The 144,179-nt window shown below is 40.2% G+C and overlaps 1 protein-coding gene across 1 annotated transcript; it reads left to right on the top strand.

Annotated features, from left to right (window-relative positions):
* Positions 1-53,525: 53,525 nt before the first annotated feature.
* On the top strand, positions 53,526-139,621 carry LOC136863490 (odorant receptor 83a-like). The gene is made up of 6 exons (XM_068225962.1): positions 53,526-53,532; positions 64,259-65,192; positions 95,823-95,922; positions 96,012-96,119; positions 130,131-130,286; positions 139,568-139,621. Exons 1-6 carry the CDS (start codon positions 53,526-53,528, stop codon positions 139,619-139,621), a joined length of 1,359 nt encoding a protein of 452 aa, XP_068082063.1.
* The last annotated feature ends 4,558 nt before the right edge of the window (positions 139,622-144,179 follow it).

Here is a 144,179-nt window from a genome sequence, read left to right as displayed (position 1 = left end):
ACTCTATGGATGAAGCTGTACGCATAAATCGGCTTCAGTGGTGGGGTCATGTGAGGCAAATGGAGGAGGATAGGTTACCTAGGAGAATACTGGACTCTGCTATGAAGGGTAAGAGAAGTAGAGGGAGACCAAGACGACGATGGTTAGACTCGGTTTCTAACGATTTAAAGATAACAGGTATAGAACTAAATGAGGCCTCAACACTAGTTGCAAATCGAGGATTGTGGCGACGTTTAGTAAATTCACAGAGGCTTGCAGACTGAACGCTGAAAGGCATAACAGTCTATAAAGATAATGTGTTGCCCCCGTTTCACCGGGTAGCTCAGCCGCTGAACGAGAGTCCCAGGGAGCGGAACGTTCGCTAAACGGCAACGCAAAAGTTTTTCAGGACAGGGATAATCTAAGGACTGACGACAAATGAAAAACACTAAAAATGGGTTTTAACATTTATTAAAAAATTAGTAGCACTTTCCAAAACCCATCTATTATTTTAAAATCTTGAAATAAAATAATGAATTCTTACCTGCTGGAATTCATTCGAAATTCCTCACCAAACTGAATTTTACTAAATCGCATTAGAAAATTATCTCCTTATTTGAGAAACTCCTATCTCAAAAACCTGATTTTTAAATCATTAATTGAATTGACAATATTTTTGCTATTTACTCATAAATCAATGAAACTTTCACCTCATAGCAAAAGCCAAATATTCATTTGTTTTGATTAAATATTATTCTGATAAGTTATTTATACTTTAAATTACTTAATTAAATTAGTTTGAAATCCTTCATCCAACATATTATATTTTTAATCTTGTATAAATCGACTCAATGTTGTGCACAACTCACAATAAAATGCTTAAAATTTACGATGTATTAGGTTACTCTTTTTACACTTTGTGAGCTTAGTTCATTGACATGATCCTTGCTTAAACATTTTCCTCGAAGCACAAGATCCTAATCTATCTTATTTCTCCATAAAATCGCTTAAAGATTTATAACTGAGTCAAATAGGCTCACCGCAGAACATCAAAAAATCGAAGAAATTTACGCGTATTGCGTACACATATCATGACGAATTATCACCATGAAAAATCATATTTACAAAATATCATCCATTCATCCATCTCACATTCAAGCTTAGGTCCACGGCAATATTATCAAATAAATTTAACGAAACTTAGTCCTTGATTTTTATTTTTGTAATTCTTTGAAATTTGAGAAAATTTCCCGATGACGGTGTCATATAAGGACTAACATTACGATCATTTGACTTGTGATGGTATCAGGATTATCACTTTTCAATGAAATAGAATTCACAACGATGTTCCAGGAGAATTTTACAATAGAAATCATCACTAAGAATTCCTTAAATTTGCCTACAGTCTCAGATAAATAAGCATTCGCGTATGCGGTCTATGAGTCACGACTTCAATATTATTATTCTCCTATTCTCTCAAAACATCGACCAATATGTGCTTCCCAAGAAGAAGTTATGTTCAAAAACATACTCTCTTCCTTAATCGACTCATGTAAGGGACACACAAATAAAATCCTATCATAAAATCCATTTACAAGTCTCAAAATCCAAAATATCAGCAAATGTAAAAATGTGAACCTTCAAGTCACGACCATATTCCAGGCCTACATCTACTTCAAATACAGCACATATTAATCACTCGTAAGCACAGTAATAATTATACTCATGACCCTTACATATTCTTTTAGACCGTAACAACGCCAATATTATTATTATTATTATTATTAATAATATTATTATTATTATGCGCCGCGGTCGCGTCATCGTAGGCTATAGCTTAATGAAATCATAGATGACTCTATCCCATTTCGAATCTATGATAAACCACAAATATCATCAAGGGAAAATCCTAAATTTACAGAACACGTCGATATTCTGTCCCAAATAATTCCAAAATTATTTGAAAATTATTTAATAAATTAATAATTATTAACGCGTGGGTCAAATAATTTTATCACTCTCCTATGTTAATTCTGGGACAGTGAGAACATGTCACGAAGCACGCACTCAAGTAAGACAAAAATACAGGTCCCAAATACACTCTCTCACACGTCAAATTCTACCAACACCAATGAAAGAAGAATGAAATTTCTAACTACAAAGACTAGTAGAAATTATCGCCAATATCTAAACAAGGACTACGTCTACTATATTATTACAACAGATGAACAGAAAAAATAGTTTGAAATCTTATCTGTAATGGAATGGCTTCTGGACTTGGCTGATGATCAGTTAAAATAGATCAGGTTTCATCTCGAGTAATACTCTCCCCTTGGCTGAATGATGCCTCACATTTTAGTTATTCATGGCTGCAGCAGATGAAGACTTGGAACAGTTATAGATTCCCTCGTAACGTTGAGGTTCCATCCTTCGAAATAATTCAGGACTGCTTGCGATCTTCCGTCTTCTGGTAAAAGGCTGAAACTAATAAATTTCTTTTAGTAATAATTCCAAACACACACTCGATTCTTTATGATGGCACAGTTCTACGTACTTTAATGTTCCTCAGATTATTAATGAAACCTGAACTGCGACGTTTCAAACAAATATTGCAATTTAAAATTTCCTCAGAAGCAGAAATATTGCCATCATTCGTCAAATGGATGCCTATAATTTCCAACGTCGTGTAGGTCGTCTCCCAGTAGTACAGGCAATTTTATTTTACGAAGACAAGTTCTTGCAAGAAGCAATTAGCCAGGTAAAACAGCTAAAGTCAGCGAAGCAAAGAAAAGTAAGGAATAAAAAGAGCAAATTTCCCCAGATACACGGGTATTTATTTCTTCAAGACGTAGGTGTGTCTGTTAGTTGAATCCCATTGGTTGAAATCTTGCGATCGAGCTAACCTTCCAATCCAGTTGATGAAATATCATGACGTATCAATTCTCAAAATATTGATCGCCCTTGACCTGGTAAACCTGTAGTCACGTGTCACACAGCTGGGGTCTAGAACAAGACACAAAAAACCCAAGACTGCTGCCGGCTCGTCGGGAAAAACCTGTTCTGCCGCTGGCGAGCGGAGACAGTGCAGAGTTGAAATCTCCTTCCTTAATGATAAATTAATGCATTGTTCCACCCCGATAATAAATATTCTTTCCATACAGCCTAATTACCAATTTTCAAGGGTACTGTATGTATGTATGTATGTATGTATGTATGTATGTATGTATGTATGTATGTATGTATGTATGTATGGAACTGGATGTTTTTCTTTGCCCCAACACTCTCCTCTCCGTATCCAGAAAACACACCACACTGCCAACCACCACAGAAATGTGCAATAGTGATTACACCCCTCCATCCAGGGTTGGCGGCAGGAAGGGCATCTAGTCGAAAAACAGAACTAAATCCACAAAAGTCTGTAGAATAACAATTTTATTGGTTTACGGCCTACTAACTATTCTTACGAATATTAGAGACGGAGCGGTGCCGGAAATCTTGCCCCGCAGAAGTTTCTGCATGCACCATCTAAGCCACTATCTCAGGTGTGCTTTCTTTTCAATCACGCCATACATTTATCATTTACTGTTAGGTATTGAACCCATGACCTTTGTGTAGCAAGAATTTTGAGTCTTTAACTTACTACATGAGGCCCCATATTAATCGTAATGAGCAGCTCGAATATATATTTATATCGCAGATTCGACACGAGGCAGGAAGGTTGCCACTATTCTTTCTCACGCTATCAGATGTGACGTCATCCGCATGTGTCGAAGGTGGACGGATACAGAATAATGTGTTGGTTAAATAAATATATTTAATAAAGGGAATTAGAAGTGAACGTACTGTAATGAGTGTCACGTAATTATCTGTGAAACAATTGGTCTTTAGTAAGACAGATTTGAGATTTCTAAGCAGTTTCCAAGAATATTTCATGCAAAGACGCGCGTGTCTATTCAACCCACGCCAAGTCGCCAGAATATAGTGCCTATCAAATGAGGTCAATTAACCAGTTAATTTGGTACGAGATAATTTTAAATGTTCATGAACAATGTCACTAGCAATTTAGCAAGTACTTGGTTACGGTAAAAACTGCTTTAAATACATTTCCACAAAGTCGGAAAAAGTACGCAAAATTCCTTGGCGGCAAGAACAATGCCTAAGAGAGAGGACGGAAAACTATAGATAAAGGGAGGCGCCATCTTAAAATCACCCTACATTGAATCATTGGAGCTCGCGGGAGAAGGTTATAGTGTTGAGTCAATTGATCGGTGAGTAGGCCTAATAGACTAAGTCCAGCAAAACTTAGATTTTGGCCGATGTGGCTGGGGTATTGTCTCCAAGTAGACATTGCTTATTCATTGCAGTATTAATCATATATAAAGACGGTCGTCAAACACCGAAGTAGTAGTAGTGAAATTCTAATAGTATTGTGTCGTAAAAGAAATAGTATTTCGTGTGTGGGCGACAGTCCGAACATTCGACTTTGGTCCACGATAATATCGAGTGAAGGGTATTTTTTTCTTTTTTGTGCCTTGCCTTTATTTTCAGGAAAGAAATTTGAATAAAATAAAATTTGAAGCCAGAAGTGTTAAAATGGCTAACTAAATATAGGAGGGTTACTGGTGAGCTAAAATGGAAGTTGACGTGCTATTAAGGTAAGTGGAAGTGCCACTATCCCCGCCCTTGTACCTGTTTTATGATGACACACTTATATGTATTTGTAATGGGTATTAATGACACAGTTGGTCACCCATTGGTTTCGAGAATGTCAGAAAATATGACGAAAGGTTTTTTTTCGTGCTTGGATAAATTTTATAAATTATTACGAGTGCCTTGTAATGTGTTGTAAATAGTCAATAATGAGGGTTACGAAGCGATGTAACGTCCAAAGTAGATCGTCATTTCCGTGAATTTATTGCCTGTATTTTGTGGTGCCAAGTTAAGATTTGTTTAATCTGACGTAAAATTTTTCTGTTTGAATTTTTTATGAGGTGGTGCAAGATGTCCGTGGTTACCCAGTTTCAGACCGGTGCAGGCGCGCTGTCGCGTTGAGCAATGTAGATCGGTGAATATCTGTCACGAACGTACTGCTATTTCTATGTCCGTTTAAACTGTGTCTGATTGACAATAAATAACAGTAACGTTTGTCAGTCATTTTTGTGAACATCCAGTTCTAAAAATGCGAGGTCACGTTGTGCGAAGATACTCATTGTTAGGTTATTTGTGTGTAATTACGCGTTGTGGATTCTAAGAATTATTATTCCATTCTTTTAGTCGTTGAGATTTGTCGTGTTTGAGGCAAGAGGTTTAAGTCTTGTTAGATGTGTGTTGAGGTAGGATTTTGTGAATCAGGTGATTGGAAGCCTGTTAATGTTGCCGGGAGATTCTGCATGAAACCAAGGCAGATATTTGTATAATGTTTGAGATGAAAAATCGCGAGAGAATCCACGTAAGTTTCAGTTTGTGACGTGTATAATTATTGAATGACATCTTAAGTAAATATCTGTGCATATCTGTTTGGGCCAGGAATGTCGCATTTGTAATTTTATTTGCGAAATCATAGATTTCATTCTTTCAACACCAGTTAAGCGTGAATATAAGACAGGTGTTTTAAATCAAAACTATGGCAGCGGAGGGTAGCTTGTCTGCGCTAGCCAGCTGATCGAGAGTTCGCCGCTGAGGGGAGATAACGGTATCTTCTGCGGTCTTTTACGTGTTGAAAATTACATCATATTCTTTAGAATAGAGATCTAACTTTGCAAGAACTAGTTGAAATTTTCATCCACGAGTAACGTGTATGTTATTAGATAACATTCGATAATACGAGTATTAACTTGTTTGACCGATATCTGATTGTATATTTGAAACCAATAAGTTAGACTATAATGAACGAAGTCAGCCATTTCAGGGTGTCCAAATTAGAGTGTTGGTAGTAGTTATTGATTTATTTTTGAGGGGTGCAGAAAGCCTTATTTAAATGTCATGATGAGATATGACATAGTATTTGGCTTACATTTTACGTCGAGTTACTTATGCAGATTTTTAGTACCTAATAATTAGGGTTATCCAAGTGTTAATAATTGCTAGTGTTAGATTAAACTTATGGTGTGATGTCGTGAAACAAAATATAATACTGAAAATAAAGGATATAAATTTTCTTCCGGCTGCAGAATAACAAGCGACGATAAGCGACGTCAGAATTTGAGTAGAGACGTGTTAAAGAAACCATTCGTCCACGGAGATAGAATTTGTTTTTAATTTTAATTAGGATTTATAAAATCATTTCAATTTATTAAATTATTAAACTCAGTGGAAACCGTATTCGTGAAATAACGTAAAGCCAATTGAAAAACTTGAAGATGTGTTCTGGAAATCTTAGTTTATTTTTCTGGGAAAGTTCAATTATTAACGTAACGCTTAAGGGGACATATCCGAATGTAATGGATTTCACTGCCGAAAAATATTTGATCAATGTTGTTGTTGTATTATTTGACTTTGATTGATTGAGCATTAAATGTGCTTGGATTAGTAAAGTGAAAACCACCTTGGTCATCAACCGATGTAACTTAATTTTGTTTAGCCTTCAGCGTAGGAAATTGGATGGTCATGGGGTCATACACCTCAGTGACTTACATTAAGGCCATATGCCATTATAGTATCATTTTCCTTGCGGTCATCATAAACAATTACTTTAAAGTAAATTAGAAGGTCAGATGTCGGTCCATGACATAGTCGCAGGTCACATCGATTCAATTAAGGGTCCATGCCATACAACCACTGTGTGGCACATATCGATTGGACTGCATTAATTATACCAAGAGTCCAGAGTTCGTGATACGAGGGCTGGACCGTCACGAATCATTATGATGGTAAATGTAGTTTCACATGGAAGCCAAATTTAAGGATATCCAGACTTTCTTTTCTTCACTCTTAATTTGTGACAATGGTTTCTAGTAAGAATTCCCATCAGGCAGTTAAGTCAAAGTTTCTCAAACCAGTACACCTCTCCTCTGCGTTGTAAATATTGTTGCGTTGATTGGACAAGATGAGTCCAAATTATAATGATTTCTAAAAGTTTCTCGTTAATTCTTTAATTCGTTAATTCTTCTTTATTCAAGTAGCTAGGTTAAAAATACTAAAACGCGCCTTTACCTCGTCAAATGACAGACAACCCGCAACGACCCAAGAGACATGCTAATTGCTGATAGGTAAGGAAGATAGGTATCCTTTATGGTCAACCAAGGGTCAATAAAAATGTCAGAGATGAATTCAGTTGGGCGGAGAAGCGGTTTGGCTAATGCCGACAACTTGCTCTTGAAGACTGACTGTGCTGAAAGCCTGCTATCTAAGCTTAAAATGAGGCACCTCAAGCATTATAAGAAAATTAGCAGTTAGAAGACTAATCTTATGTCAGTTAAGGTGAAAGCTAAGAGGAGTGAATGCCAGATGCTGAATACTAAACGGGAGGAAGTGGATCATTTCAAATACTTAATTTGTGTATTCTTACAGGAAGTAAGTGAAAAGGAACCAAGGTATAACAAGACTAGTACAGTCACCACGCAGTTGAGATGACTGGTATTTTGTAAGTAAGACGGTATCTTTATCGTCAAATTACCCTTAAAGCGGTCTTTTTCAGGCCAGTATTGCTGTACGGAAGTGAAAGCTGGGTAGAGTGAGGTAGTGAATCTGTCTGTCTGTCTGTCTGTCTGTCTGTCTGTCTGTCTGTCTGTCTGTCTGTCTGTCTGTCTGTCTGTCTGTCTGTCTGTCTGTCTGTCTGTCTGTCTGTCTGTCTGTCTGTCTGTCTGATAGATAAATAGATAAAGAATGGGTGAGCCCTGCCTTCGCAGGGATCCACACGTAGGTCTGTGAAAACGCACTGTGTCCCTTAAACGGGTTTGCCTAGTCGTTGCCTACGAGATATACAAGGCCGGGACATAGCTACTAATTTGCCGCTGAAAAGGCGGCCCGACCGTGTTCACGGTTTCTATCGGTGAGTGTCCGTGAGGTTGAAAAGCATGGTGCACTGTTGCGTACCTCTATGTACTTCGGATACCGCTGAAAAGCAAAAAAGTGTGACTTTCCATAATTTTCCTTCGGAGTGCGGTTTAAGAGAGAAATGCAGGCAAGCTATTTCGAGGCACAAGTATGTAGGTTGTATTTTAATAAATCAGATTTTAGTGTAAGCATATCAATCAAGCAAATTCTCCACAACGAAGTTACTTCTTTTTAGTGTATATCCTGTTCACAACAGAAAAGTGTCAGACGCAGATGGCGTATTGCCATCAAAATTTAGTAACATTTCTAAATCAGATAACGATGAACATACCATATCTTCAGAATATAACTGATCTACGTCACCCACAAACAAAAAAGAAGTACCTACAAGTCTCGCTCGTGTCTATGTCAAGGAAAGGCACCTATGTTAAATCTAAATATATATGATGAGATTTCAAATGCCAGATTACGAAAAACAGTCTTTATATTGAGAAGTAGGATACGGTAATGAAATCAGAAAAATGATTTAAGGTATCTGAACTTGACCAAAATATACACCAAATTGAAAATAATTGTACAAATTATCATATAGGAGCTTTATTCATGTTAGAACAAAATCTTACGGGAGGAAAGAGTGAAATGCGGAGAAACGACGCTAAAAATTTGCGTCATCCTGGCATAGGAAAGCACCTACCGGCTACTGAGTTGAGATCCTTGCAGTGGGTAAATGTACCATATCAGAAGATGCTGAAAAATTATATAGGATTTTAATATGGCGAAACGGGCATAACATCGCTCTCCAAACAGCGGCTTCAATACGAATGTCGCAACATCAGAAGTGTGGAGGGAAAGGTAGGATAGCTGATAATTTATAAGATGGTGACTAAACCCAAAGTTATTTATGACCGCAATCTCGATCGGTTTATTGAATACACTGAGGCAGAATTAGAGAAAACGGGAAGAAGTGACTCGCTAGTAGACTTCTCTGCTTATTTCGTGAAATACTTATTTCGTTTTGGCAAAGTGTAAGAAATACGTTGTAGAAAGTAAGTCACACAACTGCTCTCGGTCTATTTTTTTATCCCACATCTGTTTGGTGTCTTGTGAAATTGCTATTTTTAATGAATTTGTATAGGTTTTCGTATTGGAACGTGTTGCAATGAGCGGGCGAGACAGCTCAGTAAAGAGAACTCTAGCGGCGCTTGTCAGAAGTATCTCGATGTCCAGTCTAGTGTGCTGTATTTCCCGGCCTTATGTATCTCGTAGGCAACAGCCTAGTCCAGCCCTAGTGCTCCTGTAAAGGATACCAGTGTCCGGATGTTGGCATTCCTGATGTCTTCCAGGCTCACAGAATGTGAGCCAAGATATCGATGTCTAGTGCTTGCAAGAGCCTCGCACTGACGAAACACATGCGCGGAGGTCTCTTCCTCCCTTCCGCATCTTCTACACATCGGATCCTGACTGATTTTCATGATGTGTAGGTGTCTCTTTAAGGTATTTTGGCCTGTCAACAGTCCAACTACCATTCGCATTCTGGTCCTATTCAAATTTATCATGACATTTTTATAACTTTGGCTAGGCCCCTTGATAAATTCACGTGCCTGCCTTGCTATGGTTAGGCTCTTCCAAATGTCTAAGTGAGGCTGGTTTGTCCACTGGGTTACCAGTTTCACGCTTCGGAGTCACACTCTTAGGAAGGGCTCTGGTCCTATGAAAGGACCTTTTGAGCCTTGTTTCGCTAGTTTGCCAGCTTCTTCATTTCCACTGATACCTGTGTGCCCAGGGACCCATAATAGGGTAACTGAGCTAAGTTCACACAGCTGATCTAACATCCTTTAGCATTCCCATACCAGTTTTGATGTTGTTCTAACTCTGTCTGTCTGTCTGTCTGTCTGTCTGTCTGTTTGTTGTGAGGCTGGAGGCTGACTGGATCCTCAAATAACACCAGTAAAGATTATGTGGTTGCAGTAAAACTGCAAAAAACAAGCTCAATAGCTGCAGTCTTTTAAGTGCGGCCAGTATCCAGTAATCGGGAGATAGTGGGTTCGAACCCCACTGTCGGCAGCCCTGGGGATGGTTTTCCGTGGTTTCCCATTTTCACACCAAGCAAATGCTGGCGTTGTTCCTTAATTAAGGTCACATCCACTTCCTTCCCATCCCTAGGCCTTTCTCATCCCATTGTCGCCATAGGACCTATGTGTGTCGGTGCGACATAAAACAGCTTGTAAAAAAACTACAAAAACCGATGGCAGGGCCATAATGAGTCCAGCAAGGCATGAAAAGGAATAAGGCAGTTTGCCATTGCTTTCCTCACTGGGCTAGATAATGCACTTACATTACGACCGTTCCAATGAGTAGCACATTTCATAATATCTAGACGCACTGCTCGAGCTCAGAATTCCATTACTACTCAGCACCACCCACACCTAAGCAGGCTCCATACTGGTATAGCCATAAATGAACTAAGTCTCCAGCAGAAGCTAAAGTTTGCCACGGCTTGTGCCAAAAACAGATGTAAATATACTGAACCCATCATGAAACAGCAACAGGTGCTAAGTAGGAAGTAACAAATATGAAAGTAGCGAGAATGATTGCTGGAACAGACCGATGGCAACAATGATGGGAGGTATTCCCAATGAGGTGGTAATAGTAATAAACTAACTTCGGTGGTAGGGTCTTTTGAAGCGAATGGAGGTGGATAGGTTATATAGGAGAACATTGCCACTCGTCCATGGAGAGTCAGAGGCGCAGAGGGAGACTATGGTCACGATGGTGAGACTCAATTTTTATTATTTAAAGGTAACTAATCAAGAAGAAAGTGATTTCCACAGCAAATATAGCATTCCAAAGTTGCATAGTTAATTCACAATGGCTTGCAGGTTGAACATTTAAAGGCATAACACCTTATAATGAAGATATTGTACCAGCGCCTACCCATAAAGGCTCCGGCGAGAAAACCTACTGGGCGTTACTGGGTAAAATAAATAGGCGCATATCTTAAATTAAGTTAGTGGCATACAGGGTAGGAGAAGCGGAGCATGCCTAACTATAATGAGAACACATTCGTATAGAATTTAAGTTAATGCAAAAGGTTTATTAAATCCTGATGACTATGGGGATGGCGCATATATACACAAATGAAGTACATTATTTATTGGCATTTGTTGTGGATTATTTATTGACTTGTAGTCTTGTATGATAGATCCCAGTATTATTTATCGCGATGCCATATGCCACGACGCAGCGTGAACGGAAGCATTTACCATAAATACTGAAGCTATCTCACATTTTTGACAAATGACATTGACAATCATGCCACGGGTCTGAGTGATCCCTATTCTAAAAGCACACAATTATTTCCCCAACGAAATATCATAAAATAAATTATACAGATGTGGATCAAACACCCGGGTTCGAACCAAACCCTCAATGGAACACAATTCGCCGTGCTGATTGGGTGAACCATCGCCGACGCTAATTACAGTCACAACATGTCACATAAAACAACATGAACAGTCACATAGTATGTACAATAAACACGTTAGGCACCCCATCCTTCATATTAACATTGTGGAATACAAATGCCCACGTAGAGGACTGAACTGAAGACCCCAGAGATGAACATGTGGCACTGGAAACCCTAGCTAATTTATATTCAAATAAATAATAATAATAATAATAATAATAATAATCCAACAAATATTAATACCAATTACCAATGTCATTTATTAGCGAATACATTATTCTGGCGTGTTGAATATTTCGAAATATTACCCTGTTCACTCAGGCTCTGCTTCGCAGCTAAAAGCTCCCTCCCATAGAGGTGAGACATAGACAAACACATCTGGCGCTAGGTCAAGCATCTCCACCCCCACAACGGGTGGTCATTAGCGTCGGCCTTCACAGGAATAACAAACCATCTCTTTAAAAATACCCCGTCCCGAGGTACACTCTCGATAATACTGAGGTCTATCCCTCGTTCATTAAATCGCACTCATGGCCAACCCATGACTTCAAATATCACATCTATCTCACATCACGACATTGGTTTTATAATACCAATATTTGCATTATTATTATTATTATTATTATTATTATTATTATTATTATTATTATTATTATTATTATTATTATTATTATTTTCGGCTATCCACTGACTTCCTTACGTGATTTACCTGGTAACTCAACCATATCAAACCATCACACGGAAACCTCCACATAATTAGAACGTAATTAAATAATCAAACGATACTTAACTCATAATCAAACCCTCATTAATCTATGGTTAACACATAATTAATTTATAATTAAATTGTCACACGGTAATCAACTTACAATTAAATATTCACATGCCAATTAACTCACAATCTCACCGTAATTAAATTGTCACACGGTAATCAAATCATCATTAAACCGTACATAAACTGATCAAACAACCCATCTTAAATTGAAACATTCCCGAGGTAAATATTACAATGGGGGGTATAGAGTATCAGTCCTATAGACATCTGTCGTAACGCTGGATCACCTCACGAAGCTTAATTATATTACTTACCACTCATGAAATTATCAATACTAGATGAACTACAACCTAACTTAAATTATCAGTCCCTGAATCTACTAAACTGCTGATCTCCTGACGCATTAACTGACTACAATTTTCCCAAAATTAAGTAAATAAGTAAATCTTCTACCGCATGCAAATCTCTCAGACTATAGTTTCCCCTATTTACAATTAAATCACTCAGACCTGTTATTAATGAAAATAAAATAAGAAATAAAAACGACGTGCTCATCCTTGGCACTTATACATTCAAATAAAATTACATCCCTAACATTATAAGCGTCAGTTTATGATAAATAATTCCCGTGTCTTCTAATCATGCCATTTAATTATGAATACAACTCATCTCTATCATCTGATGACACCTTGGTCAGCTAGGGAGATCCATATCGGGTTTTACTGCTGACCCATTGGCACCAAGGCGATCACTGGTGGCTCCATTTCACCTTCAAGCTGGAAGTCCATGGTTCCTGGTCGATGAAGTGGCTTGCAGTAACCTGAGCACAGAACACGTCACTATTTATTTTCACAATATGTTTAATTGCGTTCAGCGTTGGCGTCTGTCCACGATTTCGGATTAGTACTTTGTGATCCGCGGTTTGGTATCAAATTCCTTGTACCTCTCAGCCACTATTTATTTATTACTATCCAACAAGGTTGTGCTGTAATAATAATAATAATAATAATAATAATAATGTTACAATTCGAACTGAGTGTTCGCTACACGTCACAGTTTTAAAGTTTAATTACTAGCGTCACGTATATCAACTCTATGCAGAATTCACACGAATTACTCTATTGCATTTGAATTTTAAGTGTGAAGTCACTAAACAAAAGATTAACAGGAGTTAAACATAGCCTCGCCCTTGGTGAGCTGAGAGTCCTGAATGAATAGCTGCGCCTACGGCAATGGTTTTTACAAGAAGGCAATTTCCCCCACTTCAGATCTGCATATGGCCTATCCACGGCCCACTAGAGGTCAAATAGTACGACCATCAGGTGACCAGTATTCACCTGATGTGATTGAGACATTTCCGTACGATTATTCTTCGTAGGATCTCCTGTAATTAAGTAAAGTTTTTCTGCTTCCCCTTCCATACTAGGGTGAATTCCCGCATCAAAGAGGTGTTTTGACAGAAACCAGATGGCACCTGGTAATTTTCCACACAGAAATAACACAGTATTCTTTCTCCAACCGTAAGTTATGAACCAAGAAGACATTAGACACTCTAAATAAATGACCCAATTATAGTTATCTCTTTTAAATCGGAAGACGACTTCAGAATTCAGATTTTATTAATTTCCACATCGTAGATAATCACGTTGGCTAGGCTGGATTAAAGATGGCTTCCATATTTCGCTTCCAAAATTTGCCTCCCCTCAATTTCTTGGTCGTGAGGTAGGGATGACTTCTCTCAAGTTACGTCACGGTGAACACCGATTGCACCCCACCCAAGACTTCACGGCTTTGCTTTCCTGCGGGCTCCCCGCTGGACAAGGAAGGATATTGCACAATAGATCGCAAATAATAAAAATCTGTAGAATAAAATTTGTAGACTTATTTTATCGGTCTCAATGATATTGATATTAGTTAATTTCGATATTACTTTCCTCAAACAGCATTGCGTCTGCAATTTAAATGACCAGTCTTAACTAAACGTCCTTGGATCATGCCCCTATCGGGTGCAATATATACGGGGTGAACCCTGTATAAGTACACTCCTCTGTCTTATACTGAGAGTAAAATTTGGCTATAGAAAAAAAGAAATTCCGGGGTGTAGAATGAAACATCATCCGTGCGTTGAAAGATATACTGCTGTGCCACACATCTCAGAACAACGGTTACTTACTGATATACACAAACCATTCTTTAAGAATTCATTCTGCTCAGTGTATCGTGGTAAATCTATTTTTATAGGCCACGACTTGGCGGAACATAACAATTAGAACGTACAATAAGTGCTAGCCAAAATGCGCATAATTACAGACCTTTTTTGCTATTTGTTTAACGTCGCACCGACACAGATATGTCTTATGGCGACGATGGGATAGGGAAGGCCTAGGTGTGGGGAGGAATCGACTGTGGTCTTAATTAAGGTACAGCCCCGGCATTTGTCCGGTGTGAAAGTGGGAAACCACCGAAAACCAACTTCAGGGCTGCCGACAGTGGGATTCGAACCCACTATCTCCCTGATGCAAACTACAGATCTTAATATTATAAAGCAACGCAAAGTTATCCCCACACAGTCCACACAGATCTTTGGAGGAGTGAATTACAACCCCGGCACTAAGAGAGAGAGAATGATTAGTTCCATGTGTGGCTGAATTTGCTCCCAAGAATTAATCTACTTCTCATTTATGCTGTAGGCTAAGTGAACCCCAGGTCGAAGAACATCTCCAGATAGGAAATGTCATTTCCAAATGTTTCAACCCTATAACGTCCATTCAGTTGTTCCGAGCACCCCTTTACATCCTCTACCAAGCAGTCCTAAGCGGATATTAAAACAACCACATGTATACAGAGTGTTTGGAGATAAGCACTCTTATTTTCTTATGGATATTGGTACGTTCCTGAACACATATGGCGTCAAAATCATGTACTGTTTCAAAAATGTTAAAAGTGAAGTTGAAAATGTGAGGTTTGTAGCTCAGGTAATATATAATGATGAACGACTTGGGTCTTTGTTGACATACATCACAATATTTTCCAGTGTGAAAACGTTCAATTCTTGTACATAGAACGTTTCATTCAACTTACGCATGCTTACTACCAGAAGCTGCAGTGCGGTGATGTACTTTTGATTCTTACACATCACGCATTCATACGACCCGAAGCCACGGTGAAATGTTGAGTACAATTGCAATGCAGTTATGTACTTAGAATTGCTTTTTAAATATGATGCATGCAGAATACGTCTTGAAGCCGCAGTGAAATGAGGAGTACAGCTGCAATGTAGCGATATACTTAGGCAGACCGCACGCTGGACGCGTCAAGTCACGTCAGCGACACAGAAACATGACGCATCAGAAGGGAGCACATTGGTAAGCAATGGAAAAATAAAAATCGCCGCACACCGGTCTGCGTCTTCATGATATCATCAGCATCCTGCTGCAGACACGGGCGATAAGACACTGCATGTTCCATTTCTATGCGTCATGTCTTAAGCAAACACTTTCTGGTATAGTTCTGTTTCTGCTTTTTCTGAGCAGTGCCAGTGAACACAAGTGAAAGCATGAATGAAGAACAAATCAAATAAGTATCAGCATGAATGAAGAACAAATCAACCTTAAATTAGTGCAATCCGTGGAGAAATATCGAATAATTTATGATTATTCGCTACCAGGACATTCGAATAAGAACGAGGTGGATAAAACGTGGCATGCAGTGTCCAAATAATTAAATTTAAATGGTAAGCAACTTACATTCAGTAACATATTGATTAATTAGGTCTATGTACACTAGGGACATGTTTAATTATGTAAGAATAAACATTTCTTGCGCAACCGTAATTACTGATAATGTATAGTGCAGCTATACTTATATTTATTCTACGGCGTACTTCTTCTGCCAAGAAAGGGATACGTTTGGTTTCATAAAGTAAGAACACAAGTGATTTCTTAATTCAACAGTATCAGCTGTTGCTCTTCCGTCGCAGGGTTGCAATCTCTGCAACACACACGTATTGTCGGTATTTTCATCCTTATTTGTTACACTCGGTTCACTAAAAAAGTCGTATTTTAGTCTAATAAAGTTATGTATGTATGTTCAGTCCGTCAGCGGTTCCGCTGGTGGGATCCTCAACAGCTCTGCCATTAGCTATCATAGATGGTCTAGGCATCACTGAAGAGGCGTACTAGGGAAATGAGGAGTGAGGTAGTTTCCCGTTGCTTTCCTCACCGAGCCAGAGCTGTTATTACATATCAGTCTGCCAAACCCACTGAAATGCATACAACAACTGACCCTATGAGCAACATTTTCACGCCATTCATAGCAGGGACTGGCTGCATAAGAATTGGCATTACTAACATCGCTCATACCTCAGTCACTTTCATATTGTCAAATCCAAGGATAAGACAGAGACAGGTCAATGAAAGTAACACATTGCTCGTATTACGTTGTCTACTTTATCAGGTTTGCAGGCTATAGCTCTACCGAGAACTCTAAATTTAGAAGCAAGCATTCCAAAACCACATTCTACACTCTTTCTAGCTCTGCTAAGCCTATAGTTAAAAATCCACCTTTCATTTGTAAGTTCTCTTCGAGAACCAACGAAAAAATAAGGAAATGGTGAACAATGATCATCATCTTTCGGTAGCCTGTTGCGATCAGGTATTATGAGTGTGCCCTGCTGAAGGTTTCTCCCTAAAGCTGAGTTTCGCAAACACGCCACAACCACTATTTCTCCCATAGTCACCAGCTTCTATAACAAAGAAAAGCCCATTTGCATCAACCAAAGCTAACAGAACAATAGACAAGTAGCCCTTGTAGTTATAGAAGGATGAGCCACTGTTTCTGGGACACGGGATACGAGTAAATTTATAATACCAATATAGTTGGTCCTTTATTGGATATTATAAATTTTCCAGCTAACTGGGTTCTGAGCTGTCAGTGGAGAGATGACGTGGAATGACGTTAGTAGACAAGTAAGTTTGAGTGGTGTCTTTAAAAGTAGGAAAGATTACAATATGAAGGTAAAGTTGGAATTGAACAGGACAAATTGAGGCAAATATTTGTTTGTAGGACAGGGAGTTAGGGAATGGAATAACTTACCAAGGAAGATGTTCAATATATTTCAAATTTCTTCATAATCATTTAAGAAAAGGCTGGGATAACAACAGATAGGGAATCTGCCACCTGGGAGACTGCCCTAAATGGAGATCAGCAGTAATTGATTAATCTTGGCACCTTTGGGCAGGGTCAGTTTCAGGCCAGTTCTCCTTCTTTGTCTTAGCCCACGAGTTTTCTGTTCAGCTGAGGTCTGCAAAGAAGCCAATCTATAGCACAGATTTCATTCCGTTCGGCAAACTATCTCTGGACCATATTTCTCTTCTATATGCGATTAAATGAAGCTGGAAAATATATAATAATAAATTCACTGTTTCACTCAAATGCACTTAATTTGGCTGGCGAAAAATATAAGTATAGTAGTACCTAAAAAAAACAGTGCAACAAGCTTTAATTTAAATTATAGAAAACAGGTCCAGCTTGGAATTAGAAAATGGATGAGCAGAACAGCAAATAAGAACGTTATCCATGAAACCATGCATGATCCTATGCAAATGTACGTCACTGGGTACTCTAATCTGAACATTCACGAGTGCTTATGTTAGGGTATTTATGCAACATTAAGCCTGTCACTAATCATTCTAACACAATGTCCCACCACTAACAGTCCGTCCATGAGAGGGTCATAGCACTTCTAGAGTGGGGGAACAAATAACAGCGTCCGGGACTTGTTTGTGCAATGATGTTCCTGTCAGGAGAGCTAGAAGATGCATTCAACAGTATTGCAAAACAGCACATTCCAGTAGAAGAGTTTGTAGTGGATTGTGGCCCATTTCAGCACCAGCCCAGAATAAAGAGCTGGTGAATGCATCAAATCAGAATCAGTTTCTGAATGTGACGCAATTAAAGCACAATACTGGGTTTTCTGGATACTGTTCAGTGACTACTACATTCCACTGCTGGCTTGCAGAGTAGAATTCAAGAGGACAAATTGGTGAAAATATTCATATACCTGTATAGGAAGAGAATTTGGGATTGGAATAATTTACTAAGACATATGTTCAGTAATTTCCAAAATTTTTGAAACACCGATAGGGAATCTGCCACCAGGGTGATTGCCCTAAATGCAGATCAGTTGTGTCTGATGACTGTCTGAACGTGTTTCCCGTCTATGATACCAATGCAGTTAGGCATATTACAGAGTTCCAAATATCTTTCGGAAATATTCTCCCATACCTCCTGTGAGGGTGCAGGTATAAACTCAGGTTGAAGTGTTGTCCATACTGCAGAACACACTTCATCCACAATTATGCCGATTGTTGTTTCTCCTCTTTTAAACTGAAAGCTCAAGTATCTGAAGGTGTTGTCAGTAGCTAAGTACCTGTAAATAAAAGACCATGAATACTATTACTGCTAAATTAAATTTAAAAGTGCTGGTAAAAAATTCTTTCAGCCGAATTAAACTATTGACAATTGCACTCAGATACTTACATTCCATAAATTTAATATCATTGAATTGCACGCTTTTGTTATAAAATGTTTGTTGCGAATTTGTTTTAAGTGTTAATAAGCAATCCTTGGTATAGCTATTGTATGTATAGTCCTACTATAGGGCTCTGATCTCAAGGACATCCTTTATATGAAATAAAATAAATAAATAAAAAGTTAATAATAATAATAATAAGTGCATTTTCTCAATGCAGTGGCCACCTGTAAAGACAAATGGAGAAACTGTAGGAACCGTTGGTCCAGATACTTCAGGTAAGCTCCTACCAGTGGTTCAGCAGCAGTAACCAAAAAGCCCTACTATTTTGCAGACTACTTGGCGTTTTTGGTACTATTTACGAAATCAAGAAGACAAGTGGGAAACGTAGAAAACGTATGAACTCCGTATGAAGAGGAGCAATCTGCTACAGGGGAACAACTATTATCAGCGGCCATGACAGAAGAAAACGATGAGGGGAATAGTGCTCAAGAAATTATGCAGCCGCTATCTCAAACACGCAGAAGAGTAACAAAAAGAAGCGCCTAGAAATTGGATATTGACGAAGTATTCTCTTCATATCTTCAGATGAAATCAAAACGTACGGCTGAAGCTTAGTGTAATAACCAGATGAGTTGTTTTTCAAAAGCCTGCTACCTTATGTGGCTAAATTATCACCTGCAGCTTAAAGCTCATTTAAGTTCTTTGTGCAGCAAAAAATATGGCATACGGATCAGCCAGTAATGTTCAGTGTACTGATACCCATTCCCATCCTTCAACTTCCGTATTGCAATGCAGTGGTGGACAGCCGGGCTCACTCATATACTATCTCACCATTATCGTATTGTGACCGTATGCTGGTGTCAGCTGGTCGAATATGGAGCAGTGTGTCATGAGTCTAGTCTTTGTCGGCATGGCACGCGTGTGTCCTTGAGCAAGTCGGCGAGCTGTTTTCAAACTGAAGGGGGAGTTCTAGCTGGCCCGGAAAATAAAAATAAAAATAAATGTGGAAGAGAGAAGAAAATAGCTAGAATATGTTCGCGTGTAGTCGTGTTGGATTAAAAGCAAAGGGAATATGTTTAATATCTTCGACGGCGTGATATGTGTAATTACGAAGATGTACAATAATGATATTTGACTGGACAGTGTTAATTATATCACGTGCGAATTGTAATAATTAGTAACTGAATTCATACTTAGTTTGAATAGTATACTGGCGGAAAATAATGTGAATTTAATTAATGAAACTAATAAGAATTCAGTACTTGTACTGACTCTACTTCCCACGACGAGTGGAGTACTACGGTACTTAAAGCGAGTCATACGGATGCAAGTTCTCACTTCTCACTTCGCTCACTTCGCCTCACTTCGCTACACGTCAAACTGCTGCTCACTTCAGCTTATTTCGTCGCAGAACGTCAGTGGAGATACTGCCATCGACAGGGATAGTAAACGCATTTCCAGCGTTCAGCTCTTACTTAAAATCGTGCCAACCAACAGACGTCGAAAATATCAGATAACGAATAAAAGTACGTGTCTTTCTATAACAACTTGCAGGATTGTGCTCAGGATTTTTCCTAATTTATTCTGTACAAGTTTCAGCAAAATCATCAGGGAGTGTAACGTGGAAGAGGACCTCTACAGTATTCATCGCCAGAAGATGGAAGTTCGTGCCAGATACTATACACATTCCATCATGAATTACTAAGTCGACGGACCAGCGCTAACAGCGGAGAAATGCAAGGATTTCAGCCCTAGAATGTTCGATTGAGATCTCCAGGAGCACAACATGAAGACTACAGTATAAGTTAAGTCGACTACGTCTTTTTTATATCTGTTCTTTGTAGCTCCTTATTTCTACTCTTATTCTTTCTTTGGAGTGGTCTTACAGTCTGTAGTTGATTTCTTTTTCACGATATTTCATTGATTATTTCCTAATCTGTGAGATAGGACTTGGAATTTAATTCGTGTGCTTGTTCAAATTTATGACCACGTGTTATTAAGTTCTGAAATGATAGATCAGTTGAAGTTATCCATGTCTTATCGGAACCATCCTTTCTTAGTTTACGAATTTCATTATGTTAGTGAGTTAATCTGTGTATTGGGAATCTATTGAGGTAATATTCTCCCAATATTTTTAATACTTTGATGATATTAGGACTTATACTCGTTCCTCGTGTTAATTGTAGTATGTCATCAGGATATTAATTCCGGATTGAAATTATGGATTTATTAGGAGTACATGCGCAGTGATATATAATTATTAATGATTTACTTAGTCATCGAGATGAATTTAATGGGAATAAGACTTCTTTCTGGACGATAACAGGTTCTTACATACAGTAATTTTCTGACTACACATTGTGTGGTATGTGCTTGTGATGAATATTAGTCGTCATTGTAATGTTGTTATTGTACGTGGAATTTATGTGGAATTAGTGCATGTGATATGAGTCTTTTGATATTGAATTGTCACGTGTTAGTGCGACGATATTTCTAATACATGATGTTGATCATGGTATGAAATAGATAATGGATCTTCGAGATTATACGAGATGTAGTCACTATAGTAAAGTCTTCCGATGATGATAATAATAACACTATGTCGATCGACGTACGCCATAATTCAGCCCTAATATTTCGGAATAAGCTTATCCAGACATAACCCATGGAAGTCATTAATTTAAAATTTCTAAAGTATAAGTGAATATTATTGAAAGGCATTGAATTTGTAAAATAGATTCTCAAATAAGTATCCTAATAAGATTATAGTACTATACCAGGCGAGCTCACTTTTTATCGCTAGAATTCGTACTCACGTGGAGACTTCACATTTTCAGTGACATTTCTAAATGGACCTATTGGAGAGTGATGATGTTGATTTGTACATGGATGCGACATGCAGTACTGTAAATATTTCTTCTTTAGGAATTTTCCAGTAGTTGTAGAATTAGTAAGATTTTCTAGTGATAAGATATTTCTTGTGCATTTCAGCTGTGATGTGTTGACAGAGGGGATAATCTGTGACACTTAAGTGGCATTTTATTTATAATATTGGACTGAATTCCCACGTCGATGAATTACTTTGATTTAATTTTTTGAGGAATAATAATTTCAGTTTCTTATGATGACCATGCGATAGTAACGTTAGATGTTAGTTCTCACGAGGAGATAAGTGGGAAAGACTTTGAACAGATATACTCGACGTCTCGAATTAACTTTTACAAAAAAAACAGGAGATTCAAGATGCAGTTTAATGTTAAGAAAAATTTGATGAACATAATTTCACTAGTATTTTGATAAAAGAAGTAAACTTGTTAATTTTGAGTATTTTATCATATACACTTCATTAAAATTTAACGTGTTTTCCAGATTGTTCGAGGAATTTGATGCACCACCCACATTTTCCAGATTAAATAAATTTCAAATTATTAAATTAATATTAACTAACGAAATATGTAAAAAACTTAAAACACTTCTGCTAGAATTATAGGGCAAAAGAGTCATGTGTACCACCCCATTTGTTAGAATTATTTTTATGTCACATCAAGATTCATCAGTAAATTAACTTAACTTAGCGATCATTCCTCACAATCATAGATATCAGGATGGCAAAAGTTCTATTTTATTTGAATAAAATATGTTATAAGATTCTCTGAACATCAAATATTCTTATTTTCCGAACCTCATGTCAAATCCTGCTACTTGTATTTATTCAGTCAGTAATCCTGTCGAACTGAGCACCCCTGGGGTGTCTCATGTTCACCGGCAGACCTAGTTACGGGTGCATTTAGCAGTGAATTTACCATAAGAAAACGAGGAAGATCGTGGTCACTCATACTGATAAGGCATAGTTACAAAGACAGTACTGTGTGATATAGAGTTACAAGTGAAAAAACCAAAATATTGCAGCACACATATTATTTATATACTTTGTCAATATGAACAATTTCTCAGCTGTGTTCATTAGATAATAATAATTTAATTTTAATAACAAATTATTATTCTAAGCTTTGAACTTACTTTAGTGTTATAAGTAGTTTTTCATCAGGACTTATACCCTTCCTGTAGGTTGTGTCTTGTTTTCTTTTTTTTTCTTTTTTTGCTAGTTGCTTTACGTCGCACCGACACAGATAGGTCTTATGGCGACGTTGGAAAAAGAAAGGCCTAGGAATGGGAAGAAAGCGGCCGTGGCCTTAATTAAGGTACAACCCCAGCATTTGCCTGGAGTGAAAATGGGAAACCACCGAAAACCATTTTCAGAGCTGCCGACAGTGGGATTCGAACCCACTATCTCCCGGATGCGAGCTCACAGCTGCGCGCTCCTAACCGCACGGCCAGCTCGCCCGGTAGTCTTGTTTTCTTAATAAAGGAGAAATTTTCTGAATAAGTCCTGTACAGCTTTCGGGGTAAATTCGGTAGTATGACAGGAATTTTACCGGATCTTTTAGTAAATCATGCGCTAAGATATAAACACCATGCTGAGCACATGACATATTAAAATCATGAATCCATTTTCTTTTCCTCTTGTTGCGCAATTTCAACCACATGTACAGCAAAACATCATCTTCACTCGAGAAGGCCATGTTAACAGCTGATAATGCGTAGAGTATTGATGCAGACACATGCTTCACCAGTGTGCGGGTACAAGTCTGCATCACGAGTGCGACAAACAAGCGAGTCGTTTTTTAATGTTGCGTTGCAGAGGTTGACGCGTCCGGTGTGCGGCCTCACTTAGAATTGCTCCTTACACATCGCGCTTTCATACGCCCTGAAACCGCAGTGATGCGATGCGATGCGATGCGATGCGATGCGATGCGATGCGATGTTCTTAGAATTGCTTCTCACGCATTGCGCACGCAGAATACGTCCTGAAGCTACAGTAAACGTTGTATACAGCTGTAGTGCAGTGATTTACTTAGTAGTACTTCTTTCACGTTACGCATGCACACTGTTTGAAACATGGTACATAGGGCGAGTTGGCCAAGCTGTGAGCTTGAATCCTGGAGATAGCGGGTTCGAACCCCACTGTCGGCAGCCCTGAAGATGGTTTTGCATGGTTTCCCATTCTCACACCAGGCAAATGCTGGGGTTGTACCTTAATTAAGACCACGGCCGTTTCCTCCCCATTCCTAGCCCTTTTCCTATCCCACCGTCGCCATAAGACCTATCTGTGCCGGCGCGACGTAAAGTAAATAGAAAAAAAGAAGCATGGTACGGCGGGTAATGTAAGCCGAGGGGCATCACACGCTACTTCAAGCTCCTCGCTCGAGCAAACAATTCGCTAAATTTAATAGAAAACATATTTTACGAACTGCAGACATTCATCCCTAACCTCCGTAAGGTTGTTGTACTTATCTACCAAACAGCCTTTATTCCAATAATGTAGTTTTCTTGCTATTTGTTTTACGTCGCATCGACACAGATAGGTTTTATGGCGACGAATAATATAGTTCAGTACCCTCTCTGCAAGGTACTACACAATAATTCAGGTTATCAGACGGGTACTATATCCATCTGCCTATAGGTACTTTAATGGATACAGTATGTTTTTCACCTGCTTCTTGCCATAGGTCATAGACAAATGCAGAGTCCAAAGAAGTCTCAGTTCATTCACGGCTGTGACAGTATCGAACCTGCTGAGGTGTCTGGTGCTGAGTAATGACATTCGGAGTGCGCGTCTGGATGTACAGAAATGTGCTATTCATAGGGCTGGTCTTGTCGCAATGGCACGTTCTGACCCAGTGAGGAACAGAAAGGGGAAGTAGAGTATCTCACTCCTCATTATGCATTGTAAGCCTCATAATGGTGCCACCATCGGTTGTTGCTATTTCCCCATAACAGCATACCGAGAAAGTTAGAAACGCGGTTAGGGTCACATAGCTGTGAGCTTGCATTCGGGAGATAGTGGATTCGAACTCCATTGTCGGTAGCCCTGAAGATGGTTTTCCGTGGTTTCCCATTTCCAAACCAGGCCACAGCCACTTCCTTCCCACTCCGAGCCCTTCTCCTATCTCATCGTCGCCGTAAGGCCTATCTGTGTGGGTGCGATGTAAAGCAAATTGGATGGTTCGCGTTAAGTGAGACATAATGACGATGTAAACGGCGGTACATGGTGGCTTTACGATGATGAGAGAAAAATGATGTTCCAGAGATATCGGATTTTTACGTATAGTATGTCAAGTACAGAGGCTCCCGGGTTCGACTGTCAGTCAGTCGGGTCGGGGATTTTAGCCATGGTTGGAATCTGTTCGTGTCTCTCCTAATATGCCTGTTCATTCACAGACAACACGTTACACTGATAACTACTACAGATGTACTTAATACAATCCTCCACATAGCGCTGGTCTCGGGAAGGGAAACCAGCCATAAAACTGGGCACAATTTTCATTATCTATACAGATAGCACTGCACAACTCTACCAGGTTGTGGAATAAAGCGGCAAAGAAAGAAGAACAAGCACCATACATGCCTCTTTCTTCTTTCTCTACTGCTTTTCCCACATCCAGGTGGGATCGCGGATGTGAACTGTTTTATATGGCCAGATGGCCTTCTTAATGCCAGCATTGTATGTATGTGCGTATGTATGTTCAGTCCTCAGCCGGAAGGCTGGTTGGACCCTCAACAGCTTCATCATTAAGTGTCATAGATGGCATAGGCGTCACTGAAGATGAGTACTAGGGAAAAGAGGTGTGAGGTAGTTTCCCGTTGCTTTCCTCACTGAGCCAGACGTTGCTTTCACATATCAGTCTGCCAAGCCCACTGAAATGCATGCACCAACCTATCTAATGAGCAATATTTTCACACCATTCAAATCAGGGATTGGCTGCATAAGGAATGGCATTACGAGCATCGCACAACTTCTGCCACATTCATAGTATCAAAGCCAAGGATAAGCAACAAAATGTTGCAGCACATACCAGAAGACATAGTGCACTCTAAACACTAGATCTCGCCAGCAAATCATATGCTAACATTATATCGAAGGATATATTCACTATTGCCAGTTTCTGTGGGGGTTGCTCAGGTTTATATGAAGAAACCAAACGTAGTTAAATTCCCAACCAGATCAGGAACTAAACCCAGGAACCTGTAGGTCGAGCGCCGTGACGCTGGCCGTTCAGCCTAGGAGTTAAACAGGAGGTGCCACACAGTGTTATTTATTTATATTACATGTTGTCTCCAAGCGTAATATATCGAGTTTCCATTGAAATCATTAAGAATACTTCACAAATATTCCCTTCTAAAATTTCACGAGATGAGAATTTTGCACTGCAATCAATCTCGTTAATAACATCCCCGATCTTCTTAACGTGCATAATAAAACCTAGCGCCCGGCTGAATAGCTCAGACGGTACAGCGCTGACTTTCGGACTCCAGACTGGCTGATTCAAACCTAGCTCAGTTCGATGATATTTTGAAGATGTCCAAATGCGTCAGTCTGGTGTCGGGGAACAACATTTCGGCCCTCGGTGCCTCCGAAACCCATCAAAGTAGTTGGTGTGACGTAAATTTAATAACATTCTTATTGTTACAGAAACGTGAATTCTGAATTCCACAGCGTATGAAAGGAAAGCTAATACAGCTGTCTCATCACCAGCAAACGAGTTATGCATTCATAAACACTTCCTAACGACCACCCCTCCGCAACACACTCGTGATGAAATGTAAATATAACTTACTCCATGTGGCCAATATGACAACGTCAGTCACTTTGCTTGGTCTTCCATGGACGGGGTTCACTCTCTCTTAAATCGGACAGTTCCCCTGTTGACCTCATGAAGTGGAGTGAGGCTGGCCCCTGTCATCGGACCGGGATTAAAATCCTTGGGCAAACTGTGAATACCCCCAATTTAAATACAATTATAAAGCTTTTAACTCTTGAACAGAAATACATATTAGAAAATAAATAGCTCGCCCAGTGGCTATGATTGTCCTTGTGGTCTGGCAACGAGGTTAGCCGGTTCGAGTCCCATTGGTGGAAAAAATTTAATCTGAATATTGGTTGGCTGGCTATGAGAGGTAGTGGTATACAAATCGTAATCACTCGATAGTGTGCCAGATGTCTGGATTAACCCCACAGCCGGGAGCCCTGAATATGGTTTTCCGTGTTTCCCATTTTCACACCATGGAAACGGCCGCTTCCTTCCCACTCCTATTCCTTTCCTGTCTCATCGTCACCCTAAGGAATATCAGTGTCAGTGCGACGTAAAGCAAATTGTAAAAAAGAAAATATGCCTGGATTAATTTCCAAACTTCTCTGCAGTGGTCGTATGGAGTGAGAGCATAATACGACTATGACACTGTTGATGGTGTTTCTGCATTAAATGGGGGATGTTAAGCCTTGAGCAGGAGCAGGCCATGCCCGGACAGTGGGTTTCATCCTCTCCCTACTACATTATCATAATCACATTCATCATCATCATCGTCATCAACAACAACAATAACAATAACAACGCACAAATACACACTACAAGCATGTAACATCCAGTCATCACATTGGAATAGATTATTGTTGATCAGTTGTACTTCCTCTTTAAGGCTATAATCACCACCACTCATCACACTGGACACAGAAACACACTCATGTAATCTTCGTCTCTGTGGCAAGAATTAACGGACTCCTTGACCTAAGATGGTGCATGCACATAAATGAAGGTTGTAACCTCTCCATCATCACGCCAATAGACTCGCACCCAAGTGCCTGGACATAAGAATATACACACCCATGAATAACAAAAATGAATGAAATAACAAAACCCTTAACGTTCGCGATCTTTTCAAGTCGCCTCGACTCTCTGACAAGAGTCACAGTTTCTAGAGTTCCTTGATATTTATTTAATGACCGGCTCACAGAATCCAAGCGTGCTCAATACGCCTACTGCACTTATGACACGCGATGGTTCTCACGGTCTGGGTTGAGCGGAGTTCTTTTCTCTTTTTTTTTTTTACTGCAAGAAACTTTGTAGAATTAGGAATATCATCTCAGAAATATTATAACTGTGAACATTTTTTCAAAAACTTTTTCTACGTGTTTATAATTAAAACACACAGAAATCAATAAAAAGAAGGGAGAAAATCAACTCCGTGACAGTATGTATCATACTTACAGAGTGACGGCGTAGTGTGGTTGGTTGGGCTCTCGCTCTGTGTTCAAGGAGGTGGATTCTAATCCCTGCCGCCTGAGCCACGGAGGCTTATCGCATGTTCAATAAATTTGTATGTCGGTCATATCCAGAATAAGACGGGAGTGCAATCTGTAAATTCCCGTCACGCCTGTATGTATGCATGTAAACGCGTTACGAGATAAAGGGCTGAAAAGATTTTTTTCTTTTTTGCTAGTGGCTTTACGTCGCACTGACACAGATAGCTCTTATCGCAACGATGGGATAGGAAAGGACTAGGAGTGTGAAGAAAGCGGCCTTGGCCTTAATTAAGGTACAGCCCCAGAATTTGAATGGTGTGAAAATGGAGAAACCACGGAAAACCATCTTCAGGGCTGCCGACAGTGCGATTCCAACCCACTATCTCCCGGATGCAAGCTCAGAGCCGCGCGCCCCTAACCGCACGGCCAACAAGGCCGATCTGAAAAGAATTAAATGAAACTCGGTATAGTCAAGAGAGCAGGTACTTCAGTCTAAATTACAAATAATTATATTCAAGCTGGATGAAATAGTAATTTAGGAGAAAGTTTAAAGTAAATTCTCAAACATCTCCGTTAATACTGACACTTTTGATAAATAACATTTCCATTCCTACGAACCGTACATATTCATTCTACTATATATACTAAAGGAAATAACCGATCTCGATAGCTGCAGACGCTTAAGTGCGGCCAGTATCCAGTAATCGGCAGATAGTGGGTTCGAGCCCCACTGTCGGCAGCCCTGAAGGTGGTTTTCCGTGGTATCCCATTTTCACACCAGACAAATGCCGGGGATGTACCATAATGAAGGCCACGGCCGCTTCCTTCCACTTCCTAGGCCTTTCCTATCCCATCTTCGCCATAAGACATATCTGTGTCGGTGCGACGTAAAGCAAATAGCAAAAAAAAAGGAAATGTTTACGATTTTATATTTGATATTGATTTCCTTATCCTACCGCTCTGAATGCGATGCATGAATGCATTGTTTGCCCCGAACGGGTCCGTGCATGACGCGTGATCTAGGGGAATTACCTCGTCGAATGTGGCAGTCTGTCTGAATAATGTTTGGGAGGAGCTGGCAGTTTAATAACTTTCTTCCTTAACCTACTATTCGTCTGGATCATGCATATGGTGATAACTACTGGTAACTGACACACTGGTCCATCATATTATTCGAGTCATTCGATCAGTGCTATGGAGGCACCGATAGGAATGGGAAATTTATACACTGAACGAAACACAACACAGCAGCTTTCATCACTGTCTTTGTCCACGTCAGTCCACCAGTAGAACTTGCTATTGGCAGATCGAAAGCGTACAGTAGTCTGTTTGTGAAAATTGAGAATTTGCTCTGCTTGACATTTCATATGGGAGCAATACTTTTAACCACAACACTCGACCATACTTTCACTCCATCCACTCATCAGATTGCTTTTCTCCATTTATCTAAACCACTGAAAAAATGAAATGGTGTATGGCTTTTAGTGCCGGGAGTGTCCGAGGACATGTTCGGCTCGCCAGATGCAGGTCTTTTGAATTGACTCTCGTAGGCGACCTGCGCGGCGTGATGAGGATGAAATGATGATGAAGACGACACATACACCCAGCCCCCGCGTCAGCGAAATTAACCAATTATGGTTAAAATTCCCGACCCCGCTGGGAATCGAACCCGGGACTCCTGTGGCCAAAGGCCAGCACGCTAACCATTTAGCCACGGAGCCGGACATCTAAACCACTAACACTAATAAACTCCGTGGCTCAGGCAGCACCGCACTGACCTCTCACTGCTGGTTCCCGTGGTTCAAATCCCGGTCACTCCATGTGAGATTTGTGCTGGACAAAGCGGAGGCGGGACGGCTTTCTCTCCGGATACTCCGATTTTCCCTGTCGCCTTTCATTCCAGCAGCACTCTGCAACATCATTTCATTTTATATGCCAGTCATTAATCATTGTCCCAGAGGAGTGCGACAAGCTTCGACAGCCGACACAATTCCTACCCTCGCCGCTAGATGGAGATTTTAATCATTTCATCCCTGACCCTGTCAAATGACTGCAAACAGGCAGAGGATTCTCACTAACAGTGCGAAGACTAGAACGAGAGCTATTAATTACATCAACAGTCCAAGAATACCGTGACTCTTCTCTTCAACAGTGTTGTAAAGCAACTTACTATTCAGGAAGGATTTTCGATTCCCGGCACTAACAAGTTTATCGTGAGTTTTGGCAAGAAGGCTCCTTTGCCTCATGTGCTTGGCGACGCATTCGTACTCTGCCAACGGCGTGTATCAACTTGTACCTCAACTCATCTGTTCAGGTGATCATTTACCATGCTTTGAAAGTCCAGTTGCCCTGTTTCTCTGAACATGTCAATGTTTGTGCCTTCTGACGTGCAGTGAGCAGATTTACGCAAGTGGGACGGTGACTTCTGCACCCCATTGCAAGGTGCCGGGCTGAGTGACTCAGGCGGTTGAGGCGATGGCCTTCTGGTCCCAACTTGGCAGGTTCGATCCTTGCTCAGTCCGGTGGTATTTGAAGGTGGTCAAATACGTCAGCCTCGTGTCGGTAGACTTACTGGCGCCTAAAGTAACTCCTACGGGACAAAATTTCGGCACCTCGGCGTCTCCAAAAGATACAGAAGTAGTTTGTGGGACGTAAAAGCAATAACATTATTGTCCGGCTACATGGCTAAATGGTAGCGTGCTGACCCTCGGTCCAGGGGTTCCTGCGTTCGATTCCCGGCCGGGCTCGGGGATTTTATCCGGCTCATTGGCTAAATGGTTAGCGTGCTGGCCTTTGGTTTAGGGTGCCCATGGTTCGATTCCCGGCCGGGTCGGGGATTTTAACCTTAATTGGTTATTTCCACAGGCTCGGGGACTGGGTGTGTATGTCGTCCTTAAATAGACAATAAAAGGAAAAACAAATAAATAATGAGAAGAATAAGAATACATCAGAAAAAAGCGAAAAAGAACAAAAAGATTATTCCGCATGATGTGACTGCTGTTACTTCGCTGTTGCTCAGCACTGAATTCGCGAGTGATCTGATGCACTGCGGGCCATCAACAAATTGCACACCGTGGCCGTTCACCCGGCAGCAGTTGTTTTACCTGAATCCACATACTCAGGGTACTCTATGGGTGTCAAACCGTCAAACCTTGCCGCCGTAAGCGCAGTGCCTGTGCAAGTCTCCTCCCCTCAGTCGGCTTGTACTTCCCCACGTTGCTGACTAAGGCTGTGCACGCATATCGATGACAGGCTCCAGTCACCTGTTTTGGTCTAATAATAATAATAATAATAATAATAATAATAATAATAATAATAATAATAATAATAATGTCATTGGATTAACGGTTTTCCGAGACGCCGAGGTGCCGGAATTTAGTCCCACAGGAGTTATTCTACGTACAAGAAAATCTACCGACATGAGGCTGACGTATTTGAGCACCTTCAAATACCGCCAGACTGAGCCAGGATCGAACCTGCCAAGTTGGGGTCAGAACATCAGCGCCTCAACCGTCTGAGCCACTTTTTTTTCAGCCAACGATTTTTATTTATTCTATACTTCAATATTTACATTCACACATGAAATAAATCGGCACTTGCCAGGTATTGGTGAAATAGTGTTGAAATAGTTCATTTGTTCATGCACTGCCTGGTATTAAAAAAAACACTGATACCTTCGAGGTGTTCATTCAAAACTAAAACGTAAAAACACAAAGACACATTATATATCAAGACAGTTCAAGTAATGGCCATATCTATCTTCTAGCTGTCCACTTTCACTCAGTTTCCATCTCTCTTTCCTTAGGTGGTACAAGAGAGCCGGAAGTATGACACCATCAACACTGTCCAACATGTATGTAATGTAGTGACCTAGGAGCCATACAATCGCTTGCTGTTTGATCTGAGGAAAGGCCGTTACAGACAGGCGAATCAGTTTCCTGTCATCGATGTCTCCAAGAGGAAGGTTCATGAGGCGACACACCTGTCGTTTACACCAGCTCCATGTGCGCACGGCATGTGTGCATGTTGTCAAGCGATGTATCACTGTGTCCATCTGACCACACACCGTACACCAGGGTGATTGTTCCAGATGTATTTGGTAGCGACGTTGTGCTGTTGGTACCAGATTGTTTAGGAAAAGGAATATTTGGGAACGTGCGTGTGACGAGAGTTTCATACGGCTAAAGTTGACCCACACCGTTGACCAGTGGGTGTAGAGTGCCGTGGACTCAATCCGCGGGGTGAAGTGCACAGCTCGTCGTAACATAGTGTAGATGGTCTTGGTAGTAGCATTCGTTCCAGACGGGAGTTCACTGACGAACTTTTGGAGTTTCAGTTGGTGATCTCTAAAAATTTTCGGCAAGGAACTAGAGTCACATGGATCTGGGCTCCAAGTGTCTTTGTACAGTGTCTTCGAGAAATTGTCCGATTGTAATAATATAGAAATATCATTTTTAAGAAGTAGAGCTTGGCATTTCGTTCCGTATGCGATGAGTCCTAATCCACCAAGTTTACATGGGAGATACAGCTGTTCCCGTTGTACTCTAAATAAATAGCCTTGCCAGATGAACCAGCCAATATATTTTGAGAGCTGGCTTTCAAAGTTGTTGGGTAGCGGGAACACTTGAGCTAAGTACCAAACCTTTGAGAGAGCATAGATGTTTGTCACCACAATCCGTTGAGTTATATTCAAATTTCGTGTACGAAAGTACATCATCACACCCCTAACATTAGCAATAACAGTAGCCCAGTTGGTTTCTAAAGTACCTATCACAGTCTTTGTCCATTTAATACCAAGGATCTTCACTTCATCAACAATGTTAAACCAGTCCTTCTGTACGATGTCGGGCCCATCGTTTAAGTTCAGTAAAGTAGTTTTCCTTGGATTGGCTTTCGCCCCTGAACCGGCGCTGTATGTGCTGAGAGCTTGAGAGATATGTTGAATGTCCTGTTCACCTCTGACTAATATCGATATGTCATCTGCGTAAACACACATTGAAAAGTTATTTATATTCACTCTGTATCCTTGTAACTTTGATTGAAGTGTCCTAATAAATGGTTCCAGCCCTATGACAAAGAGTAACATGGAGAGGGGGCATCCCTGTCTTACTGATCTTTCTATCGGTATGGGCGTCGAGAGGAATCCGTTAACAAGGATTCGAGATATAGAGTGGCAGTTTATCATTCGAATGTAATCGATCACTGTGTCAGGGAATTGGAAGTGCTTTAAAACGATGTAGAGGTACTGATGGCTAATATGATCAAATGCTTTATCAAGATCTATATTCAGGAGACTGAGGTGGTCACTCGGCTGAGAGGCCGTTTTCAGATGGATATCACGTAGTGTTCTTAAATTGGTCAAAATTGTACGTCCGGGAACGCTGCAACACTGTTCGGGTCCAATTATATCTACGAGGACTGTCTTCATACGACGGGATAACACTCTGGTTAGTATTTTATAATCACTGCATAGGAGAGTAATAGGCCTGAAGTCCTCCACCTGAAGGGTTCCTTTCTTTTTGGGGATGAGAACTATGATACCTTCATAGTGGGTTTTACATAGGGAACGACGTCTCAAGATAGTGCGGATAACGTCACAAAATTCTTTGCCAATAATAAACCAGTACTGTTTAGAAAATTCATAAGGGACCCCGTCAATTCCTGGAGAGCGATTGGTGGGAAGATTTTTTTATGATGGCTTGAATTTCATCATCAGTAATGTCCATGCCAAGCAGTTCTTTACTTGCTGGAGTAAGGTGGGCATCGCAGGACTGAAGCAAAGTATTGACTTCGTGTACATCGATAGATTACTTGGCATAGAATTGTTGATAAAATGAGGAAATCTCTCTTCTCATGTCTTCTTGTGACGTCACCTCTCTTCCATCGGACGATCTTATTGTATGAATGTACCAGCGTTGCTGCTCTCGCTGTGTACGTGCAATATAATAGACACTTGCAACCTCATCAGGTAGTGCCGTTTGATCCTTCAGGGTTACGTTTAATTTTGTGAGCGTCCTCTTCTGTACCGTCAACAGTTTATCTTTAACATCTGTAATCTCATGGTAATTTCGTTCGCCAGCGTTATTCCTCTCCTGGAGCTGTCGGAGAACCCTGTAATAGAAGTCAGCTGTATCGCGTCTCTCTTGGGCCTTTTGATACGCAATATTTTTGAAGAGTCTTCTTATCCCCCGTTTGATTAACTGGTCCCACCATTCTGCACTATCGCTATATTTACATTTCTGAAGTAACCATTTGTTCCATTGTCTTAGAAAAGCTTCCGTGCATTGATCGATCATCCTGTAGCAGTGAGCAGTTCAGTTTCCAGTACCCTCTCCCTATATAGTATACTTTGTGTGGGAAATTTATTTTACATACAACTGCGTGGTGATTGGTGAAGCTAACGGCGATCACCTCGTAAGTTCTAGGGTGAATGAGTGTTCGGGAAACATACATACGGTCAAGGCGGGAGGAGGAGTTATACTGGATGTAGGTATAGTGGGGAAGGGGTACATGCAACATATCCACAACATCGATCAGGTTTAATGAGGTTATGAGATCATTTAAGGCAGGGTTGGCCGCATAAGTTTGCCCCGTCGAATCTTCTGTTCGTTGAACACAATTAAAGTCCCCGGCGAGGATTGTTTTTTCTTTCATATTATGCAGGTGTTGGAGTATATCGTTCTGAAAGAAGTTCTTACGTTGAGCACGGTTGTGGCTCCCTGATGGTGCATAAATATTTATTAGCGTAGTGCCATTAATGTGTCCAGATATGATCCTTCCTGAAGGGTGACTGTGCACATCTTCCAGTTCAAGGTCGTGTCGGGTAAGGAATCCTGTTCCCCTACTAGCATTGCCAATGTTTATATATTGGTTGAAGTATGAGGATATGGGTAACACAGGGAGTGCGACTTCTTGTAAAAAAAGCAATGTCAATATCATTAGAACGAAGAAATCGTTCAAACACTTGAAATTTAAGGTGGCTTTGGATGACAATGATGTTCACAGTAGCGAGAGTCAGAATCTGCACCATCAGCAATATAACCAACTCCCTTGTACACAATATCCTATCAAAAGTGCGTCCCATTATCAATCTACTTACGAGCCTCTGGAGATTTGCGACGGCTTCGGGAAGTACTGCGGGGTTGTGTACGATACGGTTTAGCTCCCTCTCGAGCACTATTTTTACTGGCAGCTTTCGTTGTTAGAGTGAACGAATCTTTAGGAACTATAGGCGTGGGTGTCTTATTATCCAGGTTTCCAGTAGGTAATATTCGTTGTTCTACGGCTACTAAGTCCGTCCTCAGGTCAGGTGTTAGTATAGACTCAAGTTGCTGTACGATGTCAATATTAGTAGGTGCGACTTCAGTGTCTTTAGTGACATCTACAGACACTAATTGGTGTTGGTGTGACGGCATCATATGGTTGGCAGGCTCATGATGAATGTCCACTGGAAGGAGTTTATGTAACTGGGGTTCATTGTCTTCTAGGACGTCCATCTGTTCCGCCCATGAGGAGGATTTCACTACGGTAGCCGCATTAACATTAAGTTTGCTATCCTCTTGTCCCTGTTCAACAGTCTGGCCTGTCACTGTGTTTTGTGTGTGTCCCTCAGCGGAAGGTTCTAGTACTACTTCTTCAATATCCTGTGTATGTGAAGCTGGTTCATCTGTGTTAATGTGCTGTACGGCTGGTTCCATGGTGTTGTCTATGTCTGTGAGATCTACATGTGAAGTATTAAGGTCTTCTAAGCTAGGAAGTGGTGGTGAACTAACGTCTCCACCATCCTCAGTAATGTTATTTATATTGCCAGTTCCGTCAGAAGCAGTCAACACAGTGCTGTATGTCGGCTGCCTGACGTTCAAAGCCGGTCGGCTTCTACGATGCGGACAATCTACTTGTAAATGTGTCGTTTCCTTACAGTAAAAACATGATTTCATTTGGCCCTCATACGTTAGGAGAATTCTACAGTCATTAACAGTTAGTTGAGTGGGTATAGGGTACTTAAGTTCAATATTGACAACACGAATGCCGTTACTCACGTCAGAAAATTCGTAGGGGTCACTCCACTTCTCGTCCCGAATGTCCTTGACCAGCCCGTAAGTTGACAGCACGCGGACAAGCCGTTCGTTGTTTACTTCAGGTGGTAAGTTGAATACACGCACTCGCTTAGTAGAGGTGTTCGCAGCAGTAATTGTCACATTAGTTGAAAGACCAGTAGAAAGACGGAATACTTTCACACCTTCATGCCGGGATAATAAGTTTTCATATAGTACAACAGAGACTAATTTAATATACACTGCATTTTCCCCATTATGAAGTTGAATGGCTATAATTTGGTCCTTGTTAAGTTTGAGTTCTGTTCCTATCCAGCGATGAATTTCCAGTGGAGCAGGCCTATTATTCCTATCCTCAAACACACATTTAATAGTATTTTTCCGTATATTTGCCATATTAGTACTGAGGCTAGTTCCAAGGATGTAACGAGAACACAAGTCGCAATGGCTTTCGCACTAGCTCACTGTCACCGCTTGGCTGCTTGCCGTGTTACCTCGACCAAGGTTGCGCACGAACTGCAGCCACTCAGCCCGGCATGTTACGGTGGAAACGTACAGCTACATAGGCTGTGGCATAAGGACTGACACAGTAATTTTTTAGTGTGTGTTAGTATTTGTGTACCGGTACTTTTGTATCAATACGGTTCTGGAGGAGATGTTACTTTTATCGAAGCCTATTTACCTACGTTCAAGTTTATAAAAACATGACGTTTTGCTACTGAAACGACATAGAAGCCGCATAGTATTAATCATGATAATAATAATAATAATAATAATAATAATAATAATAATAATAATAATAATAATAATAGTAATAATCTACAACCTGTTTTCCAGTCAGTGACCGAGTCAGGGATGGAATGAATGTAGCCCTCATCTTGCGGCAAGGATAGGAATTATGCCGGCAGCCGAAGCCTGTGGCACTCATCTGGGGCAATGATTAATGACTGAGAGATGAAATGAAATTATAGTGGAGAGTTTTGCTGAAATGAAATACGACAGGGAAAACCGGAGTACCCGGAGAAAAACCTGTCCGACCTCCGCTTTGTCCTGCACAAATCTCACATGGAGTGACCGGGATATGAACCACGGAACCCAGCGGTGAGAGACCGACGTGCTGTCGCTTGAGCCACGGAGGCTCCTAATAATAATAATAATAATAATAATAATAATAATAATAATGCTATATGCTTTACGTCCCACTAACTACCTTTTACGGTTTTCGAAGATGCCGAGGTGCCGGAATTTAGTCCCTCAGGAGTTATTTTTACGTGCCAGTAAATGTACCGACACGAGGCTGATGTATTTGAGCACCTTCAAGTAACACCAGACTGAGCCAGGGTCGAACCTGCCAAGTTGGGGTCAGAAGTCCAGCTCCTCAACCATCTCGGCCACTCAGCCCGGCAGGCATTATTCTGTTTCATAATTGTTCATAGGTGAGTTGAGCATCTCAAGCCCCTAAAGAGGTGCCTTTAATTTTGTACCTGTTGTGCGGCTACTTTTAAAGTAATTGTTTATTTTCCTAGTACACGTTGATTACAAAGCAAGTTGCTTCGCGCATTTCTTGCAAACGCCTTGTTGAACACATTTAATTACGTGCCGTATGTCCTGATATGAAGTAATATATCGTCGTTGCCGGGACAAAACCTCCTATGTGAAATATTTTAGCTTAGAAATTTGGTCGGTAAGGTTCTGTCATCTAAGGTGCAATATTGTCTGACAGTTGTCAAGGCATTCTCGCTCTTCATAATGTATGTGCTGCGGGTCAGTATATCTCCAAAAATATTAACACACTAGCAAGATACCCGTGCTTCGCTACGGTAGTATACTGAAATTTATCATTGAATGCTTATTGCTTTATATATAATCCGCCGAAATTCGCGATGTGACTGGTTTTCTGAGAGAATCCGCCAAAATTCGCGATCTGACTCGTCTTCTAATAGATCACGGCAAGTTTCCTCCTATTTTTTAATCTTTCTTTCTAGCAATCGATTTCGTACTTCCCGGGCTAGGTCCAGGTATTCCACCCGGTCATTTGGGTCCCTAAATCTTTGTCATCTTTTCCTATAAGAATGTTTAATGTGGATCAAATCCTTCAGGAGATCCGGCGTGGTATCGTCTTGAGTGCCTTGGCGATACTCAACCCGCGGCCGGACTGAATTCTTAGTCATTACCCGTCCAGGACCCGTTTCCAGCGCGGTCCGCAGATTTGACGACGGTCCAGAACATTATTATTATTATTATTATTATTATTATTATTATTAGATGTTCTGGACCCCACAGCAAGATGCAAATTACATCTGCTGCCATTGTCATTGTTTCCAGTCATTCGACAGGGTCAGGAATGGAATAAATAAAGCCCCATCTAGCGTCGACAATAGGAATTATGCCGGCTGCCGAAGTACTCCTCTGGGGCAATGATCGATGAATGACAAATGAAATGAAATATTGGACAGTGTTGCTGGAATGAATGATGACAGGTAAAACCGAAGTATCCGGAGAAAAACCTGTACCGCATCCGTTTTGTTCAGTACGAATGTCACATGGAGTGACCAGGAGTTGAACCAAGGAACCAAGCTGTGAGAGGCCGGCGCGCTGCCGCCTGAGCAACGGAGGCTCCTTATAAGTATATAAACAGTAAAATCAATTGGTCTCACCTCCTTTCACACCCCACCGCCGTTAAGTTTATTTACCACCCCCACCCCCCAAAAAATTAAAAGAAGGCGTGTTTCTTTATGTTTAAAGGAGAATCCAAACACCAATGTTCATATCTATTACCTTCAGTTTTGAGATATAAGTATCCCCATAAAAATACTTCACTTTTTTCACTTCCTTTCATACTCCCCCCCCCCCAAGTGAATTTTCCGGCAAAAAATACTTGTTTCTTTAATAGTAAAGTATCTTCTGAATACCAATTATCACGACTATAACTTCTTCAGTTTTTTATTTATGTGTCCTCATGAAACGAATTCGACCCCTTTTCACTCCCGCCCCCCAAGATTGTTCCCCCAAAAAACGCGGTGTTTTTGCTTTTAAAGCAGACCCAAATACCAATTTTCACGTCTGTAACAACTGTAATTTTTATTAGATGTATGTATTCTCATACATTTAAGTAAATTAAGTTTTTAATAATTTCACCCCCCCCCCTTTCATTGAATTTTCCGAGAATACGTGTTTCTTTACTCTTAAAGCAGATTCCAAATATCAAATTTCACGTCTGTAACATCTTCATTTTTGAGATATCAGTAGCCTAATTAAAAGAATTCGACAACATTTTCAGTCACTTTTAACCCCCCTCCACCCAAGTGGTATTTCCGAAAACTAAAAATACACGTTTCTTTATTTATAATACAGATAAAAAATACCATTTTTCACTTCTGTAACTTGTTAAGTTTTTTTGAGATGTACTGTAGAAATTCTCATTTTGAAATTTCACCCCTTTATGTTCCCCTTAAGTGGAGTTTTCAAAAAACAAATCACCTGTGTTTCTTTACATTTACAGGAGATTCCAAATACCCACATTTTATGTCTGTAACATTTTACGTTTCTCAGATATTTTGTAGATATAGTCTTTCAAAAAATTCACCCCAATTTGTCACTCCTGTTTAACCTCCATTAATTGGATTTTCCAAAAACAAAAAATACATGTTTCTTTATTTTTAAATGAGATCCCATACACAAATTTTCATTTCTGTAATATCTTCAGTTACTGAGATATATGTGTCCTCATTAAAGGCATTCAACCCATTATTCACCCTTTTCCACCCTTCCTATTGGGATTTTTCGAAAACAAAAAAATACATGTTTCTTTATTTTTAAAGGGTTTCTAAATACCAATTTTTACATCTATAAACTTTAAAAGTTTTGAGATATAGATGCACTCATTTTAAAATTGGATTTTCAAAAAACAAAAAATACGTGTTTCTTTATTTTTAAAGGAGATCCCAAACACAAATTTTCAGATGTGTAATATTTTCAGTTTCTGAGATATAAGTATCCTCATTAAAGGCATTCAACCTTTTTTTCACCCCTTTTCACCCCTCCTATTGGGATTTTCCCAAAACCAAAACATACGCGTTTCTTTATTTTTAATGAAGATTCTAAATACCAATTTTTACATCTGTGAACTTTAAACGTTTTGAGATATAGATGCACTCATTTTAAAAATTCACCCCCTTTTCACCCTCCCATTAATTGGGGTTTTCAAAAACAAAAAATACGTGTTTCTTTATTTTTAAAAGAGATCAAATGTACCAATTTTCAGGTCTGTAATATCTTCAGTTTCTGAGATATAAGTACCGGTATCCTGATTAAAGGCATTCAACCCTCTTTTCACCCTTTTTCACCCCTCCTATTGGAATTTTCTGAAAACAAAAAATACGTCTTTCCTTATTTTAAAAGAAGATTCTAAATACCAATTTTTACATCTGTAAACTTTTAAAGTTTTGAGATATAGGTACACTCATTTTAAAATTTCACCCTCCTTTTCACCCCCTTAGCGACGGAATATCCAAAAATCCTCTCTTAGCGAGCACCTACATCTTAATATGAATATATCACCAAAATTTCATTACTTTATGTCCAGTAATTTTGGCTCGGCGATGATGAATCAGTCAGTCAGTCAGTCAGTCAGTCAGTCAGGACAAGTTATTTTATATATATAGATAGGAGGTTTCGGCCCGGCAACGACGATATACATGTATTGCACGGAGTGCCGGTACCGTATTGTGAAAGTGTAATGCACACTCCTCCAAGCTACAGCTACATAATAACATCCTGGGCTAGCGCTCGTAGCAGCTGTTTCTCGTGCAAGCAGAGCTGTCAGTCAGCTCGTGACGTTCACATGCCTGTGATACTCTATTGACACGTGTTACCTGGGAAGCTCTGTGCCTGCATGGCTTCGGAAATCGAATGGCCCATACTTATGGCAACAAAAGTTCGGTTGCGATCAAATGCGCTGATATGTCGTATCTGACCCGTCCTGTGCTCAACTGTTATTCACACGACCAGTACGAGATATGTATCGTAGTCACGTTCCACGCAGTACATTGAGAAAATATATCGCTAAAAAATTACATGATGTAACAAGATTTGCCATTGCATCAATTTACGTACGGTACCCCGTGCAGTGTCCCATTATTATGGCCACTGGCTAATATGCAGAATAACCGTCGTGTGCAGCACGGACGATACCTGAAGGAGTGAATCTGCAAGGTGTTTGTTGGTTGTCACGAGGATCTGGAGACACCTGCTGGATTGTGCGCAGTGAAAGATCTGAGGAGCGAAAACGTCGATCGTCGTGTTCCCACAGATTCTCAGTTATGTTCATGTTCGGGGAATTATGAAGTTATGGAAGTACTAGGAAATCTTCCGCATCCTCTTCTGCTGTAACTACTGTTGGACATTCTAGCTGTAGGATTTGCGGCAAACTTTGGCTGGAATACAAGATCGGCCCCTGAGATGACCATTAAATAACTACGAGAGTGCCTTACGGATGGATAAGTATTCCAAGAGAAATCCACCAAAATGTTCGCAGACCATGACATTGCTGCCACCAACTTGTGTTCCTGTTGCAAACTTCTCTTGTAACGGGAGGACACGTCGGCTTATGTAACGGCACAAATACAGCTGTAAATAGAATGTGAACAAAAAGAAGCGTGGCGTAAAAGAATTGCATTCAATAGGCTGACCATAGCGTCATTTCGCCAAGACCGCAGCTATCTCTAATTCCATTGCTCACCAGCATATATTTGTATGTATGTATGTATGTATGTATGTATGTATGTATGTATGTATGTATGTATGTATGTATGTATGTATGTTTGTATGTATTGTAACCGTTCACCACCATGCCATAGGTATGTTAGGAGGTTTGGTCAATTACATATGCCGTTTTCCGCGACATTCTATGACATATAATGTAGTAATTACCAGTCTACATGCCGAACCGGGATGTGATTTGTGATACCCCAGACGAAGGGAGCAATTGCCTGCGCTGTAACGAGAAAAGGATAGCGTAGTACTGTTAAACCTTGAAATTGCGCTCTCTTTTCGAGAGAGCGAGAAGGAAAGATGACGCTACGCGTGGAAATGTAGGTTGTCGGAGAGTGGGCTGAGTTAAGGTGTGTTAACCCCTGAGAAATGAAATAAATGCCCTCTACTAATTCAACACCGCATTCACTGGTGCCACTTCACCATAATTTACTAAAAAGAGGAAGAAGAAAAACACCTTCATCTAAGATAATTTTTGGAAATTTATGAGTCAGGTCTCATTCGAACCGATGTATTTAATGCTAATTGTTGATGCATATAAATGCAATACTTGAATAGTGGATCGGTAATGACGCCTGTCATACAGCAGTACGCAGATTAAAGATGACTGCTGAAATCTCACAACGTGTGGAAAAAAGTGGGAGATCTTGCGTGATGAAACATGATTTTCTAAAAGGACGCTTTTGAGATTGTGAATGACCCACTGATCGCTTTAGTTTTATATGTGATCAGTGGAAAGTAGAGGTCACAAGCTATAATTTGAGTGTTTTCACGTCGCTGAAAGATTCCGATTACCGGACCTTCAAATTCAGCAGGGGCATAATTTATCTCCCCTCTGATCATTTTGTCCGGAGGCTATAAGTAGAGCCAGGACCTAGATACAGTATTCCATTGTCATTTGTGTAGCTGCAGTACTAACACGTTAGGAGTGAACTTGGATATCAGTGTGTGAAGTGTTGTGTCATACAAGAAAAACATATCAGTGAGATGTAAATATATCGCGGAATAAGCCGTGTAGTACAAGTTAATGTACACAATTGCTGAATAGAAGCCTTATCTTAACATTTAACATTTTAATTGTTAACGACAGTCAGTTGCGGCTCATGGTGCAATCATCAATGAAAGGGCAAACGCGTCAGGTTGTTTAGAGGTAGTGAGACAGTTAATTATGTTCAGCAATCAATAATAACCGATCCAAAGCATTTTACGAGTGAGTGACGTTCAGTAAAATTAAAGAATTGTTCCTGACAAAATTAGCGTTTGCATACTCCAATGACACTCGTGGTGATAGACTGTGTGATTAATGGGGAAACGAACAGTGATTTCTACAAACTTGCCATTATTTGCATTAATCTATTTAAAGTTATGAGTGGATTTTAGAAACAGTAGATTCCTTTGAAAGTGCATAAACAGTGTTTAATAACTGATTTCCCATTTTGCCTGTATGTTCGTGAGTGGTCGTCGAACCCGAGATCGGGATCCTACAAGAATCGCCCCTAAGTGCCTGCAGTCATTTCTACAGGGAGCGTCCAGAGACTCAACTAAGAAGACCACAGTTCGACATCGATCATGGTAGTATGAAGAGGAATCAAGGACTATCAGTGAGAAGAAAATTCATCATGGTCGTGTAAAAATCCAAGGTGTACCTCGAGATGACGGCAAACCATACCCAGCATTTGATAAGTACATATTTGAATATAATAAACCACGAGATTTGCATGCCAGTAGCAAGTTTTATTTTGTAAATATTAAAATGCTATAATTAATAACAATATTAAATGTAGGAAACACTATACGCGTGTGACTGGAAAAAAAATTTATCATTTTAATTAGTGTTTTCAAGTGATTTAAGAATAATCATTCATATTTAGGAGGTTTGTTTCCATGGATTATTACATAGATCCCATAAATTCTTAGTGTATATGAAACACATATTTGGGAGGAATAGCGATTTAGCTAAACTTATAATTTCTTCGTAATGTTGTTATCTGGTAATGATTTTCATAGTAGTTTGAATATAAACTATATGTTTGCTTCGAGGTGATTTTTGTATTATAAATCCCGTATGATAATAGATGATTACTGAAGATGTCCCAAACCGAGGTATTTGCGAATTATATAGATATGCGAGAAGAATTAAATAACCTGTAAGAATGGAGTCTTCTCTGTAAATTAATGGAACGGATTTGAGATGCGGTGGAATGATATGGAAGGGTGAAGCTGTAACATGTTATGTTGTTGGAATGATAAAGGACAATAATAATTATTGCTGTTGTGACATATTGAATTGGGCTGAGTATATAGCCAAACAATGAATAATACACTGACTGACAGAGCAAATGCAACACCAAGAAGGAGTGGTCAGAACTTTATGCCAATTGCAGGGTAGACTGACGTCACTGAGGTATGCTCATGATGTGAAATGCGCCGCTGTGCTGCGCACGTAGCGAACGATAAATGGGACACGGCGTTGGCGAATGGCCCACTTCGTACCGTGATTTCTCAGCCGACAGTCATTGTAGAACGTGTTGTCGTGTGCCACAGGACACGTGTATAGCTAAGAATGCCAGGCCGCTGTCAACGGAGGCATTTCCAGCAGACAGACGACTTTACGAGGGGTATGGTGATCGGGCTGAGAAGGGCAGGTTGGTCGCTTCGTCAAATCGCAGCCGATACCCATAGGGATGTGTCCACGGTGCAGCGCCTGTGGCGAAGATGGTTGGCGCAGGGACATGTGGCACGTGCAAGGGGTCCAGGCGCAGCCCGAGTGACGTCAGCACGCGAGGATCGGCGCATCCGCCGCCAAGCGGTGGCAGCCCCGCACGCCACGTCAACCGCCATTCTTCAGCATGTGCAAGAAACCCTGGCTGTTCCAATATCGACCAGAACAACTTCCCGTCGATTGGTTGAAGGAGGCCTGCACTCCCGGCGTCGGCTCAGAAGACTACCATTGACTCCACAGCATAGACGTGCACGCCTGGCATGGTGCCGGGCTAGAGCGACTTGGATGAGGGAATGGCGGAACGTCGTGTTCTCCGATGAGTCACGCTTCTGTTCTGTCAGTGATAGTCACCGCAGACGAGTGTGGCGTCGGCGTGGAGAAAGGTCAAATCCGGCAGTAACTGTGGAGCGCCCTACCGCTAGACAACGCGGCATCATGGTTTGGGGCGCTATTGCGTATGATTCCACGTCACCTCTAGTGCGTATTCAAGGCACGTTAAATGCCCACCGCTACGTGCAGCATGTGCTGCGGCCGGTGGCACTCCCGTACCTTCAGGGGCTGCCCAATGCTCTGTTTCAGCAGGATAATGCCCGCCCACACACTGCTCGCATCTCCCAACAGGCTCTACGAGGTGTACAGATGCTTCCGTGGCCAGCGTACTCTCCGGATCTCTCACCAATCGAACACGTGTGGGATCTCATTGGACGCCGTTTGCAAACTCTGCCCCAGCCTTGTACGGACGACCAACTGTGGCAAATGGTTGACAGAGAATGGAGAACCATCCCTCAGGACACCATCCGCACTCTTATTGACTCTGTACCTCGACGTGTTTCTGCGTGCATCGCCGCTCGCTGTGGTCCTACATCCTACTGAGTCGATGCCGTGCGCATTGTGTAACCTGCATATCGGTTTGAAATAAACATCAATTATTCGTCCGTGCCGTCTCTGTTTTTTCCCCAACTTTCATCCGTTTCGAACCACTCCTTGGTGTTGCATTTGCTCTGTCAGTCAGTGTAAGAAGTAATGGCTCTCAAATGAATGCGTACTTGAGAACAAGCCGAGATGATATATAAAAGAAAGAAAGAAAGAAAGAAAGAAGGAAAGAAACATACGACGAGTTCAATGTGTTTTTGTAGCCATGGAGCTGGTCACACAGCTGTTGTCATGATTGACAGTTTTACTACGTGTGACTTAGGGTCGAGGAAGATTCCGTAGTTTCCAGCAAAGCTTAATGTTTACTTGCGAGATCCTTTTCATTCGCCAGAGCATTCTCAATTCCATTCTAATGATACGTTATGAGTAATGCAGATAATTTTCTGATTTTGCGAAGGATAGATCCCTTCCCATGTTTATCCATTAAATTAGCTCGTGATTGGAGTTTTAAATTTTTTACCTTGGGAGCTGGAGTACTTGTGTTCGACCCATGTTGGAGCGAAGAATTTAACCAGATGCTATGGCTTGGTTAAGCCATAATCTTCGAGATGTATTGTGTGATATATGTTTGATATTTTTATGTAATGTGTTTATGTGTTTTATTTTTTTCCAAAGTGTTCTATGGTGATGGGTTTGATTCCAGCATTGGCTGATTTTCCTTTGAATATAATTTGTTAGGTAAACCCAGGATACACCTATGTGTTCAGTGTAAATATATAGTTGTTGTGGTCAAATGGACCATGTGTTTTATATACGGCGATGCAATCTCGTGTTTTAAAAGGAAAAGTACTTATGGGAATGTATACTTTCTACAACCATGACAATTAAGTAATCAAATGATTTGAAGTATGCCGAGGACCAACTACAACTATGAATAAACTACAAGGACATTATTCTTGATTGTTTCTTGTTTATGTGTTTTAGTATGGCACCATATTGTGTGATTTTATCAGTATAATAAAATGTTTAGCAAATAATATTTTAACGAAGATTCTTCTCATTTAATAATATTAGTGTATTCCTCTCACATTATAGAGCCCTACTTTCGTTATATTTTATGCAGTGCCTCTTTTTCTTTTTCGAACATTCCATTGCCCGTATGCTTTATGAGTTCAGCCGGTGACGAAATTAAAGTAGGGAGAACGAGACTTCAAACCTGGTAAGTGACTTCTGGAGGTTCTCATCCAAGTATTCCATCTATACATCTGTTTGTGAAACCAAATTATGTAATAGCTGCCATAAATTACCCAGTATGGGTACAGTATGTATGTATGTATGTATGTATGTATGTATGTATGTATGTATGTATGTATGTATGTATGTATGTATGTATGTATGTATGTATGTATGTATTTATGTATGTATGTATGTATGCATGTATGTATTGTACCGGTTAAGACCTGTACATAAGTATTTTTGAGCATAAGTTACGTTTATTTACCTCGCGTAATGTTCCGAGCGCGCCTGGTTTGTTTACCAGCAGCGAGGACCAGCTAGCGAGTGTATGACGACTGTGAGCTGTGACGTAGCCACAGGGGCTAGCTAGACCGCCCACTCGTCTCAACACGTGTTACCAGCCTTGACTGGTATTTTCTGGATTCCACGTCACTTGTTCTAGAGTGTTCGATGGAGAAAATTTTGAAATTTCTATAATAATGATGCTAGCGAATCGAGCGATATGTCTTCTTGTTTGGGATCACCTAAACGTCCCAATGCTCGAGTTTCAAGCAAATCCATCGAGGGATTCGGGAGATATTCAATCAAACCGTATTATGACGTAGACATCCCGGATTGAATAAAAGGAGGACCTACTGTAGCCTATTCACACAGTCTCAGCTGAGTAGTCAGCGGGGACACTCTTGCTGCTACTATCATCGTGGAACTCTGTCATTATACAAGTGTGGGAAGACGATTCTTCCAAGTACTATAAGTGGACTCATAAGACTTCGAGTGTTGTAGAAAATGTTCAAAGTCTTCGTAAATGAACTTAGAATATTTACAGGTGTTAATTAAATGGACTTGTATTATTTATATGGGTTCGAGACCAGAATTCTTCTAAGTGTTCATTGAATGGACTTGTATTATTTACGTGCCTTCGAGACTGAAACTTTTCTAAGTGTTTGGACTTGTATTATTTACGTGTCTTCGAAGCTGGAATTTTTCTAAGTATTCGTGAAATGGACTTGTATTATTTACATGGGTTCGAGACCAGAATTCTTCTAAGTGTTCATTGAATGAACTTGTATTATTTACGTGCCATCGAGACTGAAACTTTTCTAAGTGTTTGGACTTGTATTATTTACGTGTCTTCGAAGCTGGAATTTTTCTAAGTATTCGTGAAATGGACTTGTATTATTTACATGGGTTCGAGACCAGAATTCTTCTAAGTGTTCATTGAATGAACTTGTATTATTTACGTGCCATCGAGACTGAAACTTTTCTAAGTGTTTGGACTTGTATTATTTACGTGTCTTCGAAGCTGGAATTTTTCTAAGTGTTCGTGAAGTGGACTTGTATTATTTACATGGGTTCGAGACCAGAATTCTTCTAAGTGTTCATTGAATGGACTTGTATTATTTACGTGCCTTCGAGACTGAAACTTTTCTAAGTGTTCACTAAATGGACTTGTATTATTTACGCGTCTTCGAAGCTGGAATTTTTCTAAGTGTTCACTGAATGGACTTGTATTATTTTCATGTGTTCGAGACCAGAACTTTTCTACGTGATCATTGAATGGACTTGTATTATTTACGAGTATTCGAGATTGGAATTTTTCTAAGTGTTCGAGAAATGGACTTGTATTATTTACGTGGAATATTTGCGACTGTTGAGGATCTCATCCTTCTAATAGACAGCGATTGGTTAACATTGCTAGTGATGAACTTTAACTTTCCAACGGCTCTAAACAAAGTTAGGATTTCACTTGCATTTACTCAAAGACTTGTACATACATTTGCCAGTGTTGGTTTAAAAGACTTATACATTTCGTCAGTGAATTTATTTATGTGGAAGGACTTGTGTTTCCGTCAGTGGTCACTCAAAGACTTTATGAATTTCACCAGTGATTAACTTTAAATATATTCAAACTTCCAAGTGAATGGACTTGTGTTTTCATTCGAGTTTAGGCAAAGACTTGCACCTTCGCCAGTAATGAACTTTGAGTTTAACTATAATTTCACAAGAAGGGACTTGTATTTTTCGTTGCCAAAAGTTATTCAGGGAAGGGGATTTTCCTAGTGATGAACTCTAAAATTATCAATACCACTCATATCGTTTTAGGAGTGTTGGAAGTCTTGATGTACAATTATCAAGAACTCTGCTTATAAGTTGATCATCTAAGGTTTTCATGGACTCAGTGCTACTAGTGACCTTGGGAACATCAATCCTCTCAGTTTCATTGCCTCATCGCCTGGATCACCGGGGTTCGACCCGGGCCTCAGAATTCGAGACATCTCTACTTGCCGTCAATCCAGACAGTCCAGCTGCCTCTGTCTGGAGTATCTGGAGTCCCTGGAATCCCTAGAGTCTTCTGGAACGTGCTTCAACCAGCTTGGCTTGGTGAGCTGGAGAACCCGAGCCATACTATTGGAATACGAGGAGGACAATCCATTTCTACTTAGAGGTGATGTGCCAATTCATGACTTATTTGAATAAACTCTTGTGCAATCAGAGTCAAAGTTTTTCTGTAGATAGGACCTACCTCCTGTACCGAGCCCTAGCTACAATTAATCCAGTTTTTCGCCCTGAGAACTATAGTTATGCTACTTTAACATTTAATCTGAAAGTCGGGCTCTTTTACCGCTACAGTATGTATGTATGTATGTATGTACAGTCGCTCAAACGAACGATAAGCGGATGGCATTGTGTAAGTCCATGGCTGGCAGGTACACTTTTCTCAGATACAATTGAGCCTATGGATATAATGTTTGCCTGTATGGAGGTTTGTAGCTACATGGGAGGTGAATTAAGTTTTGATAATAATTAAAATTAAGTCCAATATTAAACGCGACGAAAGCCTCGGTGGCTTAGGCTACAGCACGCGAGCCTCTCACCGATGAGTTACGTGGTTCATACCGTGCTCACTCCATGTGAGATTTGTCTGGACAATACGGAGACGGGACATGTCTTTCTCCACGAACTCCGGTTTTCCCTGTCATCTATAATTCCTGCAACACTCTCCCATATCATTTCATTCCGTCTGTCAGTCATTAAATATTGCCCCAGAGGAGTGCGACAGGCTTCGGCAGCGGGCACAGTTCCTAACCTCGCCGCTAAATGGGGGCTTCATTCATTCCCCCTCCTGATCGAATAGAATGACTAGAACCAGGCAGAGGATGTTTTCATTAAACGCGAGGAACAAACAATACCATGCGTTCATTCGTCATTCCTTTTAAAGCGACTGTAAGCATGTTTCTTTTTGAAGTTTGGTTTGGTATTTTTCTTCTAGTGGTTGACCGGCTCAATGGTTAAATGGTTAGCATACTGGCCTTTGGTTCAAATGGTCCCGAGCTCGATTCCCGGCAGGGTCGGAGATTTTAAATTGAATTAGTTCCTCTGGCTCGGGGGTGGAGGGTTTGTGTCGTCTTCAGCATTAGAATTCATTTCAGGTAGGGCTCCATTCTCATAGGCGCGTAGGTCGCCTATACCAAGTCAACTCGAAAGACCTGCACCAGGTCTCTCCGGAGGCCACAAGCCATTGTTCTGGTGGTTTAACGTCGCACTAACGCATCGGAGGTTTTCGGGGACGGAAGGATGGGAAGGTAGCGACCGTGGTCTTAAATAAGGTACAGCCTCAGCATTTGCCTGGTGTGAAAACGGAAACTACGGAAATCCATTTTCAGGGCTGTCGACGGTGGGATTCCAAGCCACCATCTCCCGAATGTAAGCTCATCGCTACGCGACCCTAACCACGTGACCAACTCCAACGGTAGGTAGGTAGGTAGGTAGGTAGGTAGGTAGGTAGGTAGGTAGGTATGTATATCCACTCTGCTACTCTGCTGCTGAATATGCTAGTCCCGCGTGCTACAAATCAGCTCACGCAAAGAAAGTCGACATTGCCTTGAATGAAACCTGCAGACTAATCACAGGCTGTTTAAAACCAGCACCCGCACAGAAGTTGTATTCACTTGCAGGTATAGCCCCACCTGATATTAGACGTGAGGTGGCCGCTAATATCGAGAGACAAAAGGTTTGCAGCATCTCAGCCCATCCCCTTCATGAACATCAGCCACCACCGGCTCGACTGAAGTCCAGGAAGTGTTTTATACAGTCTTCTGCTCCACTTGATTCTGGCCCAAAAAAGGCCAGGGTTAAGCTATGGAAACAAAGGTGCCCAAATCATCCGGAACGTGTTGAAATTTAAGAAAAGTTGCCACCTGGTCACGAAGAGAGATGGTGTATATGGAAGTCGTTAAACAGACTGCGGACCGGCGTTGTAAGATCTAAGGACAAGCTTGTGAAATGGGGCATCGTGCATGGTGGGGACTCATTATGCGAATGGGGAGAGTGACAGACTTCTAGGCACCTCTTGCACTGTCGTCTATGCCCAGATTCATGTACAGGGTTGGAATTGGCACTGGCTGGAAACAATGCCATCAATGTAGCCAAATACTGGTCACAACTTGTGTAAATAATGTATATATAGTGTAGATATTTTCATGTAATACTTCCTTTCTCCTTTTTTTATGTACGTTCTTCCATTTGTTATACTTCATATGCAAATTTTTCAAGTGCTTCATTCGTAACTATATACGATTACTTTGTCCATGTACACCTTTCATATTCAATACATATATTCAGTATCGCTTCCTTGTATATAATGGTACCTCTGACATGAATAAATAAATGTATGTATGTATGTATGTATGTATGTATGTATGTATGTATGTATGTATGTATGTATGTATGTATGTATGTATGTACATACAAAGCAAGTTATCATACAGATGTGACACTTAGACCCAAAATATGACACTGTTGACTGCAATGGCTCAGATATGTAGATGAAAAAGGGACAGAAACCCAGAGCGAGCTGGCCGTACAGTTAGGGTCGCGCAGCTATCAGCTTGCATTCGGGAGGTGGTGGGTGCGAATCCCATCGTCGGCAGCCCTGAAGATAATTTCCCGTGGTTCCCCATTGTCATACCAGACAAAGGCTGGGACTGTACCTTTTCAGTCCTAGGCCTTTCCCGTCCTTGCGTCGCGTCACCGAAAAACTTGGATGTGTAAGCGCGACGTTGAACGGCCAGCAAAAAAATGAGAAAGAAACTTCAGTATATAATGAAAATAAATTTTCCGTCATCCCACAGCTTAAATTTCTGTCTTCGTAGAAAAAAGGCGTTTTCGCTGGCCAGATGTCCCACCACGATGTATAACAGGGGTTTCCAAATGGCGGCCCGCGGGCCGCATGTGGCCCGCGAAGCTATTTCTTGCGGCCCGCGAGGACTTTATAAATGCATTTCAAGAAATGTGAAGAAAAATTTACGAAAAATATTTGGTAGCTCGTTCAAAAATGTATTCATTTTTATATCCTGTATAGGCCAAAGTCAGAACTAATTCATTCTTTAATATTATCTCCTGTTTTTAGTATTCACTTCTACTGAATAGATTCTTTGAGTTAGTAAAATGAAAATTCAAGCCTCGCCGGGAAATGAGCCCTCACAAATACCAGTTATAATTCTTCACAATTATAAAAATGGCCTTGAAATCCATACCGATTCTTGAACTACATGCCAACCTCACTGTGGTCTTTTTATTCAACGTACTATGCAATGAATACCAAGGAATACTTTAAAAGCAATTGGTGTAAGAAGCGGTTTCATTTCTTCGTTCTTCTCTCATTGGCAGTATTGGCTGGTACACATTGAAAATTTTCAAGGAAGTACTCCTGGAAGTACATTGTTGGGATTTTAGGCTCTCATAAATGTATAACTTTGTTCCCTTCACACTACTACCACTAAATTGTCCTTTTTGTTTTAACTACATTATTCATTTTAGTTTGTCTTTCGTTTTACTTGTTTTCATTTGTGAAATATTAATTCAAATGAACTGACATTGCTAGGTGTTCTTCTTCCAAATTCAATCGTCCTGGTTATAATAATTATTCTTAATTTCACACTTTTATGTAATGGTAAAATAGTGTTTTAAGCAATTAAACTTATTAAACCTTACTTTCAGTTTCATATTATTTTGTATACTGGTACCTCTGTCCTATTTGCGGAATTTTACGAAAATTGGCCTACTGTTAAAGTGCGGCCCGCAGTCATACTTCAGGTTTCCAATGTGGCCCTCGAGTTCTTACTAATTGGAAACCCCTGATCTATAACATGTTACATGACATTCAGAGAAAAAAAAATTAACAACTTCGGAAAAGTTCAGCAAGTTATATTCGAACGCTACTTTGGAAGTAATTAACTTGTACACCGTGAGACGGAGGTCTGAATAACAAAATTTGTGGGTCACGAAATCCACAGGAACTAGGCAAGTTTATTAAGTCAGGTAATGATGTGGATCTGTTGCGTTGTTTCAAGTTGGAAATCGCCTTGTCAAGAGGACTCCCTTTCCAAATACCAGGTAATATATAAACAAATTATATCAACACATTTCAACCTAAAACATTCGTATATATAATACCAGTGAGTATTAGAAAGTCCTTCTGAATTACTGATACTTTATAGTTCATTGAACATGTGAATATGTGTTAACAAAAAGGCTATAACAATCGGCACCTTTAGTTACATTGTTCCCGTGCTGAAGTTCTATAAGATATGATTTCAGGTATTAAATAATTCTGAATGTGTTTGACATTTCTATAAGTGCCAAGTGCCGGTAGATAATGAATTGCAAGGAAATAAATGAGGCATAGTCATGGGAAACGCAGTAAGTCATAAAATGTGATTTTACAGGAGAATAAAATAATAGTTTTTCCAACATTCTGAAGCAGATGTTACTGAAAATAAATAATGTAAAATCGAGGAGTAATCAATATATCAGTTTAACACACAAATTTTTGTTAATTATGGCTCAGGCACAAAGTGTGTGATAAAATACGTTTGGAAAAATCACTGTGTACTCAGTTTGTCCGCTGACGTGTAAGTTTCAAGCGGAAATTTCGCGATAAAACAAATTATATTTTTCTTCCAAGAAATCCAGCATGGCCAGTAAGTCCCTTTTCGGTTCGTTGATGGTTAGTCTCCTTCCTAGATGTTGTAAGATCTGTATGTTGTTGATCGCGTGGTAGGACCCGTCCTCTTTTGAGGATATTGTGCTCCTTCCACGTTTCTAACTCGTTGAATGATTGCCTTATCCTGACTGAGGGAAGTTCGGCTCTTCAAATCCTTATCCAGCTCACAGTGCTAATATTAAGGCATTGAGTATTGAAAAATCTCTTGCTTTCAATGGCGAGGTCACGAAAATCCCCAGGTCTCATCATGATTACATGAACTGATCGGAAATGTTTAGCCTCTCTGATTATTTGCGCATCTTCTTCTGAAACCATTGTTGGCCACACGTATTAAGCTACCCATTTTTGAAAACGAAGAACTAGTAATAACGTCATGTCAAGATGCTGGCAATAGCCATTTTGAATGGAATAGATTTCGGGGGCATTCTGGTAACTGAAGTATCACTATGAAGAACTATGAAACCTATAAACAAGGTTTGGACGCAGTTGAATTTCAACAAATGGCAAAGGTTGCACTTAATTCCACCAGAGGCACGGGCTGAGTTACTACCTCGTGCCAAACCTCGTGGACTTAACACAGGTTCCATATTGCGCCTATCGTAGAAACTAACCTACTGCACCAGTTGACTTGCCACATTTTCCTTGCCATTGACATGAGCGTTTACTAAGTTCTCCATGAAAAACCTAAATTTCGATATTATTTTTACTTAGTCTTTCCCATGCCTACGTCTCAAATAGACTAACTTCATCACAGTTGCCTAGCAGGGGAGGTAAAGGCACGTTTGGTTCACACGGAATACATAAATTCCATTTCGATTATCAATTTGTAAGTCAAAATATCAAATGAGACGTCCATTTCTGACGGAACACGTAGCCCTAGGGTGCACTTAGCATACAACAGAAATGAGTAGCAGTTTTATTCAGGAGACAAAGACACCAGGACCCGCAGCTGATCACGAAGTCCCACTTATTGCTGAGGTTACGTATAATACAAGGTTTTAATTTCTACTCCTCCAGGATCCTTTACGGCTTATTGTGTAGGACGGTGGTACATGTTTTCTTTGTTTTATAACAGACAATGAACTTTATGAACTATTACGAAACCTTAGTTCTGCGCTGCCCAGCATTTGTGTGAATTGCACTGGCTTGGTATATACGTACTGTCCTGCTAGTTCTGCAAGTTTCCATAAAAATCTTCTTGTTTTTTTCTTTATTTTGTGTATACATTGATCATGAAGTATAATAACTACCATGATAACGATGCGAATAATAGAATTAATAAAAATAAAATGATAGAGCGAGTTGGCCATGCCGTTAAGGGTACGCAGCTGTGAGCTTGAATTTGGGACATAGTGGGTTCGAATCCCACTGTCGGCAGCCCTGAAGATGGTTTTCCGTGGTTTCCCATTTTCACACCAGGCAAATGCTGGGGCTGTACCCTAATTAAGGCCCCGGCCGCTTTCTTCCCACTCCTAGGCTTTTCCTGTCCCTTCGTCGCCATATGATCTATCTGTGTCGGTGCGTCTTAAAGCAACTTAAAAAACAGAATTGGAGTAATAATAATAACACTAATAATTACTGCTGCCTTTTTAATTTTTATATACCGGGCGAGTTGGCCGTGCAGTTAGGGGCCCGCAGCTGTGAGCTTTCATCCGGGAGATAGTGGGTTCGAGCCCCACTGTCAGCAGCCCTGAAGCTGGTTTTCCGTGGTTTCCCACTTTCACACCTTTTTAATTTTATAGGTCCAAGGCCGCTTCCTTCCCATTTCCTACCCGATCGTCCGTCTCCATAAGACCTGTGTCGGTACGACGTAAACAAATTGTAAAAAAAGAGTTTTAAATAAAGTTTATGTAAATACACTGTGCTCTTTCGACCAGAGCATGTGTGGTGATGTGCCTTCACCAACTTCTGCCGCGGCTATCTGAAAAAGAAACATAACTTCCCACCACGTACATTCTCTTCCCAGGGTGCTGGACCGTCCGGATTTTTCCTCGTACAGGGCTGGTATAGGGGTGTCAAAACTAAGCTACTAAACTAACAGTAAATAATGCATTGCCATGACTGAATAAAATAAAATTAAATAAACTTTATTAATCAAGAACCAAATAAAATGAAGTCAAATTTAAATGGAATGTAAATCGAATGAAAATTGGGTTGAATTTAAATAAAGTGAAACTAAGTAATTATTAGAAAAATTGTAACATAACACACTGACACTATTATTAGCTGAGATAAATAAATATAAGTTACATCAGAAACTCATGATTAACAGTGAACAACATCAACACATCCTCAGACTGAATTCCAACAGGGATTAATAACTCAATCGAATGACGACTCAAGATTAACCAAAATTACTGAATGTTGTTAAGACTATTACAAGATATTAGAATCATTCCCTATTGACGGTTTTCACTTTACAAAGGCGAAAATGAGAGTATTCTCCTATTCAATACATCATATATTCCGTCATTAGACAGAGCAAACAAATTCAAACATGTTTCGTCTCGCTTGAGCCATCTTCAGTGAAAAATTAGGGGGGTTGGAATATTTTACATAATATAAGTTGAAAAATGCTAAAAAACATAATGAAGGAGCAAATGAAAAACAAACAAAAGAGAGCCTAGACGGAAACAAAATTAGCATAAATATACAATATTTACATCAATATGCAGAGCAAAAAACAACTTATTGCGACAAAATTCAGTGAAACAGGTGTTAATTTAAAATAATAATTGAAACTAAAAAGGCTGCCGACAGTGGGGTTCGAACCTACTATCTCCCGAATACTGGATACTGGCCGCACTTAAGCGACTGCAGCTATCGACCTCGGTGAAAAGAATAATAGTAGCACATGGTGAGGTTGTGGATCTCATAGTTTACAAATTATTGGTTTAGTAAAAATGATAAAACAGTTTGAAATTACTGTCAAAATCATCCTAGTAGAAACTCATCACATCAAATTGGTCAGGAGGAGAGTGGGAGCAAACATTTGTGAGAAACCAAGCCTGATATAACCTGCAGGCGAAAAGCCTGTGACAAGGAAAAAACACCAATGAAATTTAAGGCTTTAGAAATAGCAGCATTCTCAATATCTTCTCAATCTAGCGGTCACTTTCTTCATTATTGTTTCATAATGTTGGCTGGTGTCTTGCCTTATTATAAAGGGTCGGAAGGGCCGCGATATAAAAATTGAGAATCTGTGTTAGGTAGAAGACAGATGCATAGTGAACTGTAAGTAATCTAGTGGAAACCGTCAATGAAGTTCTAATGGTGTTCAGTAGGTGGTTGTCCTCTCTAATGGCCTGGCCTTCTCAAAGTAACGGTCTCGATCACGTGAACGAGACCGTTACTTTGAGAAGGCCAGGCCATTAGAGAGGACAACCACCTACTGAACACCATTAGAACTTCATTGACGGTTTCCACTAGATTACTTACAGTTCACTATGCATCTGTCTTCTACCTAACACAGATTCTCAATTTTTATATCGCGGCCCTTCCGACCCTTTATAATAAGGCAAGACACCAGCCAACATTATGAAACAATAATGAAGAAAGGGACCGCTAGATTGAGAAGATATTGAGAATGCTGCTATTCCTAAAGCCTTAAATTTCATTGGTGTTTTTTCCTTGTCACAGGCTTTTCGCCTGCAGGTTATATCAGGCTTTGTTTCTCACAAATGTTTGCTCCCACTCTCCTCCTGACCAATTTGATGTGATGAGTTTCTACTAGGATAATTTTGACAGTAATTTCAAACTGTTTTATCATTTTTACTAAACCAATAATTTGTAAACTATGAGATCCACAACCTCACCATGTGCTACTATTATTCTTTTCCATCTGCATCATTTGTTTTCTCATTCCCTTGTTTCTTAGGTTAACACAGTCTTTAGTTTCAATTATTATTTTAAATTAACACCTGTTTCACTGAATTTTGTCGCAATAAGTTGTTCTTTGCTCTGCATATTGATGTAAATATTGTATATTTGTGCTAATTTTGTTTCCGTCTAGGCTCTCTTTTGTTTGTTTTTCATTTGCTCCTTCATTTTTTTTAGCATTTTTTCAACTTATATTATGTAAAATATTCCAACCCCCCTAATTTTTCACTGAAGATGGCTCAAGCGAGCCGAAACATGTTTGAATTTGTTTGCTCCGTCTAATGACGGAATATATGATGTATTGAATAGGAGGATACTCTCACTTTCGCCTTTGTAAACTGTTGTTAAGACTGTCAATATAATTTTATTTCTTTGTCACACAATAATTAATTCGCTGGCTCCAAGCAGTCAGATATTAAATTCAATAATGTACAGATGTGACCTAAGCTTCAAACTGTGACCATGAACACACACATTGTTTTATTAAACATCACTTCATTTGAACGTAGTCTTACATGTTCATAATAATTGTTCAATGGCTGGAATATAGCCAGTCATGTCTCTTTTTGCATTTACCACCAAATAAAACATTTAATACACAACTATCAGCCATGATGATGTTAAATATAATTCCACTGTGAACTTATCGGACCAATATAACAAAAAAATAGGCAAAAGAATTACATATGTTGTGTCAGTGGTCAACTTAGCCTCCTCACCAATTGAGATTCATTAGCATTTGCCGCTGATTTCGTAAACACACCCATTTGTTTACCTTTCCTTATACATCACTAACACTAGAACATAGGTTTTTACACTGATAGTTCAGTTTTTTCGGCGTTTACATTCATTTATATTTGAACAATCTTTTTTGTTGACTTGACCTTTGTTTACAATTACACTTAATTCATTGTGACATTTAAATTATATGAGTTTTTGCGTTGCCATCCTAGGGAGTAAAAATAATGCTGCCATTTTTGAGTGAGACTAACGGGCTGTCCATCTACCTAATTCTATCGCCTATTTGACTATAAACTACAAGCACAATGATGAATATTAACAACATGATAATAAAACACTAGCAACATAGAGTTCCATAAAATGGTATAAATGCCTCAAAAACATACCAATTTACATACAATCTACTATTTACATAACTTAATGTTCATGACCTTCCAAGCTTATTTAAATAATCATCAAATCCTAAATTTACGTTGTTATAAGTGACACAAATGTCTGCAAAAATTTACGATAATTAGCATCCCTAAATTTCTTCATGATTATTATACATGCTAGTTTGTATAATGAAGATTAATGTTTATCAAATCAATTAATTACCCAATTACTTTAATTAGTGGGTAACCGTGGTTAATCACATGTAAACGTCCATTTAGAATACACGGTGTTTCATGACATTCAATAACATTTAATATTGAAATTATTTATCAATATTAGTTATCATTGCGGCAACCATTTCACATTTACAAGACATTATCTACCTCCACAATTAATCATCAGGTATTTTATTATTTAACAAACAATACTAATGTGATACCCATTGCTATCTCGCCAATAAGTTGCTCTTATATGGGTCCGTTATATTCAATTAATTCCTGATTATCGCTGTTAGTCGATTACGCCTTTACTTTTCATTCCTCTCTATATCTTTGTAGACTTTCTCCTATCCATACAGCTATTAACATTCTTCCCTATTCGTCCTTAACCCTAAAATGACGTATGTTAATTATTCGTCGCGACGCGTATGTGTGCAGCCGTCCCTGGCTCACTTCTATATTCAATTACATACACTACAGTTGCCCTTTACATTAAAGGCAAAATTCACTTCTCACTTTTTCAGGGATATTATACACTCAACACTTATAATCAGCTTCTCTGCTTTCAACTGGACCTGTGTGTCTTTTACCTCTATATCTCGCGATTTACCAATGACTCATTAACGAAGCCTGTGTCACAGCTGTTTATCTACACGTATGATTGCCTTCACAATGATACACTCTAATCATCAACTACAACTTACATGCAATGCTTTAATTTAATTAAAATTTAATTCCGAACTGTTATTTTTATTATTGTAATTATTATGATAGTTTAAATTCAACAACTGCATTTCACCGCATTATTTTAACAATTAACATGCGGTCTCATTTCCACTTTTCACAGTTTGAAAAATAGGATAACATTTATTATTATTATTATTATTATTATTATTATTATTATTATTATTATTATTATTATTATTATTATTATTATTATTATTATTATTATTATTATTATTATTATTATTATTATTATTATTATTATGCCTTTGCTGGTAAAATGTAGTGTTTACACGGCACTATGTCTTCTGGTATGGGCTAGAACAAATTTGTTACTTTCACTGACCAGTCTCAGTCTCATCCATGGCTTTGACAATATGAAAGTGACCGAGGTATGTGTGATGGTAGTAATACCATTCCCTATGCGGCCAGTCCCTGTTATGAATGGTGTGAAAATGTCACTCATAGGGTCGGTTGGTGCATGCATTTCAGTGGGCTTGGCAGACTGATGTGCAATAGCAACTTTTGTCTCGGTGAGGAGAGCAACGGGAAACTACCTCACTCCTCAGTTCCCTAGTATGCCTCTTCAGTGACGCCTAGGCTATGTATGACAGTTGTTGGTGGAACTGTAGAGGACCAAACCAGCCTTCGAGATGAATACCGAACATTATTATTATTATTATTATTATTATTATTATTATTATTATTATTATTATTATTATTATTATTATTATTATTATTATTATTATTATTATTATTATTATTATGCTAACCCGACGGTAAATAAAATCAAATATTTTAATTCAGACATAAGTTAGATTTTGAAATTTATCCGCATACACCAAACGTTTACATGGGAATTCCATACATGCGATAATAATTATTATTATTGGATCGAGCTTAGAACAATCAGACTCCGATCGCCAATCTGACTGCTTTAATCCCTTGATTTAACGCATGATTATTACGACAGATGAGTCCCATAACTCTTATTATTATTAGCTTGTCCGGTACGTGAACTTAATATTTACAAATACACTACATTATGATAATATCGGACAACGCGTTAATCTAAAGTCTACCTTAATTAAGATAATAAATAGAGCATTTCTTTACCCTGTATGCTGGCTGCTACTGCATCCGCCGGATCTCGTTAATCCGTATTTAGCACTTCATAATTTCGACGTTATTTTCGTACCACTCGATAATTAAATAGATTTAATTATTCGTAGCACACGCATATTTTTACTCTTGATTCTCTTGATGCCTTATCATATAACTTTTAAACTAACGCAATTCATTTTACAATATAACATTTTTGGATCAGCGTTTGTGCTATGAAAATGACCTAATTTCACTACCGAAACATTTCTTCTGACGTGTGCAGCGGATACCGTTGCTGTCTCGGTGAGTACTTTCGCTGCTGATTGTTTTTAAAAAAGATACAGCGCGCGTCCATTGACCTTGCTCGGGCGAGTTGGGTTGTTTGTTCTTGCTAACCAGATTCCAAGAATTCAGCTACCTGCTAACGGCATTCCTACTCCTTTCTGACAAGATCGGGTTATGCTTTGTCTCGCAGAACCCTGTTCTCAATGACGTTCATTTCAATGTCTCTTGCAGATACCTTATGAGAAATATTAGCGTATATCTGCGGTTGAAATTTTAAATGATACCGCTCTGTGAATGGCTGGATGGATCTAACTGTCCATGAATGGAAAAATGTTTATTACTTTGAGATACGCCACAATTCACTAAATGATGTAACTGTCCATAGAGAATGTCTTACAGATCGCTGTAAATTGATATTTTCCTATATTAACGATGAACTGCTCAAATCACACAAACCGTTCAAATAACACACCAGCTTCGCAAATATAGGACCGAACATTGTCTGTTGCCTAACGTCGTGTGTGCAGTATATATTTCTCATGATGGAGTTCATAATTTTCTGTGTTAGATTTAACACCCACCTTTATTAACCATCACTCGGATGATACTTGAAAACCGCGTATCGCGACTATGCGTCAGAGTATAACAACTGAGCAAAATCAACACTGACGGACTGAACAAAGGACGACCGACTGAAAGACTAAATACTGGATGACTGGATACTGGATACGCTGTCGGCTTCGACGTCTTCTTTTGTATGTTCTTACGCCACGCCCCCGTGTGATCCTGAGTAGGGATGGCGTATAGATTTGTAGCACACTTTGACACATTCATTTTTGATGTCCACCACTTAATTTAATACTGATTTGTATTGATCGACTCCATCAATTTGTGCGGTTCTAAATATACTGATAATTACGGAATTCGATCGTAGAGATTTATATAATTTCAGAGGTGACACGGATGTTAACTGACTTGGCGGACGCACACTGTTCGTCGCCTCGAGCGTTTTTACTTTTGGACGAGTTCACTCCGTTTACACTTAAGGTGTAAATGCTTGCATTTAATTAATTATGACATAATTAATAATGAACATTATCAGAAAATTCCACAATAATATGTTAGAGATGCGAGCACAGTCACTTTCCTTTTACACAGTTCAGAAACTCGAAATTGACTGATGAACAGATTTCTCTCGGTTAGGCGGTTCTTCCTCGCAATGTTCTGATTGGTTGAATTTTGCTTGGGGCACTAAAGATGTCTTCCGACCAGGGTTGTTCCAAGTTCGGTGAGGGGTATCAGGTGTAGGTGAGTCTTTTTCAAGGGTATCTCTGTCTTACATTAAGGTGTGGCATTTCTTTGTTTCCAAAGTTTTGCTTCCCACGATAAAGTTGTCAGAAATGTTGCGAGCGGCGCATCAGGTTATTTTGGAGGCAGTTTATGGCCGTTTGGGTCTTCTTGTGCATGCTTAAAGAAAGGTCCGGAGGATTTGGTCTGGCTTTAAGACTGCCTCGTTGTTACAAAGACTAGAGGCTATGTTCCGTGCACGTCCAATGCGTATTTCATATGTGAAATTAACAAATTTAATTAAATTGTTCCTTGGGGTAATCGCATATTGGGTGCAATATCGACTTTAAAATGCGACGAAGTGTCGGAATTTTGTCCTAAAAAGGGATTCCTTAACATACCATTAAAAGTGTTTATCAAGGGGCCCTTGATTTTGAGCACACATACATAGCAACCGTCTCAACCTTGAGAAAGAGGATGAATGCCTAAATAACTTCCCTGCCGGGCTGAGTGGCTCAGACGGTTGAGGCGCTGGCCTTCTGACTCCAGCTTGGCAGGTTCGATCCTGGCTCAGTCCGGTGGTATTTGAAGGTGCTCAAATACGTCAGTCTCCTGTCGGTAGATTTACTGGCACGTAAAAGAACTCCTGTGGGACTAAATTCCGGCACCTCGGCGTCTCCGAAAACCGTAAAAGAAGTTAGTGGGACGTAAAGCAAATAACATTATTATTATTATTATTATTATTATTATTATTATTATTATTATTATTATTATTAGTAAGTTGTTGACTAAAGGAGGCGACTACGCTACCATACAATTTAGCATTCTACGTGTGAGCGGCTATATGGTTCTGAACTCGAAGAAACAATTCGGTTCTCTTACTGTTTTAATGTTAAGCGCTGAATAACCTCGTAATCGTGCGGGTATCAGAAGAATAAGGTATTATAAAATATATAGGAAGAAACAATGCAGTGGCATTTTCTACACTGGGAAGAAAGTAAACAGATCACTATTGGGCAAGACATCACACTTAGAATCACACATTAAAAGAGTTTACATAGAAACCTTGAACATGCTTGCAATACAAGAAATATTCGTCGAAGTTAATATAAAAAAATTGCATTAAAGTAAAATACATCCCTTAAATTACCTTGGAAGGCGATGTTTGGTTGTCTTCTTCTGTATTATTCAGAATACGCCATTATTCATTGAAAACTCCAGCCCCCTGTGCTCAAGCCGCCATCGTGCTTCGAAGTTCGGGCTAGAATGGACAGATGTTAGTTCCTCTGTATCTAACACAAGACAACAGGCGGGCTGTTGTTCTCGCCAGCGTACTTCGTAAGCCTCTAGTACTCAAAATGAGCGTACACAGGGGAGTTAACTTCTAAGATAAGTTCCCAAAGATTTTTATTTATTTATTTATTTATTTATATATTTATTTATTTATTTATTTATTTATTTATTTATTTATTTATTTATTTATTTATTTATTTATTTATTTATTTATTTATTTATTTATTTATTTATTTATTTATTTATTTATTTATGGGGGAAATGTTATAATACATTTTGTTTACTTCTGTCCGTAATAAAAGCAACTATCACATTTTGTTTTATTTTAAATGTCAGAGTTGTAATGTATCATACCATGGTCTTAACTGACAACAGTATCATTAAATAGTCCCTAGTAAAATAATTTACCGACAAGCTCAAAATTATTAGTACCCATACCACTGTATTCTAAATTATTGACATAATAGAAATAAAAGAACTAATTATTACTGATATTAATGAACGAATTTCCTTATATATTCCCAATATCAATCACAAAATATCTAAAGAAAGGCTACATCTGAATGAAATGTACATAAATATTCATCAAATCATAAACAAGAAACCGAGAACTGTTCGTACTATTCTCATTATAAGTGTCGTTGAAACGTACGACATTCTGCCATACTGTACGTTTATCTATTTGTTAAAACTGTTTACGTGGTAACAGAGTTACAAAATTATTTTAAAGAAGTAGCCTATGTTACAGGGGTAGGAAATGTGAACTATAAGTGATTAATAAGTCGTTTTTCTTTCTAGATCGTGATCATCTAAGTCTTCGACTGTCTACAATGAAGTTTTCGCAGATACCTGAGCTATTTGGACTGTATTCACTGCCAGTTGTTGAGGCAGATCCTCGAAAGTACATGGATTTCAACGTGTTCATGGTCCGTACCGTGGGGTTACTGCCCAACGTCGCTCCTCCAGGCAGACAGAGAGTTGCCAGTATAGCTCTCAACTGGCTGGTACGGTCATGGCTGGGCTTGCATGTCCTCTCGGAGTTGTGTGATATCTACCAAAACATTCTGAACGTAAGTGCTCTGGCAAAGAACGTGACAGTGACCTTTGTTGCGCTAGGGGCCTGGATACGACACATATTTTATAGCCAGAGAGAGGCATCGTACTACTCCTTGGTGGATACGGTCAGCAAGAGATTTGTCTCCACAGCATTTACCTCCTCGCCTCAGCGCTGCAGCATGTCTCGCTATATCCGCCAGTCCAGGATGACTGTTGTCGTCTACTTCATGTACGGGTGTGTCGTAATCTGGTACTGGCTGTGTCACCCCATGTTTTCACCAGCTAGACTCATCTACGATGACGTCACCAACACAACACGAGAGGTGTGGGACTTCCCTTGTGGGGCTTGGTATCCATTTGACGCCACTACACCAGGAGTCTACGGTTTTGTTTACTTCTTTCAGAGTGTGGGCATATTCCTCGGAGGATATATGATAATGGTGACAGATATGATGTTCATTTCCCTCAGTCTCGTCATATGTGGACAACTGGAAATACTGAATGATTCCTTACGACACATTCTGGAAACAGCTGCTTCTACTTTCCACGGAGATACTACCGATTTCAAGCAGGAGGAAGGAATTGTGGCGAAGATATCCACTAACAGCTCTTACCTCATTGGTGAAATTAATTCCATTCTCACGTGGTGCGTGGAGCACCACAATATGCTACTAAAGTAAGAAAAATTTATTTTAATAGCATCACATTATATATTTGTCACCTGTAAGAGAGGTGCGGTTATAGTGCTGCTGTGGAAAGATGGGATGTGGGACTAACAGTTCTGTCGGAAAAATAATTGAACATCACCCAGCGTGCAGAGTTTGATGCTATAGAAATAGTGACAAGGTTGTCAGAGTACCTAACAGTAACGCTGCATCTCTACTTAATGAATGAGCCCAGTTGCTCGATCGTCAGTCGCCGTACACAGTGTATTAACTATTGTCTGTGTCTGACGAGAAATCGCGACAGCTTGTATGCACGGCACGAGTAATAGCTATAAACATTCGTCGTAACAGACTCACTGAAACAGATGCATGTTCACTATTTACTTGTTCATATCCAGTACTTATAATTATAGTAAATGTTTAAATAAATCACATTTGCACTACCACTCTGAAGCTTCAGAACAGCACCTCATTTCGCAAGAGTAACCGCGGACGGAACAGATGTTTATTTTCAAGCGTTGGGGCTTGAGATAGCCACACCACTTATGGCAACCACACGACTTCTCTTCAGCTGACCATAGTACACGTCATGTACCAATCACCGTCAGCTTCTCCTTTTCTGGACTTGAGCATATTCTATTGTCTCTTTCTTCTTTCTTTATCGATTTTGGCCAGCTGTGGGCCACGCAAATAACTCCTTATGATTTAGGTTTTCTTGGGCGCCAGTACTCCTTCATCCTCCTGCTTGCTGCTTCTTTCCTTTCAGCGTCCATTGTTGCTTCTTCTTGGTCGTTGTTTCTGGCTCTAGGAAACCCTTAAATGTGTGCAACATTTTTCTGAAGGTGGTTCTTTTGTGGATGTCTTGATGTGTGATGTTCATTTCTTGCAAATCCTTCTTCGTGTTAACAAACAATTTTTCCTAAGAAATGCCTTTCCTATTGGGCCTATTGAAGTGCTTAAAGATTTTCTTAGCAAGTCTGTCATCAGCCATTCTTGAAATATGTCTAAATAATTTAACTCTTCGCTTTCGAATGGCATCTAAAATCCTACTGCATATTTTGTACATTTCTTTGTTACTGCGTAATCGATATGTGTCAGAACATTTCTTTGGACCGAGGATTTTTCCTAAAATCTTTCTTTCCTTCTTCTCAATATCTTCATTGTCTTTCCTGGTTGGTAATCTCAGGCATTCTGAAGCAAACAAGCACTCTGGTTGAATTACTACCTGATAGAGGCGTAGTTTTGTCCTAATATAGGTCACTTTCTTGTTGTAAGTGTTTTTTGAAAGGTGGAATGCAAGCTCCATTTTTCTGGCTCTCTCGCGGTTTGCTTCTTTATCAAGCCCATTAGGTTGTATTATCTCAGCAAGGTGTTTGAATTTAACAACTTTATTTATCTTATCATTTTTTGTTGTTACTATGTATCTTAGGACTTCTTTAACATTGGTCATGAAGTGTGTCTTTTCAAATATCTGCAGGCCGGTTTTCATTGCTACCTCTTTTAAAGTGTTAACTTGTATGGCCGCTGATTCAGTACAAGTACAAGGTCGTCAGCAAATGCTGAGCAGTTGATAGTGATGTTCCCTTTCTTGTATCCTACCCTTATTTGGTCTTTAATGCCTTTTTCTGCGAGTTCTTTTTCCCATTCTTTGATTGTCTCTTTATTATTTGCGTTTCAGTTTTCAACTAATATTATATGGCGTGATATATGTGAACATTCAGAGAAGCTATCCCGAAGCATAGTGGTTAAGCCACAAGCTTCGTAGTGAAAGGTGCACAGGTTCTTTTTTTCCTTGGTTTCTTTAATTTCAATTTTATAAATGCTATTTGTTCCGGCCGTCAACCCATGTGGATCTTTTGCCCCTACTAGCACCATATTGTACTAACTTGCGTGTAATTGGAATGGCGGTATTGTGGAATGTTGTGTGTGAGGAAAGGAAGATTAAGGACGTCACAAACACCCAGTCCCCAGGCCAGGGATATTAATCATTAATATTTAAAAACACCGATGTGGCCAGGGAATCGAATATTATCTTAATCCCCGCTGTTTGGACTGTACGGCACGTCCTTTTTAAATTTAATTTTCATTTAAGTGTTTAATCATAGCACCATTTTCTTATGAGTAGCATATACAAAAATCATTGTATTAAAAGGGAGTCATAATATAAAAATAAGAAAAAAGGGCCATTTACACAGACAGTCAGCAGAGAGATGGAGTGGAATGACATTAGTAGACGAATAAGTTTGAGTAGTGTCTTTAAAAGTAGGGAAGATCACAATATGAAGATAAGGTTTGAAATCGAGAGTAAAAACTGGGGCAATTATTCGTTTATAGGAAGGGGAGTTAACTTATCGAGGAAGATGTTCAATAATTTTCCAATTTCTTTAAAATCATTTAAGAAAAGGCTAGGAAAACAAGAGATATGGAATCTGCCACCTGGACGACTGCCCTACATGGTGATCAGTATCGATTGATTGATTGATTGATTGATTGATTGATTGATTGATTGATTGATTGATTGATTGATTGATTGATTGATTGATTGATTGATTGATTGATTGATTGATTGATTGATTGATTGATTGATTGATTGATTGATTGATTGATTGATTGATTGATTGATTGATTGATTGATTGATTGATTGATTGATTGATTGATTGATTGATTGATTGATTGATTGATTGATTGATTGATTGATTGGGAGAAAAAGAGGGAAGTTCGACAGTGACATGTACCGTATCCCTTACACTCCGGAGACAGCGCTTTGATCACTACAATGCCAAAACACTTCCTTCAATGTTGGCTTGCAAGATGGCTTATAACGGATGTGTGAACATTAAAACGCTAAAATCTCGAAAATTAAAGCCGATTCGAGAACATTTCGGAGTAGTTACTGATTAGCGTCGCGAAGGCTCAAAAAATATGTAACCGGTTTCCAGTGGTTACACGATACACAGTTAAGAAAAGAGGAAAATAAATCACATTACACGGCACTTTAAAACCTTAACTCACGAAAAGCATCAGATGAGCTGCGCCAATACAAACAAATAAACATAAGGTTGGGCAACGTGGCGACTATAAGAAAGGAATGTGGAGCAGGTCTGGGAAACCTACCAGGGCCATGGAAATACGAAATTTGCGGGTTTCCAGAAAAATCAACGGTGATCCCTTGATTCCAGATATTATTTCCAAAACAAACATTACAAAAAATCCGGAGCAAAATCCACCTATCTCAACAATCCAGTTACACTATTTCCAAAACACAAATAAAATGTAGTTGCCGAGAGCTCCCGCTTAGACCAAGAGGTTAACTAAATATATCTTAGCATAATGCAAGTTCTACAATACAATTTTGAGGGTAAGAGGAAACCCTAGATACAAATAAAATAATAAATGAAAGTTAACGTGCTTTCTAAGACATCTGAGAAATTGAGTGGCGAGTCTTGGCGAGTAGAGCAAACTCCTATGTGAAAATACAATCGAAAATTAAGGTGGAACTGAAACCAACGGTGCTTACCCCAAGGTAGCCCATCCCGGGAGCGAGATTCGCCGACGTGCGTCTGATCACTGGACAGACGAGAGAACGAAAGACCACGAAATCTCGCCTCACTCTCTCAAAAAGGCAAAGCTGGCCCCGGTGTGATTACCGAGTGACCAATCAGAGCACAGGAGCTTCCCTATCTCCACCCAGATCCACCAATCTAAACTGTTTATCAAGTCGCGATGTATTCACAATATTCCAGAACATTGGTAGACACTAAACGCGAACATTCCATCTTCAAGAATTAGTAAAGACTTGCTTCTAGAATCGACAGGGGCCAACACACCCTGTTCCAATTGTCCGCGTCTCAACACTTCCGGAATGTTACAAGATATCACAGAACAATAATTATTTACAATCTAGTAGTTACTTAAGTACGGTAGATAAAAGGAATACAAATAAAATACCCTACAATAATATTTTACAGCATACAGGTTAGGTAGGTAAAGGGAATACAAATACATATTCTACAATAATATTTTACACCATACACTAAACATTATTTAAAAGAGATTCTGCACATGTCTCATCGTTCCTCCCCCCCCCCCCCGAAAATCGAGCTATGCTCGACAATTACCATAAGATTACTGGTGGGAGGCGTTGATCACACCCGGAAACTTGCACACCATAGCACATATTTGAAAAACATAACACAATGGCATTCACAAACTATGTTCACGTATATAGTGCACAGATAGTTCTCGGAAATCTCGACAGTCACCTTACTGACAAGCATGATTTTCTTCTAGTTGAACTTCCAATGAAAACAAACTGTCACTACACCAGAAGTCCATTCAGTAACTTGCGGTATTTTAAGGGTTACATATAAACACAACATAAATGTCAAAATGTGATAAGCATCCTACAGTACAAAAATGCATTTCCAACATTCCAAAATTGCTTCGACCATTTTAACTCTGCCCACAGAAAAGGATGTACACTCATTCCTCCCACCAAATGTCAGTAATCCAGAGTCCATTCACTTTCTTTTAAGAAGGCGTCCTTCTTAGCAATTTTCGGTATAAGAAGATCTTGCAACAGTTTTCACACCTATCATACGATCGAATTTGCACAACTAGACCACAGGTTATTGCCGATGATGTGGCTACCGACACGGCCGTTTACCAACAGCAGCCTTCATTCAAATTCAGTCCAAACCAGGTCACTAGGTAAGTTGCAGCGCAGCCCGGCCGTATCTTGAACCAACGGGTAATGGGCAGAGGGGAGAGGCGCAGTCTAGCCAGACTGCCTCTTTCGGGACCCTTGGCCACTGGATAGCGGTGCCGGATGGTAGCGTCCAAGTCCTACAGTGTGCCTCTCAACTTGGCACGTTAGGTAGCCGTCGGACAAAAAAGGTCACTGCAGCCACTGCAATATATACCAACATGCAGCAGACAGGGGAATACTCGAGGCAAGCTACCCTGCCGGACTGGAAGTTCTTGGAGATAAAACTGTTCTCAAACAAGGGCTTGTGTCCTTTCTTTAATTTGCTGACTAGCATAGAGTCACCTAACTGGTGGCTCAACGAATTTCATGTAGAGACCCACTCCCACACCAGGGACATTAGGGCACCTAGCCCCGGGGCAAGCACTATCCATACACTTTAGAGAAGATTAAGGTGGGGTGAAAGAAAATAGAACTACAGGAGTTTACCGGGAGCCCAAAATGTTAGTGGAATAAATTCCAATCAGTGACCCTAAACTAAAACCTACCTAACTTATCATACAAACCCATTACACAAAGGGAGATAAATGCTTGAGTGTACCTAATGTATTTACACACAACAATTACAATTTTTGATTAAATTCCTCAAATCACTTATGATTAGGGTATAGATATAACTAATACTTGCTGGCCAGCATCTAAAATCTTACAAATATCTTACAACAAAAAATGTTACAAATACCATACAACAAAAAAGTCTTAAAAATACCTTACAACAAAAATCTTACGAATACCTTACAACAAAATCTACATGGTCACGAAAAACGGAATTTACCCCTCCCTATACAACTTAAGATACCCTTACCTGAGAGAGGTGTACTCTGCTGATCCTTTTCCTTTCGGAATCACTCACCTATAATGACACGGGGGTAAGGAACTTGAAGATGGTGCAGGGACCTCGAAATCTCTGGGCCAACTTGCTGATAACGTGGTCCGCAGCACTACTGGCGGGGTGCGTTTTAATAAACACCTGGTCACTCACAGACAGATTGTGCGGTCTTCGCCCGTGGTTGTAATTACGCTGAACTTTAGCGTAATCAACTTTAAATTTTTTTGGCGCACCGTGCCAGTTAGCTAGGATCTCTTTTGGGCTGGGGTCGTTAGGCAGAAGATTATTAATGGACTACAGATTTGACAGTGGAGAACTTGGAGTAAAGGCCAAAGTTAACGAAGCAGGAGTTCGCTTGTGACTTTCATGGACGGCAGTGTTAAAAGCAAACGACAACCAATTTAGTGATGAATCCCACTTAGAGTGGTCAGCGGAGTGATAAAGCGATGAAAGCAGATCGAAGATTACGATTCACTCCTTCAACATAATTTGGCTTCGGGTATTACGGGGTAGCTGTTACATGAGCAATGGATAGATCAAAACAGAAATTCCGGAACTAAACAGAGGTAAAAGCTCTTGTATTATCACTCACCAAAAATTGACAGGGTCCAAATCAAGCAAAGATCTGTTTCAATCATGAGATGGTGGTGTTGGCATTAGCCATACGATTTGGGAACAGCCACTTAAAACGCGAAATGGCGTCAACACAAACAAGTATGAAACAATGGCCGGTCCGTGATCTCGGGAAAACCGAGCTCGATAGCTGCAGTCGCTTAAGTGCGGCCAGTATCCAGTATTCGGGAGATAGTAGGTTCGAACCCTACTGTCGGCAGCCCTGAGAATGGTTTTCCGTGGTTTCCCATTTTCACACCAGGCAAATGCTGGGGCTGTACCTTAATTAAGGCCACGGCCGCTTCCTTCGCACTCCTATCCCTTCCCTGTCCCATCGTCGCCGTAAGACCTATCTGTGTCGGTGCGACGTAAAACAACTAGCTAGATCTCGGGAAAGGGCCAATGTTGTCTATGAACAATCTCTCCGTTGGACGAGAAGCTTGCTTGGAAGACAACAGGCCTAGGCGAGTATTAGGAGCGGGATTATTGATGTTGCAAGTCTTACAAGATTTAACAAGGGTACGGATTTCACCATCCATGGATTTCAAAATGAGGTGTTTACGAATTTTCTCTCTAGTATTGAAAACGCCAAGATAACCCCCCACTGGGGATTCATGAAAATACTTGAAGAGAGCCGGAACTAGGTTAGCTGGGACGACAATTTTCGGGTCTCTGCGACTGCGAGCAGGACAACACAAGACACCATTCTTAAGGACGTAAGGCTTAACATGTTCATCAGATATAATCCTGTGAATAATAGCTTTTAATTCAGAGTCGTCCTCCTGATGTTTAGTTATATCTTCGAAAAGGAAGGGAGAGTCAGTGAGAACTACATTCACAAAGGCCGATACTTGTTCAGGAGAGGGGTCTGCAGGCTCTGATTGAGGATCAGTGCTGCCTGGATAGAACATCCTACTGAGGTCATCAGCCACAACGTTTTCAGCGCCACGAATGTGACGAGCTTCAGATTGGAAGGCTGAGATGCGTACTGCACAACGCGCACGATGACCGATCCTTCTTGGCTCGGCCAGTATCCAACTCAACGCCTGTTTATCAATTTCAAGATCGAAAGGCAGATGTTCCAGGTACATTCTGAACCGTTCTAAAGAGAAGACAACACTCATAAATGGAATAGTTGCACTTGCAGGATCCAGAGCACGAGAAGCATAATAAATGGGACGACGCCCCTCTTCAAATTCCTGAAGGAGAACACCAGATATGCCTGTGGAAGAGGCATCAGTCTGAAGGATGAAGCATTTAGAAAGTCCGGCATAGCCAGTACAGGAGAGTTATATAAGGCGGAGTTCAAGTCGCAAAAGGCTTCACGTTAGACATCACCCAACACAAATTCGGCATCCTTTCTTCTCAAGGCATTTAATGGAGTTGCCCGTTCAGAAAAATTGGGAATGAATTTACGAAAATGTTAACCATGCCAGTAAATCTGGCTACAGCCTTGACGTCTTTCAGCGTGGGAAAATTTTGGATGGCGGCAGTACGTGACTGATCAATAGAGACACCCTTCCCCGACAAAATATGGCCTAAGAAAGACATCTGGGGTTGTGCGAAAGAAACCATGCTAGCCTTAAGTGTTAGACCTGCTTTACGCAGTCTTTCAAGGCCTTCGTTGAGATTAACAAGGTGTTCCTCGAAGGTTTCACTGAAATTTACCAAATCGTCAAGGTAATTATACGCAAACTTGAATTTAATGTCAGACAAAACATTATCCAGTAACCGAGTAAGGACAGCAGCCCCCGTCGAAAGCACGAATGGAACACGTTCAAATGCATAGAGGTTCCAGTCAGTAGCAAAAGCAGTGAGGTGCTTGGACTCCTCGGCAAGAGGTATCTGGTAATATGCCTGATTGAAATCAAAGGTGGTAAAAATTTTGGCATTAGCAAACCAAGAAAAACAAGAATGCAAACCAGGAAGGGGAACAGTTTGAAGGACCACTTTACGGTTCAACATCCGATAGTCAACTACAGGACAATAAACACCTCGCGGTTTAGGGACAAGTAACATGGGAGAAGAATAAGCTGACTTAGAAGGGCGTATCACTCCGTCAGCGACGATTTGGTCAATAATAGCCTTAAGGGCTTTCATTTTGGGAGACGACAGCCGATACGGAGGAGAGCGAACAGGTAAACTTATGTTATCCGTGAGTTCAATTTTGTACCCTAAAACATTGATGATACCTAACTTGCCGGTAAAGACATCAGGAAACTTATCGCAGAGTTTCCTAAGTTGGTTGGCCTAATCATCGGGTAAATGATTAAAATCAAACGCTTTGGGTTCGCCCGTATCTTCAGGAACAGCATTAACGTGACAAGGCAGAATAGGGGAGCGATCACACAGTTCAGAGGTACTTGCAGAAAATGTAAAATGGAATCTGTTGAACTGCAGGTCCAAAATCATGCCAGTTTTGGCGATAAAATTTGCACCCAATATGAACTGACAAGCTTAATCCTTTGCCACTAGTACTGTTATTTTCTACGTGAAAACACGGACTCTTATCTTGACATCTAGGGATCCTGCAATGTTCAATGAGTTGGAATTAGCAGTATCGCAGGTTAAGGACATGGGTTCTAATGTAGGTAACTTGCGAACCGTTTTCATCGAATCGTACCAGGTCTCACTCATCAAGGTGATACTACTTCCAGAGTCTAGCAATGCACAGACAGGTTCATTATTTACCTCTAAACATAAGTAACGTAATTTACAAGAAGGGATGGCAGAAATGCCACAAGATTGCAGAAAATTGACATTAAGTTCAGACTGGTACCAATCATCAGCCTCAGAATTAGGTAAATCATCCTTCAATGTACAGCTCTGACAGACAAAGCAAGAAACCACCTCTTGGGGTTTACCGTCAGAAATGGCGGTTTAGTCCTCTAGAATTACTATTGCCTGGAGGTCCAGAGCCTGAAGTATTACGTTGGCACTGCCTAGAGAAGTGCCTATTTGACCCACAGTTTCGGCAAGAATTATTGATGGAAGAGACTCTACCCATGGCAGGGTTTGTATTGCCTAAGGCCCCAACCTTAGAACAATTCCGCTGGAAATGATCAGTGGAGTCATAATTAAAACATGCGCGAGTATTACGCGGCTTGGAAGCAGGTGAAGGGGCGGATTTAGTACCCCGGGGAGAAGACATACTCATAGGAAGGGGGGTGGCTAATGCAACGCATAGCAGGTCGGCATACCGAACACCTTCTGAAGAAACAGTGACAGCTTCAAACTGAGCGAAAGTTGCTGGTGGCGGTGAAAGAGTGAGATATGACCTGAAGTTCGGGGCGAGACCTTCAATAATGCTAGCAACCATTTCAGACTCAGAATAGTGGAGCCTGAAAATCCTAGCATGGAGCTTAATGTCCTGAATATATTCAGATAACGACTCGTTCAATTGCTGCACTCTGAAATATTGCTTCTGCACTAAAGAAAGCAAGGCACGAGAAGGAATGAAAAATTCAAGCACGTGTGCGTGAAATTGATCTACAGTCCATCTTTCCGAAATGGTTCTAACGATATGCTCAGGAAGAGCCCCAAATACATGTGGATATAGGATTTGAAACATGTGATCGTTACTGAGATTGTACACGATTGCCTGATCCTCAAACTTGATTAAAAACCGAAGGAAAGAAATAACCTCGTCAATAGAGCTAGCTGAAAATTTAGAGACTCCCTTAAACAAAGTAGTCGACGAGTGAGGTAGGTTGGAGAATATCTGGGGAAAGGCAGGTGTAGCAGCTGCCTGGGAAGGTTTAAAGTGGTCCTGAGGGGTTACAGTGGCATCGTACCCTTGATTCGGGCGCCCCTGCGGAAAAGATGGAGTACTGAAAGTGAGGTTGGGGCTACTGTTAGCCTGCAATGTTACGGCGCAGATAATCTCACCTATGAAAGGTTCTCGCTAATTTGAGAGACCATCGGAGCATTAATCACATGTGTAGGGGCTATGCAACCAAAAGGAGCACTTGATGGGGGGATGGTTTTGCACCATTACATAAGAACCAGGTGTGCAACAACAGAGGGCAGATACTGAGCCACGGCAGAATTACCAGTTACCACCAAAAAATGAGTAGAGATACCGGCATGCGAAGAAGATACATTATATGAATCGATTACAGGTGTCATAGCTCTTGACAACAAAGCAGATCCCAGGCGAGCATTACTCACGTCAGACTCCTGAATAACACTAGCACTAGTTGGCACAGTACACACTTGAGAAGTTACAAGTGCGGAACCAGAGTTAACACTTTCACACGATTCAGAAAGGGTACACACTTGTACCTCAGAACTAGTGTTAGGCAACTCATTGCCTTCAATCAAGCCTATGATTTTGTCATATATTCTTGAAAATTGTTCTAATAAGTATTCACACTGCTGCCGCTCATTTGCCGGAAATTTATGAGACAACAAATCCATAATTCTGTCCAGATAATGTAATAACTGTGCCTTAACCCGCGCTAATTGGCCATGCAAGGGCTCAGAAACACCGAAAGACACAAGAACGGCCTTACATTCTACCAATTTATCTTTAACCACGGCCAAAGACCGACGCAACTGGTCCGTAGTTAACTCGGGAATGTTTCAGGTACATTAAGGGACTGTTTCAATAGGCTTGTGTCATCTCTGACATTGCCATTAGAATTCAGTTTGCGGATACGAAGTTCGTAAATTAATTCTAAGATTCTCTAATGGAAAGGACTAGGAACAGCACGAGCCATCCTGACAGGTAGAAACTACATTTCAAGGCGATTTACGAATTTCAGACCTTATGCTTTTTTAGGTTAGGTACGATCACCGTTCATTTTTCTTTCGCCCGCAATCAGTCATTTACCAAGCTACCAATATATAACCGGTTTCGAGTGGTTGCACGATACACAGTTAAGAAAAGGGGATAATAAATTAAATTACACGGCAGTTTAAAACCTTAACTCACGAAAAGCATCAGATGAACTGCGCCAATAAAAAAAGAAGTAAACATAAGGTTGGGCAATGTGACAACTATAAGAAAAGAATGTGGAGCGGGCCTGGGAAACCTACCAGGGCCATGGAGATACGAAAGTTGCGGGTTTCCAGAAAAATCAACGGTTATCCCTTGATTCCATATATTATTTCCAAAATAAACATTTAAAAAAATCCGGAGCAAAATCCACCTATCTCAACAATCCAGTTACACTATTTCCAAAACACAAATAATATGTAGTTGCCGAGAGCTCCCGCTTAGACCAAGAGGTGAACTAAATATATCTTAGCATAATGCAAGTTCTACAATACAATTTTGAGGGTAAGAGAAAACCCAAGATACAAATACAATATTAAATGAAAGTTAACGTGCTTTCTAAGACATCTGAGAAATTAAGTGGCGAGTCTTGGCGAGTAGAGCAAACTCCTATGTGAAAATACAAGCGAAAATTAAATTAAAATTAAGGTGAAACTGAAAGCAACAGTGTTTACCCCAAGGTAGCCCATCCCGGGAGTGAGGATTCGCCGACGTGCGTCTGATCGCAGGACTGACGAGAGAACGAAAGACCACGAAATCTCGCCTCACTCCCTTAAAAAGGCAAAGCTGGCCCCGGTGTGATTACCGAGTGACCAATCAGAGCACAGGAGCTTCCCTATCGCCACCCAGGTCCACCAATCTAAACTGTTTATCAAGTCGCGATGTATTCATAACATTCCAGAACATTGGCAGACACTAATCGTGAACTTTCCACCTTCCGGAATTAGTAAAGTCATCCTTCTAGAATCGACAGGGGCCAACACACCCTGTTCCAAATGTCCGCGTCACAACACTTCCGGAATATTACTAGATATCACAGAACAATAATAATTTACAATCTAGTAGTTACATAAGTAGATAAAGGGAATACAAATAAAACATTCTACAATAATAGTTTACACCATACACTAAACATTCTTTAAAAGAGATTCTGCACACAAGCCTCAAGATACAAAATGACCTCGATTATGTTGTGAGATGGACACCAGGCAATTGTATGATGATAAACGGGATTAAAAGTCAAGTTGTGAGTTTCACAAATAGGAAAAGTCCTCTGAGTTTTATTTACTGCGTTGATGGGAAGAAAATTCCGTATGGGGATCACTGTAACTACCTAGATGTTATTATAAGGAAACATTTTCAATGACATAAAATATGGGATTGTAAATAAAGGGTACAGATTTTTGCTCATGGTTATGAGGGTGTTTAAGGGTTGTAGTAAGGGTGTAAAGTTGAGGACGTATAAGTCTCTGGTAAGACCCCAACTAGAGTATTTTTCCAGTGAATGGGACCTTCACCAGGATTACTTGATTCAAGAACTGAAAAAAATACAAAGAAAATCAGCTTGTTTGATTCTGGGCGATTTCCGACAAAAGAATAGCGTTACAAAAACGATGCAAAGTTTGGGCTGGGAAGACATGGAAGAAAGCAGACAAGCTGCTCGAGTACGTTTATTCTTCCAAGCTGTCAGTGGAGAGATGGCGTGGAATGATATTATTAGGCGAATAATTTTTAGTGGTGTCTTTAAAAGTAAGAAAGATCACAATATGAAGTAGTGTTGGAATTCAAGAGGACAAATTGGGGCAAATATTCGTTTAGGGGAAAAGGAGTTAAGGATTGGAATAACTTACCAATGGAAATGTTCAATAAATTTCCAATTTCCTTGAAATTATTTAAGAAAAGTCTAGGAAAACAACAGATAGGGAATCTGCCACTTTGGCGACTGTCCTAAATGTAGATCAGTAGTGATTGATATCTACATACTGTCCCCTTCGAAACTGGTAAAAGAAGGAATATTTTAATATCTCAGTGTGTTAAAATATTATTTCATCAGCCAGGGTGTAAATTTTCCCAGTTCAGTATCACCGTGAGGCGAGCAGCTCGGAACCGGAATTTCCAAGGTGAGAGAGGAGAGCAGGAATTTTTTTTATTCGCCTGATAGACAGCTGTATGCCACGTGACCGGCGGGGGAGATTTCCAAACCCAGTCGATCGATAATGTCAAGGCCGTCCTACGTCTAGCTGTACCAACCAATAAAATTACAACACCCGCTCGAGTGCAAGCTATGAACCAATCAGAATGGATTACGGCAACACACCCTCATCTCAAGACAATTATAATGTGGTGTTTCCCAAAAGAACTGTTCATTCTGCATTCTTCATTGTTCATTCTTCATTCTTCATTCTTCTACTGTGAATTCTCGTCTTAGCCTGCGTCCAATTCTGAATGCTTCTTATGACTGCTGCTACTTGGAAAATCTGCCGATGCTAAATTAATAGACCTCCCTGGATTCGATTATTTGGCAGTTCAGATTATTATAAAAGTTTGATCTACAAATTTAGAAGACCATCAGAAAAGATACGTATTAATTCATAATATTTCTCATCGCGTGTGTGTTATGGACACGTTTTAAGACTTGTTTGTTAGTTTCAGCTTATTCCTTACTGGAAAAACAGAAGAGGAAGACTCTGTGGAGCTCGAAATAATTTCAAGATGCCAGCACACCAGCCAAAGGAAGTCCACTGTCATTCCATGTTCGCCCTCGCAGGTGCTATGATGTGCTAAAATGTGAGGCAACTTCGGACATGAGGGGTACGGAGTTCGATGGTGGGTGACCTGTCCCATGTCTAAGGTCATCGGTCAAAATCCAGCTTCAACATTCACTTAAGTACCATATTAATTAAAATTAAACATGTGAATCTGTGTACCTAAAATGTAGACATTACTCTTCCTTATATATTTGCTTAGATTTCTGTTAGTGTTGCAGTAGTTAGACATTTCTTCTTTCCTGGGTGCGAGGTAGTTTGATATTGTGTGTAAGTGTGTATTGGACTCTATTAGATAGTCAGTGCTGTGTGTATGTCTTCGAAATGTATTCTTATTGTCCCAATTCAGTAGTACAGGAGTATATTAAAAATTACAGGCCTCTCCGATAATTATGAATTCATTTGAAATTAAATAATAATTTAAAATCATGTGGGACAGAATATTAGTATGTTTCTTTACGTCATATTTTCCTCCACGATATTGCGATATTTGGAGGTATTTCAAACATGTTAGAGTCATCAGATAATTTTATCACGCTTTAGCATACGCGGATATGTGACCACGCACGGTTAACAATAATAATAATAATAATAATAATAATAATAATAATAATAATAATAATAATAATAATAATAATAATAATAATAATAATAATAACTTCATCTCGTGTTAAAAGATAAAATAAGGTCATGAGTGTAAATTTTGTTTGCTCTTATATGACGTTAATATGTGCTCTAATTAAGCAGACGTGAGCCTGGAATACGGCCGAATCCTGACGGATCATTTACTGCATTTTTCTGCGTTTACTGTGTTTTTGCATTGTTGCATTTACTGTACTTGTTACAGTTGTTATACTTGTGATATTTGTGGACTTTGGAGATGGATCAATTATTAGGTCTTTTATTTATGGATCCATTAGTTGAGTCTAATGAGAAGAGGATATGTTACTAAACATAATTTCTTCAACTGGAGCACGTGTTAATTGATAGTCATGATATCAGGAGAATAATAATGTCGCAACTCATGGACCATAGACGCGAATATTTATTTTAACCTGCGATAACGGCGTGCTATATAATATTTTCGGATGATATTTATCTCTAACATTCTCTTGAACATCGTTGTTGAATTTAATTTCATTACTGAAGTTATAATCCTGACGTCATCATAGTCCAATTCGTCGCAATGGTATTTCTTTAGCCGATACCGTCATCCGAAATCTTCCGTGATTTAGATTAAAATTTAAATATAATAATCAAGGACTAGTGAAGCCTCCGTGGCTCAGACGGCAGCGCGTCGGCCTCTCACCGCTGGATACCGTGGTTCAAATCCCGGTCACTCCATGTGAGATTTGTGCTGGACAAAGCGGTCGCGGGACAGGTTTTTCTCCGGGTACTCCGGTTTTCCCTGTCATGTTTCATTCCAGCAACACTCTCCATTCTCATTTCATAGCATCTATCAGTCATTAATATATCACTCTGGGAGTGGCGACCCCATCGTACCAACAGCCTATATATGCTTCATTCATTCCATCCCTGACCCGGTCAATGACTGGAAAACAGGTTGTAGGTTTTCATTTTTTCAATCAAGGACTAGTATTCGTTGTAAATACTATTTAATATTCCCGTGTACCCTAGTGTGAGTGTGGTGTGTTTTATTTATCAATATTTTGTCAATTTTGATATTTTCCTTGACGATATTTGATTTGATCTCTTATCCACTGCGTGTGTTCTGATCGATTTTTCATGATTTTGTGTCGATTATATTTTATGGAGATGTGAATCTTTAGTAAATTTTATTTCAAAATAAGAATAGGGCTTGATGTATCAGAAAAAAGTCAATAAGCAAGGGTTATGCCCGTGGATGGAACTCACGAAGTCAGTAATTGTAACATTTACATAGTTAACATTTTTCAGCGTAGGTAATAGTAATGAAAGACGCTGCGTCCAAATAATGTAAATTTTAGGAAGAATCTTATGATGAAAATTGTAGAAATATTCTAATTAATGAATTTAAGATTTGAAAAAAAATATTGTAAAAAGAATTTCGACAGGAGAATTTTATTTTGATATTTTTCATTAATAAGAGAAAGAATTAATCCTATTATTGTCAATTATTGAGTCGAAGAAATATTTATTTAATTTTTAACATAATCTGATTTAATCAGAGAAGGCCTTCTCATAAAATTTAATTTATTATTAATTTATTCAGTCAATGTAGGCTAATATTTATCTATATAATTACAGATATTCATATTCATTGATCTGGGGAAGAGATTCCGAATTTTCAAAGAAACCGGCTGAGAAGAAACAAAAATATAACACAGGATTTTGTTAAAATTTGAGATTTTGTGAAGAGTGCTAGTTTTAATAAATGTTAAAACGTTATTTTAGTGTTTAATTCATAGCCGCTAGTCCTTAAGCTAACCCTGCCCTTAAAAATCTTTGCATAGCCAGAAAACGAACGGTCTGCGACTGAGACTCTCGTTCTCCGGCTGAGTAGCCAGGTGAGAAGGGGGCAATACATCATCATTATAGGCAGCTATGCCTTTCAGCATTCAGTCTGCAAGAATCTGTTAACTTACTAAACGTCGTCATAATCCTCTATTTGCAACTAGTGCTGTGGCCTCATTTAGTTCCATACCTCTTATCATTAAATCCTTAGAAAATGAGTCTAACCATCGTCGTCTTGGTCTCCTTCTACATCTCTTACCCTCCATAACAGATTATATTATTCTCCTAGGTAACCTATCCTCCTCCACTCGCCTCACATGACAACTACACCGAAGCCGGTTTATGCGTACAGCTTCATCCCACGAGTTCATTCCAAACTTAGCTTTTATCTCGTCATTCCTAGTACCCTCCTGCCATTGTTCGCACCTGTTTTTACCAACAACCATTCTCGCTACATTCTTGTCTGTTACTTCTAACTTATGAATAAGATATCCTGAGTTGAACCAGCTTTCGCTCTCGTAAAGCAAAGTTGGTCTGAAAACAGACAATGTAAAGATACTTTCCTCCGCGAGCTCACTTCCTTCTCACAGAATACTGTTTATCTCAACTGCGAGATCACTGCATTCGCTTTACTGCACCTTCATACAATCTCACTTACTATATTACCATCCTGGGAGAACACGCATTCTAAATACTTCAAATTGTCTACCTGTCCCAGATTTGTTTCACCAATATGACATTCATTTCTCTTAGATTTATTACCTACTGACATCAATTTAGTCTTAGAAAGGCTAATTTTCATACCATACTGATTGCATCTATTTTCAAGTTCCACACTGGTTTCCATCCAACTTCCTCTCAACCACTGATCGCACCCTCCCTTCCATGATGCCAGTGAATACTTTGCCTGGTATACTAATCAACGAGATACCTCGGTTGTTGCAATCCTGCCTGTTCCCTTTAGATAAGTGCAATTACTGCTTTTGTCCAATCTGAAAGTACCTGCAGGCTTTCGGCACAATCTTCCACTAAGGTCAAGTCGTCAGCATAGACCAGACTGCTTACTACATTTCCCCCTGCCAGTTTATACCTTTCAGCAGATGATCCATGTAAACAACGAACAGCAAAGATGAAAAATTTCAGCCTTGTCTAACCCATGTGAGTACCCTCAAACTAGAACTCATTCTATCAACATTTCTCACCGCAGCCCAATTGTCAACATATGTGCCTTTCAGAGCTTTTAATAATCTACACTTAATCCCATAATTTGCCATTGCTGGCAGGACCTTGTGTTTACAGTGCACTACGTCTTTTGGTATGGGCTAGAGTAATTTTGTTACTTTCATTGATCTGTCTCTGTCTTAAACTTGGCTTTGACAATATGAAAGTGACTGAGGTATGAGCGATGCCAGTAACGCCATTCCTTCTGCAGCCAGTCCCTGCTATGCATGGTGTGAAAATATTGCTCATAGGGTCGGTTGGTGCATCCATTTTGGTGGTCCTGGCAGACTGATGTGAAATAGCACCTTCTGGCTCGGTGAGGAAAGCAACGGGAAAGTACCTCACTCATTTCCCTAGTACGCCTCTTCAGTGATGCGTAGGCCATCTATGACAGCTGATGGCGGAGCTGTTGAGGATCCAGCCAGCCTTAGTGCTGAAGACTGAACATACATAGATACATACATACATACATACATAATACATACATACATACATACATACGTACGTACGTACGTACGTACATACACACATACATACATACATACATACATACATACATACATACATACGCACGTACATACATACTGTAACCGTTCATCACCATGCCATAGGCATGTTAGGATGTTTGGTCAATTATATATGCCGTTTTCCGCAACATTCTATGACATATAATGTAGTAATTAGCAGTCTACATGCCGAAATGGGATGGGATTTGTGATATCCCAGCCCGAAGGGAGCAGTTTTCTGCGCTGTAACGAGAAAGGGATAGCGCAGTACTGCTGAACCTTGAAATTGCGCTCTCTTTTCGAGGGAGCGAGAAGGAGAGATGACGCTACGCGTGGAAATGCAGGTTGTCGGAGAATGGACTTAATTAAGGTGTGTTAACTCTTGAGAAATAAATGCCCTTCACTAATTCAACACCACATTCATTGGTGCCACTTCACCATAATTTACTAAAAAGAGGAAGAAGAAGAACACCTTCATCTGAAATAATTTTTTGAAATTTATGAGTCAGGTCTCATTCGAACCGATGTATTTAATGCTAATTGTTGATGCATGTAAATTCAATACTTTAATGGTGGATCGGTAATGACGCTTGTCATATAGTAGTACGCAGATTAAAGATGACTGCGGGCCGATGACCTTCGATGTTAGGCCCCTTAAAACAACAAGCATCATCATCAAAGATGACTGCTGAAATCTGACAACGTGTGGAAAAAAGTGGGAGATCTTGCGTGATGAATCATGACGCGTGATTTTCTAAAAGAACGCTTTTGAGATTGTGAATGAACCACTGATCGCTTTAGTTTTATATGTGATCAGTAGAAAGTAGAGGTCACAAGCTATAATTTGAGTGTTTTCACGTCGCTGAAAGATTCCGATTACCGGACCATCAATTTCAGCAGGGGCATAATTTACCTCCCCCTGATCATTTTGTCCGGAGGCTATAAGTAGAGCCAGGACCGAGATACAGTATCCCATTGTCATTTGTGTAGCCGTAGTACCCACAAGTTAGGAGTGAACTTGGATATCAGTGTATGAAGTGTTGTGTCATAGAAGATAAACACATCAGTGCGATGTAAAATATCGCGAAATAAGCCGTGTGGTACAAGATAATATACAGTATTGATGAATAGAAGTCTTATCTCAACATTTTATATTTTAAATATTAACGACAGTCAGTTGCGGCTCATGGTGCAATCATCAGTGAAAGGGCAAACGCGTCAGGTTGTTTAGAGGTTGTGAGACAGCTAATTACGTTCAGTAATTATTAGTGACCGATCTAAAGCATTTTACGAGTGAGTGACATTCAATAAAATTTAAGAATTATTCCTGACTAAATTAGCGTTTGCATACTCCATGGACACTCGTGGTGATAGACTGTGTGATTAATGGGGAAATGAACAGTGATTTCTACAAATTTGCCACTATTTGCATTAATCTATTTAAAGTTTTTAGTGGATCTTATCAACAGTAGACTCCTTTGAAAGTACATAAACAGTGTTTAATAACTGATTTCCCATTTTTGCCTGTATGTTCGTGAGTGGTCGTCGAACCCCGAGATCTGGAGCCTACAAGAATCGCGCCTAAGTGCCTGCAGTCATTCCTACAGGAAACGTCCAGAGATTCAAATAAGAACACAGTTCGAGACATGGATCGTGGTAGTACTAAGAGGAACCAAGGACTATCAAAGAGAAGACCGCTCATCATGACGGAGTAAAAACCTAACATGTACCTCGAGATGACAGCAAACCATACCCAGTATTTGATAAGTACAACTGATTTTGAATACATTAAACCACGAGATTTGCATGCCAGTAGCAATTTTTTTATTTTTGTAAATATTTAAATGTTATAATTAACAACAATATCAAATGTAGGGGACACTATACGCGTGTGACTGGGAAAAGACTATTTATTATTTTAATTAGGGTTTTCAAGTGATTTAAGAATAATCATTGATATTTGGCAGGCTTATTTGCATGAATTATTATATAGATCCCATAAATTCTTAGTGTATATGAAGCACATGTTTTAAGATGAATAGCGCTTTAGCTACACTTATAACTTCTTCGTAATGTTACTATCTGGTAAAGACTTACATAGTAGTTTGAATATAAACTATATGTTTGCTTCAAGGTGATTCAGGTATTTATAAATCCCGTATGATTATAGATGATCATTGAAGATGTACAAACCGAGGTATTATGTGAATTATATAGATATGCGAGAAGAATTAAATAACCTGTAATAATGGAGTCTTCTCTGTAAATTAATAGAACGGATTTGAGATGCAGTGGTATGATATGGAGGGTAAAGCTTGTGAATTTTTGAGACGTTGGCATGATAAAAGATTATAATCATTATGGCTGTTGCGGTATAATGAATTAGGCTGAATATATAGCCAAATATGAATGATAAGAAGTAATGGCTCTCAAATGAATGCGTACTTGAGAAGAAGCCGAGATGATATATAAAAGAAAGAAAGAAAGAAAGAAAGAAAGAAAGAAAGAAGGAAATGACGAGTTCAGTGTGTTTTTGTAGCCACGGAGCTGGACACACAGCTGTTGTCATGATTGACAGTTTTACTACGTGAGGACTTGTAGGGTCTGAGGAAGATCCCGTTGTCCCAACAAACTTAATGTCTACCTGCTGGATCCCTCTCGTTTGCCAATGAAGTCTCAATTCCATTCTAATGATACGTTATAAGTAACGAGGATAATTTTCTGATTTTGCGAAGGATAGATCCCTTCCCATGTTTATGCATTGAATTAGCTCGTGATTGGAGTTTTAAATATTTTACCTTGGAAGCTGGAGTACTTGAGTTAGACCCATGTTGGAGCGAAGAATTTAACCAGATACTATGGCTTGATTAAGCCATATCTTCAAGATGTATTGTATGATATATGTTTGATATTTTTTATGTAATGTGTTTACGAGTTTTATTATTCCCGAAAGTGTTCTATGGTGATGGGTTCGATTTCAGCGTTGGCTGATTTTTCTTTGAATAGAATTTCTTAGGTAAACCCAGGATACACGTATGTGTTCAGTGTAATATATAATTGTCATGGTCAAATAGACCATGTGTTTGATATGCGGCGATGCAATCTCGTGTGTGAAGTAAATGTACTTATGATATAAATCCTTTCCAAATCATGACTAATAATTAATTAAAGACATGATTAATGATGATTTATGATATATTAATCAACAGGATGGATGCCATTTAGCATCACTGTTATAGACAAATAAATCCACGTATCAGTGTGTATTAATCAAATGATTTGAGGTATGCCGAGGACTAACTACAACTATGAATAAACTACAAGGACATCAAGGCACACTATATAAATATTTTTTGCGTTATTCTCGATTGTTTCTTGTTTATGTGTTGTAGTATGGCACCATCTCGTGTGATTTTATCAGTATAATAAAATGTTTAGCAAATAATATTTCAACGAAGATTCTTCTCATTTAATAATATTAGTGTATTCCTCTCACATTATAGAGAATCCTACTTTCGTTATATTTCATGTAGTGCCTATTTTTTCGAACATTCCATTGCCCGTATGCTTTATGAGTTCAGCCGGTGTCGCAATGAAAGTAGGGAGGACGACACTTCAAGCCTGGTAAGTGACTTCTGGAGATTCTCCTCCAACTATTCCATCTATACAACTGTTTGTGAAACCGAATTACGTAATTGTTGCCCTAAATTACCCAGTATGGGTACAATACATACATACATACATACATACATACATACATACATACATACATACATACATACATAATCCCACAGTCCCCTAGTATGGCGAAAATATTTTCCCTCGGTACCCTGTCATATGCTTTCTCTAGATCTACGAAACATAAACATAGCTGTACTTCTTTCGTAGCATTTTTCAGTTACCTGGTGCATACTGAAAATCTTATCCTGACAGCCCCTCTGTGGTCTGAAAAGACACTGGCTTCCATCCAACTTCCTCTCAACCACTGATCGCACCCTCCCTTCCAAGATGCCAGTGACTACTTTGCCTGGTATACTAATCAACGAGATACCTCGATAGTTGTTGCAATCCTTCCTGTTCCCTTGTTTATAGATAGATGCAATTACTGCTTTTGTCCAAAACTACATGCTAATAGTACCACTCTTTGAAGCCATTTCTTTCCGGCCTTCCCAGTATACTTCACCATTTCAGGTCTAATTTCAGCTATTCCTGCTGCTTTATGACAATGGAATTTATTTAGCATCCTTTCCACTTCCTAAAGCGTAACTTCACCAACATAATTTTCCTCCTCCCCATGAACTCGGTTCTTCGCGACACCACCAGAAACATTTCCTTTTACGTTGAGAAGTATTCGAAATATTGCCTCCACTTGTCCAGTGATTCGCTGGGATCTATTATGAGTTCATCTGAATTACCCAAAACACTGTCACATAAACTTTTTCCCTCCCTACCTAAGATTCTTTATTACCGTCCGGAAAGGTTTCCCCGCTGCTTGACCTAGCCTTTCCAGGTTATTACCAAAATCTTCCCACGACTTCTTTTTGGATTCAACAACTATACGTTTCGCTTTGTTTCTTTCATCTTTGTACAATTCCCTGTCTGCCTCCGCCCTTATTTGGAGCCTCTTCTGATGAGCCTTCTTTTTACGTTAACAAGCTGCTCTCACTTCATCATTCCAACAAGACGTTCCCATTTTCCCATTTTCCCACATTTGTTCCTAGGCATTCCCCTGCTGTTTCTACTACAGCACCCCTGTATGCCACCAACTATCTTTCTATATCCTGAACCTGCTTACTGTCCACAGTTCGCTACTTCTCGCTAATCATATCCATGTACTTCTGTCTAATTTCCTCGTCCTGGACATTTTCTACCCTTATCCGTTTGCAGACAGATTTCACTTTCAATATAGATCAAACAGTGGACTGTAACATCGAAAAATCCCCGAAAAGCTCGTACATTCCTAACAGACTTCCTGAATTCGAAGTCGTTTAAGATATATTCTATTATGAATCTGGTACCCCTAGCTTTCCACATGTAGCCGTGAATAGCCTTGTGCTTGAAAAATGTATTTGTAACTGCTAAACCCATACTAGCACGGAAGTCCAGCAAACGCTTCCCTTTCCCACTAGCTTCCATATTTTCCCTGCTTTCACCAACCACCCTTTCGTATCCTTCAGTTCTATTTCCAAATCTCGCAATGAAATCGCCCATTAGTTATATCCTATCCTTCCTGTTGACCCTGACTACGATGTCACTCAGTGCTTCATAAAACTTCTGAACTTGTCACCTTCATCCTCATCTGCACCCTTACATGGTGAATACACGGAGACAATTCCAGTTCTAATTCCTACAACTGCCAAATCTAACCACAGCATTCGCTCATTTACGTGCCTAACAGAAACTATGTTGCGTGCAATAGTATTCCTGATGAACAGCCCTACCCCATACTCTGCCCTTCCCTTTTTAACAACTGTCATGTACGCTTTATATACTCCTATCTCTTCTTCGTTATCTCCCCTTACCCGAATTTCACTTACTCCTAGCACATGCAGATTCTAACGGGTGAGGGAACATCGGTTGATTGTATAGTCCTAGCCGCCTGAGCACAAGAAGGGCCATGACTCAGAATATGTCCGATATCCCACTCCCATTCCATAAGAACTGGAATCCCGACTTTCAGGACCACTTACTAGGCCACTCTTTGCTGATTCAACGAGTTCTAATTTTTTCACGCATAAGCTCCATTAATATTGATAGCTCCCCATCGAATTCCATTTCGTTCGGTAAGTTTTTTCCAAGGAGTCCCTCGCCTGTCAAATGGGAGTAGGACTCTGTTACTCCCACAGGTTCGAGGCTTGCTTAAAATGTTCTGAGCTCAGTAAATTCATGAAGCAGGATGCAACGCTACTTACACATAGTCCAAGTGCGGATCTCTCCTCTAACATGTTAGGGAACATCGATGGATTGTATAGTCCTAGCCGCCTGAGCACAAGGGGGGCCATGACACAGAATATGTCCGAGATGGCGACTCCCATTCCATAGCAACTGCTATATCGACTCTCAGGACAACTTACTAGGCCACTCAGCCGTTGCCCATGGTTCACGAACTAGGACGTGACTACACTAACCCACACCATGATTGATATCTAACCAAACACAAATCGGTGTGTGCTAGACTATAGAACACCTCCTTTGTTTCTACGATTCTGAAACGAAATACTAGACCAATATTCTCCACAATATAAATTAAATAAATTATAATAGGGGGATTCATGATCATACCATCGAAGTACTTGGCTACGTGGTACAGGTAGGTTGTGAGTTCTAACGTCACAATCAGCAACCCAGATTGATTTCCATGGTTTCCTTTTGTTATACCAGGCAAGCGCCTTGTCAGTAAGGTGATGGCCACAATCTTCCCATTCATAGACATTTCTTATCCACCTTAGTCCGAAAACTGAATGTGTTGTTAGCATGTCGTTGCACACATAGCAAAAGAAAATAATCAGGTTGGTAAGAGAACATCAGTCTGCAAAGTAGTAATCATGAGTAAAAATTGGTCGTGTAATTCAAAATTATTCTTGTGTTTGGTACATGTTCAATAACAGTCCCGTGCGGCTCGTACTTGTGGTAACCTATGTTGCTGTGGTGTCTATGCCAGTTATGTGTCCCTGCCTACGATTGGAAAGATGTGTGCTCTATATTTTATCACCATACTTGCCCGGCGTTGAAGAGAAGACCACTGAAAATCACTTCTAGAATCTGCTCTAGGATTTGAATCGACATTTCTCTGTTAGTTGCTCAGCCTAAGTGCATCCTAACCTAGCACTCATATATGTTATTATTATTATTATCATTAACAAATACATTGCAATTGGTAGTTATCCTGGAGCAATGCTTACCTAAAGTAGAACAAAACCGAAATAAAATTTAAACATAAATTACATAACAATAACAAAAATACAATAAACAATAACATGAACACCAAAGAAAGTATATTCAAACAAGACATTTCACGATAATAAAATAATAAAACCAAGAAACAAAAAACCTGGCAATTTTTGTCATTTAAAATTATCGAATGGTGCCGTTCTTCTTTATCCGAACATACGGTAAGTTTTTTGTTTTTTACTATGTGGCCAACGATAGTTTGATTCCATAATTATACTGTATATGTTATGTCTATTGTACACCATAAAATTGTTCTTTTAATTCAATACTTCGCAAGATAACTGGTCAAATCTCGTCAAAGATTTGTCAACACGGCTGAAGGTTTGACAAGATTTGAAAAGATTTGGAAAGTTTTGATAGCATTGTTTTACATGGAGGAAATGCAAACAGAACTTGTGGTTCTTGGACTAGAAGTGGGATATACTCTTAAAAAAGAAAGAGTAACGTGTAACAGGGTTGTAGCCAAGAGGGGAGAATGTTACTGGGGATTAGTTTTCCCCACGAAAATTTTACAAAAATAAAATGAGCAGAAAGTGGCAATAAACTAAATAGACATTCAGAGTAGATTTTCTAGAACCAAGAGATCTGTTGAATATATTTTCTACGAAGCCTCGAAAATTGGATTTTGGATTTAAAACTGAACATAACATATCATTCGCTGTGAAACTGCTGACCTTGATAATACTGTTCTTGATCTGTACTTTAATATAAGATTTTGTAGTGTACTGCAATCTGAATATCAACATAATTCACTTGTACCACTGCCCTTATAACGACAAGACTTGCATGCGCTGACCACACTCGCACAAGCACCCTCATTGTCTTCTATCATCAAAATGTAACTGTAAACCTCCCCGCCCCCTCTGCCCATCCTGACCACGCTACTGACGTGCAATAAATAATAATATACATGGAAAAAATATTAATGTGATTAACTTTAACATAATTTTTGCAATGTTGTTACCGCCATAACGTCAGATCCAAAAGCCACATAACGCATGTGTTCGATTTATTTCAGTTATACCTAGGCTTAGCCCTATTTCTCTCGCATTTAATAGACTTTCATGGCTCCGCTTAAGAGAGCGAGGAAATTTACACACTGCTTCCCTGTTACATCGTATACTGCACCTTAGACTTTCATGGCTCCGCTTAAGAGAGCGACGAAATTTACACACTGTTTCCCTGTTACATCGTATACTGCACCTTAACACTCCTGAACACCTTGCCACACAATTCACTTATCTTGCATCAACTTCTAGTATTCATCCACCTCAGTACTAAGCATTCCCATTCACCGCTCAACCGGCTACAGCACATCAATTGTAGTCGCCGCCCTACCTGCTGAAATTAGGAGCGTGTCAAAACACCTCCGGTTGAAGAAACTCTGTCAAACCTGGTTAATAAGCAATAATTATTCATAATATACGTAGGAATAGATCATAGCTAATTTATTAGGTTAATTAAAATATTTAATTGATACCTTAAGATATTAAATTGTAGATAACTTATTTAATGTATATTTAACTCTTCATGTAGGTGTATGTATGGTCGGACATAATAGCAGGTTTCATAGCCTGAGTACCGCCATATGAAACAAGACAATAAATAAATAAATAAATAAACGCGTGTGGGGATTTACCGGTTACCTCCATCGGGCGCGTCCCATTGGAATTGGGGAAGCTCGCTGGCTCTGCCGCCAGCAGAATCAGAGGGTAGTAGGGAAATAAAATACCACCGTGAAAAAAACTGGTCCCTTGCCACGGTTACGTCGAAGACTGGTAAATGACCAGAAGCCAGAAAACATCTTGAGGCAACCTCTTTTTTTTTGCTAGGGATTTTACGTCGCACCGACACATATAGGTCTTATGGCGACGATGGGATAGGAAAGGCCTAGGAGTTGGAAGGAAGCGGCCGTGGCCTTAATTAAGGTACAGCCCCAGCATTTGAGGCAACCTCTAGGGCTAACAACCCTAGTTGTAAAAGGATGCGTACCCGTCCAAAGCAAAGTCAAGTCCAAAAGCATGATGGCACAACATTTCAAGAAACATACCCCAGGGGGAAAATCTTCGGATAAATCACTCGTCGTGAACGCCACGGCACACGAGTCTCGTTCGGATTCTGGGGGAGACTCGACATCATGCAAGAGACGAGTCGGAGCGTCCCGGTGTACCCCGAAGAGTCAAAAACTCAGGCCAAAATCTAAAACCTTTCTAGCAACTTTCAACATAAATTCACTTACACAAACTGGCAAGCTGAAAACCCTCACCAAAGCTCTCCACGAAAATCAGATATCCATAATGGCCCTGCAGGAAACAAGGTACCCAGATGAAGAGGTTTTTGAATCCGAAGGCTACCGACTTTTCAAGAGCAAAGCGCAAAGGGGAATCCTCAATGGAGCTGTGATGCTTGGAACCGCGTTTGCTGTTTGAACCAAGATCATTAAATCGGTTGCAAATTTCGAACCTGTGAATTACAGATTGTCTATAGGCCTACACACAATTAAATGCGTGAACAGAACCTACGCCGTAGTTAACGCACATGCTCCTGCAAATGATAAGAACAAGTCTGATCCAGACGACGTTGATAATTTCTGGGACCTACTGGATGAAAAATTAAACAAAATCCCCAAACACCATGTCAAGCTTCTTTTGGGTGATTTCAATGCCCAACTAGGTCGTGAACAGAAGTACAAGAAATTTATAGGAAATTATCCCACTCACAAAAGAACCAATCCCAACGGCAAAAGACTGGTGTCCATTTGCGAAAATCACAACCTGCAGGTCATGTCGACCCACTTTCACCATCTACCCAGAAAGCAAATGACTTGGCGTTCTCCCGTCCAAGCTCTCGGAGAGTTCCAAATTGATCATGTTGCAATCTCCAGGAGAAACAGCCCTGAGATTATGAATGTCAAGGTAAAGAAAGGCATCAATGTGGCCTCAGATCATTATATGTCTCTTATCAAATTCAAACCAATTCCCGCAAGCACAAGGAAGACAACCAAACAGATCACACGCTTCGACAATGATAAACTTCGGCAAAGGGTCGAGGAGTTCGAGGACAAGGCTAGACCCAATGACTGTGACTTTAACAACGCCAAGAGTCTCCTTGTTGAGGCCGCCAAAGACGTTGCAGAAATCAAGAGAAGCAAAAAGCATGCCTGGTGGAATGGTACCTGCGAATCAGTCCTCCAAGAAAGACTCAATGCGTGGAAACAGTACTACTCTACGAAGTCAGAAAATGATTGGGAAACCTACAAAACCCAACGTGCCCAAGCAGCTAGGGTGTTCAGAACTGAGAAACGTAAATACGAAAATTCCCTCATTGAAAAGATAGAACAAAACTTTAGGAAGAATGAAAGCAGAGAGTACTACAGAGCCTTCAAACGCAAACTCACTGGCTATAAACCACCATCTCTATGCTTTGAGCGAAAGGACGGCACACTGGCGACGTCAAATGAAGAAAATTGCAGCATTCTGGCAGATTACTTCAAGAATTTACTTAATTGCTCTAAACCGCAAAGCGCCATTGAGACCAAGGTACCCTTACTCAGGTACCCAGATACCAGACCACCCGACAGAGATGAAATCAAGCGCCACATTGCCCGTCTCAAAACTAACAAAGCGCCAGGGGAAGACTCAGTAGTAGCAGAACTATGGAAATATGCCCCCGAAGAATCACTTGATATCTTGCAAAAGCAGATAGAAGAAATTTGCAACAAGGAGACCCTACCCGAAGATTGGAAAATAGCTCTGATCCATCCATTACAGAAGAAAGGCAGCATGAAGAACATCAACAACTACAGAGGGATATCTTTGCTACCCGTGACTTACAAAATTCAATCACTTGCCATCCTAGAGCGTTTGGAAGCACAAGTCGAACATCAAATAGGTGAATACCAAGGAGAGTTCAGAAAAGGTCGCTCAACAGCTGAACAGATCCAAAATCTCGAAACGATCATCAGATATTGTACATTAAGGTCCAAGCAGTATGTGTCTGTCTTTGTGGACTTTAAGAAAGCGTACGACTCCATTGACCGGGAAGTCCTGCTAAACATCTTAAATGAATTTGGAGTTGATTTGAAACTGCTGGCATTAATTAGAGCCACCCTGACCGATACAAAATCCAAGGTGAAGTTCTACGGATGTCTCTCGCATTCCTTTGACATCAAAACAGGAGTGCGACAAGGTGATGGGCTATCCCCGATACTCTCCAACTGTGTTCTTGAAAAGATCATCAGAACCTGGCGGGTGAGATTACAGGAAACCAACTACAGTCCATTGAGAATAGGAACCAAATCCAAGGGGATCGCAACAGACTGCTTAGCATTTGCCGATGATATTGCTGTTCTCTCAAACGACATAGAAACCGCTAGAGCTCAAGTTGAAATTTTAAGGAAATTGCCGAACGAACTTGTTTGCAGATATCGTTTGAGAAAACAGAAGTAATGACTAACATCAAAGAGGCTCCACCAAAACTTCATACAAAATACGGGGACATCACCCGAGTAGACAAATTCAAATACCTGGGTGAGATCATCATGAAAAATTGACTGGACAAAGAAGCACTTCAGGAGCGAGTACGCAAACTGGAAATAGCCTACCAAACATCCCGCACAATCTACAACAAAAAATGCCTTTCCTAAAACACCAAGATACGTCACTATGAAGTAGTTCTAAAGCCAGTAGTTCTATATGCAGCCGAAACCCTGTATCTAAATGCCAACAAAGAACTTTTTGAAGAAATGGACAAAAGAGAACGCAAAATTGTGAGAGGAATCTTGGGATCAAAGTACAGAAATGGAATTCATCAAAAGAGTTCCAACAAGGAAGTCTACAGCAAAATAGTGAAAATTACCGACACAATCAGAAAAAGACGGGCACGATTTTATGGTCATCTGAAAAGAATGGACGGAAGAAAGTTAACTAAAGAAATCTTTCACTTTTTTGATTCAAACCCCAAAACCACAATTCCCTGGTTTAGAAATACCAAAGAAGACCTGAAAATGCTACATATCTCAGCTGAAGACGCCCTTAACAGAGATCTCTTCCGCAAGAAAATATTGACGAACGGGCTAAACCAAGACGAGCAACCGAGGAGAAGACACGGTGCCCCTTGGACAGAGGAGCGTAAGCAGGCCCACTCACAAAGAATGAGGGAAATTTGGGCTCTAAAGAAGGCCAAGTTCTGTGTCAAATGCAACTAGACTTAACGTGGTCCTTGATGGCCCCAGCAAATTATATATATATAAAAATTAGTTGCAGATGTTATGTTATATTGCATTTCCTCACACTAATTGAATAAAAAGTATAGAAATGCAACGGAAATTTGTATCTTATTCCATGAAGTCATATTATTAATTACATAATTATTATCATTATTATTATTATTATTATTATCATTATTATTATTATTATTATTATGTGTTTTAAGCGATTCGAGTGGCAAAGGCTCATCCCGAATCCTTTGCGGTCCAACGACAGGATAGTTATCACTCAGCCCATTGAGACCAACAAAGAAGCTGTCAATTATGAACCTAGACACGAAACCAAGTAAAACGGCTGAGGATATTGGCACGCTGACTATGTGACACTCCAATATCTGGGTAGATAGCAGTCATCTTGGCAGGCCAAGGACCTTAATTGTCTGTATGCTCCACCATTGTGTTGTTCGTAATGTAGGTCCAGCAATGTGTACTACTTTCAAGAATAAAACTTTAGATAGTATTTCTAATTCTTCTGCTGATCTCTGTTCCAGGCTGATCAAGGATGTTGAAAAGCTTCATTGGTTCAACATGCTCATAGACTTCACCTTTCAACTCGTGATTCTCAGTTTCCTGGCCTTCGAAGCTACTACAGTAAGTTTATGTCTATTCCTCTACCAGTCGTTCTGACTTATTTAGTGCTAGCATCTTTCGTACTGATATAGTTCACTTGGCTCTTTTAGGTGACTGTCTCCAACCGGATGAAGATAGCCAATATTGTGACTTACCTAACACTTGCTATTCTCCAGCTGTTTTTACTTTGTAGAAGTGGAGACAAGCTCATGGAACAGGTATGAAAATTTTCATCTTAAATCCATAGCACTGAGGTACCTTCATATGGCGTTATATATGAGGGTAATCCCAAAAATAAGGTATCCTGGTTTTTTTAATACAAGACTCTGTCTGTGTTGAAGAGTGTTTCCCGCGCTCGCATATAAACATGCGCACGCCGCGCTGAATCACTCAGTCTTGGCTTGGGAACCGTTGAGAGTGGAACTCCCGTTGGATGTAACCGCTAAGTGCGAAGTGCGCGCAGTTATTCGGTTTTTGAACGCAAGAGGTACTGAACCGATTGAAATCCATCGCCAATTGACAAACAAAGGAGCGGGAGACAGTCAATTTCCGTCGACACAGTCGTGAAGGTTGAGCAAATCATGCGTGAAGATCGGCGGATCACCCTGGATGATTTCTGCACTTTGGTTCCTAAGGTTTCCCGAAGCGCCGCTCACAGAATTTTAACGGAAAAGTTGAAATAATGGAAGGTGTGCGCAAGATGGGTGCGAGGTGAAAGATGAGGTTCACTACTTCCGGAACAGCATGGCGGCGAGGTGGTATGACATGGGCATACAAAAACTGTCACAGCGTCTGCAGAAATGCATCGACCGAAATGTATGTAGAAAAATGGCTAAATGTTCAAGCTGTGAAATGATGTAAACCATTGCAGAAATAAACATGTCTACGTATTTATAAAAAATAGGAGACCTTACTTTTGGAATTACCTTCGTATTTATTTATTTATTTATTTATTTATTTATTTATTTATTTATTTATTTATTTATTTATTTATTTATTTGACGTAATATAATTTAGATCCGCGGCCTTCGGGTAATAGCCAGATATATCTACCAGTATCGTATGGTGGGTACTACTACTAATTATGAAAGTACACCACTGCAATTATTACTGCAGCCAGTAATTTTAAGACCAAAAACTACAATTCTGTGTAAACTGGGTGGAATGTCGAAAGATGTAAATGCGCGGGTGGACTCCTCGTTCTACTGTAGGGTATATAACGTATTTATCAGGGCTTTTTTCCATGTCCAATTTTTCATACTGAATGGTTAGAGTAGCGTAGAGTCCCGAGTTCTATTCCCGGCCAGGCTGAGGATTTTGGTCAATTTTAATTAAGTCGTCTAGCTCGGGAACTGAGTGCTTGTGTTCATAACCCACACCACTTTATGTACACACAACACATCACCCTACCAATCACCCAATAATGAATACATCCCTCCACATGGGATGAAAGTCGGGAAGGGCACTAAGCCGAAAAACCTGTTCAGAACTGTACGTAGTTTTCTTCTTCCACTTTGCCACTAATGTACTTCATTTCCTGGTTGATGGAGTACTGCTGCATATCCTCCAGGGTTAGCGGAACACAGAATGTTGTATTTTGTTGTTGTCATCTGCTTTCAATATGAGTGGGACGGATCGTTCTTGTTACATCATATTCCTCTTCTTCTTACCCCGGTTACCCGAACGTCAAGGGCTGTTTTGATTGCATAGCCTGTTCTTCCACATTTCCGAACCATGTTGCCCGCTCGAGCTGAAACGTCCCTACGATCTTCTCCTTCGCGTGTAACTTGCTTCTGATCCGCTCGCTTGGGATGTGAACCTTATTTGAAACTCCTGTTCACATTGTACGCATCTTCATCTGTGTAGCATTTATACGGTGATTGTATATTCAGAAAACGTCCAGCATTTCGGAGCGTAAATCAGTGCAGGCTTCACCAACGTCATGCAGAACTTTCGTTAAGCTTCAGTGTCATCCTCTTATCGGTGAACACCAACGAAATTAATTTCCACTTCAGTCAGTCTACACTGATCTTCTGATATGTATATAGTACCGACCCCTAAATAATAATAATAATAATAATAATAATAATAATAATAATAATAATAATAATAATAATAATAATAATAATAATTGTACTGGGAGGTACACCTCAACTCCGCTCATTTCAAAAAAGCGCGTTATAGAACACTCTCTATGGAACAAAACGTGAAATTTCTACTGCATGAAGTGGGGACATTAATCAGAATGTGTCACTACTGAAGTATTGAGTAATTGTGTTGTGAAGTTGCCTAAACTGACTGGATTTATTTGCTTTGTGTTTGTTTACTTCTAGAAGTTTGAACATTTCTCCATAGATGCCTCTACAAAACTGAGGTCACGCACTCTGATGCAAGGAAGAACAATGAGTTATTGAAAGAAATGTTGTGTTTATGGGTTTTCTCAAGTAAATTAACTTTAATTTATTTTTTGTATATATTTCGAAGTTTGCAGCACTTCTTTCTCATTCCGCCAATTTTGAATCTGTCCAATAAGAAATTTCTGTAATTATTTTTCAGCCTATCACAGCCTTCTTGTTGCTTTTCGGGTGTATCTTTTGAATTTGCCAATAAAATTGAGAGGGTGTGTCGGGATTAGTCCAGAATCCTACCGAACAATCTCCTCCGGTACATAAGCTGAGGCTTTTTCTGTCTACCTTGTCTCATTGATCGTCGTCCTTCGGAGTTTGTGTGTTAAGACAGGAGGCGAGGCGCCTCATTCTTCGGCACGCAGAACAACAGCCAGGTAATGGCCACCAACATTCTATCCTTCTAGCTGTCTCCACAAACTTATCCGAGGGGAAGGTTCGAATTTCTATACAACCAACCTTTTCTAAAATGTAAATTTTCGTTCGGTTAATGTAATATTCCATAAAATATTTAACTGTAAATCGGGGATAGAGAGTGCGTTACCCTCTCGAGTTCCCCTGCAACTTGGTTTGAGGTGCCTACGATTTCGTAACTGTTTTTTCTTTCCTAATGTATTAAATTAACCTTCATTTGAGTCACCTCAGTACCTTGGGATTAGCCTTTGTATATCTGGGCCGAGAGCCCCGTTAGGATTTTATTTTTCATTATCTAGGAGTGCAAGTATACGCCTCCATTCATTTTGTGTTCGGGTCATTTATTTAACCTGTTATTCTTTTACCACGAATGCCCAGTAGGTTGGGTACCAGATACCCCTTTGCACTAACTTTCGTTAATTGTTAATTGCTTCTAGAGAGGCAAAATATTGTAAGGTTTTGTAATGTTGCTGTAAGCGGGCTGTTAGAAGTTGGTTAATGTCAGAGAGCATGTGAGCTCTTTTCTGAAATTCCTGTAATATTGAGGGGTGCATTTGGAAGGCCGTAAATTGTTACTGTTGGAGCCAAGTGCTCGTGAACACTGTATATAGGGAGACATCTCTCCTTATCTGAAACTTGTAAATTTGGAGCCTGAAGCTCGATAATTGTAAATCGGCGGCTAGAAGCCCAAAAAATTGTAATTCCCTTTTCTGGGGTTCTCTATTTTACTATCTAAAGTTGTCATTGTTATTTCACTAAGTGAAAGATTGTTAAGTTTGTTTTTTGAAAAGATATATAACCTTTTAAAGTTTTAATTAAATTATTATATCGTAGTTAGACCATTCAAACCCAGCACCTTCTTTCACCTCTTTCGGATCCATTGATAACCCCGGAGTAATAATAATAATAATAATAATAATCATAATAATAATAATAATACTTGTTACCGTGTTTTGGTGGATCGCAGAGAGGTGAAAGAAGGTGCTGGGGTGAATGGGTCTATCTAAAATATCGAAATGAATTTACAACTTGAACTGAATGTTGTATTTCTTCAAAAACAACAAACTTAACAAATTTTCACTTAGTGAAATAACAATGGCACATTTGTGGATTAAAAATAGAGAACCCCAGAATAGGGAATTAAACAGCTTTGAGCTACAAGCCCCTGATTTACAAGTTCTGAGCTACCAGCTCAAGTTTACACAATTTACAATTTTATAAATGAGGTATAATTTAGGCAAGGGCAGAATTCCCCCAATTTAAGAGCACTTGGTCCAAAAGTTACAATATCTAGCCTTCCAGAGGCACCCCTCACAACTACAGAAAACTTAGAAAAGAGCTTACATGCTCTCCAACATTAACAAATTTCTAACAGCCCGCTTACGGCAACATTACATTAAAAATCTTACACTCTCTGGCCTCTGTAGGCACGATTTACAATAGAAGTTACTTTTACACAGGGGTATCTATTACCCAACCTACTGAGCCTTCATGAAAAAACAGATTAGACTACTGGCCCGAACACAAAATGAATGGAGGCGTATACTTGCACACCTAGATAATGAAGAATAAAATCCTAACGGTGCTCTCTGCCCAGATATACAGGGGCTAATACCAAGCTACTGAGGTGACTCGATTAAAGGTTACTTTAAGGCATTATCGAAGAGCAGAAAAACATTTACAAAGTCGTAGTCACCTCGAACCAAGTTGAAGGGGAACTCGAGAGGGTAACGTACTCTCTATCCCCGATTTACAGTTAAAGACTTTATGAAATTTTTACATTAGCCGAACGGAACTTTACATTTTATAAAATGTTGGTTACATAGTTAGAAATTCGGACCTTCCCCTCGGATAAGTATGCGGAAACAGCAAGAAAGATAGAATGAATGTGGCCATTACCTGGCTGATGTTCTGCCTGCCGAAGAATGAGGCGGCCCGCCTCCTGCCTTAACACACACACTCAGAAAGACGACGATCAATGAGACAAGGAAACTTCAAAAGACGCAACTTATGTACCTTCGGAGAAGGTTCGAGAGAATTCTGGACTAATCCGGACACACCCTCTGAATTTTTATTGGCTAATTCAAGGTGAACAAGAAATGCGGGATTGGTTGAAAATTAATTACAAAAATTCATGATTGGCCAGATTCAAAACTGGCGGAATGAAAATGAAGTGTTGCCAACCCAAAAATAAATGAACATAGATTCAGTTATGAAAATCTAAAAATACAAAGCTTCTTTAAGTTATAAGTCTTCCACCTTGTACCAGAGTGCATGGCCAGAAGTTTTGAAATGACATCTATGGAGGGAAGTTTAAACTTCTTGAAGTAAACAAACACAAAGCAAATAAATCCAGTCAGTTTAGGAAACTTCACAACAACACAATTTCTCAATAATTCAGTAGTGACATCTTCTGATTAAAGTTCCAACTTTATGTAGTAGGAGTTTCACGTTTGGATAGATAGATAGATAGAGTTCATTAGGGCGCATGTTTTGAATGTGCGGAGTTGAGGTGTACCTCCCGGTACAGACCTCCCCACCCGCCCACCCCCGCCCCCGCCAGAGGTCCTTCTTTGGGGTGACACAGAAGAAACTTGAGAGAGAAAAATTGTTCCATAGAAATTTTTTTGATGTCTTTTCCCAAAGTTGATTGGTAGAAAATTTGAAATTCAGATTTAAAGTCTCCTTGTGATCTTAGACGTTAATTACATGCTGATTAAGTTTGACGGCAAGACCTGCCGCCACTGCCGATAACCAGGTGAGGTCGCACGGACCACTCAAGTACCCTCAGATACACCTCTCCCGCTACTATGAGAGGAGTGGTCGTGGTGAAGGTCGCCGCAGATAAGATGTAGATGTGCAGTTTGGCGGTAGGTTTCACGAACCTCAGCCCTTGCTGGAGGGATGGAGCTCCATCGCGCCGTCCACAAAGAGTCTTCACTAGAGTGGAGTGGGCCCTTACCCCACTCCGGTATCTCTCACCAGATGTTGAAAGACGGCAGCTGACGGCAGAGGGGATACTGAAACAATAACAACTGGGCGACATAGATGTGTTGCAGGGATTTTGATAGTACGATCCTTATTGGTGTGAGGCAGAGGTGCGGGCGGCGTTGAAGTTGAGTGTGTGTCAATAATGCGTGGATGCAGGAGACGGGGGCTTGGCAATGGCCAGTAGGGAATTGACCACAGGAAAAATCAGAGGGGAAGATCGTACATATCAGTAAATATACAAACATGGGGCAAAAGGACTCGAATCAATTAATATGACTTTAAAATAATTTTTCTTCGGAGAAACATAACCTTCGAAACCTGCTAAATTTTAATGGCTAAAGTAAATAACAATTAAATTACACAGGTTTCACCTGAGAGAGTTGAACCCTAAAGATTCTCTCTGTGGCTGGGTTACTGACTAACAATGTAACCGGTGTGAGAAAGTCTAATATCTGGGGGAAAGCTTGCCCGCAGGAACAACATTTTTAACCATGACCTGATCTCCGACTTTTAAATTGGTGGGACTCCGTCCAAGATCATATCTTTCTCTAACCCTTTCATGGAAAACAGTTAAGTTGTGTTTAGCCTTCTTCCATAGATCTCTAAGATTATCGGGATCTATTGTCTCTGGTAATATGTCATTAAGTGACCAAAGATTAGAGAGCGGCGTGTTCGGAACAAGTTTCAACATGAGAGATGCTGGAGTGAACTTATGGGACCCATGAACCGCCGAATTTAAAGCAAAGGCCAACCAATGCCGGGACGTATCCCACCTGGAATGATCTTAATGATGAAATGCAATTAAAGCACGATTGACCCACTCCGCCAGAGCTGGTTGGGGTAATAAGCAGAAGTTGTTACGTGTGAGATAGACAGGTCGAAACAAAATTTACGGAATTAGTTAGATGTGAATGCCTTAGCATTATCGGAAACTATATATTGACAGGGGCCAAAAGAAGCAAATATGGTGTTCAAACAAGAAATAGTAGACTGAGCGGTTGCCAGCTTAGTCGGAAATAACCAGAAGAATCTCGTGAAACCATCTACACACACCAGAATAAATTTATTTGAGTTCCTCTTAGATTGTGGGAATAGTCCGACGTAGTCTATGTAGAGACGTTCCATGGGGAGAGACGCTTGATGAGATGACAATAGACCTAGCTTAGTGGACATGGTGAACTTACTAAGCAAGCAAGATTTACAAGCTTTTACCATTTCTCGAATTTCGCCGTCCATACCTTTCCAAATGAACATCTCTCGGATCGTTTCCCGAGTTCTGAAGATGCCTAAATGCCCCCCTAATGGGGTCTCATCATAGTACTTGAAGATCATAGGAACAAGCACAACTGGAACTACTACTTTCATCTTTTGATCTTGCCTCGAAGGGCAACCCCGTTCCTCAACACATAAGGGACTTCATGTTCCTCAGAAGAAAGTGTTTCCATAATAGGCGCCGGCACTGGGTCTTCACATAGGTATTTTTCTATATCCCAAAATAACATGGGGGCATCAGTTAGAATGGCATTAATACCCGAATATATGGGCATGGGAAGAGAAGAACTATCTTCCTGTTCAGTGGTCTCCACTTCATGAGAAAACATGCGGCTTAGTCCATCCGCCACTACATTTTCAGATCCTCGAATATGTCTCACATCAAATAGGAAGGCCGAAATCATGATGGCCCAGCGCGCTATAGGACCAGTACGACACGGCCTAGCTAGTACCCAACTTAAGGCTAGGTTATCCGTTCCGAAGTCGAATTTGACATGTTCCAGATAGAGGCGGAACTTCTCTAGTGCAAACAGAACTGCCAAACCCTCAAGTTCATAGATGGAATATTTGGCCTCTTGAGCCGATAATGTCCTAGAAGCATAGGCGATAAGTCGCCTTCCGAGTTCCGTTTCCTGAAGCAGCAACCGCCGATGACGAGGCGTATGTTTGGACAACGAATTTATTCGAAAAATGAGGCATTGCAAGGAATGCGGCGTTACAAAGAGCTAATTTCAGATCTTCGAAAGCGGCTTGTTGAGACGTCCCCCATTCAAATTTGACACCTTTCCTACGGAGTAAGTTCAATGGCGCCGCTCTGTTAGGAATCAATTTCCTGAAGAAATTCACCATGCCTATGAACCTGGTAATAACTTTGATGTCCTTAGGAGGTTTGAAATCACGGATTTCCTGTGTTCTAGAATGATTAATGGAAACACCTTCGGGCGACACAATATGCCTTAAGAACGACATGGAAGGTTTAGCAAAAGCTAACTTAGATAATTTTACAGTCAACCCGGCCTTACGAAGACGACTGAGCACTTCCATTAGATGATCTAGGTGTTCTTCAAAGGTCTCAGAAAATACGACGAAATTATCAAGATAATGCTACACGTATTCAAATTTGATGTCGGTGAAGACCCTATCCAGCAGTCTAGTGAGCACAGCTGCCCCCGTGGGGAGCCCGAAAGGCACGCAGTTGTACTCATACTAGTTCCAATTCGTGGCAAAAGCTGTTAGATGCTTCGATTCTTCAGCTAGAGGGATCTGGTTGTACGCCTGCTTCAGGTCAAGAATAGTAATGAACTTTGCTTTCCGAAACCACGAGAAACAAGAGTGAAGATCAGGAAGGGGCACAGATTGTAACACCACCTTACGGTTTAAAGCCCTATAATCAATCACAGGCCTGAAGCCACCTTGGGGTTTCGGCACAAGGAAAAAGGTCGATGAATACGCCGACTTAGAAGGTCGAATTGTACCATCCTTTAGCATTTGATCGATGATCTCCTTAAGAGCCTTCATTTTGGGTGGAGTTAGCCTATAAGGCGGAAACCGAACTTGAACCGAATCCGTAACTTCAATCTTGTATTCGATAAGATCAGTGACACCAAGGGTATCAGAAAATACATCAGGAAGGGACTGACACAATTTACGAATACATTCAGGCTGCTCCTCACGTAGATATCTATGATCTGACAACATCTCATCCTGGGTAGGCGAAACAGATGAACATGACACAGAATTACACTTTAGAAGAGGAATTTTGCAATGATTAGCAAATTTGAAGGTGCACGACCTACTCTGAATGTCGAGCACCAGACCAGTATAAGACAAGAAGTCGGCCCCAATATTACAGGACAAGACAAGTGATTAGCCACAAATAATTTCCACTTCCAGGTAAACTTTTAAATACGAATTTTGGCAGAAATGAACCCTAAAATTTTCAATGGAGAATAGTTAGCCGAAACGCATTTGACAGGAGACGAACAATAGTCAGGGAACTTACAAACAGTTTTTAATTTAGAATACTATTCAGCCGAAATTATAGAACACACGCTCCCTGAGTCTAATAGAGCAGTGACGGGTTCACTATTCACTTCAATTTTAAGAAATGGTACAAGTGCGGGTGTCTCCGCCGCAATTCTGAGGCATTCTTTAGGGCCCTCAAACGATGGATTAGAAGAACCTTTACCCTAACCAGAGCTTTCGCTGGATTTAACAGGGACTGAGCCTTGGGAAGGTGAACATGCGGACTCAGCCGATGACACTAGTCAATTTCTATTATTTGAGTTCGCGGAGGTGAGTAAACGAGCCCAATTTGAAACATCCTTGAGATGACCCTACTTCTTTCTTTGTCCCATTCGATTTTATAAATGGGCACTTGTTACGCAAATGTTCCGTTGACCCACAAGCATAGCATTTGCAGGTGGTGAATGTTCGGCGAGGTGGGGACCGAAAACTATTAGAAGACGGAACTCTTAAGGTGTCGGTATACCTCACTCCTTCAGCTGAGACAGCCACAGCCTCTAATTCTGCAAAAGTTTCGGGACGAGACGCAAAACATAAGTAAGATCTATAAGAGATACCTTCAACAATAGTTTGCACCATTTGGTCTTCAGAAAAATGCAGAGCGAACATTCGGGTATAAAACTTGATACCTTGGATGAAATCCGCAAGATTTTCGTCCAGACGTTATACCCTGAAATATAACTTTTGGATCAATGATGACACTGCTCTAGCCGGAATGAAATTTGCCAACAGGTGGGCGTGGAAGTCTTATATAGATGATCTATCAGCTATAGCCTTGACTATCTTGTCCGAAAGGACGCCTGCAGAATATAGGTACATAATTTGATGAATTTGAGAGTGAGAGAGGGAAAACACTAGTGCGTGATCTTGAAATTCAACAAGGAACCTAAGAAATGAAAAAACTTCGTTAGTGGAGTTTACTGAAATTTTAGAAATACCCCTCAGCAGCATAGCCAATGAATGATGCAGAATACTAAACCCAGGTCACATAAGGGGAGACGACATAGACGGTTGAGAGGTTTCTAACACAACATTGTTCAAAAAGAAAGGTGGAATTTGTCTCGGATGACCAGAGTCAGTTTCCAGTGGGGCTGATGATTGTTGAGTAGCCACCGACTTCTTACTTTGTACAGCTTTGGCAGAATCTTCCTCAGTAGGCAAGTTTACTAAAGGTACTTGGTCCGTTTTGGGAGCAGCTGCCCCAGTCAACAATTGACTAACTCTATTAGACATTTCTGATAGATGGTCAACTAAATTACTAGCCTCCTCAGCATGATCTCCTTTCAACTTTAGAGACAATAGGTCCCTAGCCCTATTATAAAAATGGATAAATCTAGCCTGTACTCTCTTAAGTTGGTTAGCAGATGGATCGCTTACTTCAAAAAACTAACTACAGACGCTAGCTCTGTGGTGTTGTCCGTGATAGTGGATAGAGCCTCATCAACTTCCTATTCCCCCAAAATTGGGATACAAATTGGCAATTCTATTCACTCTTTAAGTTTGGCAATATCTACCACAACCGTGCCTCCAGATTGGACCTTTCTAATGAGTAACTCGTAAATCCATTCCTCCTTGCGTATGTACCCGGGAGCGAGGACTTCGCAAGGGCCAGACATGTTGACAGAAAGTTAATAATTTGGAAATATACCCAGCAACCGAGAAAATTCGTAGAGTTCCGCGTGGATTATATTTTAGACGTCAAGAGGGCTTACTTTAGACCAATTCGACCACGCTCTGCTACCACTTGTTACCGTGTTTTCGTGGATCGCAGAGAGGTGAAAGGAGAAATTAAAGGTGAAATTAATTTACAACTTGAACTGAAGGTTGTATTTCTTCAAAAACAACAAACTTAACAAATTTTCACTTAGTGAAATAACAATGACACATTTGGAGATTAGAAATAGAGAACCCCAGAACAGGGAATTAAACAGCTTTGGGCTACAAGCCCCAGATTTACAAGTTCTGAGCTACCAGCTCAAGTTTACACAATTTACAATTTTATAAATGAGGTAAAATTTAAACAAGGGCAGAAATCCTCCAATTCAAGAGCACTTGCTCCAAAAGTTACTTTTACACAGGGGTATCTATTACCCAAGCTACTGGGACTTCATGAAAAAAACAGGTTAGATTACTGGCCCGAACACAAAATGAATGGAGGCGTATACTTGCACTCCTAGATAATGAAGTATAAAATCCTAACGGGGCTCTCTGCACAGATATACAGGGGCTACTCCCAGTCTACTGAGGTGACTCCATTGAAGGTTACGTTAAGGCATTACCGAAGAGCAGAAAAACATTTACAAAGTCATAGTCACCTCGAACCAAGTTGAAGGGGAACTCGATTTACAGTTAAAGACTTTAGGAAATCTTTACATCAGCCGAACGGAACTTTACATTTTAGAAAATGTTGGTTACATAGTTAGAAATTCGGACCTTCCCCTCGGATAAGTATGCGGAAACAGCAAGAAAGATAGAATTTATATGGCCATTACCTGGCTGATGTTCTGCCTGCCGAAGAATGAGACGGCCCGCCTCCTGCCTTAACACACACACTCAGAAGGACGACGATCAATGAGACAAGGAAACTTGTAAAGACGCAACTTATATACCCTCAGGGAAGTTTCGAGAGAATTCTGGACTAATCCGGACACATCCTCTCAATTTTTATTGGCTAATTAAAGGTGAACAAGTAATTCGGGATTGGTTGAAAATTAATTACAAAAATTCATGATTGGCCAGATTCAAAACTGGCGGAATGAAAATGAAGTTTTGCCAACCCAAAAATAAGGGAACATAGATTCAGTTATGAAAATCTAGAAATACAAAACTTCTTTAAGTTATAAGTTTTTCCACCTTGTACCAGAGTGCATGACCAGAAGTTTTGTCCCACTCCGTAGTGTAACGGTTAGTGTTGTTGGCTGCCGTCCTCGGGGGTCGGGGTTCGATTCCCGGTACTGCCAGAAATTTAAGAATGGCAGGAGGGCTGGTATGTGGTTGAAATGGTACATGCAGCCCACTTCCAATGGGGTGTGCCTGAAAAGTGCTGCACCACCTCAGGATGAGGACTCGAGTTTACTACTTACTTCACAAGAAGTTTTGAAATTACATCTATGGAGAAAAGATTAAACTTCTTGAAGTAAACAAACACAAAGCAAATAAATTCAGTCAGTTTAGGAAACTTCACAACACAATTACTCAATACTTCAGTAGTGACACCTTCTGATTAAAGTTCCAACTTCATGTAGTAACAGTTTCACGTTTGGATAGATAGATACAGTACTTTAAGGGGCATCTTTTAAATGTGCGGAGATGAGGTGTACCTCCCGATAAATATTAATAATAGTAATTATGCAAACCCTGTGGTAGCCCCATTCGGTACTTCCTGAAAGGGGCTAGTGAGTCAGACAACCCTCAGCCGGTCTGGAGTGCGGGGCCGCTCTTTCCGTGTATTGTTCTCGTCGGCTGGATTACCTGTGATTTTCTTGGAGATGGAACGAGGATGTTCCGTTTCTCGCCACATCGTGAATATTCTGGTAGACATCACCCGAGGTATAAAGAGAAGGTTAGCTGCAGACAGTCAATCAGTGTTGGAATCCGTGGTGGAATCAGTGCTAGAGTCAGTGTTAGAATCACTTTGAAACTCTGTGTTGGAGACAATCTAATTCTTAGTTTGTTGGGATTCGGTGGCCGGGCTGAAGGCGATAGTAGTGTGGGTAATCACATAAATGGGATTGTAAATAAAGGGTACAGATCTTTGCATATGGTTATGAGGGTGTTTAGGGGTTGTAGTAAGGATGTAAAGGAGAGGGCATATAAGTCTCTGGTAAGACCCCAACTATAGTATGGTTCCAGTGTATGGGACCCTCACCAGGATTACCTGATTCAAGAACTGGAAAAAATCCAAAGAAAAGCAGCTCGATTTGTTCTGGGTGATTTCCGACTAAAGAGTAGCGTTACAAAAATGTTGCAAAGTTTGGGTTGGGAAGAATTGAGGGAAAGAAGAAGAGCTGCTCGACTAAGTGGTATGTTCCGAGCTGTCAGCGGAGAGATGGCGTGGAATGACATTAGTAGACGAATAAGTTTGAATGGCGTTTATAAAAGTAGGAAAGATCACAATATGAAGATAAAGTTGGAATTCAAGAGGACAAACTGGGGCAAATATTCATTTATAGGAAGGGGAGTTAGGGATTGGAATAAGTTACCAAGGGAGATGTTCAATAAATTTCCAATTTCTTTGAAATCATTTAGGAAAAGGCTAGGAAAGCAACGGACAGGGAATCTGCCACCTGGGCGACTGCCCTAAATGCAGATCAGTATTGATTGATTGATTGATTGATTGATTGATTGATTGATTGATTGATTGATTGATTGATTGATTGATTGATTGATTGATTGATTGATTGATTGATTGATTGATTGATTGATTGATTGATTGATTGATTGATTGATTGATTGATTGATTGATTGATTGATTGATTGATTGATTGATTGATTGATTGATTGATTGATTGATTGATTGATTGATTGATTGATTGATTGATTGATTGATTGATTGATTGATTGATTGATTGATTGATTGATTGATTGATTGATTGATTGATTGATTGATTGATTGATATATAGTATCTCACCGGAGTCTGAACGAGGAGTTGCAGTACCGGAAGTTCTTGTTACATCAGAGTATCGAGTGAGTAGCTGGACTGAAGATGGCGTACGGGACAGAAGACTGTATACAGCCTTAGAGCACTCAGTCTGTGTACTTCTGTAGACTGAGGATCGTCGTGAGTCTACGACTAGAGAAGTTATCGTGAATGAAATTATTGGAACAATGTTAATGGTCGTTGTTGTGGGGAGTATTGCCCTGCTGTTCTACACTGTTGAGTTGTTGCTGATTAGATGTTCACTGTGTTTGATTGTGTGGATTACGGGACTGTTTCTGCAGTCAAACCAACAAACAGTCATTGTGTGTTGCGTGGCGAGTAGCCCCGTGATTTAGTAATCTGGCTGTCTGCACGCATTTGCTGTGTGGGGCTGGACTCGGTGGAGTGAAATTAAGATGAGCCTGTGAATAGGGTTTAGACCTCTCAGGTAATTCCAACGAGACGGTACACCCTGCTTCGTGTAAAGGACAGAGACTTGTAAAGAGACAGCAGTTAGTAAGTGTAGCCTTTCATGGTTGAATAGAATTTTGTGTGGAGGAGGGGTGCATTTATTGGGTCATCCTGAAATGAATTAGAGTAATAAAAAAGACGGTGTTTTATTCTATTTGTAACAATAATGATAATAAATAAGAAGTTATTAAACAGTCGCCACAAAGAAAATTCCAACTCGTGTATTTTGCTTCTTTTTATCGACATCGTAATTAGCAAAATCTTCAATGAGACATAAAAATGCTAAAATGTACGTGACTGTGATAAAGTTACTATTAATACTAAATACCACAAACATTACTTAGTGCTTTACTATGTATTTCTATGCCCTAATAAATAACGACAAGCCGAGAGGGAACCTCCCAAATATATAAATAAAAGGAAACGAAGCAAAATATGGCTTCCGATTGAGATAGCTAAGATAAAAATTCAGGAAACTCAATCGTCAAAAATTACCAGTGTTTCGCCCAGAGTGCGGCATGGGCTCATCAGTTGGATACCGCACCTTTTCCAAGACACTGTGCGGCTAGCAAGCCGGTAGCGACACCACTGCAAGCCATACATGTGCTAAGCACAATGCAGTGCCGACGTACTAGGGGAGAATTGCATCTCCACTTGCTATATTGCCCTCCCGGGCTAGCATGAGCAAAATTTGGCTTCCGATTGAGATAGCTAAAATTAAAATTCAGGGAACTCAATCGTCAAAAATTACCAGTGTTTGGCCCAGAGTGCGGCATGGGCTCATCAGTTAGATACCGCACCATTTCCAAGACACTGGCCGGCCAGCACGCCGGTAGCTACACCACTGCAAGCCATATATGTGATAAGCACAATGCAGTGCCGACGTACTACGGGAGAATTGCATCTCCACTTGCTATATTGCCCTCCCGGGCTAGCATGAGCAAAATATTCTCAGTTGGCTAGGACTATACGATCCACCGGTACTCCATAACCCGTTAGAGGAGAGATCCTCACTTGGACTATGTGTAAGTAGGGTAGCATCCTGCTTCATGAATTTACCGAGCTCAGAACATTTTAAGCAAGCCTCGGACCTATGGGCGTAATGGAGTCCCACTCCCATTTGACAGGCGAGGGACTCCTTGGAAACAACTTGGCGAACGAAATGGAATTCGATGGGGAGCTATCAATATTAATGGGACTTATGGAAGAAAGAAAATAGTACTGGCTGAGCCAGCAAAGAGGATACATCCGGATGTGCTAGGAGTAAGTGATATTCGGGTAAGGGGAGATAATGAGGAAGAGATTGGAGATTATAAAGTGTACTTGACGGGCGTTAGAAAGGGACGGGTAGAGTTTGGGGTAGGGCTGTTTATCAAGAATACCATTGTACGCAAAATAATTTCTGTTAGGCACGTAAATGAGCGAATGATGTGGGTAGCTTTGTCAGTTGGAGGAATTAGAACGATAATTGTCTCAGTGTATTCACCAAGTGAGGGTGTAGATAAGGATGAAGTTAACAAGTTTTATGAAGCATTGAGTGATATAGTGGTCAGGGTCAACAGCAAGGATAGGATAGTGCTAATGGGCGTTTTAAATGAGAGAGCTGGAAATAGAACTGAAGGATACGAAATGGTGATTGGTAAATGTGGGTAAGGTATGGAGGCTAATAAGAATGAGAAGCGTTTGTTGGACTTCTGTGCTAGTATGGGTTTAGCAGTTACGAATACATTCTTCAAGCATAAAGCTATTCTTCGCTACGGGTACCAGATCCATAATAGACTAGATCTTAACTGACTTCGAATTGAGGAAATCTGTTACGAATGTACAAGTTTTCCGGGGATTTTTCGATGATACAGACCACTATCTGATCTGCAGTGAATTAAGTATCTCTAGGCCTAGGATAGAGAAAGTGAAACATGTCTGCAAACGGATAAGGGTAGAAAATCTCCAGGTCGAGGAAATTAAACAGAAGTACATGGATACGATTAGTGAGAAGTTTCGAACAGTAGACCGTAAGCAGGTTTAGGATTTAGAAAGAGAATGGATGGCATACAAGGATGCTGTAATAGAAACAGCAAGGGAATGCCTAGTAACAACTTGTGTCAAATGGGAAAAGGCGAATATCTTGGTAGAATGATGAAGTGAGAGAAGCTTGTAAACGTAAAAAGAAGGCTTATCAGAAATGGTTACAAACAAGGGCCGGGGCAGACAGGGAATTGTACATAGGTGAAAGAAACAGAGCGAAACAAATAGTTGTTCAACCCGAAAAGAAGTCTTGGGAAGATTTTGGTAATAACCTGGAAAGGCTAGGTCAAGCAGCAGGGAAATTTTTCTGGACAGTAATAAAGAATCTTAGGAAGGGAGAGGAAAATGAAATGAACAGTGTTTTGAGTAATTCAGGTGAACTCATAATAGATCCCAGGGAATCACTGAAAGAGGTGGAGGGAATATTTTGAACATCTTCTACACGTGGAAGGAAATCTTCCTGGTGGTGTTGCGAACAGCCAACCTCATCGGGAGGAGGAAAATGGTGTTGGTGAAATTACGTTTGAGGAATTGGAAAGGAAGGTAAATAAACTCCATTGTCATAAAGCAGCAGGAATAGATGAAATTAGACCTGAAATGGTGAATTATAGTGGGAATGCAGGGATGAAATGGCTTCATAGAATAATAAGATTAGCATGGAGTGTTGGTAAGGTACCTTCAGATTGGGCAAAAGCAGTAATGATACCTATCTATAAGCAAGGGAACAGGAAGGATTGCAACTACTATCTAGGTATCTCATTGATTAGTGTACCAGGCAAAGTATTCACTGGCATCTTCGAAGGAAGGGTGCGATCAGTCGTTGAGAGGAAGTTGGATGAAAACCAGTGTGGTTTCAGACCACAGAGGGGCTGTCAGAATCAGATTTTTAGTATGCGGCAGGTAATTGAAAAATGCTACGAGAGGAATAGGCAGTTGTGTTTATGTTTCATAGATCTAGAGAAAGCATATGACATTGTACTGAGGGAAAAGATGTTCGCCATACTGGGGGACTATGGAATTAAAGGTAGATTATTAAAATAAATCAAAGACATTTATGTTGACAATTGGGCTTCAGTGAGAACTGATGGTAGAATGAGTTCTTGCTTCAGGGTACTTACAGGTGTTAGACAAATCTGTAATCTTTCACCTTTGCTGATCGTATTTTACATCGATCATCTGCTGAAAGGTATAAAATGGCAGGGAGGGATTCAGTTAGGTGGAAATGTAGTAACCAGTCTGGCCTATGCTGACGCCTTGGTCTTAATGGCAGATTGTGCAGAAAACCTGGAGTCTAATAACTTGGAACTTGAAAGTAGGTGCAATGAGTATGGTATGAAAATTAGCCTCTCGAAGGCTGAATTGATGTCAGTAGGTAAGAAATGCCAGATTGGTGATAGAAAGCTAGAACAGGTCGATAATTTCAAGTATTTAGGTTGTGTGTTCTCCCTGGATGGTAATATAGAAGGTGAGATTGAATCATGGTGTAGTAAAGCTAATGCAGTGTGCTCGCAGTTGCGATCAGCAGTATTCTGTAAGAAGGAAGTCAGCTCCCAGACGAAACTATCTTTTCATCAGGCTGTTTTCAGACAGCGAAAGCTGGCTGGACTCAGGATACGTTATTCATAAGTTAGCTATAACTGACATGAAAGTACCGGAATGATTGCTGGTACAAATAGTTGGGAACAATGACAGGAAGGTACTCGGAATGAGGAGATAAAGGCTATGAACTCGATGGATGAAGCTGTGCGCATAAGCCGGCTTCGGTGGTGGGGGTCATGTGAGGCGAATGGATAAGGATAGGTTACCTAGGAGAATAATGGACTCTGTTATGTAGGATAAGAGAAGTAGACGGAGACCAAGACGACGACGGTTAGGCTCAGTTTCTAACGATTGAAAGATAAGAGGTATAGGACTGAATGAGGCCACAGCATTAGTTGCAAATAGAGGATTGTGGCGACGTATAATTAATTCACAGATGCTTGCTGACTGAACGCTGAAAGTCATAGCGGTCTATAATGATAATGTATGTGTATGTATGTATGTATGTATGTATGTATGTATGTATGTATGTATGTATGTATGTATGTATGTATGTAGTATGTATCTATACATATAAAATAACATCAGTCTGGCTTGAGCAAGCGAGGAGCGAGGTCGCTTTGTACAGTGCGTGGCGTAAATATGATTGTTATCGAGCAGTACCGGACCGCGATTGGGAGGTGGCAGCTGAAGCAGAGGAAGGAGGCCAAGAATGGACTGGCAATAAGAAAAGAGGAGGTAAAATGTGGTGAAGTGGTGCTGGTAGCAGCAGTGTTAGCTGTGCTTCAGGTCATTTGGACGGGGTGGAATTAAACCCAGGCCCAAATGCCAGTGGCAAATTCAGCATGTAAGGTATGGCTGCGCTTAAGGTGGTAGTGAAGGAAGTAATACAAGAAAATTGTCAATGGGATAAGGGGCGAGAAATAAAGGACATGATGGAAGAACAGATAATTAGATAGGGAACGTGAAGAAATGGTTAGAAACGAAGACTTAATAATCGAACAATTGAGCGTGCAACAATGAGAAAGAAATCGAGTTATTGAGAGGGAAGGTGAAACATCTGGAAGAGGAGGTGATGATGATGAAGAAGGAAGCAGAAGGTTACAGGCAAGAGAGAATGAAGGAAGCCATATTTATATATGGTATGGAAGAAGGTGAGAAGGAAGGAAAGATTTAATGTATAAGATTGTAGAGGTCTTACGGGATAGGATGAAGATAAATTTCAGTTAAGTTGACATAGACGATGTGGAGAGAGTGAGCAAAGCAAAAGGACGCTGACCAATTAGGGTACAATTTTTCTCTACCCTAATTGCAGAAATTGTGTTGAGAAACGGCAATAACTTGCAGGGTCAGAAAGTATGGGTGAAAAGAGACGTGGGGAAAGAAGGTGGGGAAAATATGAAGATTCTGAACAGGCATCTTTGGAGAGCGAGACAGCAAGGGCTAAACGCCCGTATAAGAGTTCAGAGACTAGTGGTAACGAATGGGAGATGGGTTAGGGAGCACAAAGTTTCGAGCTGAAAGAGATGGACGAACACGTCAGTTCCGAGGAGGGAGTGATGGCAGTGCAAGATGGAAGGCAGGAAGCAGAAACAACGAGGAGCGAATTGGAGGAAGGAGTGGAGATCAATCCAGGTGGAAGTGGACAATGCAGTGTGGGTAAAAAAGAGCAGAGCAGTGAAGGGGTGAGTGAAGGTGAGCCGCAAGAACCGGCGGGTGCAGTGTGTAGTGGTTTAGAGAGCAAGAAAGGACAAGAGAAAAGTGATCGACAAAAAGGTAAAGATTTTGTGAACAGAGGAAGAAGCAGGAGCCTAAAAGGCTTGTGGGGTAAAGTGTGCAAAGAGGGCGGAGGATACGGAGGGCACGAAACTTCAAGGAATGTTAAGAAAAGGAGGAATCGAAACAGGGAGTGAGGGGGCGAGAGCTACAAGGAGTAAGAATAAGGGAGGAAATTTAGAAGGGAGGGAGGATAAGTTACAACTATATTGGAAAGTAGGATGTGTGAATATTGAGGGGTTAAGAAACAAAATAGGAAATAAGAAGGTGAGAAAAGTTGTAGAATGTTTCGACGTTGTGGCACTTTTGGAGACGTGGTTTTCCAGGGAAAGAGATTTCATGGAAGGGGTTTGTGATTAAATATAAATATAGAAGAAAGGAGAGGAATAAGGGACGCGCCCCAGGAGGAATGGTAGTAGTAATTAAGGAAGAAATTAGTGAACTAATAGAAGAGATTGAGACAGATATGCAAGAAGCTATGTGGATGAGATTTAATATGGGATGGGTAGAGGGAAGGATGAAGAAAATAAATCTAGCGTTCGTACATTGATATCCTAGTAGTTCCGTATACAAAAAGAAGCATCTCTTTGAAGAGCTATTGGTGGAGATTAGTATGATAAGAGAGAAGTTTGAAGAAGAAGAAGAAGAAGAAGAAGAAGAAGAAGAACAGGACATGCTGATATTTGGAGATTGGAACGCGAGAATAGGGGAATAGAGCCCAGCATATAGTAAGGAAGAAGGGAGGTGTATGGTGAGAAGTAGAAAAAGTGAGGATAAAATTATAAACAGTTATGGAGAGAAACTCTTAGAGTTGTGCGCAGAGGGGAATTTATATATTCTAAATGGATGGAAGGAGGGTGACAGTACGGGGAAAGTGACCTTCGTTTCAGAGCAGGGAGGCAGTGTGATAGATATAGTTTAAACTCGGAGGGAGTGTTATAGGATATTGTAAGGATGGAAGTAGGAGACTGGATTGAATCACACGATTTCCCAGTGTGGGTTCTGTTAAAAGGGGGGGAGAATATAAGGAAAGAAGTTATGATGAAGGACGAATTAGGGATTGGGTAAAATAAGTACAAATGGACAGAGAAAGTGGAAAAGGATTGGGATAGGGTAGCTAAAGAAGAAGTGCACTTACTGAAATATGGATGGAAAAGAGCGTTAGAGGAGAATAATATCGATAAAGCCTTGGAATTGCTGCTACATCCAATAAAGATGATAGCGCAGACGGATGAAGGTGGAGGAAGAAAAAAGAAACAGGGAGAAGAATGGTTTAATAAAGAGTGTGAAGGTATGCGAAAGAGGGTGTTGGGAGTGTTAGGAGATTATAGGAGAGAAGGTGGGAGCGTAGAAAGAGAGGTCTTCTGTAAGTTAAGTTGAACAGCACTGAAAAAGTTTGGGGAAGGACAAACAGAATAATTAAGGGGGAAGGAGTCTAGAGAAAACAAGTACTGAGGATGTACACTAGGCTAGCTACGTTAGGGAATTACTCGGGGGGAAGGGGGAGGTATGGTTGAGTGAGACGAGGGATGAAGCAATTTGGAGAAATAGAAGAGTGGCAATTTACGAACTAGACAAGGAAATTACAACAGAAGAAATTCTGAGAGTGATAAGAAGAATTAGGGGCAGGTCGGCGGGGGGTTTCAACGGTATAAATAATATGTTTTGTAAAGGAATTAGCAAAAATGGGACAATGATAGAGGGCATAGCTAAAATTTTCAATAAGATTTTTGATGAGGGGAAGTACCCTAGGGAGTGGGAGACGGGAATTATATGCCCAATACATATAAGGGAAAGGGTAGTAAAAACAGTATGAATAATTATAGGGGAATATCTCTGCTGCATTCCTTAAGTAAAATTTATACAGGGGTGTTAGCGAACAGGTTAAGTGAATGAGCAGAAAGAAACGAAGTATTGTCAGATCACCAAGGGCGGTTTAGGAAAAAGAAAACAGTGGACAATATAATGATAGTGAAGACGGTTTTGGAGAAGTATATGAGCTTGTCAAAAGGTAATGTGTATATAGCGGCAATTGACTTTGAAAAGGCGTTCGATAAGGTGAATAGAGGGGCTGTATTAGAGAAATTGGGTAGGTTGGGGGTGTCGGAAAAGATGTTAAGGTCAGTGGAGGCGATATATAAAGTGGCTAGGTGCTGTGTAAAATTGGGTGACGATAGGTTGAGCAGACCACTAGAGTCTAAGGAGGGTTTAAAGGAAGGGTGTAAATTAATCTCCAATATTGTTCATTTTATTTATTAACGATATTCTGGATGGACATGTGAGAAGCAATTGGGCCGTGCCGGTGATTAATGGGTTGGAGATACCGGGACTGATTTTTGCTAATGATGTGATATTGATGACTCTTAACATCAAGAGGTAGCAGGGGTGCTTGAATGCGGTATCGGATTTCGCGAAGAAATGGGCCTTAAAAATTAACGGGAATACATTGAAAGTTCTAGTAGCCTAGGTACACAAAGGAATAAAGGAGGATGGGAAATGGGTCGTGCAGGTAGAAAGGTTGAAACAAGTAAGTAAGATCAAATATTTAGGAGTCATTATTAACAGAAAAGGAACTTGGGACCATCAAATAAGACGAGCGAGAAGCAAAGGTATGGCCGCCCTAGCCTTAGTCAAAACTTGTTGGCTAAATTTCTGGGTATCAGTTATAAAACCTTGAGGTTAGTTTTAAGATCGGTGGTTTTTGGTAGGGTAATATATGGGGCTGAAGTATGGGGGTTGGATGAGAAAAGAGTGGAATTAAGACGAATCATTTGTAATTTCGGTAAGTCGGTGATGCGGCTCCCGCAGTGCACAGCTAAAGCAGGGATGGAATTACTATATGGGGAAGATACAGAGGTTGACTGTGTGAAAAGAATAATTAAATACTGGATGATTTTGAAAAGAGAAGAAGGCGGGAAATTGTTGCAAACCGCGTATAAGCAACAACTAAAGAATATGTATAAGTAAGCTGGCTAGAAAAAATTAAAGAATATTAGGAGAAGATAGATTTGGGGTACATGTGGGGTGCACTTTGGTCGAAGACAGATGCCAGAGGATGGAAGGTAGTCTCCAGGAGGATGAGAGATATGCAAAACCTGAGATTATTAGAAGAAATTAGGCTAAGAAGTTCCCTTAGTGTTTTCAATAAAGTGTTAGAAGTAACGGGGATAAATATTAGGCATGTTGATAGGCTAAATAGGGGAGGGATGGCATAGTGGTTAATGGTACTCCACAAGAACAAGGGATGGCTAACGGGTGGAGATAAGACGGTATGTGTATTGTGTGGGGTAGTAAACGACGATTTTCATTTAATTGGTAATTGTAAAGAAACGAGTAAGTTAAGGAATTGTCTATTGAGTGCCAAACATCGTGAATTATTAGAAAAAGAGGATGAGAGGAATATTATAAGGTGGATTATCAGGTAATGGGAAGATGGGGGGGAGTTGAACAGGTACTTATGTGCCATTAAAAAGGAGTGTGAGAGAAAACAGTATGAAGCGAATAAGTGGATGTGTAGAGGCTGAAAAGATGGAAGTGTGTTTAATTGAAAAAAGGAAGGTGAGTGTAATGTGTTAAGTTAGGGAGCTGATTTGATTTTGTAACTGTAGGAGGCCGTATGGATCGTGATACGACAGGTGATTGTGAAACTGTTGACTAACAGTGTATTGGAATTCAGCCAGAGTGGGACAGTGGATCACAATTGCGAACGCAGTAGATAAGCAGGCAAGGTCATGTGCTGACTCAGCGCTGAGTCAGCAAGGTCATGTGCTGACTCAGCGCTGAGTCAGCACCCATTGTTTTAGAACATGCATTGCTCCACTACATTTATAAAACATGTAAACACTCTTCAGTTTCTCAAAAGTATTTAGAGGTCGCTCGAGGCACCCAGGCACATTTTGTTTTTGTCACGTGGTTTTTCAGGTGAAAGTTCCAATTCAGCATCGACTGGGATTTAAAGCTTAGTCATCCAGACGGAAAGCCAGCAGAGAAGACACTGCGCTAATCACACATATACCGCTGTAAATTCGATAGTGTTCAGTTGATATTTAATAGAAAATAATCGTGCCCACGCATTCAGTCGCGCATAAGTCAGTCTTATAAGCGAATATCTCCAACGTGCAATTTTACCAGAGTATTAATGAAAATTAGTGTCAGTTTACTGATTGGGCATTCTTACAAACATAACATGCTTTTCTTCTACCAAAACACAAAAAGGAGCTTACACAGTAATTTTATATATCGTCGCTGCCGGGATGAAACCTCCTATGTGAAATATTTTAGCCTAGAACTTTGGCCGGTAAGGTTCTGTCGGCTAAGGTGCAATGTTGTGTGAATATGGTCAAGGCATTCTTGCTCTTCATAATGTATGTGCTGCGGGTCAGTATATCTCCAAAAATATTTTCACATAGGAGGTTTTGTCCCGGCAACGACGATACATTGTACCCGCTGACCCTCTGAGTCCCAGGCTAGCATTAATCTCAGAGGTGATCGGTTCTTTAATAGACGTCTAAATAAATCGGAATATAAACATGGGCAATCAAAAAAAACAGGGGTGAACGGGGCATGCAAATTAAGGTAGGGTAAGGCTCATTCATAGACACAAATTTAAGGACTCCACCATAGGACTGCGAAGTAACAACTTAAATTCCATGGGCATAATTGCCTAACTACAGTAAAAAGATATGAGAACTGTTTCCTTTTGGAATTGCAATAAGGAGCAATTTATTAACGTCATTTGGCAAATTTCAATTAATGTCAACCTTCATACCTTACAATTTCCATCCTGAAAAGAATACACGGTTTTTGTTCCACCTCTGATGGTGTGGATAACATTTTATGAGTTCGACCAGCTGATCCATGGGGATCGAACTAAAATCCGTATGAAATGATATTTCATCCTGATAGAACAGTTCAGTGAACTGAACCGGCAAATAAAGAAAACAGCAAGAAAAGATAGAAGAAATCAGGTAAATAGCCTAGCAGAGTTGGCGCAGGAGGCAGCACTTAAAGGAGACTCAAAACAGCTTTACAGCATTACAAAACAGCTGTCTCAAAAGAAATTCAATCAGCGCAGGCCAATAAATTCCAAGGAAGGTAAGAAGCTTACGAATAGTGAAGAACAAATGACAAGATGGAAAGAGCATTTCAGAGAAGTGTTAAACAATGTCATGGTACAAGAGGATCAAGGAGAGGAAGACTATCAAGAGGTTCCGGAATTGAGAGCGAATATCAAACGGCCGACGAAGAGCGAGATCATAAAGTCACTGAAAAGCTGCAAGGCAGGCAAAGCACCTGGAGTGGATAATATTGTGAAGGAGGTGTTGAATGTAGACTATGATGTGACAGCTCAGATGCTTTTGCCATTATTCGAAGACATATGTAAGATGGAGACACTCCCAGAGGATTGTAAGAAGGGCATTTTGATAAAACCACCAAAGAAGGAGGATCTGATATGTTGCACCAACTGGCGAGGAATTACACTCTTGTCTATACCAAGTAAAGCTTTTTCGAGAATCATACTGAACCGATTGAGAGAACCATTGGAGCCCGAGATCCGGAAAGAGCAGGCAGGTTTTAGAGAACATCGATCCTGTATAGACCAAATAAATAGCTTACGAATTATAGTAGAACAGTCCATGGAATATCAGTCTTCACTGTACTTGGCATTCAATGACTTTGAAAGAGCTTTTGATAGTGTACAGCGCGAAGCAATCTGGAGAGCGACGCAGGGGTATGGGGTTCCAACGAAAATCATCAACATGGTAAAAATGTTATACAGAAGTTACACCTGCCAAGTGGAACATAATGGGGACCTTTCAGAGCCCTTTCAAATACAGTCGGGAGTGACACAAGGGTGCCTGCTCTCGCCTTTGCTGTTCTTGTTGACATTAGATCATTAGATGAGAAAAGTGGATGAAGGGAAGCAGAGGGGAATACAATGGGGGGTGACGGATCGTCTGGAAGATTTGGACTTTGCGGATGATATATGTCTAATATCTCATTCATTTAGACATGTCTGTCTGTATCTGTTAGGTCATCAGCCCAGAGGCTGGTTGGATCCTCAAATAGCATCACCAAAGGCTATGCACTTATAGGGAAACCACAAAAACCAATGGCAGTACCAAAATGAGGCTTACTAGGCAATATGAGGAGTGAGGTAGTTTGCCATTGCTTTCCTCACTGGGCCAGACAGTTCTATTGTAGCACAACTAACCCTATGAGCAACACCTTTCATGACAGACACACTGGTTGTGCTCTGAATGTCATTAATCAGCACCACCCATACCCCAGCAGCTTCCATATTGTCACAGCCGTGGATGAGACTGGGACTTCAGTGGAAGCTACATTTTGCTCTGACCTGTGCCAAGAGATGGATGCAAAAGTACTGTAACCATCAAGAAATGACAGCAGGCAGCATTTAGACATATGACTGAGAAAATGAAATATCTTGAAATGGAAGCACAAAAGGTGGGACTCAAAATAAACATTGCCAAGACAAGGGAGCTAAGGATCAATGCCAAAAACACGAACCCACGGGTAGTAGAGAACGAGATAGAGAGAGTCGACAACTTCCGTTACATAGGAAGAATTATTTCTAGAAGTGGAGGGGCAGATGCAGATGTCCATACTAGAATAAACCAAGCCAAAGGGACCTTTGCCCAGTTCTGACCGGTGTGGATCTCCAGAGAATTAAGAACAAAGACTAAATCGAGGATATTTGAGAATAAATGTGAAATTAGTGCTCTTCTATGGGTGTGAGACATGGAAGATGACTGGAGAGATAACACGCAAGGTCCAGGCGTTCATTAATAGATGTTTGAGAACATCCTAGGAGTGATATGGCCAGATATTATATCGAATCAGGTATTGTGGGAGCGTACCCAACAACGCAAGGCTGAAATCCAGAAAAAAAGGAACGTAAATGGAAATTGATAGGTCACACACTGCGTAAAGGTCCTGACAGCATTCCAAAACAAGCTCTTGAATGGAACCCACAAGGGGCTAGAAGAAGAGGGAGACCAAGGATAACATGGCGTCGAACAGTGGAAGCGGAGGCGACGTCAGTTGGGAAGTCCTAGAAGAACATCAAAACTGTGGCACAAATCGAGTCAGATGGAGAGCTCTTGTATGTGCCCTATGCTCCACCCAGGAGTAATAGGAATTAAGTCAAGTAAGTTAAGACAGTAATTTTAAGAGACGTGAGCATCAGGGTAAACTTGAATCACCGTCGTCTTCACGTTCCATGTGATGAGTTAACTCCGGGTATTTATATTCAGATAGGTTGGATTCCATCTTGGAAATGTTATCGTGTCTAAGACGGGAAATAATTGGATGGACGGACCCTAGCATACACATTCAGATTCACGAACATGCCAGGAGTAGCTTGTCAAATCAAAGCTTAACTCAAAATTTACATTTGTGAATAAGACAATAATGTACGGGAACGTCATTCACTATGCTCGCATAATTATGACATGTGCCGTCTGTGGTCTCATTCACACATACTGTAAGTTCCCAATCGGAACAGGAGTTATCGGTCCAAAACAACCCTACACACGGCGACTCTATCTATTATTATTATTATTATTATTATTATTATTATTATTATTATTATTATTATTATTATTATTATTATTATTATTATTATTATTATTTATCACTCGGGATATTAGATGCTCACGTTCGTCGACATTTCAAAATAAGTGTCAGGCTTCCCCGTCATTAATCTGAATACATTATTATTATTATTATTATTATTATTATTATTATTATTATTATTATTATTATTATTATCACTCGGGATATTAGATGCTCACGTTCGTCGACATTTCAAAATAAGTGTCAGGCTTCCCCGTCATTAATCTGAACAGATTATTATTATTATTATTATTATTATTATTATTATTATTATTATTATTATTATTATTATTATTATTATTATTATTATTATTTATCACTCGGGATATTAGATGCTCACGTTCGTCGACATTTCAAAATAAGTGTCAGGCTTCCCCGTCATTAATCTGAACAGATTATTATTATTATTATTATTATTATTATTATTATTATTATTATTATTATTATTATTATTATTATTATTATTCTTTATAAAGCTCATTCAAACAATAACATTTTGATTATTATCACTAGTTTCAAAGATTCAGTTAAGTTCATCATCACCGCGTTTATACTTGTAAAACTTCATTACTATGGTCGATGTTACGGCTCCCCATAATGATTATTATTATGGGTCTTATTTACCTTCATTGCAACTTCATGATTTATCATTTGGCACTACGCTCATTCGTGTGGGCATCAACCGATATGATCTCTGGGGTCGTAATAGTTCTACAACTTAACATGCAGCTATATTTTTCTCGTACGTATTTCAATGGGTTGCTTTCTGCAACTCAGTCTTACTCCGTATGGGTTAAACGGGCGGATCATATAATTTCCAATACCCGAACACTAATCGCTCTCTGAGTATCTCATCGTAGATTAACATTTTCTCGTGGACTCATTTTATATTTCATTGTAGACTCATGTAATACTTCATCGCAGCGTCCTTGTTACTTCTCCCAACATGAACACATTCCTATCCTCAGGCCTCAGGATAATATTTCACATTTATCGCTCACAGAGTTCATGACTGACCATTTATGACATAGTACGATTTCATTACTTCCTTAGCTGCCTCTTACGTCCCCTCTCCCCCAACTACACTTGATTATATGATAGAGGTCATCCTCCACGAATAAACGTCGGGGCGTTTACTCATAAAGGTTCAACAACGTTTTAACACACATGGATTTCCAAACTTTACATGGTACCGAAACACTATTTAGCATCATATAATTTATATCATTATTTAGCGTTTATTATTACCGCGTAATTGTAACAATGATTTCAGACGTTTATTTAATCCAATAATTTATTCACATTTATAATAACATTATTTGGGACACAATCAGATATTAGTATTTCATTAATGACTCATAATCATCTTATAAATTTATTCAATTCAAATTCAAATTTAACACCGTTCATTATTGAATATCTGATTTTTAGCTCCTGATAATTTAACAAAAACCTCTGCCGGCAAATTTCGGCATCTAGGGATTTATTATTATTTCACACGAACTTCCGTACAAAAAACGCATAATTAAATACATTGGCACTTTCATGCATTTGGATTTCTGGTAACAAATATTCCTAACTACAGTACAATAATCCCCAAAGTGATAGAGAAATTATGTAAATAAACTGGATTAGCCTCAAAGAAACACTTAACACTTTAAATGAACTCAAATCAATTTTATCTACAACCAGCAGGCATTAATTAAACAATATAATGAATATTTTACAATATGTACAACAAACAAGTAATCTAATAATCTAATCTAAACCATAATTACGTTAATCTAAATTTGTCCACCCGTCTATCTTAATTAAATCGATCCATGCGTTACGTTAAGTAACCATGATTAATTTACATATATCCCCGTCTTATCGCGATAATATCCCCAAAAATAAATCAAATTTGGGTACTCATCACTCTGTAGAATTCCTGTGGCTTTGACGAATAAGAGGCCGGGTGGCCCAAATCCGTCTTACTCGTTCATCCCACTGGCCGTTATGACGTGGATTAAAATTACTCCTGGGCGTTTACCCATCAAAAGCGTCTCTGTATTAATTTACAAGAATCTACACATCAATTATATTATAGGTGCCTAGGACACATTACACTTTCACAAATTAGATCTTGGTTTCTGCCCGAACCAAAAACCTCGACACACACGACGACGTGTCGTCTTCTTCGACCCGGCCCAATCCGCGATCGTCTATACGGCATTCCCGAAATGTTACTCGGCCGTCTAGTTTCCGCCGCACTTAGCCGTTCTCCTGCCCTTGATAATGTTTTACCGTCTCACATGAAACTTACTAATTAAGGTTATGCAAATTGCCTTCTTAAATTGCTAACGGATTTTGCCGATAATTGATATTAAGTTAAACTGGTATTAACTCTCGTTACTATGAATATCACTGCCCGTCTTCATGTCCAAACTAACTCGCGTATTTTCGGCGCGGACCAGTCTTCACGGACTCGCAGCTCTGTCTGTCTGATGGTAGTGGCTCGTTGCTCTGACTGACGGACTGAATGATATACTGGATCTAAGTCAGGTGAGTTAGTGACTTAAGGTGAGTTACGTTCGTTCCAGTCAATCGTATTTATAGATGATGGGCCTTCCCGCTGGGTTCATCACACATCATCCCAGAGATAGGGGGTTGATTTCCATAAATCGGCACTTTGAAGTCGACTTGGATGTTATACTTTATACCATTAATATTCTGGTAATAAACACTCTCGTGTCGTGACCTTATCCAAAATCGACCGTAGATTACGAAGATATTAATGGATTTCTGTCCTCCACTTTTCGCGTTCTAATCGGCGTCCATGTTAGCGTGATATCGTTCTGACCAATAGCAATCCCGTGGGGACGTTTTCAGTATTACATTTCATCTTAGGCAGGGCGCCATCATCAAAGACACGCAGGTATCCTATACGGCGTCAAATCGGAAGACCTGCATCAGGCCTCTCTGGAGGCCACACACCATTATTATTATTATTATTATTATTATTATTAGTAGTAGTAGTAGTAGTAGTAGTAGTAGTAGTACCGGGCGAGTTGGCCGTGTGGTTTGGGGCGCGCCAGTTGGGAGGTTGCATCCGAGAGACGTTGGGTTCGAACCCCACTGTTGGCAGCCATGGGAATTAACTAATGAAAGTTAAATCCCCAACCTGACCGGGAATCAAACCCGGGACCCCTTGAACCAAACGCCAGCATGCTAACCATTTGGCCAAGTATCCGGAAATAATAATAATGATAATAATAATAATTGTACAGAGGGTACACTTCCATCGATTTGAACTGCGCGCCTTCAAGAAGGCCATCTGTGCTGTGAATCCTAGACTATGTGTCACAAAATACTTGGACCTTTAACCTTTATATGTCTCTACGATCGAGCTATGTGCCCCCTCTGGCGGGATTAAGGACAATTAATTCATGAAGAAATTTCTATATTCGACGATTGTAAACCTTAAGTGTTTGTAGATCGTATTTTTTTATGAGCTAAGATTATCAGCACTTCTACGGCTTCCTTCTTACTTAAGTTATTAACCTACCTATCAGGAGTTTTTGTATATTTTTCTAGCCAATTAAAATTGCGGGTGTGTACAGGCAATCGGCCTAGCTCAAGAGAATTCTGGAACTTTCCCCTCTGAGATACTATAAAAGCTGCGCGATTTAGGGCCATATTGTCAACTTCACCGCTCCGGTCTTGTGTGTGTAAGGCGTAATAGGAGGCAGGGGCCCGCACTCAAGGTAATGGCAGACATCTCTTAACATGTGATAGCTCCAGGGAGATAACTTGACAGGAATGTTTCAAACATTTTTCTTAATGTAAAATTCTAACGTTTCTGATTAATTGTAAATTTTCGACATGTAAGGACTCCGTTCAAATCCCTGCTGGGAAATATGTAATTTAGGGAATAATGAGAGTTAATCCTCTATTGATTCCCAACCAACTTGTATTGAGTGACTAAAATTATCTAAACCATTTAAATTCTTAACCCTACTTTGGTATTTAATATTTCGCATGTAGCCGCCCCTCTTTAGTATAGACTTAGCCTTTGCAACTTCGGACCATAAGCCCATTTAGGATCTTGAAGTGTCTTTCAAAGGGCGTGCAAGTGTTTCGCCTCCTAGCCTTTTGTTTATGGCCGATGGTCTTAAATCTTTCATTTTATACATTAAGGTAATTTACAATGGGCACTAATTGCCCCTACTTAAATTGTCATGATTTATAGACGAGTGTGTAACAGACTCTCGAGCAGAAATGACTGTAAATACAGTTTCCGAAGTTTATAAGGTGTAATTGTTGTCAGAAGCTACTGCCTCTAAGAGACTCCTAGGACGTAAGTGAGTGGAGCAAATAAGCTCTTGTAAACTAGTGTACCTTTTGAGCTACTATGTTCATTCCTTACAAACTATTGTGTCGGTAATCTTCTCTATTGTACCTGATTTTTGACTTGTTATTGTGGGAGCTGATGAGCTCATCTTATACTATTGTTGTTCATCCAGATTTTCCAACTACCAAAATTCAAAATTAAAAGGGCTGGCGAGATGTAGTGTTTACAGTGCACTATGTCTTCTGGTGTAGGCTAGAATAAATTTGTTACTTTTATTAACCTGTCTCAGTATCATCCTTGGCTCTGACAATGTGAAAGTGACCGAGGTATGATCGATGTTAGTAATACCATTCGTTATGCAGCCAGTCCCTGTTATGAATGTTGTGAAAATATCGCTCATAGGGTCAGTTGGTCCATGCATTTCAGTGGGCTTGGCAGACTGTTACGTAATAGCAACTTCTGGCCCAGTGAGGAAAGCAACGGGAAAACCTCACTCCTCATTTCCCTAGTACGCCTCTTCAGCGATGCCTAGCCTGTCTATGACAGCTGTTGGCGGAGCTGTGGAGGATCAAACCGGCCTTCGGGCTGAATATCCAATATACAATCAACAGTTCATGAATGTAGCAGCACCATCGACTTTCTCAATGAAAACGGCAAGCTCTCTCGTATTGGTGTATTAAAGCATTTGGCTGAACGCAGTTCTGCCCAGTCTCCCTGTTCGCTCTCAGATGTTAAATTATTAAAACGGAGAGTTGACAACGCTGTGTCTCGAATGGGGAAAATCCTTTCACCCCGAGGGCAAGGAAAGTAAACACAGCCGGACAGCTAGGCTTCCAAAGCTTGCCGGTCGTTAACAAGGAAATTGCAAGAACTATACTGACTCTCGGCTTTCGGTCCACACACCGTTTTTTCGGCGAATTCCAAAACTGCTACATAGCTTAAACACCACAGTGAAACTCTTTTGTGAATTCATTTTATCAATAAAACTGACAAATACGGTAAAATAAAGAAACGTTCTGACCATAGGATTTGCTTTATTAGTAAGAATAAAGCAGCCACCAGGCAGAAAGGTAGGAGCTGCTGCTGTGTTAATGTCAATTTCCCATCCCCTCCGTGCTAATGACATTCCTTCTCAAACACCTGAAAAAGGGAAATTTGTCCTTGACTAACAGCAAACGGTATGTACAGTAAAAAAAAGAATTCTGAAGAAATAATCTCAGAATTACAGCCTGTCCAAGAAATACATTTACGGATCTTGCATTCACTTATACATTTATTTTTTCTAAAATTTGCCCACGAAACTTAGAGAGTCTTACAGTCGAGGGGGTCATATTTTCGATTGAATATGGTATTCTCGACGAGTTAACAATATTATATTTTGCATAATAACGTAAACAATTAGTGAAATAATAATAATAATAATAATAATAATAATAATAATAATAATAATGCGGTTTTTTATATTAAATGCCCGTGTTCGTGTAAAAACCAAATGTTAGGTACCCACAGTAGTCACTGAAATGAAATGGCGTATGACTTTTAATGTCCGAGGATATGTTCGGCTCACCAGGTGCAGGTACTTCGATTTGACGCCCTAAGGTGACCGGCGCGCCGTGATGAGGATGGAATATGATGAAGACGACGTGTACACCCAGCCCCCGTACCAGCTAAATTAACCAGTGGTGGTTAAATTTCCCGACACTTCCGGGAATCGAACCCGAGACCTCCGTGACCAAAGGCCAGCACGCTAACCATTTAGCCATGGAGCCGGACACAGTAGTCACTAATTAACTAAGAAGGGAAAAAAACGTTTGTAGAAAGGCACGAACACGAATAAATTTATCGTTGGAAAAAATTGAACTGTTCCGGCTCCTTAGCTGAATGGTCAGCTTCTGGGCCTTCGGTTCAGAGGGTAACGGGTTTGATTCCTAGCAAGGTCGGAGATTTTAACCTCTGTCGCGGAGACTGGTTGTTTGTGTTCGTATTACTACTCTGCACTTCACACACCCACAGAACATTACACTACGTACCAGAGCAGAAAACGTGCCATAGTGAACGTATCCCTCCACATAAGCATAGCATCCGGCCGTAAAACAGTGCCAAGTCCACATGTGCGAAGCAGTTTGCACCCACGACTCCACCAAGTTATGGAAAAAGTGGCAGAAGAAGAAAAGACTGAATTGAGCTGAACTGTCAGAAAATAGTATTCTTGGAGCAGCTACCCATAAGCTCACGAAGGGAAGAGAATAATCAATTCCGTTGTGTAAGTCGAGACGTATAACCTCCGGTCCCACCAAATGATGTCTCCATCTCTCAAATTCCTTATGATCCACGGAAAGATGAAATAATATTTTTCGTCAGAGTAAGAGTACACATTGTAACGAAATATTCTAATTTCTTAAGTTTACTAGAAGTTTAGTTTTTACCATTGTAATCCTATTATTGTTGGGCTTTACAATTTCATAGATCAGCTCCTAACATAATTCTCAATTTTATGTAAATGTTCAAGTACTTTATTGGTAGTCTAATTACACCTTCTATTTTCATTCCACTCTACAGTAGTTTAAATTCACCGTTGCCACCTTTCCGCGCAATGGTGGACTAATATTTATATTTGTCTATTTCTGGTAAACTAAGAATAGAATTAAGTAAAATATTTCTGAAAATACATTCATTTAGTTCAGCCTTCATTTCTATCAGCAAGAAAGCATTGCGGGAGCCGTGTATGATTCCCGTTGGTACGACTGCCCTGAGAGTTTTCGGAGGAGCCTGAGAATTATCGTCCTTCAAGCCCGTCAACCTGTTAAAGTTACGGCAGGAAAAGTGGGCTCACTTGATATGGATACCTTCAGTGGGGTAAGTAAGATTTCTAAATATTTTCCAACGAAGAAAATTTTCATTGAGTAGTGCTTTTGCAGGGGTTCTGGTACCACCTCCTCCTCCGGCCGAGGTCATTGACCCCTAGTAGTATACCTATGCGGATTCTCACCCGAGGTCATTGACCCCTAGTAGCTGGGCTTTGTCGATAAGCGGATTTGCATAAGAGAGTGAGCTTAACATCACAGACGCCACCTTGGAGAGGCCTAACCTCCCTCCTCCTCCTCAGCAGGCTGCCCTTCCCTACCTCAAAATAGCTGCTATACTCTATTCATATAGGCCTAACTAGGGAGCTGCCTCAAGGGCTCACAACTTGTAACATATAACCTATTAGTCTGATCAGCCTGACATTCAAGAGCTGAGGCAAGGGCTACTATGCAAGATGGGTGCTATACTGTATTCTCATGGACCGAACTCTAGAGAGCTACCTCAGCGTGCTCAAAACTTGTAACTTATGACCCATTACTTTTTTTACTTAACTTTTGGGAACGGAGGCAGGGGCAAGGTAGCCGCTGTACATTGGTTATATTAAACTAACTTTAAGGATCTGGGCTATCGCTCACCTTTCTCGCTGCCCTTCATAACTTTAGTCTAGCACAGGAGCTAGTGGTGATACATGAGCTTTATGGCACTAACATGGGGAGAGCTGTACTGGGGCTTTTCGAGTATTGGGCTAATGCGGGGTTTCATCCTTCTACCCGGATACCCTTCCTTACATCTGTCTTGGGCAGGAGCTCTTGCGTATACATAGGCTCTTATGGGACTATCCCTGGGGGAGAGCTGCACTAGAGCTCTCCAGGAAGGAGAGTCGCTTAAAGCTAAAAGCATAGTCAGAATGATGAAATCTAGACTAAAATATAATGTTGTTATAACCCAACTTTCTAATCTGTTAGGAGTGATAACGTTCATTGAATGCTGGATTGTAAAATGCTGAACTGAAAAAATCGTTCTACACACATGATAGGGAATATGACCCAGGGGTCACGTCTTATCACAAAGGCAAAAGGATGAAAGGACTCCTTCTCCTCCTCCTCCTCACCGCGCCCTACTCCTCCTAGAGGTAAAGGGCCAATTGGCTAAAAGGGTAATGGGTTAAAGGGCAAAAGGGCTAAGGAGGAAAAGGGCTTACATTTTTGTAGTATTTATGGTACCTCTCCTCGCTTTATCCTGGCTTAATACCGGCTCCGCATCTAGGGGTGGTGTTAACACCCAAAGGAAGGGAGAATGTTAAAAATAGTATGTACCAGTATAGCTACTCGGTCCACTATACGCTACAGAAGGATGACTTAGGTGAGGGGAGGTTAAGGGCTGGGAATGTAGTAAGGTGTTTAGGATGTTGTACTATGTCGAGAGAGCTTACAGATAAGGACTTCACTTTGAAGTGCTATTACTCAAGAATACCCATACGACGTTATTCGTGCTCTATTTAAGAGATATCTGCTTTATACTCTGTGTAAACAGAATCTTGATAGGATCTTAGCAGCTGCAAACGTTTTAGGAGTACGTTGGTGTCTTTACAGTATCATACGTCTACATGGGGGTAACAGAGGCTTATTGTGAACTTTGAGCCTATATGCAGACAGTTGATGTGTAGGGACTTGTTTTAATGTAATACGTGCTTCTGCAGCAGTGTTCCCAAGTACAAACTTAACTTGTTTTGATAGCGAAGAAGTGTTGAAATCTTCTTCTAATTCATCTTGCATCTCTTTTTGAGTTGATTGCACGGCGACAGAACGTTTTGTAGGCTTAGAAAGTTAAGTAAAATCATAAAGCTCTAATGGCAAAGAAACATTGAGATCTACTTTTCTTCTTCCCGTTTTCCTTTATTATCACTATTATTTTCAGCATCCTGATCCTCATCACCATCGTCATCATCATCTTGCTTCTCTTCTCGAAATGTGTGATGAGTAACAGAAATTGTAGCAGGCCTAGACAACAAGGGAGAATTAAAATTCTCTCGCAGATGTGTACTTTTTAAAATAAATCAGTATTTGTTTGAATACGGTTGAGCTCCTTGTATTTTCTTCTCGATGAAGCTACATTACACGCAGCCTCATGACGTTGAGCGTTGTAAGCGCTCTTGAACTCTCCTGCATTGAAAAATCGTCCTACAAGTTATCTGATGACATCCCTTGTGATAGCCGCGGATAAATGTTTTCCGCACTCTTCGTAAATATAGCTAGAAATGGGCTGTTCTATGACGGACTTTATCTTCTGCTAACAGATTCTTCTCTAAGAGATACACGTTAAATCTACTAGACACTCGTTACTCTCTACTTCCACGATGTGAACAGCTTAACGATTAACAGTAAACAAACACAAAGTCATATAACCTATCGTATACACCTTATACAGGGTATGTGCGGAGATTAGAAAGGATAGTCAAGGAAGAGGGAAGGAAGTGGCAGGGTCATGATTCGTATGAGCAATGTCATCTTGACAGCTCCTTAAATTCTGTGCCCTCTACGTAGATAAGAAGGCAGCAGTGAGGTTAGGACCTGTCAAGATGCCAGCAGTGAGGTAAGCGACGTCCTCTTATCCAAAAAATTGAGGTTAGGGTCCGACAAGATAGCCACTGTCATTTTGACAGCTATCGAAAGCACGTTTTGACAGACTTAACTTCACTGCTAATATAATAACCACGTGGGGGCGAAATTTAAACAGCTGTTAAGATGACAGCTGCCATCTTGACATGTTCTAACCACGTGCACTAATTTAACGCGGATTTTAAACATGTCTATCCTCGCTGTTGCCATCTTGATAGACCCCAAACTTACTGTTGCCATAATATTGCTCATATGGACCATGCCTCGGTAGCTTCCCTCCCTCTTCCTTGACTATCCTTTCTAATCTCCACACCTACCCTTTATAATGTGTATAAGATAGGTTACACGCTTTTGTGTTAGTTTGCTGTTAATCGTTAAGCTGTTCACATCGTGGAAGTAGAGACTAGCAAGTGTCTAGTAGATTTAACTTGTATCTTTTAAAGAAGAATCTGTTAGCAGAAGATAAAGTCCGTCAAGGAACAAACCATTTCTAGCTATATTTACAAAGAGTGCGGAATAACATTTCCCCGAAGCTATCACAAGGGACGTCATGAGATATCTTGTAGGACAATTTTTCAATGCAAGAGAGTTCAAGAACGCCTACAACGCTCAACGTCACGAGGGCGCGTGAAATGTAGCTTCATCGAGAAGAAACTACAAAGAGCTCAACCGTATTCAAACAAATACTGGTTTATTTTTAAAAAGTACACATCTGCGAGAGATCTTGAATTAACTCTTGTTGTCGGGGCCTGCTACAAATTCTGTTACTAAGCACACATATCGAGATAAAGAGAAGCAAGGTGGTGATTATGATGGTGATGAGGATCAGGATGCTGAAAATAATAGTGATAATAAAGGAAAAGGAGAAAAAGAAGATCTCAATGTTTCTTTGCCATTAGAGCTTTATGATTTTACTTAACTTTCTAAGCCTACTACACGTTCTGTCGCCGTGCAATCAACTTAAAAAGAGATGCAAGATGAATTAGAAGAAGATTTCAACGCTTCTTCGCTATCGAAACAAGTTAAGTTTGTACCTGGTAACACTACTGCAGAAGCACGTATTACATTAAAACAAGTCCCTACACATCAACTGTCTGCATATAGGCTCAAAGTTCACAATAAGCCTCTGTTACCCCCATGTAGACGTAAGATACTGTAAAGACACCAACGTACTCCTAAAACGTTTGCAACTGCTAAGATCCTATCAAGATGCTGGTTACACAGAGTATAAAGCAGACATTTTTGAAATAGAGCAAGAATAACGTCGTGTGGGTATTCTTGAGTAATAGCACTTCAAAGTGAAGTCCTTATCTGTAAGCTCTCTCGAGAGAGTACAACATCCTAAACACCTTCCTACACTTCCAGCCCTTAAACTCACCCTCATCTAAGTCATCCTTCTGTAGCGTATAATGGATCGAGTAGCTATATTGGTACAGACTATTTTCCAAAATTCTCCCTTCCTTTGGGTGTTAACTCCACCTCTAGATGCTGAGCCGGTATCAAGCCCGGAGAAAGAGATGAGAGGTACCCTAAGTACTACAAGAATGTAAGCCCTTTTTACCATTATCCCTTTTACCTTTTTGCCCATTATCCCTTTAGCCAATTAGCCATTTAGCCCTTTAGCTCATTAGCGCTTTAACCCATTAGCCCGTTTGCCCTTTTGCCTTTAACACATTAGCCCTTCAGCCAATTAACTCTTTATCTCTAGGAGGAGGAGTTTCATCCGTTTTCCCTTCTGATAAGACGTGACCCCTGGGTTCTATTCCCTATAAGGTGTGTAGCACGATTTTTTTCGGTTCAGCATTTTACAATCCTACATTCAATGAACGTTATCACTCCTAACACATTACAAAGTAGGGTTATAACAACATCATATTTTTATCTATATCTCATCATTCTGATTATGCTTATAGCTTTAAGCGACTCTCCTTCCTCGAGAGCTCTAGTGCAGCTCTCTCCCAGGGATAGTCCAATAAGAGACTATGTATACGCAAGAGCCCCTGCCCAAGATGGATGTTAGGAAGGGTATCCGGGTAGAAGGATGAAACCCCCGCATTAGCCCAATACTCGAAAAGCCCCAGAACAGCTCTCCCAATGTTAGTGCCATAAAGCTCATGTATCATCACTAGCTCTTGTGCTAAACTAATGTTATGAAGGGCAGCTGGTGAGAAGCCCAGCTCCTTAAAGTTAGTCTAATATAACCAATGTACCGTGCCTAGTAGCCCCTGCCTCCGTTCCCAAAAGTTAGGTGATAAAAGTAATGGGTCATAAGTTACAAGTTGTGAGCACGCTGAGATAGCTCTCTAGAATTCGGTCCATGAGAATACAGTACAGCAGCCATCTTACAGAGTATCCCTTGCCTCAGTTCTTGAATGTCAGGCTGATCAAATTAATAGGTCATAATTTACAAATTGTGAGCCCCTGAAGCAGCTCTCCAGATAGGTCTATACGAATAGAGTATATCAGCTATCTTGATAGCAGCACTTGCCTTAGTTCACGAATGTTAGGCTGATAAATCTAATAGGTCATAAGTTACAAGTTGTGAGTCCCTAAGGCGGCCCACTAATTAAGTCTAAACGAATACAGTACAGCAGTCATCTTGCATAGTTGCCCTTGTTTCAATTCTAGAATGTCAGGCCGATAAAACTGATAGGTTATAAGTAACAAGTTATAAGCCTCTGAGACGATCCTATAGTTAAAGTCTATACGAATAGAGTATACTGTAGCAGCCATCCTGCATGGTAGCTCTTACCTCAGTCCCCGAAAGTTAGGTTGGTAAAACTAACAGGTCCTGTGTTACAAGTTGTGAGCCCCTGAGGCAGCCGTCTAGTAGGGTGTATACAAATAGAGTATATTAACTATCTTGCAAAGCAGCCATTTCCTCAGTTCTCGAATATTAGGCTAATAAATCTAATAGGTCATAAGTTACAAGTTGTGAGCCCCTGAGGTAGCCCTCTAGTTAAGGTCTATAAGAATTCAGTATAGCAGTCACCTTGCATAGTAGCCCTTGCCTCAGTTCTCAAATGTCAGGCTGATCAAACTAATAGGTCATAAATTAGAAGTTGTCAACCCCTGAGGCTGTTCTGTAGAGTTAGGCCTTTAAGAACAAGGTATCGCCATTAGCTCCCGGTCCATCTCCTTAAAGTTAGTCTCATATAACTAATTTACAGCAATCATCTTGCCTCGGGTGCCCTAGCACTAGGAAGTCGTAGGCAGCCGCCATCTTGCGCAATCGCCCCTAAGCCGTCTCTTTAAGTCCTATGTCTCCCCTGAGCCAGCTTTCTCCATAAGAGCCTATGTATACCCGCCATCTTTCGCAATAGCCTCTGGGCCAGCTTTCTTCGTAAGAGGCCGTATACAGCCGCCATCTTGCGCAATTGACTTCAGGAAGGGCAGCCTGCTGATGAGGAGGAGGGAGGTTGGGCCCCTCCAAGATGGTGACTGTCCACGTCGGAAGGGTATTTGCCCGTAAAACTGAGGTGAGGCCCCACATTGATGGCGACTGTCCACGTCGGAAAGGGTATCTGCCCGTAAAACTGAGGTTATGCCCCTCCAAGAATGCGACTGTAACGTTAGGCTTACTCTCTTATGCAAAATCCACGTCGAGAAGGGCAACTGACTGTAAAACTAGGCCCTGTGAGGTTAGGCCCCTCCAAGATGGTGACTGTCCACGTCGGCAAGGGCATCTGCCCGTAAAACTGAGGTTAGGCCCCTCCAAGATGGCAACTATGAGGTTAGGCTTGCTCTCTTATTCAAAGTTCAGGTCGGGAAGGGAAACTGGCCTAAAACTAGACCCTACTACTAGGGTTCAGTGACCTCGGATGCGAACCCGCATAGGACCTCGGTCGGAGGAGGAGTTGGTACCAGAACCACTGCAAAACCACTATTTCACTGCCTCATTATCATTAAAAGACGTAAACTACTTAATTCAAACATTTGAGCTAATTTCACATCAACAGGGTCTTGTATCTATACAATGGATGGGCAATATAGTATGGATTTCATAACTTTATTTACTCATGAATGATTGTAATTTAATTTTCGTATATTTGATATTCAACTTTTGTGAAAACAAATCTCTTTGAGCTACAACAATAATTGCAAATCTACCTCCAGCAATAATAGATCTTGTTCGACGAGTATGAGGAGGTTTCGCTTTACATTTTATATACCGGTAGTAACACGATTGGGCCGATGACCTTCGATGTTAGGCCCCTTAAAACAACAAGCATCATCATCATCATCAGTAACACGATTCTTTAAATTCTATTGTGTTCTCATCTGATTAAGATCTACGTAAAGGACAAACATCTCTTTGAGTATTTCTAAAACTACGCTACTCTCAGCTACTCCATATTTGGGAACAGATCTTGTACAGTGAGTTTTGCTATAGATACTGTCATTCTAACATGACGAATATGTCCTCCATTCTATGTGTTTGCCCAGCGTCCGGCCGACATTCAAATACAGTGCTCTAAACATCGACTTTTTATTAATGGCCCTGAGATTCTCTTTTCCTCTAACAAAAACGAGTAATAGACAAATTCCTGCACTAACAGCGTTCACTGTATCAAGGGCTGACAATACGGATAATGAAAGCCTTTACCTCGCACTCATCCATTGGCCTCGAAACCTTTGTATTTTAATCTCGTATAATCCAGAATCACCACGAGGGCGTGGAAATGTCCCTGACTGTATGAAGTCCTAATCAACCTCAATTCTTAGAACTGACAGGCTAGGCCAACCACAGCGACGGTAGAAAATAGAAGAATGAGCTGAAACTCGAAAACCAGAAATTGCTTATCACTGTCTACGGAGTTTGGAACGGTAAGAAAAACGAAGTGAAATTGAATGCCGACCTTTGGCACGAAATTGCGATAATCTGAATAAGCTGTGTAAAATGATCACGAAAAGTGTTTCACGTATCAATCTTCACATATCCTACCCGAAATAACGCAATGGTAGAGTAGACTATTATGAAAACCAAGTTGGCTACAGAATAATCTGATTGGCAACATACATTTAGAACTTCTTCTTATTCCGGAATGATGTCTGAGAAAAGATCACAACTAGAAACGGTCGCATTTTTAGAACTACTACTAAACTGTTTTATTTCCTCCCCTGCAAGGGGAGGCGGGCCTCCTGGACGGTAACGCCGTCCCTCAGACGAGAAGATTTGTTACGGTGAAGAAGATGAACGGAGAATGTGAGGGGGATGGTGGCTGTGGCCTATACTAGGAACTATCCCAGCATTCGCCTTAGTGCAGGAGAATGGAAAACCACGGAAAACCATTCTCAGGACAGACGACTCTGGGCACCAGCTCGTCTCCGTCTCCCGAATAGAGGCGTAGCGCCACCGTAGAGCCGTGGCCACCTCTCCTCTGCTTGGTTGGTCGGTCGGCCGTGGCCACTTGTAGGCTGAAGCCCACCCTGCAACCGCCTATGAGCTTCAAGAATTAATTGGTTCCTCAACTTAAGATGCCAGAAAGTCTTGTCTTGCTACCTTACAGAATGTTTAATGAACGGGAGCAAAATGAATTCTTATAAATATATTCACGTGGCCATTCCAATGTTAAGTAGGCCTACCACCAGAAAGTACTAGTCACCGTTCTAGCATAATATCAACCGTGGCACCGGATCGGGCACATTTTGCGGAAACTGCTCGGAGGACTTGAGAAGATGATAATGATTAATGTTATCTTAAGGGGCAAACCATAGATGTCGGCGGCTTCCTTTGAAAAGAGGGTATTTGATTGTATTCCTCTGGGTGACAGGAAACGCACGCAACTCAAAAGGAAATGAGTGGAGTGATGAGAAACCGTACAAGGTAGAGGAGTTCCACTAAGGTACTCTGCTACGGGTAGGAGTGGGGAATGGCAAATTAAGAAAACAACTGAAGAACACAACATTTACAGATATGAGACCACGAACGTTTTGAACGGTGAAATTCAATTCATACTATCGATAATCCCAAAATATTTTCACGAGAATATTGTACACTGATATCAAAAATATTCGTCCAGAGTAACTTCCTCAGATCACGTTTATTCCTTACGTACCCCATGAGTTTACATCATTGGTTATTAGATCAACAAAGGTTGTCAAAACAACCAAGAAGGACTTTGCAGAACCATCTTCCTTACTCCTTACGATCCCTTGTGGACATTGCTGCGGTACCATATTAATAATTGAGCGAAACCAATTCCTGAAAACAGAGTACGGCTATTTCACTCATAAACGTCTGTATTCTTATAGAAACGAATTACTTTCATTTCTATCGACTGCAACTGGGTGTGTTGTACTATAATAAAATATGTTGTGTTGTTAAAGGAGCGCTAGCCTGGCTCCAAAACTCGCCGCTGATTCTTAAAAAAATATTCCAATAAAGTTGTAGAAACACTTGATTATACATTAGTAAAAATGTTATCGTAGATAGTCTAGCATTACGTAGAATAATCCTGCAAGATTTGCAAGCATTAATCATATCTTAAGCATAGTTATAATAAAATAGATTAGCTTAAAATTAGTCATTAGCCTTGCGAATGATTAGAGAATATGACCATTCCAGAGATCTGAACCCGTGCTTTCCCCTCCTTCCACTCAAAATCCACTGTTTGTTAACACCAGTGCACTACCTAAACAACTGTGACTGTCGTTCTGAATTATCCCTTCTCAATTAACTCTGTCATAAAACGAACTTGGGTTCTGTTTCAGACGTTGAGCAAGGCCTTCTCCTACTTCACGGTACTCCGCGAGATCCGTGGCTGACTGGAGAATACCTCTCACTTCAAGAAGAGGCAGCAAGTGGTTCCAAATCTCATAATGATTGATTTCTATTTTCACTTCAGTACTTCGAGCCTAGTAAACCACTGTGCAACTCAAAATATACATTAATAAAAATGTTATCGTAGATAGTCTAGCATTACGTAGAATAATCCTGCAAGATTTGCAAGCATTAATCATATCTTAAGCATAGTTATAATAAAATAGATTAGCTTAAAATTAGTCATTTGCCTTGCGAATGATTAGAGAATATGACCATTCCCGAGATCTGAACCCGTGCTCTCCTGACAGGCCATTCCAACTCAGAGTTTGAAGGTTAGCGCTGCCCCGTGTCTGCTCAGCGCTAACCCACTTACGTATGTGGTGGTGTAAGACTGCACGAATTATGGAATGCTGGCTTTGCCTTTTTAGCTTATGTTACAAAGGTATTTAAATGTTTCTTTGCAAGGCAAACGTGTGTTGAATGATGCTATGTGAACAGAATTCGAGCTTGTAAGGTGCGACTTCCGTTGTTCGAAAAACAATTACAGGAGAAAGATTTTAATGAATTACCATTTCAAAACCAGGTGGTTTCTCCGATTGAAACATTGATAGCTACTGTGAGGCCGTTAAATAAATCGAAAATTGTTTGCAGATATCGAGGAAATGTTACCTGAATTAAAATTTTTTATGGCGGGCTGAGTGGCTCAGACGCTTGAGGCGCTGGCCTGATCCCAACTTGGCAGGTTGGATTCAGGCTCAGCCCGGTGGTACTTGAAAGTGCTAAAATACGACAGACTCGTGTCGGTAGATTTACTTGCACGTAAAAGAACTCCTGCGGGACAAAATTCCTGCACCTCGGCGACTCCGAAAACCATAAAAGTAGTTAGTGGAACGTAAAGCAAAATAACAATATTAATATTATTAAACATTTTAAGACGCCATTTTTGTAACGTTTGAGCGTGCTCAATTCAAAGAAAAGAAATTGAGTAAGGAAGTAACTTAGGGTGAAAGACATTGAGATATAGATGATTATGTCAGAATGTAGAACCAAAAGAACATTACTGGAATTCCGTGAAATTAGCAAGAATCTGTCCATAAAGAAAGAAAGAAATAAGAGGTATATTGTGGTGGCTATTAGGTATCTATAAGAATAAGGGTCTAAGAGAGAGAAATTAAGAACATTTCTGTTTGTTACGGCATGCAAAGAATTAATGGAGAAGGCACATTTTTTGAGAGTGTTTAGGGAACCGAATCACTTATGATCAAATATCTGGGTAGTGATTTTGAAGCAGAAATAGACCTAGAGAAAGAATTTTATACAATTATTAAAATTGTTGAACAAAGAATGGATCGCACGGGGTAGAACAGCAAACGTTTTTGAGTTATTTGACAAACAGAATCAAAGAAATCAAGCACGAAGTCAACTTTTAGTATTATGGTGGTATTGTTGTTGTCATTGTTGTGTTCGTTAATGTAACAATGTGTTAATTGCAAGTGAACTTGCTTAGGTTACAATAGATGAAATGTTCCTTTCCTCAGCTGCTAGAATTCCGTAGCTGTAGGATGGAGAGCATTCATTCATCGATATTTGGAAAGTGAAAGAAGTGAGAACATGACAAGCCCATGTCTTAACAAAAAAGAAATTCCTGGCCTAGTCTTCGCAGATAACATCCTTTTGTTAACTTTAACAACAGATGATAACTATGCAAAGAAGCATCACAAAAACTGTGGAATATTGTACCAAACTGAATTTCAAATTAACGTTAAGGAAACAAAAGTTATGGTATTTAAAAATCGAAATAAACTAAAGAGAGAAGAAAAGTGGTGGTTAGGAGGTGTAGAGTTATAGGTAGTCAATAAGATAGAATATTTAGAAATAATACTAACATCTAATGGTAAGTGGAAAGAACAATTAAGGCAAACAAAAATGAAAAGACTGCCAGCTTTATCTATCACGAGATGTTTGGAGACGAAGATGCCAAATATTGAATATAAACTGCAAAAAAGTCCTCATTTAATTTATAAAAGCCAGAGCATTGTACAGAGCAGAAACGCGGGGCACTGAAGAAGGTAGTAAGGAACTAGAGGTAATAGATAGTACGATATGCAAAACAATAATGGGGCTACCAGAATGTATAGCTGAAAATGGAGTCAGAATTCTATGTGAGGATACAAGATTTCGAGCAGATACTGTATATCTAAGAAACAGGATAAAAAAATATAGGTTAAGATTCAAAAGGGGAAACAGGAGGGAAATACTATACTTATCATACCAATATCAGATGAAACACCTACAAGATGAGTATTGGGTAGCCAAGGTGAAAAGGATGCTAGATAGATTAGGAATGTCAGACGCTTGGGATAAACGGATCCAGAATGAAAAAGAAGAAGAGCAATGTCCTGGAGCGTGAGACATTTGGTCGGGGATACTACTGAGGTACAGGTAGTTCCTAAAGAGACTTATTTTTGCAAGTGGCTTTACGTCGCACCGACTTACGGCGACGATGGGCCAGGAAAGGCCTAGGAGTTGGAAGGAAGTGGCCGTGGCCTTAATTAAGGTACATCCACAGCATTTGCCTGGTGTGATAATGGGAAAAGACAGAAAACTATCTTCAGGACTGCCGACTGTGGGGATTCGAACCCACTGTCTCCCGGATGCAAACAAACAGCCGCGCGTCAACATTGTTATATGGTCTAGGACAACATGTATCTTACTCATATCAATTAGTATTAGTGTATTTATTTATGTCATAAGTCTGAACAGCGTTATCCTTAGCTTACAGTAGATAATACGAATGAATGTATTGGATGAATGAAATAATTGGCTGATTCGATTGTATTCATGCATGCATGAGTGGATGAACACTCCTCTCTCCCAATCATGGATAGCCACCAAATGGAGAGGGAGCATTCATTGCTGAAAATGTTATTGAATGCTCTCTACCCACATCTACGGAACTCTGGCAGATAAGGTGAGAGGCAAGGAAGTGTGAAGGAACGGGCCGTAGCCCAAAGTTTGTACCATGCCGACATTTGCCTGGAGAAGAAGCAGGAAACCGTGGAAAACCACCTTGAGAATGCCTGAGGAAAGAATCGAACCCCCTCTACTCACTTGATTTCCAGTCTTCCTACCAATTTTCAAAACGTTTCGTGGGAAAGCAGGTCTTCGAACACGGAGTATGGGCCCATAACGCGGACAAATAAGCAAATCAAACCCCGTCTCTGTGCTGTAGTGGATAGTGTGATTAGCTGTTCAGAACACTCCCCACAGAAAAATAAAGTGACTTACCTCTTGTATTGATATCGATGCTCCAACATGCCAGATGGTGGGAGTTGGCATGTCATCAAATGATGAGGTGGTAGCCATCCTCCTTGCAGCCAGCCACCAGACGTTCAACTTCTTTATTTGTGGTGATTCCGGATCATTCTAAGCAAGGCAAGACAATCCAAAAATTACCCTCTCGGCATTTCCAAAGTTGAATATTTAAAGTTTTCGAGTTAGACTGGTTTTCTGTGCTTTGCCATTTTCACTACCAGGTCAGTTCCTGTTCATAGGCCACAGCCGATTACTTCCATGTCCTTATCAAATTTCCTTCGCTGTCATTCATTTCATATTCATTAACTGCTCGACTGAGAATGGCATCAAAAATAATTTGATAAGATAATCGTCTATGTGCGGAATGGCAAAGAAAGGAATTGATATTTTAGCCGGTGATCTCATTTTAGCAAATTATAACTGGGAATAGTTCATTGTGTGGGTTACTGAAGTCACGTCCTAGTTCATGAACCATGGGCAACGGCTGAGTGGGCTAGTAATTGGTCCTGAGCGTCGGGATGCCAGTTGCTACGGAATGGGAGTGGGCATCTCGGACATATTCTGAGTCATGGCCCTACTTGGGTTCAGGCGACTAGGACTATTATAATCCACTGATGTTCCCTTATCCCTTAGAGGAGAGACCCTCAACTGGACTATGTGTAAGTAGGGTAGCATCCTGCTTAATGAATTTACCGAGCTCAAAACATTTTAAGCAAGCTTCGGACCTATAGGTGTAACGGAGTCCCACTCACATTTGACAGGCGAGGAGCTCCTTGGAAACAACTTGGCGAACAAAACTAAATTCGATGGGGAGATATCAATATTAACGGGGCTTATGGATGACAGAAAGCAGAACTGCCTGAGTCAGCGAAGAGGATGAATCTGGATATGATAGGAGTAAGTGATATACGGGTAAGGGGAGATAACGAGGAAGAGATAGGAAGTTATAAAGTGTACTTGACGGGTGTTAAAGAAAGGGAAGGGCAGAGCCTGGGGTAGGGCTGTTCATCAGGAGTACTATTGCATTCATCATATTTTTTGTTAGGAACGTAAATGAGCGAATGATGTGGGTAGCTTTGCTAGTTGAAGGAATTAGGTCGAGAATTGTTTCAGTTTATTCACCATGTGAGGGTGCAGATGAGGATGATGTTGACAAGATTTATGAAGTATTGAGTGACATAGTATTCAGGATCAACAGCGAGGATGGTGCTAATGGGCGATTTCAATGCGAGAGCTGAAAATAGA

This window comes from Anabrus simplex, chromosome 2, assembly GCF_040414725.1.
Source record: "Anabrus simplex isolate iqAnaSimp1 chromosome 2, ASM4041472v1, whole genome shotgun sequence".
In the NCBI taxonomy this organism is placed as follows: Eukaryota; Metazoa; Arthropoda; class Insecta; order Orthoptera; family Tettigoniidae; genus Anabrus; species Anabrus simplex.
Note: the sequence above shows the minus strand (reverse complement) of the source record. Positions and strands in the feature narration are given on the sequence as shown.

What these genes read in the sequence shown, in the direction of transcription:
- LOC136863490 (XM_068225962.1), top strand. An exon ending in CACCACAATATGCTACTAAA is followed by an intron (nt 65,193 to 95,822) that starts GTAAGAAAAATT and finishes TCTCTGTTCCAG; the next exon opens with GCTGATCAAGGATGTTGAAA. An exon ending in ATATGGATACCTTCAGTGGG is followed by an intron (nt 130,287 to 139,567) that starts GTAAGTAAGATT and finishes GTTCTGTTTCAG; the next exon opens with ACGTTGAGCAAGGCCTTCTC.